Source organism: Podarcis vaucheri, assembly GCF_965113315.1.
Source record: "Podarcis vaucheri genome assembly, chromosome: 3".
In the NCBI taxonomy this organism is placed as follows: Eukaryota; Metazoa; Chordata; class Lepidosauria; order Squamata; family Lacertidae; genus Podarcis; species Podarcis vaucheri.
The window spans coordinates 120875756-121005746 of record NC_138761.1 but is presented as its reverse complement, the minus strand read 5'-3'; the positions used below and the strand labels follow the sequence as shown (position 1 = coordinate 121005746).

Here is a 129991-nt window from a genome sequence, read left to right as displayed (position 1 = left end):
GGTCGGGTTTTGATGCTGCGTGTCATCAATGTTACCTCTCTGCTTAGGTCCCAGCAAGGTAGTGAGGTCCAGTGTCTGAAGTTGGTGGCAGTGGCGTAGCGTGGGTTGTCAGCACCCGGGGCAAGGCAAGTAATTTGCGCCCCCTAACCCATGGATTTGCGCCCCCTAACCCGTGGATTTGTGCCCCCTAATCCTAACCCCCAGATGTTGCGCCCTGTGCGGCCGGCCCCCCCCTGCACCCCCCACGCTACACCACTGGTTGGTGGTGATAGACTGGATGAGGACTAACAAACTGAAAGTTAATTCAGATTGGTTGGTGGGAAGCAATCTGGTTGATCTAGGATCAAGTGCTGAGCCTATTCTGGATTTGCACCTTGAAGGTGCTTGTGAGTTTGGCTATTACAGGATGAACCAAAGGTAGCAGCGGCCAGTAGTTTTGCCTACTACACCAGTTGAATGAACTTTTAGCCACAGAGATGCAGACCACAGGAACCTCAAAATTAGACTACTGCAATGCATTCCACATGGGGCTGCCTTGGAAGAGTGGTCAGGATGCACAACTCGTCCAAAATATGACAACAAGGTTCTTGATGGGCTTCTAGTTTGTATCACACCTAGTCTCACACATCTGAATCGCTTACCGGCTTGTGTCCAGGCCTTATTTAAAGTGCTGTTTTGACTTTCAGAGCCTGAAATGGTCTGGAACCAAGCTATTGGGGGAAAGGGTGTCTTCTTACATATTCCCCTACTTACACCATCTTGGGTTACTTACTTTGCTGACCTATGGACAGTGAGAGCCACATCACAGGCTTTCTCTGTGGGATTCCTTTTGTAGGAGGAGACCTCTGGCTGACCCTTGTGAGTTTATGAGGGCAGCCAAAGCTTTCATATTTAGGAAAGCTTTCATACTGCTGGACAAGAAGATATGATTTTGTTTTTATTTGGTTTTATCTTGTTTGATACTAGTGAATGATATGTTACTTGTCAGCTCTGATTGTTGTTTCCTTTGTGTATAATTTGTCAGCTGCTGCAAGAACCATGTACTGAGCATGCAGAATATACATGTTGTGCTCAGGGCCGGGGGTCCCAGTTATAGAAGATCTAAGCCATGAGTAGGCAAACTAAGGCCCGGGGGCCGGATTCGGCCCAACCGCCTTCTAAATTTGGCCCACGGACAGTCCTGGAATCAGCATGTTTTTACATGAGTAATAATAATAATAATTTTTATTTATACCCCGCCCTCCCCAGCCAAGGCTGGGCTCAGGGCAGCTAACAAGCAATAATAAAAACAAGTTGAATGAATACAACTTAAAAACAAGATTAAAATACAGCATTAAAATATTGAAACAGTAAAATATTAAAATGTTAAAATGCAGCCTCATCACAGAAGGAGAAAGGAAAAAGAAAGGGGGGGGGAAATCAAATTGGCTCCAAGCCAAAGGCCAGGTGGAACAACTCTGTCTTGCAGGCCCTGTGGAAAGAAATCAGATCCTGCAGGGCCCTGGTCTCATGAGGCAGAGCGTTCCACCAGGCCGGAGCCAGTGTTGAGAAGGCCCTGGCTCTGGTTGAAGCCAATCTAACTTCCTTAGGGCCCGGGACCTCTAGGGTGTTGCTATTTATGGACCTTAAGGTCCTCCGTGGGGCATACTGGGAGAGGTGGTCCCGTAGGTACGAGGGTCCTAGGCCGTGAAGGGCTTTAAAGGTCAAAACCAGCACCTTAAATCTGACCCTGTACTCCACCGGGAGCCAGTGCAGCTGGAAAAGCACTGGGTGAATATGCTCCCATGGCAGAGACCCCATGAGGAGCCTCGCTGCAGCATTCTGCACCCACTGGAGTTTCTGGGAGTTTCTGAGTAGAATGTGTCCTTTTATTTAAAATGCATCTCTGGGTTATTTGGGGAGACTGCCCGGTGTTTTTACATGAGTAGAATATGTGCTTTTATCTAAAATGCATCTCTGGGTTATTTGTGGGGCATAGGAATACATTCATTTCCCCCCGCCGCCGCCCCCCAATATAGTCCTGCACTCCACAAGGTCTGAGGGACAGTGGACCGCCCCCCTGATCTAAGCCTTCACCAAAGTACTCATCCGTGTAGGGAGGGTTGCAGATGCAGCCCAGTCCAAGCAAACCAAGGTCAAGCGCACATAATTAGTTGAAGGGAAATTCTGCTTCTCCACATAACTGTGGCATTATGGGAATGTTCTTGCTTCTTTTCTCTGGCATTCTGGGAAGTCTCGCTTATAAGCTTTTCTCTGCTTCTGCACACACTGTACAACCTGTTCCAAAGACCAAGACATTCCCTCATTTCCCTAGACTGCTCAGTTCATCTTAAGTTCATGAAAAACACTATGACCTGTACTTAATGCACAGCTGACCACATCTACGGAATTCAATTGTTATATTCTTTCATGTTATGATCAATCATTAGTAATTGTTTTAGTCATGCTATATCAATCTTTAGTTATAATTTAATTAGGAGGTTTCATGCCTGTCTAGTTCTGTGCTCCTTTCCCCAGCCTTTAATCTATTGGTGATTAATGTCTATATGTAATCCTCGCCTTGCACTTGTGTGAACCAATCAGCAACAAGTTGCTTTGTGTTTGTATCAACCAATCAGCCACAAGCACACCTGTGGCAATGTTTGTAATATTCAATAAAAGAGAGTTCTCGGGGCTTGCTCCAAGAGACGCCTCTCACATGACACCTGCTACTCGTCTGTCGTGGTTTCATTCCAACAATTGGTCTAGGTCCAAACATGATCCAGAGACAAGGCCAGGCGACAGTCTAAGGTTAACATCACAGGGAGGTTAGGCCAGACACAACACCACAAGGCAGGAACTAGCTGCCAAAGACTTTTCTTTGTTTCCACAAACTGGAAGACTCAAGAGGGGAAGCCTTATATACTTTGGGCTCCTAAATGACACCCTAACCACAACCGCTGGCAGTGAAGGAGTATTAGGGACTCCCTTACTCATGAATAGTTGCAGTTGCTCAAAAGTAGCCTGGCTCTGGGTTTGCAGACAGATACTATGCCTAGAGGGACGTGGGTGGTGCTGTGGGTTAAACCACAGAGCCTAGGACTTGCCGATCAGAAGGTTGGCAGTTCAAATCCCCGCGACGGGGTGAGCTCCCATTGCTCGGTCCCTGCTCCTGCCAACCTAGCAGTTCGGAAGCACATCAAAGTGCAAGTAGATAAATAGGTACCACTCTGGTGGGAAGGTAAACGGCGTTTCTGTGCGCTGCTCTGGTTTGCCAGAAGCGGCTTAGTCATGCTGGCCACATGACCCGGAAACTGTACGCCGGCTCCCTCGGCCAGTAAAGCGAGGTGAGCGCTGCAACCCCAGAGTCGGTCACGACTGGACCTAATGGTCAGGGGTCCTTTTACCTTTACCATGCCTAGACCTGAAGCTTTTGGTGCAGGCACTCTGGAGGAAGGGGGGCACACTCCTCCTCTGCCAGTTCCAGGGGTTGTTTATCAGGTAGCAGCCTGGAAGGGGCTCCTCAGGCTTGGATTTAGCAAGTCCTCAACCTCTGCGATGTCTGGTTCATCCTCTGAGGACTCCACGTCTGATACCTGGTCAGAATAGTACTGCAATCTGAATCCTGTTTGGTTGCAAGTAAGCCCCACTAAATTCAATGGGTCTTGCTTTTGAGTAGACAGTTAGAGTTGTTCTATTAGTTTTTAATTAATGTCTGAAAGAAAAAATAGAAAGGTTAATATGAAATGGTCTGGATGATCATTAGTCTCATCTAGTCCTCTACTGATTCCTTACCCCAGGACTAGACAACCTGTGGCCCACTAGATGTTGTTTGACTCCAGTTCCCATCAGACCTAGCCTGCAAGGGTAACGGTCAGGGAAGAAAGGAGAGAGTAGTCTAGAGGTATCCCCCTCACCGCCACTCCTCAGAGATATTCAACCTGATTATGAAACTCACCCACTGAATCACACTACATTTGCCAAAATCACAAATAGAATGCACTGTTTTGTCTCAAGCATTTCAAATCATCTAGTCCAGATGATGGATCCATGGGGTCATGAAGAGTCGGACACGAATAAACGACTAAACAACAACAACAAAGCTGCCACTGGAAGGAATTTTTAAATTTTGTTTCAGCATTGTTTTGAGAGATGGGACATGGAACTAAAAAGCAATCTAATGTGAATTGTACATGAAAAGTGTGCATGAGAAAGGGGAGCATCAGCTATTTTCAAGAGTGGAGTTTACATTTGTACTGAATTATTTCCCCCCAAATTTACCTAAATTCAGTTTTGGGGTGTTTGGAAAATCCATTGTACTGTATTGTACATAAACACTACAGTTATGATGAACTGAGATATACCACTTTATATCACATGATGAGGGTGAGAGGGTGGTCAGGATATCATCTTGTATTTGGGGCTCATTCTAAATGCTTGAGAGTATTACATTTTTAAGGTCAGGGTTCATATTGTAGCACCTGCTTACTGCTACAGCTATTATTATTTGAACTTATATTTTAAATGCAAAGTTAGTAGATAGATGATAGATAGATAGATATAGATAGATAGATAGATAGATAGATAGATAGATAGATGATAGAGATAGATAGATGATAGATAGATAGATAGATGATAGATATAGATAGATAGATAGATAGATAGATAGATAGATAGAGATAGATGATAGATAGATAGATAGATAGATAGATAGATAGATAGATAGATAGATGATAGATAGATAGATAGATAGATAGATAGAGATAGATAGATGATAGATAGATGATGATGATGATAGATAGATAGATAGATAGATAGATAGATAGATAGATAGATAGATGATAGATAGATAGATAGAGATAGATAGATGATAGATAGATAGATAGCCACTTGCACTGGGAAAACAGGGCAAATTGCTCTTTTACCACTCATTGATCATCCTGACTGTACAGGCAAATGGGCAATTAAGGCTGTACTAAAAAAGTAGGTCATTTGTGCAGAGTCATCCTGAGGACACACCCTTAGAACACTGGCATAATCATAGGTGAGAAAGGCATCTGGCTGTGTCATACCAACATGATAAATTGGCCAACAAGGAAAGTTACCGTAATACTTTGCAAAACAGATTTGGAGAATCGAAAGCACATGGGGCAGGGGGTGAAAATGCCTGGCAAACAACAAGTACAATACTGGTGCTGGCATATGAGAAGAAGACTAGAATTAAAAAAAACCAGCAATGATGGGCTCATTCCCATTATAAAGATGTTTAACTTAGCTCTAAGTATGTCTTAGCAATGTAAATTATTGACATGGGGTTGAAAGTTGCTCCTGTCTAGACACCCAGGGTTCTTTCAGCACCATAGATGTGGACAGTTACCAACTAAGAAACTGATTTACACACTGCTAAGAGACAGCTACTCGATGTAAACTCCCTTCCCCTAGCTATTTAATTCCTACAGATCCCAAACCTTATGAGTTCCAGCTAATCTAACATTTGAGGAGTAACAAATGATAACACAGGAAGGTAGATGCATAGAAACAAGTAGTCAAACTATTAGCAGAACTAATAGCAGAAGGCAGAATGCCAGAACATTGACTAGCACATTGGCTAGAATGAGCAATCAATTAGAACTCTTGCATGAGTGGCGCATATCATGCCTGGGTAAATTGTGTGGAGCTGAAAGTATTGATTTGAATTTGCTTTTCTCTTAAACAATAGGCTGGATCTATAATGAGTTTAAATCCATTGCCAGCCTTTTATATTTATTCCATTTGAACAAACAGCTTTATGTAGACAAAGGGAGAGTGGCATTTTTCTTTTCTTGTCCTGGGAGTTTTGCAGCATAATTTTTTTTTTGTTGTTGTTGACCTACTCTTCACTCAAAAATCCCTGGGTAGTGTTGGCATCCATATGTTTTGGGAGACAGTGGAGGAGTGCACTTTGGGGGGTGAAGTCAAACTGTTGGAAGGTTATAGAGCCTGCTGTGGCTGTGGAGACCGATATGGGAGAGAGATGTTTTGTTGCAGCTGCAGAAGATGAGAACAGTTTAAGATAACTTACAATTACAAAAATGGGGTGGGTCCTGAAAATATATGTCTCAAGTGTCAAAGACCAGTGTTCAGAAGTGCTTTCAAGGAAATCTGTGTCGTGAAGGTGACAGATGCACGGCAGTGGAGAGGGAATTCCACAAATGAGGTGGTCCTTCAGAAAATGCCCTCTCCTGGGCCGGTAACTTCTCAAGCTTCTGAGAGTGGTAGAGCTACTAAGAGCGCTATCTATCTATCTCCATCTCCATCTCCATCTCCATCTCCATCTACAGTATCTAATCTATCATCGATATCATCTATCTATCATCTATCTATCCTCTATCTATCATCTATCTATTATTTACCTCCCTCCCTCCCTATCTAAATAACTTTTTATTGGGTTTGATAAATAAGAGTGATGGGAATAATAAATGATGCAAATAAATAGACCTGGAACAAAGCTCTTTCTTTTTCATCTCATTAATTAAATGTGGGCCAACTTCTATCAATGCTGTGGCTTTGTCATAATGCTTCATTGAAGTAAATTCGGCACTCAATCCTTGGGAGCCCCACTGCTTTCAGGGCCTTTTTGCTCTCAGTTGTCGTAAGCATGGGTGGGCACACACACATTTGCATGTGGTTCCTCAGGTTAAGAACTTAATTTGTTCCGGAGGTCTGTTCTTAACCTGAAAAACTGTTCTTAACCTGAAGCACCACTTTAGCTAATGGGGCCTCCCACTGCCGCTGTGCCACCAGAGCACGATTTCTGTTTTCATCCTGAAGCAAAGTTCTTAACCTGAGGTAATATTTCTGGGTTAACGGAGTCTGTAACCTGAAGCGTATGTAACCCGAGATACCACTGTGCACAAGTCCTCCACAAGTAAGTGACGAGTGTTTCCTCATGTCCAAATTAAACATTTGATAATTATTGTGCTTATTAAAGGTCTACTGCTATGGTCATGTGATAAATATAGATCTTGTTAACTGTCTATTGAGACTAATCCATTTATGGCTGCTGTGATCCCCCCCACCCCCACTTTCTCGTAAGAATTGCAGGCTTGAGGGTAAATACACTTTTCTTCTCCCCTCAGCATCTTGTCCAATGAAGAGTTCTGGAGAATCCAAAAATTTGATCACCATTTTGTGATACTTTATTTGGTTCTAATAAAGGTATTGTGATACTGTGGCATATATACAGTATTTTAATACTTTGTTGGAAGCCGCCCAGAGTGGCTAGGGAAACCCAGCCAGATGGGCGGGGTATAAATAATAAATTATAATTATAATTATATATATATGGTGGTACCTCGGGTTACATACGCTTCAGGTTACATGCGCTTCAGGTTACACACTCCGCTAACCCAGAAATAGTGCTTCAGGTTAAGAACTTTGCTTCAAGATAAGAAGAGAAATCTTGCTCTGGCGGCGCAGCAGCAGCAGGAGGCCCCATTAGCTAAAGTGGTGCTTCAGGTTAAGAACAGTTTCAGGTTAAGAACGGACCTCCAGAAAGAATTACTTAACCCGAGGTACCACTGTATTTAATAAAACTCCTGCCCCCAAGATCTCCTTTTCACATTTTAATAATAGGCATAGGAATACATTTTAGGGGGCAAGGGCTACAGACCTACTCTTAGACATTTTAAAGAGAAACAAAATAAACAATTACAGTGGTACCTCGGGTTGAGTACTTAATTCGTTCCGGAGGTCCGTACTTAACCTGAAACTGTTCTTAACCTGAAGTACCACTTTAGCTGATGGGGCCTCCTGCTGCTGCTGTGCGATTTCTGTTCTCATCCTGAAGCAAAGTTCTTAACCTGAAGCACTATTTCTGGGTTAGCGGAGTCTGTAACCTGAAGCGTATGTAACCTGAAGCGTATGTAACCCGAGGTACCACTGTAGTGCATCTTATGAGCACTTGTTGAGGCACTATCACAACTGGGTCCCGCTTGAGAAATAACCAGCCTAGGTCTAAAATAGAATGACTGCCCTGCGACTCTCCCCTGCTTGCTTTGGGAAATAAAAAGCCTGAGAAAAACCCAGGCTTTAATGAAACAAAAAAGGACAGAAAGGAAAATGTTAGAAAAAATCTAATTAAATCTAGAAAAACTTGTGCCTTGGAAATTTTATCGCATAGTTTTCAATATTTGGGTTTAGCAGCAGTGGGCGCATGAGACCTCTGTGCTTCTGGGTGGATTCTTCTCCACCTTTTTACTGTAGTTTCTTGTCTAATGCCCTGCAGATGTTAATGGACAACACCATCTTCCTTGACCACTGTAGTGATCAGGTGGGATTGCTATGAGGAATTATAACAAATATAGAGTAAGCCATCTGTGTCAGCAATGAAAGCATTGCGTTGACTGGGTTTAAACTATTTTGATATGATTTTTGATCAATCCACACCTCTGCATCCCTGTTCCATTTCTCTTTCTTCACAAGTCACATACACACTTAGACAGGCAGGCTCCTGGGTCATCAAAGACAGTGGGCAGTTTCTTTGATGTAGCTTTTCTGATATGTTAATCTTAGGATGTTAATCTTAGGGCCAGGAAACAGATCTCACCTGAAGGTGATAATGATTGCTGTCTTCCTGGACATCCTTATCATGTGCTTTGCTTGTTTATGACCTCAGGGGTTGTCAAATGCACTCCTTTGTAGTTCTGTTTTGTTTACCCCAGAAATATGTGTGCTTAATTACTTTTGGTAGTGTAACTTTGTCCCCACTGGAGTTTGTTGAAATGCTCAGAAGAAATCTGATTGGTTCTTACGAACACTCTGCAAAAAGTTCTTTTGTGAATAAAACGACCTGGGCCGGAGGGTGGAGATACACACCCTTCCAAGAGTCTTGCTGGTCAAGCCTCTGTGTGTATTCTTATTAATCAGAGTTCAATCCTTCCTTTACTTTGAGAACGCCTCAGACCACTGGCCACGTTGGCTGGGTCTGATGGACGTCCAATAGCAAGGAAAAGCTTAAAGGCTTGGGGATCCCACTACAGACTCTGATAGCGACAGGCTTCGAGAAAGCTAGGACTACAATTCGCCAGCGTATCTGGGACGTAGAATTACAATGCCACATGAGCGAAATGATCAAACACCCAGCAATAAGGGACCATGGGAGAGGTTTCTCTCCAGCTAACTATCTGTCAGGTCTTCAGGTACCCAAATACAGACGGTCTTTTACTCTCGCCAGATTCAACGTTCTCCCTTCTGCCTTACTTCAGGGCAGATTTGAAGGTAAACCATATATAGCACGGGTCTGCCCTTGTGGCTCGTTGGAAGTTGAAACTGCTCTACATGTACTATTACGTTGTCATCTTTATGAGGATATACGTTTGACTTTTATTACACCTGTTTTGCAAAAGTCCAGGAAAGAATCGGAACTCCATAGTTTAAAATTACTGCTAGAGGATAAGAATCCCAAGACTACATTAAATGTAGCCAAATTCTGTGTGTCTGCAATCAATCGCAGGAAGCAAGTGGTATCCCATAATGACCAAACCCCCAAATGTTAACCACAGGGAGCACGCTAATAATTAATTTAAATTTTTATATTTAAATCCTTGTTATACTCATATTGTCCTTTGTATTTCTGATATTTTTTATGATCTGTGATATTGTGTGTGTTGACGCTGGTCTGTGACCATTATAATAAATTCATTCATTCATTCATTCATCTGCAAGGCCACCAGTTCTGCATACCTGGTCTAAGGCCTGCTCCTCTCCCCAGCCAGCAGCACCAGTAGTGGGGACACCCACCTCCACGAGGAGGGAGAGTGGTAGAGTCCTCCCCTCCTTCTTTCCCATTGTGTACTCAATAGCCCATCAATGCCTCAAGGCTCATCTCTGCTGCTGGTGCTATGATTAAGTAGCTTAACCTGAGAAATTGGCGGGGTTTAAGAATGCTTTAAACTGAAATAATCATGCTGTACCTAAATTGCTTCACCCAGCTTGTGGCCAAGATGAATGGAAGACTAGGGGACAAAGTCTATTCACCTTAGTGTGAGTCACTGCTTCATTTGTTGCCCTGAGTGAGTTTGCACTCTCCTGCAAAGCATCTATTTTGAACATATTTGCAAATCAGGCTCTCTGTAAGTAGGACATTTTGAAGAGTGGGGTCAGTAGTTGACCTTGATGGCCTAGGCCAGCGGTTCTCAACCTGTGGGTCCCCAGATGTTGTTGGACTACAACTTCCATCATCCCTGAGCTCTGGCCTTGCTAGCTAGGGGTGATGGGAGTTGTAGTTCAACAACATCTGGGGACCCACAGGTTGAGAAAGGCTGGCCTAGGCTCTAGTAAATGTCAGCTGTCAGGCAATGCTAGCTGCTAATGCAATGCCTGATCCTCCCACCTGCACCTTGCTTTGAACCATCAGAATGAGCAAGTCAATTTTTACAATGTAACAGGAAGGACCTTAGCTCAGTGGTAGAGCACATGTTTTGCATGCCAAAAGTCTCAGTTTAAGCCACAGCATCCACAGGTCGGACAGGGAAAGACCCCTGCCTGAAACCCTGGACAGCTGCTGCCAGTCTGTGTCAACAGTATGAAGCTAGCTGGATCAATGTGTTCTGTGTACAAGATAACTTTCTATGCTCCTATGATTGCCACCAGAATCTGGCTCTGTTGCAGCGTATTGCATTGGTTTATGTCCCTACTGCATTCTGACTTCTCCATATTCCTATGTGTGTGTGACGGGGAATGTGGGACTCGTAGAAATGTTAGTTTCTTAACTAGCTCACTGTCTTTTGAAGCAGCAAAACTGCATCTGCCGTGGAGCCACAACCAAAGAGCTGGGCTTATGTGTCACCTCCCTCACTATGCGACCTCATGCGCAGCAAGGCAAGCGATACATTAAACGCAACCCTTTAGCTTGGCTCTGGGGCATATTACGTTTTTCTGTTTTCTGCCTTTCTCAGCTTGTGGCCATCCAGATGTGGCTGCCAGAGTATCTGGAACAGTGAGGGGAAACTGGGAAATGTTTCTTTTGTGTGCATTTGTTTAGACTCATTTGGTTTAGGAAGGCTTAAGCACTTTAATGTGGAGGCTTTAAATTAGTGGAATGAAGCTGAAAGTCTACTCTTCTCTAAAAATAACATCCTGTGAAATTTATGCTGCAGGCTGTGAGCTCAGTTGTGGCATTGTGGGGTTTTTTAAATTAGCTCATTTCATACCTTTTGGGATTTTTCTCCTGCCTAGAAAAACAACTGGGTTTTTTAATAGGCTTAACAGAATCAACTGCTATGTAGATTTGTCACCTTCTTATTATAATTCTGGCAAACAGCTTTTGACTTGCTTAACAGTCCATCGACAGGTGGAGTCAAATCAGCACCAGATTTAGGGTGGTGCAGGGAGTTCCACCAGCACACAGGGTGCCAAGCTGAGGGGGCACAAAGCAATAATAATAATAATAATAATAATAATAATAATAATAAAGACAGGAGTGCCTGACGTGCTCTGGTCCATGGGGTCACGAAGAGTCGGACACAACTAAACGACTAAACACAATAATAATAATAATAAATTTTGTTCTTCAGTTGTTTAGTCATGTCCAACTCTTCGTGACCCCATGGACCAGAGCACTCCAGGCCCTCCTGTCTTCCACTGCCTCCCACAGTTTGGTCAAACTGATACTGGCATCTTCGAAAACACTGTCCAACCATTTCGTCCTCTGTCGTCCCCTTCTCCTTGTGCCCTCCATCTTTCCCAACATCAGGGTCTTTTCCAGGGAGTCTTCTCTTCTCATGAGGTGGCCAAAGTATTGGAGCCTCAGCTTCAGGATCTGTCTTTCCACTGAGCACTCAGGGCTGATTTCCTTCTTGCAGTCTATGGGACTCTCAAGAGTCTCCTCCAGCACCAGAATTCAAAAGCATCAATTCTTTGGCGATCAGCCTTCTTTATGGTCCAGCTCTCACTTCCATACATCACAACTGGGAAAACCATAGCTTTAACTATACGGACTTTTGTTGGCAAGGTGATGTCTCTGCTTTTTAAGATGCTGTCTAGGTTTGTCATCGCTTTTCTCCCAAGATGCAGGCGTCTTTTAATTTCGTGACTCCTACCACCATCTGCAGTAATCATGGAGCCCAAGAAGGTAAAATCTCTCACTGCCTCCATTTCTTCACCTTCTATTTGCCAGGAGGTGATGGGACCAGTGGCCATGGTCTTCGTTTTTTTGATGTTGAGCTTCAGACCATATTTTGCGCTCTCCTCTTTCACCCTTATTAAAAGGTTCTCTAATTCCTCCTCACTTTCAGCCATCAATGTTGTGTCATCTGCATATCTTAGGTTGTTGATATTTCATCTGGCAATCTTAATTCCGGCTTGGGATTCATCCAGTCCAGCCTTTCACATGATGAATTCTGCATATAAGTTAAATAAGCAGTAAGACAATATACAGCCTTGTTGTACTCCAGTCCCAATTTTGAACCAATCAGTTGTTCCATATCCAGTTCTAACTGTAGCTTCTTGTCCCACATAGAGATTTCTCAGGAGACAGATGAGGTGATTAGGCACTCCCATTTCTTTAAGAACTTGCCATGGTTTGCTGTGGTCAACACAGTCAAAGGCTTTTGCATAGTCAATGAAGCAGAAGTAGATGTCTTTCTGGAACTCTCTGGCTTTCATAATAATAATAATAATAATAATAATATTAATAATAATACCACCAATATTTATATGGTACATTCTGAGGAGATCTCTAAAAAACAAGTGTACCAAAATGAATTATTGTGAAAATAAGAAATATTGAAGGGTGGGGCACCAAATTTTGTCCTCACCCAGGGCACTGTATTACCAAGATCTGCCCATGGTCAAATGCACCCCAACAGCACTGAGAGAAAAATCTTTAGACATTTTTTTTCCTGGTCAACTGGCTACCCTAAGGCTGAATGCATATCAAACCTCTAGCAAGATTAGGATGCACATATATGAGGGCTTTTCCTAGTGGGAAAAAGAACAATTCAAATTTGCTATAAGATGTGAAATTTATCCAGGGCTTTAAGAAACAGTAAATGCTGCAAGATAATCTGTATGTGTTCAAAGATGGGTTTAAATACTCTAGGGCTGCCATATGTCCAGATTTTCCCAGACATTACTGGGATTTCAAAGGTGGAAATGACGTCTGCGGGGGGGGGGGGATTTCTGAAAGGCGGGACTTTGTCCTGGATCTTAGGCAAGTCAATCAAAAACGTTTTTTGGCATTTTTCTAAAAAAAAGGGGGAGGAGAGGGAAAAAGTCAACCACCTCAGCAATTTTCGGGGTGTCCTGGTTTTTACTTTTTGAAATATGGCAACGCTAAAATACTTGTATGTCTGAACCTGAGAATGTAGGAGGAGAGTCTTTTACAACCTTGCTTTCCATCTACCAGTTTAGCTGAAACTTTAGCAGTCAAGTGTCACATTTGACTACAATGAAAGAAAAGAGGGCTGTCACACAAACGCATTCCAAAATAGGTACATTCATAGAAACGAACATTTTATAAATATCTCTGGTTGCTTCTAATACCAGAAGAGGGCGCTTCTATAACTGAGAAAAACAGCCGAGTAGACTATGGTGAAGTAGGAATGCAATTTTTAAATCTTACCAGGAAGAGTGATTTTTAAAAACCCAAAAAAACCTGCAGTAACTATACTGTTCTTACGCAGTTATTGAGGGGCACCCTGACATATGCGAGGATATTGAGTTGTTCTAGGACTGAATGTCTTGTGCTTTGTCCCTGGGGAAATATGCCCTATGGCTAACACATTCATTTCAATTGTGAATATGACTGGAATTCTACCACTGGATTGTGTCTGTGGCAACAAATCCTTCTCCCACTGCACGCTATTCTGACCCTTATGTTATATATGCTTCTTTTTAAAAGCAGTGAATTCTAGCAGAGCTCTCCTTCTGTAGTAATGCTTCATCTTTGGGGTTTGTTTAGTCTTTTATATAGAACAGCGCTGAAGAAACTTGTGGTCCCACCAGGATTTGTTGAGCTACAGCTCCTACCATACCTTTCTGTTGGCCATGTTGGAGTCCAGCAACATCTGGAGGCTCCCCACATCTGGGTGTTCAAAATGCCTCAGATGCCTTATTCTATTGTGATCCTGACCGCAGCCCTCCAAGAGCAGATGTTCCACTCTGCTGTTATTGTATTATGTATGTGTTGTCATACCTGCGTGATTCTTTATTAGAGAATTTGTATATCACCCTTGATAAATTCCAGGGTGGTTTATAATACAGTGGTACCTCGGGTTACAGACGCTTCAGGTTACAGATGATTCAGGATACAGACTCCGCTAACCCACAAATAGTACCTCGAGTTAAGAAGTTTGCTTCAGGATGAGAAGAAAAATCGTGCTCCGGCGGCAGCGGGAGGCCCCATTAGCTAAAGTGGTACCTCAGGTTAAGAACAGTTTTAGGTTAAGAATGGACCTCCAGAACGAATAAAGTTGTTAACCTGAGGTTACCACTGTACACAATTTAAACACAATGTGAAAACTAAAGCAAACATATCACGGTCAGTGTCGTTACCCCCACATTTCAGACAAGGCGCTCCTCTAAGTGGTGTACATGGAATGCAAGACAATGAAAAGAGGTTAAAATGATAAAATCAGAATTGAGTTAACATGCCTGCTGGCACTGGAATTTCAATAGGGGTGGGGACAGCCTGACCTCATATTGGAGGGAGTCCTGCAAATTTGGGCCCACAATAGTGAATGCAGGATTCCTGGTGGACTTGAGCCATGTGTCCACGCCATAGGAGACTGCTAACAGTGATGCCCTCAGAGACCTTGGTGATCAGGCAGGGACACCAGGCAGACCTTGACATAACCTGGACACAAAACACACACACACCCCACTCACACATGAAAACAAAGATCACCACAGCCAATCACAAACAAACAACCACACCCTAGGCCAACCCCAACCTCTCTCGCCACCAAAGAAACACAGATGAACAGCAGAGAACCTGCATGAGCAACGCTGACACCAAACCCTACATACATTAAGCAAAATAGAAACATCGCCACCCGACCCCACCCCCACCCATCTTTCCCCCCCTCCACCCCTTTTTCCCCTCTAATGTCTCAACAAATGAAACTGATTTGTAAAAATGTCACATGGAAAAAATACGAGAGACATTACACATACTTCTGTAAAACAATAAAATCTTTAATAATAATTAAAAAAATAACCTGGACCCAAGTTGTTAAGGACTTTCAACCTTGAACTCCACCTACCAGCATATGGGCAGGGGGGAAGCATGGCTTATAACCATTGCTATCCAAAGATGATGGATGGAACAGGCAACAGAGCTTGCTGACTAAACCTCAGTTGGTGACCAGAGTTACCCGGGGAGAATCCTACCTCAATATTCTTTATCCTAAACAAAGCTGAAAAGATGTGCTGTGATACCGTTGCCGCTGGGTCATTGTCATTAAGAGAACTTCATTGGGGTTTTTTGGGTCAAATATTCCAGGCAGCCACTCCACAAGAGCGCCTCTTAAAATGTGTACTCACTTAATTTAACAAGAGAAGCTCTGTTCTCTGAGACTTCTGGAAAAAGAAAATACATTGGTGGTTATTTCCCCCACCCAGTTTGTGCTAAGAGCTCAGTGTAAACAATGTTATTATTAGTTTATACTGTATTTTTAAAAGTTCTTAACTTACCATGTACACATGATTCTGCATTTCCTTCTTCCGGAAGAGGAAATGAGCCTGCTTTCATGTGATTAACAAGCAGAGGGATTTGCGAAAGTGACAGCTGTATAAATGCAGCTGGGGAAACTTTTGCATTGTCAGATGTGTTTGAATTCTGCTGGAGCAGAAGGAGCAGCGCAGAGATGGAACCCGAGCGAGAACCCAGGCGTATCAGGGAAGGATACCTCGTCAAGAAGGTACGTGCGGACCATTTTGGACAAAAGCTGTGGGAGGGCAATGCTTGATCTGAGCAAACGAATGCTGAGCTCACTATTCTTGAGCGTGTGAACCTGAGAGTTATAACTCTCAGGCAGAAGGACAGGGCACTTACGTAGAACGTAAAAGCCTTCGTTAATCTCAGTAATATTTATGCTTGAAATACAGAGTGCCTTTTGTTTTCTGTGAGCATGCAATGGCAAGCAGGGAAGGGGGACAGGACAGACATGCCTCTTCCATGATAGCTCAGTTGGTAGAGCATGAGACAACACTTCACCTCACGTGAAGTGAGGTTCAAAAGATTCCTTCATTTCAGGGGGTTGGACTAGATGGTCCCTTCCAACGCTACAATTCTATGATTCTACGTATGAAATTATGCCTGTTGTGGAGAAATTGGATAGAGAGACATCATAATCCAAGAAGATGGGTTAGCCAAAAAAGCTGGCATCAGCTGGTGAAGGGCAGGCTTTAAGTACAAATAATAAATATTTATTTGATGATGCTGGATGAGACTACAGAAGACTGAACTTAAAGTTAAAGCAAGCGATCTTTCTCTCTAAACTAATGAGAATCCTCCGGGGTAATTGACACCCACATCCCACAACACAGGATTGATGGAATGTTTGATGAGTAGGAAAACCCTACAAGGAAATGCCCAGACCACAAGACCAACTAAGATGGCAAGGGAGGAACCAAAAGAGGCGTCTTGTGTGCTGATAAGGAACTTGCCAAAGCAGAAGCTTTTCTGTTGGGGAATTCTAAGTGCCACAAGCAAGAACAAAAGAGTTGGCGCTTCATCTTTGCCTAAAGTTTATTTTGGACATTTCTACCCTACTTTTCTGGGGCAATTCATATGAATTAATGCCGAGGGCCTTCTGGCGGTTCCCTCGCTGTGAGAAGCCAAGTTACAGGGAACCAGGCAGAGGGCCTTCTCAGTAGTGGCACCCGCCCTGTGGAACGCCCTCCCACCAGATGTCAAAGACAAAAACAACTTTTAGAAGACATCTGAAGGCAGCCCTGTTTAGGGAAGCTTCTAATGTTTAATAGGTTAATGTATTTTAGTGTTTTGTTAGAAGCCGCCCAGAGTGGCTGGGGGGGACCCAGCCAGATGGGCGGGGTATAAATAATAAATTATTCTTCTTCTTATTATTATTATTAAAAACAAACTTAACAAGAAAACAGCAGTGTCATAACACAGTGTTATAAACACCATTATCAACAGCAGACAAAAGACATATCAAAGGCTCAAATAAAAAAATGCCCACTGGATTGAATTAGTCTTAAAAGCAGGAGAAGGCATGGGGCCTCTTTTCACAGGCTATTCCATAGTTTAGGTGCCACAACTGAAAAGACCTTCTCTCTTTAGCTGGTGAAGGGAAAACCAGAAGGGCCTCAGAATCAAGCAGATTCATATGGAAGGGGGTGATTCATGAAATGTGCTGGTCTGAGGCCTCAGGTCTAGGGTAGAATGTGGCCCTCCTAGCATCTCTGTCTGGCCGTTGGGACTCTCTCCAGGCCACTGCCCTCAGCAGCCATGCTCCACATGCTTTTGCCTGGCTGGAATGTGCTCTTTCCCTGCAATAATGCCACTTGCTTGCCTGAATGAAGTTATCTGTGTGTGTGTGTATACTTCTGACTTTTACATGGCTAGAATGTAGTCCGCTATATGATAATAATAATAATAATAATAATAATAATAATAATAATAATAATTATTATTATTATTATTATTATTATTATTATTATTAATTTGTACCCCGCCCATCTGGCTGAGTTTCCCCAGCCACTCTGGGCGGCTTCCACAGAGACAAAAAATACACTAAAATGTCACACATTAAAAGCTTCCCTGAACAGGGTTGCCTTAAGATGTCTTCTGAATGCCAGGTAGTTGTTTATCGCTTTGACATCTGGTGGGAGGGCGTTCCACAGGCCGGGCGCCACTACCGAGAAGGCCCTCTGCCTGGTTCCCTGTAGCTTTGCTTCTCGCAATGAGGGAACCGCCAGAAGGCCCTCGGCGCTGGACCTCAGCGTCCGGGCAGAACGATGGGGGTGGAGACGCTCCTTACAAAGGTAAGAAATGAATTTAGGGAATACACAAAGCAAAACACAGCCATTCTTCCAGATTCACACTTCTCTGAATTTTGCCACTTCCCTAGCCAAGAAATATATGAGGGTTAAATGTGGATAAAAATACATATAACAATAATATTAGCATACAGAAATGCATTATATTCAGGGAGAGTGTTTTGCAAAAAAAATATGTGTTAGTAATTCCACATACCCCCAAAAAATTGTTTACTGGGAGAAATTAGCACTAAAATGTGAGCAAGTCTTCACGGGAATTTAGAAAGATAAATATTTGCACATTCCTGCAGAAATGACCTGAACCTAAGTTGGAAAAAGGAGATGCAAATAAACCCAAATCAATAGATCTATCTGGGGCTGGGTTATAACAACAGATGTGGGGAGGCTTTCTCATCTGGGACATGCTGGCCATGGGCTTGACTTACCAGCAGAATATATGTGGTACAGCTCTCAGGCTTCAGCAGGTGGGGCATCTGGGAGCAGCCGTTGTGTTTAGGCATGTGGTGTAACAGACTCAAAGGAAAGGAGAAGTGGTATTTTGGGGAAGTTGCCCAGAGGCCACACTTCTAGTTTTCTATCTCTTCCCCTCCTAAAAAAAGAAAAGAAAAGAAGTATTATTCATTTGAGAATAATCAGTGGCGTAGCGTGGGTTGTCAGCACCCGGGGCAAGGCAAGTAATTTGCGCTCCCTAACCCATGGATTTGCGCCCCCTAACCCGTGGATTTGCGCCCCCTAACCCGTGGATTTGCGCCCCCTAACCCTAACCCCCAGATGTTGCGCCCGGCCCCCCCTGCACCCCCCCACGCTACGCCACTGAGAATAATATTCAGGGAATTTCTGTCTTGGCTCTGTTCTTTGATTGATTGAAAGAGTCGGCAACAATGGGTTAAAACAAAAGCACATGGGGGGGGGTTGTAGATGCAAAAGAGGCCAGGTCTCCTGCTTCTTTACTAATTGCATAGGAATTTCAGCAAGTGTAGCTCTGCATCTATATAATTATTTAAGTTACAGGAGCTCTGTCCTCTTTTCCATCTGACTAACCTACTACACCATAGGAAGTGAAACCAATCCCTCCCTCCCCTGCATGAACTCAGTTTGGGTTCCAGGGGTTGGGGTTTCCAAAGCCAAACTTCTTCCAGCTTGCCTTAGAAATATTACTGCAAGCTCCAGGCCTGTGTGCCAGCAAGAGAAAGCCCTAGTCATTTGATTATCAGTTCTAGAGAGCACAGTTTGTCTCTCCTGTACATCACAACCTGTGAAGCCCTACAAGCTTTTCAGAAATGAAATCTCCCATTAATTATTTCCAAGCCAGAGCCTACGAGTCTCTTTTGGAATGGTGCACAATGTGTATGAGGATAGAACTTTGGGAGCAATTCCGAAGTAGAGAGTAGCCACGATTTCAATGTAGAAAATCAGACTCTACATGAAATAGGACAACATTGCCATTATAAGCCGTAAGGTATCGCAGAAGGCAGCAAAGATTCTCTGGCCTTCGTGCACAAAGAACGGACATCCCATACATGTAAGAAGTCCTACAATCTTGGAAGACACAGGAGCTACCCACACTGGAAGAATGGCAGATGAAGGTCATGGACTACATGGAACTGGCAGAGATGACTGGCAGAATTCGTGACCAGGGAGAAGAGTTGGTGGAAGAAGATTGGAAGAAGTTTAAAGATTACCTGCAGAAGCACTGTAAAATTAAGGAATGTTGAAATGACGTTTGGTTGAAAATAAGTGGTACTGGTAAAGAGATGCTTAAGAAAATGTAATTAGGGATTGATAATTGGAAATGGATATTTATAACAAAAGGTTAATATATGGAGTAAGGATAAATGCTAGAGGGTAAGGATTTGCTGAATTTAAGATTTGAACTGGAATACAAAATGGGAGGTGTGAGGAGGTCAAGAAACTAGTGAAGAAAATATAAGATTTGAAAATATTAACTTATTTCTAGCTTTGATTTCTGGCTTTTCTCTTTGTTCTTACTTTTTATTCTTTATTTTTCTCTCTCTTTCTTTCTTCTATCAACTGTTTTTCTACTGTGTATTATTATTTATCTTGCTTTTGTAGTTTAAATGTTTAAACGTTTAAATGTTGGATTTTGTTTTTATTGTTTCTGAAATATTAATAAATATCATTTAAAAAAAAGAAAGAAGTCCTACAATCTTAGTATTGATCAATCTAGTTCAGTATGGTTGACGCTGATCAGCAGCTCTCCACGACTTCAGTCCTTTCCAGCCCTACCTGGACACCCCAGGGATCAAACAAGAAACCTCTTGTCTGCAAAGCATACTGTATGCTCTGAACTGCAACCCTTCCCCTTTCAAGGAATCCCTAACCAGGCCCAGCGCCAGCCTACAGCACCCTCAGGCAGCAGCAGCTGGTCAAACGCAGCATCATTTGAGTCACTGTGGGAGATCTGAAATGGCAGCTGCCTTGCCTTGGTCATGGTGCTGCCGCTGAAGCAAAAAGCTGCTTGTCAGCTAATATAAACTGCTTTGCCAAGATGTGCCTGCAAATCTCCAGATGTCCCTGACCCTAACCAGGACCGGCCTAGTGGTTTGCATTGCGAAGCCTTACAGTATGAATAGGTAACAACAGCAAGCTACGGAGAAAGCAATCAACGGTATACAATGGACCTCTGAAGCTATAACCCTATACAGTGGTACCTCAGGTTAAGTACTTAATTCGTTCCGGAGGTCCGTTCTTAACCTGAAACTGTTCTTAATCTGAGGTACCACTTTAGCTAATGGGGCTTCCTGCTGCCGCTGCACTGCTGCTGTGCTATTTCTGTTCTCATCCTGAAGCAAAGTTCTTAACCCGAGGTACTATTTCTGGGTTAGCAGAGTCTGTAACCTAAAGCGTATGTAACCTGAAGTGTATGTAACCCGAGGTACGACTGTACTGAGTTACTTGGGACTCAAGGAAGCTCAGTGTAAGTCCGTGGGCTGTAAATCTGAGTGTGTGACCAGGGGACAGAATCTCAAACCCAGGGTTGAATGCAACCTCTCTACTAGTCCTCAGAATTGCACTACATGTCACAAACAGCATACATATTGTAACGAAAGAGAATGCTTCTCGCTTTCACACGGGACAGCACCTTGTGGTTTCCTCAGCTTCTTCAGTTGAGAAGTGCTGGGGAAACTACATGATTTCCCTGTTAAGTTTTGCTTCTTAATCTCATGTGAGTACAATTATGTGACCATAACTGTGCTGTGGTGAGGGCAAGGCACTCTGTGCTGCTCTGAAGCACTTTCTTGAATGGTTATGTCTCATGTTTCAGGGCGTTGCCCTGGCACTGAAAAGGGATTATGGGCTCAACTTTTACCGTGAGCACAGCCCTTTGTGTTAACTTAACTCCTTCTATCCAAAGCGACTTTCCTTTTCTTTTTCTTTCTAATGTGTTTTTATTAAAAGTGCATACCGTCTCTCTGTTTCCAATCGCAGAGTCCTTCATGCAGGTCAGTTACATTCAGTGTGACATTACTGTCCAATGTCAATGAGCAGTCATCATTCAAAGGCAGTCATGCTGGCCCCTGAGCCTTATAGCGCCCTCTCTGCCCCTTCCACTTCTCTCTCCTTTCTGCCTCCCATCCCATCCCCTGGAGCAACCTTGACCTGAGCAAGCAATGACCTCCTTCTGTGATGTGTACAGAGCTTCTGAACTGAGGCAACATTAAGCCTTCAAACCACGATTGAATCAAATAATTCAGAAACCCCAATATGGGCAGCCATTAATTAAAGCTTTATGGGTCTTGTTTTAGAGACCTCTTCTTTTCAACTGCTTTATGTTGTAGTGCAGTCCTGCTGGCCACTACTTACAGGTACACAATAGATCATATATATGTTATTTTCCTAATCACAAATTACCAGCCTCTGTCGAATAATCAGGGACATCTTGTTTTTAAAACCCTGTCCTAAAGCCATACAGCTGAACATGCCTGCTTTCTTAATATATCGGTATGTTAGTTTTTGCTTCTTGGAGAAACCTCAAAACAGCCAGTATAGTGTGAGAATTAAGTAACCAAGCTAGTTGCTTCACACTTTATACAGAACTGCGAAATTGCAAGTCACCACTAAATGCTGTTCTAACCTAACCACTGTTCCATAATGCTCAGCACTCCTTTTCCCTTAACCCCCTGCCCCCCTATTATTTTTCAGACTACTGCAGAGACCACATGGCATTTGATACAAAAATTATATTGTCTAAGGTGTTTGAATATCGGGTCAGTCAAATTCCCCTCCCAGCTCTATGAATAGGCACAATTTACTTAGTTATTTAATTAGCATCTTTCTCTTCTTCCCAGAGGAGCCCAGTGCAGCAAACATCAAATTTTTTAAGAGTAAGGCATTCTTCCAGAATGGCAGCTGAAAAAAGTAAGAGAGGACTTCTGCAGGAACCCAAACCTCTATTGTGTCTGTGCCTGTTGTATACTCCTTTCATTTCATTAAAAGGTAGAATACACACATAAGGACAGATCAACCCCATATATACAAAGCACATTTGATGCACCTTTAAAGCATCAACGTTAAAGGTCAGCGTTTTGATTTGGATTCCGGCATCAATGTCAGCCCTTGTGAACCCAATGGTTCCCAAGCAGTTATCTTTTCACACGGGCTGACATTGATGCTGAAATCCAGCATCGCCTGAGCTCTGCGAGTGCAGCTTTCTCCTGATTGAAGTGCACAGTGTTTGAGGTCTGGGACATTCGCAGGGAAACCAAAATGCTTGTTTACAAAGGTATTGTACTACCAACCTTACTGCATGCTTGTGAAACATGGACCACTTATAAATGCCATCTCCAACTCCTTTAAAGTATCCATCAATGGTGTCTCCAAAAAATTTTACACATCACTTAGGAAGACAGACAAACTAATGCCAGTGTACTGGAAGATGCAAAGATCACCAGTGTCAAAGCAATGATTCCTCAACATCACTGGATTGGTCATGTTGTTCAGATGCCTGATTATCGTCTTCCAAAGCAACTGCTCTATTCCAGACTTAAAAATGGAAAGCGTAATGCTGGTGGTCAACAAAAGTGGGTTAAAGACTCTCTCAAGGGAAATCTTTAAAAAATGTAGTATAAACACCGACAATTGGAAAACACTGGCATGTGAGCCAATTGGAGAACAGCCTTTACCAAAGGTGTTGTGCTCAAACTCAGGATGAAAGGGAGGAAGACACATTGTGTAAGGATATGTGGATCCAGAGTTGGCCTCCACAGTCACTTATGGACTCACTGTTAAAACCATGTTCATGGAAGACCACCTTACTCGGATATCAGTGATCGCCAAAGAAGAAGCTTGGGAACCATTGGGTTCCACAATAGAAGAAAGGAAGGATCTAAATGTATGGGTGGGGAAATGAATAAATAACCCTAATACTGTATGTTACATTGTTTTTAGAATCTCCTTGTGTCTTTGGGGATTGATAGGTGCTTGACATGTTTTGGGTAAATAAGGATTTATTTAGATGCAACTTCATTAAAAATGCTTTCATTGGCATGGTCACAGGATGCATAGATAATTTTGTCTTAAACTTGTTTGCATACAGGGTAGCATGTTTAACACCTGGAAACCTATGTGGGTAGTCTTGTTAGAAGACGGAATTGAATACTTTAAGAAGAAGACAGACAACAGCCCTAAAGGAATGATTCCTCTGAAGGGAAGCACCTTCACAAGTCCCTGCCAGGATTTTGGTAAAAGAATGGTGAGTATGCATGTCTTCTGAAGTACACTGAAGAAAGCAGGCAGGAAGGTGGGGGGCTTAAGCTATGGATTAGGTTTTTTCCACTGTAGTTAAGATATTGTCAGATCTTGCTGGCTGCATAAGCTGATACTAGCCTTCCTAGTGTTTAGAGAGGATGCTATGCAAATTCAGCCCAGCAAAATGCTAAGACAGGGTGGGGAACCAGACGATGTTGGACTCAGACACCTATCAGCTTCAGCCAGCACGGCCAACGGTCAGGGATGATGGGAGCTGTAGTCCACCAACAGCTGGAAAGCTGTTGGCTTCCCCAGCCCTGTTCTAAGAAAACAATGCTGGTTGTTTTCTTTCTAAGGATAGACTCAGGGCTTATTCCATTTGCCCTGCCTCCTTCCGCTGGGGTAACCCAGTCAGAACAAGTAGCCTTTGGGTTTTTCATGGATTGCTGTTCCAGTTTTGTGGTGGGACAATGGCAAAATCACTTGGACCTGTGTCTAGAAAGATGGGGAAAGCAGAAAACCAAGCATGGGATGAGCGGAAGGGTGGACGAACCCTTGCTTGACAGATTTTTATTGTTATGGGAATTTACATGAAACAGAGTGGTTAAGGTCCAGCATGCATCTCGACTATACTTTGACAGTGCAGTTCTTCACACAGATAAAGAACTGGGGACTATTGATATTGTGGTGAGACAGCTTCTCTGTCTCTGAAAAACTCACATATCTGAGTAAGGGGCAGTAGGAATTGTTGGCTGAAACTAATGCTCTTCAGTTAGGAGGAACAGCAGTCTGAGCATGTAACTGTTGCTGAACTGTATGGGACCATTTCTTTCCAAATCAATATGTACAAGATCAGACTGTGCTAGTCTTCCAAGATTGGGGCAAATTGATTCAGTGTTTCCACCCCTGGAACACTGTAGTAGTCTGAGTGCTCGGTGCCTTTCTCAGATATCCGTCTGGCCAGAGAAGTCAGAAAGATGATTAGACCACTGCAGTTTCCCAGAAAGGGCAACGTGAGAGCAATAGTTTAAAATAGCTAGTCCTACTTTGGAAAGCATGCATGTGATCCCAAGTCTCAGTTCAAACTGTTGTATCCAACTTAGAACAAACCCATTAAAATGAATGAACCTAAGCAAGTCATTTCCATTAACTTCAATGGGTCTACTCTGAGCACTTCTCGGATACAACCCTATTTTCTTCAATAGGGTGTGGATTGTGCTAATTCCCTAGCCTAAGATAAAGTAGATACTCAGCTTTTGCTATGTTGTGTCTTTGTGTATAAACAATAAATCAGCACGAATGTTTCCTGGTTATTTCTGTACTCCATGATCAAACCAAGGTTGCAGGTTTGATGGGACAGCTGCATATTCCTGCAATGTAGGGGGTTAGAGATGATCCTAAAAGTCCTTTCCAACTCTACAATTCTATGATTCTGAGAGCAGATAATGGTGTAAAAATTCTATTCTGTTCCATACTACTTTACAGTTCCTTCCCAGCTTGCCCAGTTTAAGCAGTTTATACTGCTGTATTTAGGCTGCAATTCTATACATACTAAGGGACGCGGGTGGCGCTGTGGGTTAAACCACAGAGCCTAGGACTTGCCGATCAGAAGGTCGGCGGTTCGAATCCCTGCGACGGGGTGAGCTCCCGTTGCTCGGTCCCTGCTCCTGCCAACCTAGCAGTTCAAAAGCATATCAAAGTGCAAGGAGATAAATAGGTACCGCTCCAGCGGGAAGGTAAACGGTGTTTCCGTGCGCTGCTCTGGTTCTCCAGAAGTGGCTTAGTCAGGCTGGCCACATGACCCGGAAGCTGTACGCCGGCTCCCTCGGCCAGTAAAGCGAGATGAGTGCCGCAACCCCAGAGTCGGCCACGACTAGACCTAATGGTCAGGGGTCCCCTTTACCTCTATACATACTTATCTGGGCATATGCGCCATTGAACTTGGTGGGAATTACTTCTGAGTAGGCAAGTGCATGCTTGTTCTGTTAGTTGCTTGTTCATATAAGCTGTGCTGCCAAATATATGAAACCTGCACACACACTGTACCTTTAGAGCACATTTGAAGCATATGATTTCTCTCAAAGAATTCTGAGCATTGTAATTTGCCTTTCAACGAGTTATAAATCCAAGCAACACTTAGCAAACCACAGTGCCCAGAATTCTTTGAAGGGGAAAATGTGCTTTAAAGGTTTAGGGTACATGCAGCCCTTATGCAATGGACAAGTGTAAATCATTATGAAATGGTTCTCTTCTAGTTTGTCATGAAGCTAACTACCGCCAAGCAACAGGACCACTTCTTCCAAGCCTCTCATCTCGAGGACAGAGATGTCTGGGTGAAAGACATCAAGAAGGCCATTAAGTGCATCGCTGGAGGTCAACGGTTTTCTAGGAAATCCACCAGGAAGTCTATTAAGCTTCCAACCACCATCAACCTGGGGTTTGTTAAAATAGACTTCTTCAAATATTAATTTAAAAGGCAGGAACATATCCTCTTGTTTCCGTAGGGGCTAATTACACATAAATGTGATGCTATGATTTCAAAATAGGGATGCGGGTGGCGCTGTGGGTTAAACCACAGAGCCTAGGACTTGCCGATCAGAAGGTCGGCAGTTTGAATCCCCGCGACGGGCTGAGCTCCTGTTGCTCAGTCCCTGCTCCTGCCTACCTAGCAGTTCGAAAGCACATCAAAGTGCAAGTAGATAAATAGGTACTGCTCCGGCGGGAAGGTAAACGGCATTTCCGTGCAGTGCTCTGGTTCGCCATAAGCGGCTTAGTCATGCTGGCCACATGACCCGGAAGCTGTACGCCGGCTCCCTTGGCCAATTAAGCGAGATGAGTGCCGCAACCCCAGAGTCGGCCACGACTGGACCTAATGGTCAGGGGTCCCTTTACCTTTAATTACACATACGGTAAATGTGATGCTGTGATTTCAAAAAAGAAAAGAAAAGCAGCCTTGAGAGATGGAAATTTGGGCTGGATAAGTGATGGGGAGGTAGAGGAGTGCGTCATCCTTTCCCCAGCTCTCTCTCCCCCCCAATCGCATATCCCAGTTGTTTATCCCCCAATGGAGCCTGAAAAAAATACATATTAAAATTGTGAGTAGAGAAAGGATTAAACACACACACACACATCCTCTTCTCCAAATTCCCATCTCTCAAAGCTGTTTTTTATTTATTTAAAGGATATATGTGTGTGGAGCTATTTTAACGGCATTCACGCTTGGGTTGTAGTAATCTGGTTTTATTGAGTCATCATTTCTTTGCTTTCCTGTGACAGTAGCTGGTGGGCAGATATGTAGGCACCAGGCATTGTTATAAAGCGAAGCTTTGTTTCCCCTATTCCCAAAATGCACAAGAAACTCAGAACCTGGCTAGAACAAAGCACTGAGATTACAAAAGTTAAAAATATTAATTGACAGAAGAGGAAGTTGATTTTGTTGTTGTTGTTTCCAAGTCCACTTGCAATTTGACTTTCACTTAGATTCAGTTAGGATAGGAACATAAAGAGCCCTGCCGGCTCAGTCCAAAGGCCTATTTATAGCCCAGCATCCTGTTCTTACAGTGGCCAAGTAGATATGTGTTGAAAACCCACAAGCAGGACATGAGTAGACCAACACTCTTCCCCACTTGTGGTTCTCAGCAGCTGGCAGTTAGAGCCATCCTGCCTCTGAAAGGGGAAATAGGTGCTATGAGTTTGTCTAACATCCTTGTAAAGCCATCCAGGTTGGTGGCCATCACAACATTCTGTAGAAGCAGAAAGTCCAGTCTTTGAGGGAAGCAGATTTATTGAGCAAGAGCTCCAAATCAACTTTAATTGTGCAACCTGAATTTGCTGGGATGTGGTTGAATCCCATCTGAAAACAGCGACAGCCTGGAAGCGCCCTGTGTTTAGACTTATGTCTGTACGATTATCTCAACTGTGTTGTTGTTGTTTAGTCGTTTAGTTGTGTCTGATTCTTTGTGACCCCCTGGACCAGAGCATGCCAGGCACTCCTGTCTTCCACGGCCTCCCGCAGTTTGGTCAAACTCATGCTGGTAGCTTCAAGAACACTGTCCAACCATCTCATCCTCCGTCGTCCCCTTCTCCTTGTGCCCTCCATATTTCCCAACATCAGGGTCTTTTCCAGGGAGTCTTCTATTCTTATGAGGTGGCCAAAGTACTGGAGCCTCAGCTTCAGGATCTGTCCTTCCAGTGAGCACTCAGGGCTGATTTCCTTCAGAATGGATACATTTGATCTTCTTGCAGTCCATGGGACTCTCAGGAGTCTCCTCCAGCAACATAATTCAAAAGCTTCAATTCTTTGGTGATCAGCCTTCTTTATGGTCCAGCTCTCACTTCCATACATCACTACTGGGGAAACCATAGCTTTAACTATACGGACCTTTGTTGGCAAGGTGATATTTCTGCTTTTTAAGATGCTGTCTAGGTTTGTCATTGCTTTCCTCCCAAGAAGCATGAACAAAAGCTTTCATAGAAAGGCTACTTATTAGTTGTCTAAGTTATAAAAGCATGAGTTGAGCCTCCTTAGAGGATCTAGGCATTTCCTATGCCTGTCTAAGGCAGGGATAGGCAACCTAAGGTCCATGAGCCACAAACAGCCCACGGGGGTCATTTAACTGGCCCACAAGCCGGACTGGAGTTTGCAGAGTCCCTTTGATGCATTTGCAGGAGGAATTTAAACCCCAAAGAGCCAAGTCGAACATTGTTTCCTAATTCTGCCTCACTTCTCTGCACTGCACAGTGAACTGTATCTCTCAATGAAAGACCCCGACAAAGGAATTCGAGAAATGAAGCTGGAAAAGGACAAGAAAATTTTCAACCACTGCTTTACGGGTAAAGAGCTCTTATTTTTCCCTTTCAAAAAATGTTCCGTTGAGTAAAACAGGTGCTAGAAAATGGAGTCGCGACAGGAAACAGTTTGTTTGGAGGCAAATGTCAGTTGCCATTCCAAAATAGTTGAACCTGCCAGTTCCTGAGAAAAATGTCCTATAGATATTGGGCAGAATGTGGCGGCATTGAGAGGGGAAATTGTTTCCAGTAGACAGAATGTGAAAACTGCATGGTGAAGGCTTTCCGATGAATTGGGCTTGAGTTTTGAAAGCTAATACCACAGCAAATTTGTTAGTCTTTAATATGGACTGGACACAGCCCTAAAAACTTCATATAATTTACATATTTGCTGGCAAGTGGAATATTTGGCAGAGCCTGGCTCAAGCCAAGCCCAGATATAGTCACCGCTGGCTTCATATTTCCAAACTGTAATTGCAATTTGAATTTAATTGAGAACACGTCTCTTTGATATGCTTAACTACTTGCAGTCTGCAGTACTTCATTTTGTGCCTGTCTGCTCACACACCTTGGTTCATTTCCTTGCCCTTAGGTAGTTGTGTAGTTGATTGGCTCCTGTCAAACAACTCTATCCGGAATCGCCAAGAGGGTCAAATGTTGGCATCTGCCCTGTTGAACGAAGGTTATTTTCAGCCTGCTGGAGATATATCCAAGAGTGCACTTGAGGGCCTGTCAGAAACTTCCTTCCTTGACCACGAAGACGCCTATTATTATTTTGTAAGTAGCAATGCATGTCACTACTTTCTGGGATTGCTGGAGCTGGGGGAGCACAGGAACCCTAGAAAATATAGCTTTTCAGACTGGCTGCAATATGAGGGTCTCATCTAATGCAGTCTCTGTGAGTAGGTGTATACTGTATATATGTGCATGTGTGTTGAAATATGTGTCCATATATATTTCCTGGTGGGACATGGGTGGTGCTGCGGGTTAAACCACAGAGCCTAGGACTTGCCGATCAAAAGGTTGGCGGTTCGAATCCCCGCGATGGGGTGAGCTCCCGTTGCTTGGTCCCTGCGCCTGCCAATCTAGCAATTCGAAAGCACGTCAAAGTGCAAGTAGATAAATAGGTACCACTCCAGGGGAAAGGTAAACGGAGTTTCCGTACGCTGCTCTGGTTCGCCAGAAGTGGCTTAGTCATGCTGGCCACATGACCCGGAAGATGTACGCCGGCTCCCTCGGCCAATAAAGCGAGATGAGTGCCGCAACCCCAGAGTCGGCCACGACTGGACCTAACGATCAGAGGTCCCTTTACCTTTACCTTTACCTTTACCTTTACCTTTACCTTTACCTTTATATTTCCTGGTACTACACTTGGACTCCCCATTGACTTTTTTTCTCAGGGCGTATACTCCACATTGCTTAATACAAATTAACCACCTTTCACTACTGCAGTGAAAATAGGTGGTCTATTTGGTGCAAACATCTTCACATATCGATGCTACCTGATTGGCACCCAAAGTTTCATGATTCATCTAATTTTACCTTCAACCAAAATCCTTCCTTCTGTTTTTAAAGTGGATGTGTTAGTTATGCAGTAACAAGGATTGACTTTTGACTGTTACAGGATTGCAGCATTGGTTTGGTTTTCTGCCCCAGCTGCCACAATTTTTTTAATACAATGTCTTGGATACTTATATTTAAATCTCTGCTTCCCAGCCTTTAATTTATTGCAAAGCACTTGGGAGGAAGAATGACTTGGCATCCCTCTGCTTCAGCAGAAGCAACAAAGCAAGCCAGCGTTCCTCCGAAAGTTAGTGACTGTGAATCACTGAAGTGCAAGACCTGGCCTCAGTTAGCTGTCATTTCAGAGGAAGCTGCCTTGTGTTCTTCTGTAAATGTATTCTATTTACATCTTTGTGTGCATTTTCCTATCCTAAGAGGGTTAATTGTAAATATATGACTCCAACCATTTCCACAGGCCTTCTGGAAATACAAGGTTGAATTCAGTGAAGTTCTACTCAGGGTAGACCCATTGAGGTTAATGGGCTGAAGTTAGTCATGTCCATTTATTTGAAGGGTTCTACGCTGAGTATAACTAATAGTGGATATTATGAGTGGGAATCAACAGAGTTGCTGCATGCATAGAATGTGGTCTGCTCATGCAATGGGCCTCCCCAGGGTCAGGGACTGGCTGGATCAGGAGGAGTGGTGGAGGCTGCCAGCCCAAGAGGATGACAACTTAGAGTAAGGTTACCAGATTTTTCTCATATAATCCAGGGATACTTTTTTTTAAAAGAGAGAAAAGAAGTTTGGAGCACTAGTTGCCATGGAGTAGGCTCAGGTCTGGCTTGGGCTCGGCCGCGTGTCCTTGCCCTCCCAGTGCTCTCCTACCTCTCCTCCTAAGCGGTGGCGGTGGTGGCAGTGGCATGGCAAGGTCAGGGCTCCCCTCTTTTTTCTCCTTCCTCTTTCTCTCTCTTCCTTCTCCTTCTCCTCTCCTCCTTCTCCCTGCATCGGCTCCGGGGTTTTCCTGGCGCCGGAGTGCTGCTGGGCAGCCAGCCAGGTAGCCGGACGCTCTCGCTCCCAGCTCGATTTGGGTCATGGGGGTGTGTGTGTCTGTGGTTCCCCCTTGGCAGCGGCAGTCTCAGCAGCCCGGAGCCAGCCTGGTAGCGCAGTTGGCTCTGGCTGGCTTCAGGAGCTGCTCGCTGCCGTGGCGCCCGCCATTTTCCCTTGCCTGAAGTCCTCATGTGATGTGTCTTGTGCCCTTGAACCAATCACGCAACATTCATTCCCTACTAATAAATCTACAACACTTAAAATATAAATCCGGGGACATTAAATGAAATCCGGGGACGGATTTTGTCTGGGGACAGATTTGTAAATACAGGGACTGTCCCCGGGAAACAGGGACGTCTGGTAACCATAACTTAGAGCCCAGAGCCTGGGGGGTGGGGTGGACTGAGGAGCAGTCAGCAGAAGGGATGAGCTGGGAACTGATAGAAGCAGGTGACCTGAGCGGTCAAGGGTGCAGAGACAGTCCCAGTCCTACAGACTCTCTTCCCCCTCTGACTCCTCGCTCCAGGAGGGTCCTATGCCAGACAGGCCCAGAGGAGGCGCTCACCCCCTCGACACAGCCTTCCTCTGCTTGGGAGGAACCCAGAGTGAGAGGATAGAGGGGAGGAACATACCTAGGGTTTAGTTTCAGCAATGCCTTCATTGAGTTAAGATGAAACAGGGACATTGATGTATTGTTGGTAAGTTGTTGTTTTGCTAATAATAAGCTAATTTCATTCCGTGCCTTCTGTATATGTGTCTACCCTGTGGATGACCTGGTTCCTTGACAGCTCCTTGACACCCATCCTCTCCTCCCCCCACCCTCTAATCTGCTCCGGAAAGTAAGGGGAGCCCTCAGAACAGGTTGGGTGTGTGTGCGTGAATGGGGGCAAGGAAGAGGGGAAAGTCCCATTGCATGAGTAGACCTCATTCCCCATGTGCACACTCTACTTAGGACTACAATGAATTCTATAAAACCAGACCTTCAATTTGGTACATCCATCCTAGTGAGTTTGAGGTTCTACTTTTATCACTAAATGGAGCTTGCGGGGGTGGAAGTGGGAATGAACCTTCTCTTTTCCCTCTTACTTCCCCCTGTTCCACTGCTTGAAGACTTTTGGTATTGGAGTTTGTGGTGTGGATTTAAGCAATGAAGCGTGGGAAGGTAAGGAGTAGCTACATTGTACTCCATCCCCTGTGTGCTTCACTTCATGACGAAAGTGCTTTATAACCAGTGCACAACTGTTTGTTGTTGTTTAGTCTTTTAGTCGTGTCCGACTCTTCGTGACCCCCTGGACCAGAGCACTCCTGTCTTCCACTGCCTCCCGCAGTTTGGTCAAACTCATGTTCGTAGCTTCATGAACACTGTCCAACCATCTCGTCCTCTGTCGTCCCCTTCTCCTTGTGCCCTCCATCTTTCCCAATATCAGGGTTTTTTCCAGGGAGTCTTCTCTTCTCATGAGTGGCCAAAGTATTGGAGCCTCAGCTTCAGGATCTGTCCTTCCAGTGAGCACTCAGGGCTGATTTCCTTCAGAATGGATAGGTTTGATCTTCTTGCAGTCCATGGGACTCTCAAGAGTCTCCTCCAGCACCATAATTCAAAAGCATCAATTCTTCGGTGATCAGCCTTCTTTATGGTCCAGCTCTCACTTCCACAACTAGTTTGGCCTTAAGACTGGCCTTCTCAGTCTTCTGTATGCATAATTATCTAGAGTGCCAACTTCATTTGCTGATGGTGTCTAAGGGAATCCTAGTTGCATAGCTGTTGGCAAGGTCCCATATAATCAGTCCTGAGATTCTACAACTCTGGTTGGCAACTTTTTTAAGAAAGGAAAACAAACACATGCCATATTTTGTTGCTGAACAATTTTGGTTGTGCCATCTGACTCACTCCTCCATGACAAGGGCTTCCCTATATTAGGCACTCTAAATTTCTTTTTCATAGAATGCAGATGAAGACAAGAGTTATTTAACCCTCCCTTGACCCCACCCCACCCTGCTCCAGCGTGACCAGTGAGAGGAAGAAAGAGTAGTCTCCATATTCTGCATTTCAGTTGCTCAATCCATTTCGCTCGGATATTGACTTGTGTGCACAAGAAAGCAAGGCGAGAACTTTCTCTGAGCCTCTACTGATCACATCGGAGAGGAAGTAACTTAAAATGCTGTTTGCCACAAAGGAAAAAGGAATTTGGTGCATACTTCCTATATACATGCTTTGTGCATCGTGCATGTATTCACTACGATGCATAAATCTTAGTCTCTAGTCCAGGTAAAAGAATGACAAATAAAGTGGGACCCCAGTGTTGGGATAGGGGAGAGATTGAGCTCACAGCCTATTTGTTTGGAAGCTTTGTAAAGTTCAGCAGATGCTGACATTATTTGCTGTCTTATTTAGAAATATTTTTAACCTTCATTGCAAAGCAATGAATCTGGAGTAACACATCAAACTTGAAATATACTCGGAGTCGAGTGTGGATTTCATGCTCTTTATTCAGCTCATAGTAGCGAGGAATGAAAGTTTCCCCACAATATCTGCTTTATATACATTATTTGCACAATGGGCCACATGTGATTGGCTGATTCTGGGATTCTCCTGTAGGCCAATCAGGTTGCGGATTCACTTCCACCTGGAGCTGGACTGGGTGGCTCCTGTGGACCAATCATACTGCTGCATTGTTCTAGGACCAATCAGACTGCTGCATTCTGAATCCTATTGTTCTAGGACCAATCAGACTGCTGCATTTTGGATCCTATTGTTCTAGAACCAATCAAACTGCTGCAGTTTGGATCCTATTCACTCAGTACATATCAAAACTCTTTCAGGTGACGTTAGCAACATGGTCTTGTTCTTTCCTTAAAACAGGCAGACAGTGGATTCTTCAGTGAAGGGAATTCCAGTGATGATGATGGGATCTTCAAGGAAGAATTCAGAGGCACAGTGGTCAAACAGGGATGTTTACTGAAACAGGTTGGTATAGACCTTGTTTGCTGTGATGGCTCAGAAAAGCAGTCAATATAGTACAGAAATATAAGCCTTCTCAGGAAAACTGCCTATGCTGAAACCACTCTTGACTCTCATAGCTGTGCTGTGCTGTGTTGCTCAGTGGCGATCAGCTGGTGAAACAGGGCATCCTTCAAATCCTCCAAGGGGGATGTCACAATTGATCTGGTTTTGCCCAATTCCAACAGAATTGCAACACTGCCGTCACGCACGGGGCATATGAAGACTTTATAACCATGTGACTCACTGAGCTTGTCACTTGCTTCATGCAATCCTGAGAAGAAATTGCAGCACTGAGAGGAAATGATCACAGACTGAATCCACAGTAGAACGTTGGCCGTCAATTTTGAGGCACTTTCAGGAATATAAGTGGCACAGTATCCAAAATGTGAAGGGGAAATGAATTCTAAATGTTGTATTTTCTTTCTAGTACTCTAGAGACATTCTTCAGTCTGAATTATTTCAAGAGAGTTTTATAAGGAAGCAAAAGTACCACTTTTTAAAAAGGGTGTTTATTTGGAGTTACCCAAGCGAACACTTTTAAGAGGTTTTTGGGATGTAAGCATTGGTGCAAGAAAAGCTTGCATTATAGCTAGTTTGAGGCTGAACAATATATTGCCTAAGGTCTACAACTGACCTGTAAAAGCTGTTGCCACAGATCTTCATTCCTTCTTGGGAATAATACTCATTATAGTCTGTGCTCTAGACCAGGGGGTCCCAATCTGTGGTCTATAGACCACCAGTGGCCTGTGAGCTTTATTCAGGTGGTCCACAGCATGTTCACATTAAACTGACATATTGATTTTTTTTATTGCTTCTTTAATTTCTTATATTGTACTTTATTGGATTGCAAATTGAATTCTGTGGAAGGCAAATGAAATATAAGAAATAAAGGAAGCAATGAAAACAGTAAGAAATCACATAGCATCTAGCACATTGCATTGCAATTGCTAAAAGAGGCAGAAAGAATCATTAAGTGGTGATTAACAATTTTCAAATGGTTCATGGGAAAAATAGTTTAGAGCAGTCGTTGCCAAACTATAATGGCTATTTCCCACCCAAGAAAGAACCAGCAGCCTTCTGAAAATGTAGATACTGTATGTGGCAATTGGTTTTAGAGGTCAATTTTAATTGCATTGCGAATTCTATAGAAGGGTGACATATACATCCCTAAAATAAAATAAAATAAAATAAAATAACTTTTAGGGTCTTGATTGTGCTGAGGAAGCAAAAACAGCAAAATTCCAGCAAAACCCATGGATACTCTGCTTCTGACATTCCTGGGATGCAGCCAGGGGATTTTTTGAGCAGGAACGTACCTTTCTAAAATTAAATGATTATTTTTTTGGCCGGGGGAGAGGGGAGCTGGAACAGATATATACCCAATGCCTGAGCCAAAAATCCACCTATATCTGTAATCAATAAAGTTCTGGCCATTTCTAATCCAGACCACTGTCTGCTTGAGTTTATTAATAATATCTTACATTTAGCCCCTGCCCGGGGGGCGGGGGGGGGAGGTGTTGCAATGTGACTGGATCTGCAATAAACAAAAAAACAAAAACAAAATTACTTCTTGGTGAATTTCCCCAATTCCTCCTCCCAGAAAAAAGCACTGGGTGCAGCTATCACAACATTCTCGCTTGGCTACCACAGCGTTCTCCAGTTCTGTTTTGGGGATTTGTTATTGCAATGCAGAAAATGAAAGTCATACATTCATTACATTTATTTAGGGGCACCGGAGGAAAAACTGGAAAGTACGAAAGTTTGTCCTGAGAGAAGACCCTGCCTACATGCATTACTATGACCCTGCAGGGGTAAGCCCATTTCCTGTGGTTTTGCTGGGCGTTTGATATGAAACCCGCCTTCAGAATCGTTGGTTTGAATGGCAGGGTTGTTTATGTGAATTGTGTTCAGTTGCTGGGACCTCTCCTCTTGATGGAAAAAAGCATCTTTTTTAAAAAAAAATATTTATTTATTTTATTGAACAAGAAAAACCTTAAAATACATTCCATACCGACATACATTCCATACATTCCATAAATTATAAAGATTATAAAGAATTGAAATAGAAAGGGGGGGAGAACAAAAAGAAAAAAGGAATTAAAAGAAATAAAAGTAGAAGTAGAAAAAGAATATACATGCATCTGAAGTACACATCAGCAAAAGAAAAGAAACTTCCGACTAAACCCATTGCACTATTTTACATTTAAGCTATTATTTACACAGTTTCCTAAAGTTGTTTCTCTTCATCTTAAATCTGACGTTTTCCAACAATTACTTTATATGACATGGCTCATTCAATATCTGCCAGGAAGTTTTCATGGTCACAGTACCTTTGAGATATTCCTTAATTACTATTCATTCCTTATGGTAACTTCTTGTGTTGAGTTTCCTCTCACTGTTCCTGTTCTCCTTGCTAATTGTAAATACTGTATCAATTTGGCTTGCCACTCAATATTTGAAGGGATAATTTCACTTTTCCAATTTCTTGCTGTTAGAATCCTTGCTGCTGTATCTTCAGGGCTTTATATTCTAATATATTTTATCAACTTATTTATAGGCCATCTTTCAGGGCATAACCCCATGCAAGGAAGCTTATGTGTAATAAAAACGCAATACAATGCAAAGTGAAACAAAATCTGAATGGCAGCAGTACAATCCTTATTTAAAACATGGGCTAGTTAAAATAGGGTTGCCATATTACAAAAGTTAAAATCCAGGCAAAGTTGTTGAGGTGGGTTTTTTTGGGGGGGGGATTAGGTCAAAATTGTTGAGTTCTTTTTAGGAACATCTCCACACAAAAAGGAAGAAGTCTGGGGGCTTTTTTGGAATTTTTTAGGGATTATTTTTTGAAAAATGACACCCCTCCCCACCATACGTCTCGGTTTCCCAGACATTTTGCAAATTCGGCAAAAATCCACCTGGACGCCATTCTGCTGGCTGATTCCTGGACATGTCCGCGAAAATCCTGACATATGGCAGCCCGAAGTTAAAATAAGTGAATAAAATAACTGAATAGATTTATGCAGCCAAAAAAGCTGTATAAAACAGCTCTCTAGTTTAGTCACATTTAATAAATACCTCAATAAAGGGGAGGTATCCCAATTTTTTGGTTTGTGCAGTGAGTACAAAATGCACCTATTTCAGAAAGGCTTTGTCAAATGAGCTTCAGTCAGCAAAGTGGCTCCCATCCCCCAACTTTTGCGGCTTGTTCTGTTGTTCTAGCACAGTTTTTCTTCCATCTGTTCTGATCCTTCTGCCAACACACTGAGTTCTAACGTTATGTGTTTGAGGGGGGGGGGAACCTTTTCATTATTTCCACATGGTTCATAATGTCAATAACTCCCGTGAAACCTACTTTCCTTCACCTTTCTTCTACACTGAAGAACCCCGATTTTCTGGTTTTACTCCTCGATTGCCTATAGCCCATAGCTGTCAACGTTTCCCTTCTTTTAAGGGAAATTCCCTTATTCCAAATAGGATTCCTCGCAAGTAAAGGGGAAAGTTGACAGCTATGCTATAGCCTGTGCCAACACACACACACACAGCCATAGCCATGTCCATCTCATTCCAAAATGAGTTTTTAACCAAGATAAGAGACTCAAGTTCTTCATGATTTCCTCCTAGATTACACCATAGCCTGCATAAACACACACACTGATGGCCGTAATAATTTTTATTGTGTTGGTTTCAGCTGGAAGCGAAAAATGGTTTCCAGAATGAGTTTTTAGCCAAGCTAACAATGGTTTGATTTTGAATCATTTCAGGGGGAAGAGCCACTTGGAGCCATTCACTTGAGGGGTTGTGTGGTGACAGCAGTTGAAGACGCACCAGATGGTAAGCAGCAGCACATAGAGACTGTCCCTCGTGTTGTGCATGTTCATGCTTCATTCTAAGAAGTCTTTGTAAGACTTCTGGTGGTGCCCCTAGGCGGGTGCCTCAGACATTTCTTTCTTTCTTTCTTTCTTTCTTTCTTTCTTTCTTTCTTTCTTTCTTTCTTTCTTTCTTTCTTTCTTTCTTTCTTTCCTTTTCCTTCCTTCCTTCCTTCCTTCCTTCCTTCCTTCCTTCCTTCCTTCTTTCCTTCTTTCAAGTAAGTCTCCAGTCCTCTCAGAAAGAAAGTTGTGAAGCAAAATGTGCCGATATCCTCTAAGAGATTTCTGAGAAACAAGAGTGGTATGGCTGCCTTGTAGATTTCTCCTGGTACTGAGGAATGCTACCTCTTGGTTTTAGAGAGGAACAGCAGTGTATAGCTGACTTTCCATCGTATTTGTTAAGTTGTGGGTGAACATATCAAACGAAATAAAAAAATTCCTTCCAGTAGCACCTTAAAGACCAACTAAGTTAGTTCTTGGAATGAGCTTTCGTGTGCATGCACACTTCTTCAGATACACAGGTGCATGCACACGAAAGCTCATACCAAGAACTAACTTAGTTGGTCTTTAAGGTGCTACTGGAAGGAATTTTTTTATTTTGACTATGGCAGACCAACACGGCTACCTATCTGTAACATATCAGACGACACAGCGATTCTTCAGACAGCTCTTGTTTATTCACAGGCCAGAACAGGGCTGAGGGGTTCAGCCAACCTGCTTATATAGAGCTCAACTACAAAACAACAGTAGCAACTTTCTGTAACTATCCAATCACTGAATGTCACTTTCAATTCCTTATTTGCATATGCAGACCTGAGTGAAAACTAGCTGGCCCAGGGTGAGAACTTCAGTACATAACACCATGCATAAGATTGTCAAGGGCAGGGCCGTCTTAACCATAGGTGCCAGGGGTGCGGGGCACCAGGCCAAGAGTCCGGGGCCCGAGTGTGGGAAGAGCCCGCCCATTGGTCGGAGCCCCGCGGCGGGCTCTTCTGCTGTGGGCAGCTCTGCGCCACGAGTTCGGGGGCAAGCAAGCCAACGAGGTGCTGAGGTGGGCGGGCAGCTCCTGCCCAACGCATGCTGCTTACACCACGAGGCGCCCGGCTTCACTCAGTCACCAACGCCTCGGGCTGCTTTGTTGCGCTGGGCTCCTTATGTTTCCTGTTTTCTTTTCCTGAGCAGAGAAAAGCATGGTCTCAGCACCTAAAAAAAGGCTGACAACTCTGGGCAACCTGGGGGGGGGGCGTGCCAGGCGGTTATCTTTGCATGCACTCCGGCACCACATATGCTTAAGTTGGCTCTGGTCAAGGGGTGGTTGCCACTCTAGTTTTGTGTTATGCCACATCCCCTCCATGGCAGCCATTTTGTGATGGGCAGTCCCAGCATGCTTTCAAAATTCAAAATGTCCCTGGTGGTCTAAAAAGGTTGGTGACCCCTGCTTCTTAACATATTCGAGGCCTGGAAGCAAATGGCTCAAACACTCCGTTTTGCTGATTCCCAAACTGGGGCAGCCACATGAAAAAAATCAGCATCTCCCTCTTAATATGTCAATTAGATAGAATTATCTTTGAATGTGAGCTGAATTCATCCCTATTTCCTTGTCATGAAGGCATTTTGATCTGTTCATTTATGCTTAAATCTGCAGGTAAAACCAACATTGGCTAGAATTTTCTTGTGATTTATTCTGTCTTTTCAGTATCAGTATTCAATATCCATACACTGCCTAAACAGAGCATGAGAGAGGCTTAGAAAAGGGTGGGAACAACGATACCATTTCTGACCATTAGTGCTGGCTCAGGCTCACGTTAGAGTCCCACCATGCTGGGTCACTGTCACTGGCTTAGCTAACCACGATGCTGGCAGATATGACTCCCAATTTCAAATGAAATACAGGTTTATATATGTATGTAGAGTTGATTTTCTACGTGGAAATTGGAAGATTTTCAATTGTGTTTGCGAGAGTCGTGTGAAAATGGAAGAGACCGTTGAGCCAGAAGAACTGAAACAGCTCCCAGACTCCTTTGCTCACAGTCTTCTTTTTCTCACAATTAGGTAAGAAAAATGATGTCGGGGGAAACCTGTTTGAAATCATTACTGCAAATGAGGTCCACTACATCTTGCAAGCAGCTACCTCCACAGAACGTACAGAATGGATCAAGGCCGTTCAAGTGGTTTCCAGGACTGGAAAGTGAAGAACTATAAGCTTTAGCAAAATACTAGTGGCCTCTTTTTCCATGGGTTTCTCCACACAACCGGCTATCTGTAGCCCTGTTCTCGTTCACGGATACCAGGGTGGCCATAACTCTGAAACTTTTATTTGACAATAACCTGTCTTAGAATTAGCACAGTATTTCATATGCCTGTGTCCTGTTCGCTTTCTATACCTTCCCATTATCCAAAACAGGATCATTTGGCCTCCTCACAACGGTCTGTAAAGTTTTCTCATGTACCACCAAGTAAATAAGATGCTACTTTAAGGCAGATGCATGACTAAGTGTTACGTAACCCTTATGATTTCTGCATATGGTAGTGGTTTGGGGGGAATTGTTTGTAAAATGAGTTTTGTATTTTAATGAACCCTCATCCTCTTCACATATATGTGTATCTGCAAGAAGCCCCAACTGAAGTAAATGGAGTTCTATTTGCCCTAAGAGTATTAGAACTACAGCTAATGTCATGGAAATATATATATATATTTGAAAAATTATCTGCTTTTCTGTCTGTTTCTTGCTTTCTTGCTTTGATGAGGCAATGAAAAGAATGGTGAGGATTATTATTTTTAAAATACATACATGTATAAATAAAAAAATTCCTTCCAGTAGCACCTTAAAGACCAACTAAGTTAGTTCTTGGTATGAGCTTTCGTGTGCATGCACACTTCTTCAGATACACTGAAACAGAAGTTGCCAGACCCTTCTATATAGTGAGAAGGTGGGGAGGGGTATTACTCAGAAGGGTGGTGGGAATGGGAGATTGGCAGGTAGCTGAGATGAGCCTGTTGGCGACTCTTAACGACTGCAATAGGTCTTACAGGAAAAGGCAAGGGGTGAGAAGGTGAAAAATGGCTTAGTCATGTATAATGAGATAAGAATCCAATGTCTCTGTTCAGATCAGGTCTCTCCATGGTTTTGAGTTTGGTAATGAGTTGCAATTCAGCAGCTTCTCTTTCCAGTCTATTTCTGAAATTCCTTTGTAGTAAAACAGCTACTTTGAGATCTTGTATAGAATGTCCTGGGAGATTGAAGTGTTCTCCTACTGGTTTCTCTGTTTTATAAAAATACACACGCTCTGTCTCACACGCACCCACATCCACAGAGCCAGCACTACTGTGGTCACTGAATAAGCCACAGGCTTCAGGCTGCTATTCTAGATAAGAGTAGGGCTTGTAACTTTAACCCAAAGCTGTAACCCAAAGTTATGACGGGGAACTAGGGCTGGCCCAAGACACCTTGCAGCCTGAGGTGAACCAGAAAATGGCACCCACCCAGAACTGTCATTTGTCAAGGGTGCTGGGTTAGGGCATGGATAGGAATATCAGGCTCACAGAGGCAGGATCTGCTACCCCTTCCAGCTTTCCAGAACCTTCTACTCTGGTGTTTCCTGCTTTTTTCTTTTTCTTTTCTTTTCTTTTTTTGGAGTCTTTTTTACTTTATTTATACTTATGCATCATACAATAAAATAGAAAAAATACAAATCATACAAATAAACAGAATAAAGCCAGAAATACATAGATACAGTCATACCTCAGGTTAAAGTCGCTTCAGGTTGAGCCTTTTCAGGTTGCGCTCCATGGCGACCTGGAAGTAATGGAACGCATTACTTCCGGGTTTCGCCACTCGCACATGTGCAGACGCTCAAAATGACGTCATGAGCATGCGCAGAAGCGGTGAATCACGACCCATGCACGCGCAGATGCACAGACACAGGTTGCATTCTGCTCTGGATACAAACGGGGCTCCGGAACAGATCCCATTGCATTCCAGAGGTACCACTGTACAAACATAATGACATAAACTGCAATAAAAAATATAAGCACTATACTCTCCAAAGAAAAAGGAAAAAGAGAAAGTTTTTATCAGTGGTTGCAAGAACAAACGAGCCCTATATTCCAAACAAAGTGCTTGATTAACCTGGAAGTAGACGGTATGAACTCTGTATTAATTTGTAATGTTTTGTTGGGTCTCTGGACTGTAATAAAGATTGATGATGATGAAATATAAAGAAGAAAATAAAAAATGATTTTTAAAAATGTGACTTCCAACTAACTAGCTTTAACAATTCACCATCCCTCCTCCCCAAGCACTGTGACTGGATTCTAGTCCTGGATTGGAAGCTGGAGCTGTCACTGAGCAAAGCTCAACTCATGTCTAGCCACCACAGCATTCCCCCAATATGGTGGTGCTTTGCAACATTTTGAAGACAGGCTGTCTGGCTTTCTTAAAGCACACTGTACAAGCAATTGTCTCAGGAATCTCTTGCCCTTCTTTCCTTCCCTCGCCATACTTTTCCAAAGTGATCAACAAGGTGGCATGGGCAGGGCAGCATTGTTACCTGGTTTCCCAATGCTACACATCACTGCTGGTTACTGAGAGGGAGAGTGGGAGGGCTGAGGCCAAGGGGAGCTCCACGTGGTGCAGACACAGTAGTGGGGCCAATCTTGCTACTTCACTATGCTTGCCTCCATCCCATATGTTTAATTAAGATTAAAAAAAACCCAATTAAACAAGTGGTTTGGAGTAGGAGAAGGCAACAAAGCATTTAAAACCCTTAGGACTGGCCGCCAAGTTAATTCATTTGGCTACAACACTGTTCTACAACACTGTTGCTAACTTCAAATTATGTACATTATGCATATATTTACATATTTCCAATTTTATCATTGGAAACATTTTATTTTATCTTTGTTTTTGCACAAGCAAACAATTTCTAAATTTTCGGTTTTCACAGAATAATTTCAAAGCACCTTATAATAAAATAAAATCAGAGGTAGTGACTGGCTCAGGGATACCCAATGAACTTCATGGATGAGCCAGAACATGAACCTGGGTCTCCCAGTACAAGCCCAACTCATAGAAGCTTCTACATACTTATAATGAGCTCCACTTAAAAAATGAAACAGATACCACACACATCTTGTGCAAAAAGGATAGAAGGATGAACTTATGTAAGCTGTGTGAAAGTGGAATGAGTTCAATACTCATTAGTTTGAATTTCACAACTCCAGTCTATCTCATGAAGTAGCTTAATCACCAGATAGAAAGAAATGGTTAATGCTGAGATAAGCAGATCTTCTTTTTTGGTCTTGCCCATAAAATGGACAGGATTTGCTCTGAATAACAACCAGCCTGTGAAAAGACTGAATCATTGATAAGGAGTTAGGAGAATCAAATAAATTGTGCAGTAAATGATGATGGAAGTTCCATTGAATCCATTTTTCTCCTCACATCTTCAACACTAACCCTTAAAGGAGAAGGGGAAGCCTCATTGCTCCTTGTCTCTTGTTCCTGACATAGCTTTTGCTACCAATCTGCTCAGCCGAGAAGCTACAAGCCCAAGCGTACAAGCCTGGAATGGTGTCAAGCGGGTGCTGCGTTACCTGCAAGATGCCAAAGACTTCTGTCTCAAGCAGTCAGCCAAGGGCGACATCAAGTTGACGTGCTGAGCAGACAGCGATTGGGCGAATCTGGAAGACAGGACTGCAGCAGATCCCCCCCCCCCGCCACCCGTAGGCATTCGCTCCATAACACGCACAGACATTTCCCCTTACTTTCTAGGAGGAAAAAAGTGAGTGTTATGGTGCAAAAAATACGGTAGGCCAAGGCTGGCTGCAGGGGCTGTTGACAGAAGCAGATTTAGGGCAGCACAACGGGTTCTGCCGCCACTGGTATGGATGCACTGCATCCCCTCTTTGACTTGTGCCATCTAGTATAGACCCCCACAGTGCCACCTGATTGATAGGAACGATGTCGCCAAGGTATTGTTATAAGTGTTTTGGGGGGGACACCTCTGAACCCAATAATGAATGTCAGAATCTAGCGAGGAAAGGAAAATGCAAGGTACAGAAATGTGCTAGAAAAGGAATTCCTGCCTGGGCTGCTTGAATGCAAACTCTTATGAAACAATGCCAGGCACCTACACAGAAAGTTCACAGGTCTGTGCAAAACAGGGGTAGCCAAGGCGATGGGGAGGACTGTGAGCTGACAGGAGAAAGTGCCCTTTTACGGGAGGTTTGGGTTTTTGGCAAGAGGTGTGCTGGGAAGAAGGAGGAGGACAAAGGCCAGGCCTCCACAAACAGCTGGGCAGGCCAGAAGTCCACGCAGGAGCTGGAAGTCAGAGCTATATTGGCTACTGACCACTGAGCCTCTTGGACTTGCCGATTGGAAGGTCGAAGGTTTGAATCCCTGCGACGGGACGAGCTCCCATTGCTCTGTCCCAGCTCCTGCCAATCTAGCAGTTCGAAAGCACACCAGTGCAAGTAAATACGTACTGCTGCAGCGGAAAGGTAAACGGGGTTTCCGTGCGCTCTGGTTTTCGTCATGGTGTCCCATTGCGCCATAAGCAGTTTAGTCATGCTGACCACATGACCCGGAAAGCTGCCTGCGGACAAATGCCAGCTCTCTCGTCCTGAAAGCGAGATGAGCGCCACAACCCCATAGTTGCCTTTGACTGGATTTAACCGCCCAGGGGTCCTTGGCCTTTTTACCGTTTCCTTTTACTGACTGGAGGTGCTGCAACACAGATACTGGGAGCCATGTCTGACTGCTGCTTTGAACCGCAGCTTGCTGAAGCTACGACAGGAGTAACAGGAGACACTTGGGGTTCTGCACCCCCTCCATTGCAGATTTCCAGGCGTAAATATGTGCTAATAGAACATATTTCTTAAACATCTGAAGAAGTGTGTATGCTTCTGAAGAAGTGTGTATCTGAAGACGTGTGCATGCACACGAAAGCTCATACCAAGAACTAACTTAGTTGGTCTTTAAGGTGCTACTGGAAGGAATTTTTTTTATATTTCTTAAAGACACTAGCCTCTGCTGTGCCTTGCTCTTGCCAACGGAGACAACCCTGAGAAAGGCCTGGAATCTTGCACTGCTCAAAGATGTAACAGAATGAATGTATGCTAAAGGGCAGGATTGAGAGTGTCAAAATGACACCACAACACAGATGACCCACAGAATGTAGTACCTGATCCAGAAGTACCTTTCTGAGTATATCAGCCATTTTGGTTGTGGTAGGTAAGCTTGAAAATGTGTGGTAGGTAAGCTTGAAAATGTGTGCACACATTGCTGCTAAAAAGAGCATGATAATGCACAGACAGAATGATAGAAATCAAGATCCTCTGGTTTCTTTCCCCAGAGTGAGTGGGGAAATTCTCTGTTAAAAGTGGGATTGATATAGTGTAGTAAAGCTGTGTGACATACCTGCTTGAATGAATGCATAAATTCATTATGCCAAAGAACAATGAAATGTGTTACAAACAGAATTGTTGTTGTTGTTGTTTAGTCATTTAGTTGTGTCCGACTCTTCGTGACCCCCTGGACCAGAGCACTCCTGGCACTCCTGTCTTCCAGTGCCTCCTGCAGTTTGGTCAGACTCATGCTGGTAGCTTCGAGAACACTGTCCAACCATCTCATCCTCTGTCATCCCCTTCTCCTTGTACCCTCCATCTTTCCCAACATCAGGGTCTTTCCCAGGGAGTCTTCTCTTCTCATGAGGTGGCCAAAGTATTGGAGCCTCAGCTTCAGGATCTGTCCTTCCAGTGAGCACTCAGGACTGATTTCCTTAAGAATGGAGAGGTTTGATCTTCTTGCAGTCCATGGGACTCTCAAGAGTCTCCTCCAGCACTAGAATTCAAAAGCATAAAAAGAAACCAGGCGAATTTATAAAGGGAGCAAAAGGACGTTCTGACTTTATTATCTGCTTCCTAATTTGTACTGATGACTAGCTCACTGAATTCAGTTACCTTATCGGTAATGTAGCCATAATCATCAAATGAACAGAAAATATCAAAATATCTGGGAAGAGTACTAAATTTCTGGAGGAATCAGCCTCACTCTGGCCTCCCTGCAGTGTAAAAAGGAGATGACCAACAGATTCATCATTCCAGTTCCACCAAGACAAAATCTTTAACTTAAGCAGAATCTTATTACTGTAAATTGAGCAGTTAGAGGAACAGAGGGCAAAACATTAAAACAAGTGAGCACTAAAGCTTTCCAGTACTGGTAAACAGTTAACGTCCGCAAATATGAAATTCTGATAATTTCATAACATGTGGAACTGGAGGTCATCGCAGCACAGTGCCTCTGAACCCCACAACCTTACATGTAGTATAATTTCAAGTCCCTGAACAAATTTCTCATTTTGGACTCAAGGAATGATTACAACAGCAGCAGCAAGAACGTTTTTTTTAAAATGGGGGAAAGTTGTCAGGTTCACGTACACCATGCCTCAACCCTTAATCATGTACATGTTTCATCATTATTTCTGAGTTCTAAAAATTAATGTTTTAAGGGGAAACTACTCATTGCTAGCCTTTCCTGTAAGTCATCAATGCTGACAGGACTACAAATGTGTCAGTGGTTCCACAATGAAAAGGGAAGAGAGAGGAGGAAGATAAAGCTTGCTCATTTTGCTAATGTCTTCATGATAATTGCTGTGTGGTTCCTACCAGCCAGGCTCTTACCTCTAAAAATATGCTGTAGTGTTGCAAACCAAGGAAACCGGAACTCATCCTATTTTTTGTACTACAATATGATGTGTCGGTCTCAGAGTTATAAAAAGGTCACTGAGTCTGTGCAAACTCTACACCACTGTCTGTGTTTCTGTGCTATCTTGATTATTTCATTGCTTCATGGCTGCTGTCCTCAGCTTAAACAAAATATAATTATTACTATTTATTTATTTATTTATTTATTTATTTATACCCCGCCCATCTGGGCAGCTCCCAACAGAATATTAAAAACACGATAAAACATCAAACGTTAAAAACTTCCCTAAACAGGATTGCCTTCAGATGTCTTCTAAAAGTCAGATAGTTGTTTATTTTCCTTGACATCTGATGGGAGGGCGTTCCACAGGGTGGGTGCCACTACCGAGAAGGCCCTCTGCCTGGTTCCCTGCAACCTCACTTTGTATTCCTCGTTCTCCCATTATCTGTCATCATAAATCCCATTATCTGGTTTGGCTTCCATTAAAAATTATTTTCATTCTTTATTAAATGTTTACCCTGCCCTTCTTCCCAAATGAGCACAGGGTGGTAAAGAACAAATTAGCAAAATATTATTGAATGTACTTAAGAACATTAAGAACATCTCAAAGTAGTCATCACAGCTAATAATTTCAAGGTTGCCAGGAACAGTGTCTTTCCACCATCGGATATCTGAACATTAATGAAGGAGACAGACATGATTCACCAGGGAGAGTGGAACCTTCACCAAGTATGCCCTGTCACAGGTTCACGCCAACTGGGCAGCACCACCAACAATCTGCTGATTGTAGTTATCTGAGATGTTAATGCCATCTGGGCAGCACTGACCCAAGAGCAGCATTAGCAAGAAGCCTCCCTACCACCACCACCACAGGGTCAAAGATGGTTAATATTAGAGGAGTCACTCTAGAAAATGACACTTGGAGGGTCCGCTTTTGCAATATTTGGTTTACTTACAGATGCACAAGTGGAGCAGAGGTGGAAGGAAGCAGCACAGCAGCCCTTAGATACGCTGCCCCACATCAGATCCCCAGAGAGATACCTGCATTATACAGGGCCTACGCAGCTCACAGCTAGTGCTTATCTCTCTCTTCCTCCACAGTTTTTCACAGAAACAACCTCAAATCATTCGTGATTGTAGCATGAGATTGAGACAAGAATACCTTATAAGTATGGCAGATGTTGTGCTTGAAGGCCTCTTGCTCTACAGAAAGCTTGCTCTCTACAAAGTGCTGCAATCATTTGATTACAGTGGTGCCCTGCAAGACGAATGCCTCGCAAGACGGAAAACTCGCTAGACGAAAGAGTTTTCCATTTTGGAGGTGCTTCGCAAAACGAATCTCCTATGGGCTTGCTTCGCAAGACGAAAATGTACTGCGAGTTCCTGCGGGGTTTTTTTCCTCCCCCCCTTTTTCTAAGCCGCTAAGCCGCTAAAAGCCGCTAATAGTGCTAATCCGCTAATCCGTCAATGGGCTTGCTTCGCAAGACGAAAAAACCGCTAGACGAAGAGAATCACAGAACGGATTCTTTTCGTCTTGCGAGGCACCACTGTACTTGGGATAGTAATCAAATTGGCCTGGCTGGAATATGTCCTTGAACTCTAGTATAACACTTCTTACTTGCCTTGATGGAAGATGCAGTTGTTTGTGTGTCAAAACTAGCCTACTGTACAAAGGTAAAATTCACATTTGTTCCTCTGCCTACTTTTGCACCAGGCAACATTCACTACTGGCATGTTCCCTGGAAGGTAGCTCAGATGAGGATGCAACCCCCAGGCTGAAAAAGGTTCCCCGTCCCTGGGGTATAGGATTGCATTCCAAACCACCGTAAGCCCTTGTCTCTAGATTATTTTACCTCCTAGTTATCTGGTGATCTCCTAGAGTAATCAAATGAAATTTGAACATATGGCATAATAAAAATCTGTAATTCTGTCAGGAGAAGTTATTTGTTGTTTACTGCTGTAACAATTGTTTTCTCAAAATTTATCCTCTGTACCATGAAAATGGGACGCAGGTGGCACTGTGGGTTAAACCACAGAGCCTAGGACTTGCCGATCAGAAGGTCGGCGGTTCGAATCCCTGCGACGGGGTGAGCTCCCGTTGCTCAGTCCCTGCTCCTGCCAACCTAGCAGTTTGAAAGCATGTCAAGTGCAAGTAGATAAATAGGTACTGCTCCGGCAGGAAGGTAAACGGCGTTTCTGTGCGCTGCTCAGGTTCGCCACAAGCGGCTTAGTCATGCTGGCCACATGACCCAGAAGCTGTACGCCGGCTCCCTCAGCCAATAAAGCGAGATGAGCACCGCAACCCCAGAGTCGGTCACAACTGGACCTAATGGTCAGGGGTCCCTTCACCTTTACCTTTACCATGAAAATAAATGAAAACATTTAGAAACAATGCACGTCTACTCAGAAATGTTCCATTGGGTTACATGGGTATTACTCCCAGGTTACTGGGTACAGTTATTATTAATCTTCCGCATATTTTTGGAAAGTGTCTGTTCCCTATGCATTTGGAGCACTTCTGCCAATCGCTGAAGACAATACTGAGCTTGATAGACCAGTGGCCTGCTTTGGTATAAGGCAGCTTTCTACATTCTCTTTTCTCCCTTTTGTCTACAACCAGAGCTCACTCGTGATCTCCAAGTGTTTACACACCGAGGGCAAAGAGATAAAGGACACCCCCCCCAACACACACATTTAAACACAGAACTACAAATTCCCAGCAACCTTAACAAACTACCATTCCCAGGAGTCTTTGGGAGAAGTCGTGTGCTTTAAATGGATGTGCTTTAAATGTACGGTTTGGGTCTACTGCTATGTGGGGGTACATATACTGGTGGTATAGTTACAGCATATCCTCTGTTCTGTCATGGTAACATGGGGTTGTATTCAACTAAATAGTGGAAGCCACCACAAAAAAATATTTCCACTAGTGCAATGGGGATTCCCTCTTCTCTTCCTCCACATGCACTCTGCTCTGTCTCCAAATCTGCTCTGAAAGGTTGGGGGAAACCCCAGAACAGATTTAGGAAGCGCACAGGGGAGGAGAGGGAGAGACGGTTCTGTTGTGCAAGGAAAATCCCTGTGCCGAAGGAACCTTAGCTGTAGCACTAGGATGACAACCCATGGGCACAAGGGTTGCTGATATGAGGCCCCTTTTAAAAATCCTTCTCCCCCTCTCACTGCCCCACATTAAAGTCAACGAGATGAACATTCTTTGGAATATAACTTCTGAATACCAGCTGCTGGAAACCATGAGAGGTGCTCTTGGGCTCATGTTCTTCTCCCTGGTTTCCCACGAGCATCTGCTTAGCCCAAAATAAGTATCTGATTGGTGAAAACGGGATGGTGGACTAGATTGGCCTTATCCAGGAGGGTCTTTTTTGGATCTTATGTTCTTAGATGCTGCAAAGATGCACCATAGGTGTGATGTGATCATGATCTGTCATAGTTTAAGATATAGCATAAGTGTGCACCTCCTCTGTGCCATCCATCACACCCACCTCTCCACACCATTTTAGCCATGCTAGCAGTTCCACTGGCCTATCTTGGATATTCTGCTGGTGTATCTTTTGTGCTAGAAGTGTAGCTCAAGTTCATGCAGTGTGGCAGGGCTTCCATCAAATCCCACAAACCATTAACTACCAGCTCTCAGTCAAAATAAAAAAATTCCTTCCAGTAGCACCTTAAAGACCAACTAAGTTAGTTCTTGGTATGAGCACCTTGGTCTTTAAGGTGCTACTGGAAGGAATTTTTTTATTTTGACTATGGCAGACCAACACGGCTACCTATCTGTAACTGGTACAAGCTCTCAGGTATAGGATTGCTCTGTTTCTCAACCTTTTCCTCTGGCCCAGCATACCGGATAATAATGTGAACCAGAAAACTGCATGGAAACAGACAATGAATTACAAATGTTCTTTCTCTTATTCCAGATGTATATCAAAATCCTTCTGATGACTTTATTCATGCAGCAGGCATGTTCCTTTTCTTTTCATTACTATGTCATCCTAAGCTTCCTTTCCAGCTAATTCCTGCAACAGGTTAAGGCAGAATATAATAACATTCCAGCTTTCAAACATGTTTTGACATAATTTGCAAAGTACATTTTGAGAGAGTAGTCCAAGAAGAGAAATACACACACACTGCGTTTCAAACTTTAAAATAAACAATTAAATAACAGCAGCTCGGAAAGTGCAAAACAAAACAACAGCAATGTGTAAAGCTGCCACAATTGTATATAGAACACTCTTTTCTGCAGGTGAGTTCATTTCTGGTTCCTTCTGTGTAAGATCCTTATTTGGGCATCTTATCTTTCCAGTTCGGCTTCCAGGATTTCTCCCCAGGTGTCCACATCCATGGGATACATGCTCTTTTCTGGCAAGGCAACACGGGAATGAATGTTGCTATATTTCCCACTCAGCCATTCATACTTCACCTTGCTTTTCCAGTAGTTTCTCAGGAGCGTGACCTGAGGGTGGGAATATGAGAAAGGCGTGAGCAATGAATTAAATTGGCCCTCCTCTTAATCATTTCACAAATAGAACTAAGGACTGCTTATTCCTGTTGCTAAATGTGACACATTGGAACTTTTTCATGCAGGTTGTACCATGTTAAAATACCGCTAATGAACAAGAGAAGGTAAAAGAAATAAATGAGACTACATTCTAGCCATTATAGGTTTAACATTTGCTCTGCTGATCTATTCAAGCATTATATATGAACTGAGAATGACTTACACCAGAAAAATGTATTTGCAAGTTAAAATGAACTCTCAAGATACAGGTTTACTACTGCCCACTAGTGGACTGTGGAAATGTTTACCCTAAGGCTAGGCAATGTGGTATCATCTAGATTTTGCAAGCCTTTGAACTCCTATCATATCTGACCATTAGCCATGTTGTGGGAGCTGGTGAAAGTTGTAGACCAAAATATATTGATGTGTGTGCCATGTTGGATATCCTTGTTTTATAGCAGTGCAATGTAAGATTAAGAGCCTAACAAGCAAAGCAATTCAGTAATTACTGTGGCACCAGACATGTGCTGCAACGGTGCTAGCCAAAGGGCTATTGTATCCAATGTTTGGTTAGGAGATGGTTATTTTCAGAAATAATCAAAGATGATTATTTTCAGAAGCCTTGAGAATGCATTGTTCTCTTTTACATAGTGTTTTTATTGATTAAAAGGAAAGGAAGCTAAGCTATGTTTCTCTGTACTATTATGATGCTATGTCAAACCGCCTTGTTAAATGGGAATGGTACTGGAGGTGAACAGCCCTACCAAACGGCAATTGAGCCTAACAACTTGGGTGCTATTGTGCTTGGACTGAAAATCTGAATGCAAGCTCTTCATTCACCACCATAGTTTCAACAGTCAAATGTTTACCTTCCATGAATAACCGTTTCCTCTGTCGTTGTCAATCTCTCGCTGACAGACAGCCCTTACAGTCAAGCAATGATGTTTCCATAAATCATCACAGTTCTCAATGGTCTGATTCCAGCTTTTGCATGTCATTGCAGCACTGCATAAACTCTGAATGTCAAGTTCACTAAAAACTTTTAAGCTGACTTCTAGTGGGAACAGCTGCACAAAATCTCTTTGGCATGTTTTTATCTTCTGCTCAGAGGGCTGAATGGACAATTTCTTACAGGTAGTAGCGGCAACAGTCTGCTTGTTTCTTCTGGAAGTTGTCTGATTAGAGCCTTTCTTCATATTTCAGATATTGTTAAAATACCAACCACCCTTTCTGGAAAAAGTAGAATTATCAATGAATGTTGTGTGGAACTTGTAACATCAATTCTGCTTAGAAACACTTAACTGATTATTGTTGGGCCCCATCTGCACTACACATCTGAAGCTGTATCATAGTACATTAAACACTCATGATTACCCCCAAAGAATCTCAGGAACCGTAGCCTGTTATGTGTGCTGAGAGTTCTTAGGATATTCCTATTCCCTACACAGAACTACATTTCCAAGAGTTCCGTGGGAAGTGTAGCTCTGTATGGGGAATAGGGGTTTCCTAAAAGCTCTCAGCACACTAACAAATTACAGTTCTCAGGATATTGGCATGGGGAAAGCTTTAAAATGGTATGAGACTGAATGTGGGGCCTGGAATGTGGGGCCTTAATAAATGCAAAAATGCACAGCAGTCCTTGCTTGGGCTGCAAAACAGCATTGCTCTTTAGCCTGCTGAAAAAGGAGACTGAGAGGAGATTTGAGAACTGTCTTCAAATATCTTAAGGGCTGTAACATGGAAGATGGCGCAAGCTCATTTCTCCTGCTCCAGGGGGAAGGACCTAAACCAATGGCTTCCAGTTACAGGAAGAGAGATTTTGACTAAACACCAGGAAGAACTTTCTGACAGTAAGAGCTGTTCGACCGTGGAAAGGTGGTGGACTCTCCTTCCCTGGAGGTTTTTAAGCAGAGGTTGGATGGCTATCTGTCATGGATGCTTTAGTTGAGAATCCTGCTTTGCAGGGGATTGGACAAGATGACGCTCAGGATCCCTTCCGACTTTAAAATTGTATGATTCTATGTTTTGGGACTTCCTCTCTTGACACTATTTCCCCCCAGGTTTTCATAATATGTATCAATCCTTTTGGGATCATCCACGCTTCTGCTTGTTCAGCCGCTTTTAAACCTGCTCTTTACTGTGGAACTGGAGCAAACACTGGTCAGGTTTTTCACAGACTGATGTTTGTGCCGATCTGGCAGAAAAGAGTGGGTTTCCCCAAGGAAAGCAGCGGGGCAAACGGAAAACTGCTTGGACCCATGACTAGAAAGCCCCGGGCAAGAGGAAAGCATCTTGGACCTGTGCTTTCTAGCCACTGGACAAGCTGAGTGTGGACAAGCCTGCTAAAAGTGGAAATGAAACAAAAGGCAAACACAGAAGTAGCAACTGTTTGGATTTGAGGAAGGGGAAATAACTACTGTAAAGACATATGAGTGTCAGTTGCATCTAACATAAAGAGCCATTAGATTTTTCTGGTTTGGTCGCCCCTCCAAGTTTAAAATGTATTTATTTGTTTATCTCCCTCCCCCCCAATCAACGGAGTTAAAAACGTATTTATTTGATTTTAATTTAAAAAGCGGCCACGTGCAATTGGTGGCTATGCAACTGCTCTGTATTTCTGTGAGTATTTCGGCAGCTAGGCCTTATTCTTATTATTAAGTAATTAAATTTGTATGGACTGTGAGCACCAGAAGGTGCTAGTTACTTTGGGTCAGTTTATCGAGAATGCAAGTGTTTTGAGGAAAATGTTTTGTATGTGTTTTCCCTGGTAGCCCTGCTAAGTTCTGAGAGGACTGAGGCGAATTGACTCGGCCAAGCTCAGGCAATGTTTGTTTACACGGCCAGCTGTGGCCAATGGGAGCCTCGGGATACTCTCCCACCACGCCCCCAATCGCTAAACCGGCTTCCACTTGCGCCCCCTCCCCTCCCCTTTCTACTCGGGGATTGGATGTCTCGAGCGCTCGCGGCACCGCCGTCACCACTCAGCCACGCGGGGCCGCCTCGCGACTCGCCGAAGCGCCTGCCACTCACCTGCGTTCGTCCGCGCGCAGCAGCGGCCGTTAACGGCCCAAACGGTTTCTCCATTCGAACGCCATTCGTTCCCCCAACCGCTCAGTTGACGTAATCGCAGAGGCTCTGAGGAGAAGCTGCCGTCGCCGAAGTGCGTTGTGGGAGATGTAGTTTGATAAAGAACAGGGGACTTTCTTCTTCTTCATCTTCTTCTACTGCTACTACTACTACTATTATTTAATTTAATTTATTATTTTGTTTATTTTGTTTATTTTCATTATTTTTTTCGCAGGCCGGAACTTTTTACCTCAGTTTCAGTGGAGAGGCGGAGCGGAAGTGGCGAGGCGGTCCGTCCGTGTTTTGCGTCCCCCTCCCTGTGATAAGCCCTGCGGCGGGGAGGCCCTGCTGGACCTTCATGCCAGGGTTTGAGTTGGCGCCGGCGGACGGGGGTTGCCCCGTGGTGCTGCCGCCTGGGGAGACAGTGATAGGAAGAGGTGCCCTGCTGGGAGTAAGTGCCCCCCTGGCGGCGCTCCAGAGGGGTCTGGGGTAGGCGGGTGGGTCGCGGTGGAGTTGGTGCAAGAGGAAGAAGACGGAGATCTTAGATCATAGGACTGTAATGTTGGCCTGTAGACCTGAAGGAGCGTCTCCAGCCCCATTGTTCTGCCCAGACACTGAGGTCCAGCGCTGAGGGCCTTCTGGCGGTTCCCTCCCTGCGAGAAGGGAGGTTACAGGGAACCAGGCAGAGGGCCTTCTCGGTAGTGGCGCCCGCCCTGTGGAACGCCCTCCCCTCCCTTCAGACGTGAAGGAAATAAGCAGCTATCTTATCTTTAAAAGACATCTGAAGGCAGCCCTGTTTAGGGAATTTTAAAATATTTAATGCTGTATTGTTTTTAACACTCGATTGGGAGCTGCCCAGAGTGGCTGGGGAAACTCAGCCAGATGGGCGGGGTATAAATAATAAATTATTATTATTATTATTTATTATGTTGGAGGGGACCACATGGGTCATCTAGCCCAGTCATCGGCCATGCTGCAATCCTGCCCCAGGGTGGGCTCGAACCACCGACCTTCTGGTTAACAGCAAGACGCACTGACCAATTGCGCCGCACAAATATTTGCAGCTTAAACTCGTGATGCCCACCCCCACCCCCCAAATGAGACTGTTGGTCCAGCTGGCCTGCTATGTTCCAAATCTGGCTGGGGGGGAAGGCTTTCCAACTTTTTGGCTGCAAATCTTTCGCAGCATCTCTGAGAGGAAAAAAAGGCAGCTACTCCAGGTGGTTGTGGCTTGGTGGCAGGCAGAACATCTTCGGTTCAACCTCCTGAGTGGCATCTCCAGACTGGGCTTTGGAGAGGGAGAGACTCCCTATCTGAAATTCCAGGGAGCTATTGATGCCAGTTTGTGCAGACAATAACTGAGCTAGAAGGACCAATGGTCTGTGTAAGGCAGCTTCCTATTTATTTATTTATTTAGGATGGGCCATAGCACAGTGGCAGAGTGTTTGCCTTGCAAGCAGAACGTCCCAGGTTAAGAACTTTGCTTCAGGATGAGAACAGAAATCGTGCTCCAGGGGCAGCAGGAGGCCACATTAGCTAAAGTGGTGCTTCAGTTAAGAACAGTTTCAGGTTAGGAATGGACCTCCGGAACGAATTAAGTACTTAACCCAAGGTACCACTGTATTCTAAACACCATTGTCTGGAATTGCCAATTTTCCCTAGAATGAGTTATCTAAATAGAGGAAGGTTTTAGGAGGTTTTTTAAAAAAAACACAACCAAAAACCAAACACCTCTCCCTCCTCTGTCTGCATTCAGTTGAAACTCACAGGTATAAATGGAAGGTAGCTTCTTATTTTGATAAAACTCAGATTTCTAGTTTGCTTTTCTTGGCTTTGATGAAAGTTTTAGCATTTAACTTGTCAACAAAGTGAACAATATTTTTATAATAAAAAGTGAAGCTAACAAATTTTGCTATCACAGTAAAAACTATATAGTAGCTTTATTATTTTTAGATATCTTTATTGGTGGGTTTTATGCCCCCACTGTTGACATCTGTCGGTTTTGTGTCTTTACAGATTACAGATAAAAGAGTATCCAGGAAACATGCTATTCTGAAAGTAGTTGGTGACCAGCTTAGCATCAAACCGGTAACTGTTCCTTATTTCTCAGTACAATAAAAATAATAAAAATCAGTCTTGGAGGTTCTGATTTTACATGTTCTAGCTTTCATCTTTAATGCTCCAAACAGAGATTGGGATAAAAATGGTAGTCTATTCCAAAATAAGGTAATTAGACCTGAGTCTGTAATTAGGCCATATCATCTGTAGTAAGAGTCTCTTCTTAATTGGCAGGTCCATGTAAACCCCTGTTTTTATCAGTCGACTGAAAATGACCAACTATTGCCAATGGATACTGATAGATGGCATCAGCTGAGTCCAGGTGACAGATTTTCCCTGCTAGTAGACAAATATATCTTCAGGGTTCTCTTCATTTCTTCAGAGGAGGAAAGTCTGCTAAGGTAATGCTATCTGATGTGAAAATCTGGAACAAGTGTTGTTTGCAATGTATAACAGTTTCATCTTTCCATACTGTAGAAGTGGGGAACCTGTGGTCTTCAGATATTGTTGGACTTCAACTTCCATCATCCCTGACTATGGGCCTTGCTATTGGAGTCTAGCAACATCTGGAGGGTCACAGGTTTCCCAGCCTGACTGTATAATATGCTAAATAAGTCAAAATTTGTTTGAGTCAAGGTAATAGCCATTAGCAAAATATATTATTTATCTTGTTGGTTGTTTAGCACTACTAAGCTGTGCCGTCTATTCCATGGAGAAATTAAGATGATGTAAAAGGCTCTTAATGTGCACAATGTTGTTTGAAGATTATGGTACAGTCATACTTGTATATATTATCTTAAATGTCTAATCCTATGATGTTAGAAGATAGAAAAAAGAATATTTTCCTGAAAAGAGAAAACATAATAAGAGTTGCTATGCCAGGAAATTAAGTGCAAAAGTGCAACATCGCAGTGACAGTAGAATTTTTTCCTGTAGTATCCAAGAGAGAGAAAATTGCTTTTTTATCAAGTGTTAATGATAAATGGAAAGAAGTAGCATTGTTGACTCTGCTTTCAGAACAGTGTAGTGCAGTGGTTTTCAACCTGTGTGCCATGGCATCCTGGGGTGCCTTGAATGATGGTCAGGGGTGCCATGGGCAACACTGGCCTCTGTCCCTCTTTCCTTTCCTCCCTCCCCTGATGTCTTCTTGCATCTCTGCTTCCTAAGGCTTGCACAGCTGTTTGTTGCAGCAGCCCTGGCTACAAGCTCCCCAGGTGAATGGTGCCTCTGGGGCTGGTCAGGGGCTGCTGATTGCCAGGAGCTGAGGTTGCCTTGGAGTAAGCAAGCCAGCCAGTCCGCCAGCCCTTGCTGTTGGGAATGGATAGATAAATCCCAGGCCCCTATGGGGCAGTACAAGGAGGCATCTCTTTTGGGGTGCAGGGGGGGACTCAGAGACCAGGGGCGGCAGCAGTAGCTGCCTGAAGAACTCTCAAGGAGAGGCTGAGAAAACGCTCTACAAGGGAGGGTGTCAGAGAAAGGGTGAGAGTCTGCCAGCTCTGCAGGCAAGGTGTGACATAACTGATTAGTGGTACACCATGATTATTTTACAAAGAGCCTTTGTGTCATGCAATAGGAAAAATGGGAACCTCTGTGTAAAAGACATACCATATCGACCTACCTCATCACTTCAGCAAACCAAGATGCCTCGCAGACAGTCTTCATCACAGCAAACAACATCCTCCAACAAGAGCCAACTTTTGGAAGTAAATTCACGATTAGAAGAAGCAGCTGAAATCCCAGAGAAGGTACCTTATAAACGTTAGAGTACATAACAGACATGAATAGATTGTGTTTTTGTTATGGACAAGTTGATGGAACTTTATGGGATGACTGCTGTGGATACATATTGAGCATGATGGCATGGAATAGACCGTTTCAAAGGTTCTGTTTCTGAATAATGTTGCTTGTTCCTTTCTCAAATTAAATCTTAACAGCTCTGTCTTATGTGTTAGACTTGTTTTCCAAGTTGCATGAGGCAGACTGACTGAAACAAACTGTGCCACTCCACAAAGGAGACTTAATGTTGCATCTGGTCAGCATGAAACTATTTTCCTTGTGAAGGAAATGTAATACAAAATGTACCCAAAATGATCTAGGATACATTTTCTCAGTTCCTTTGTGCCTTCTTTAGCTATTATGCTACGCTAAACAATGATGTGTGTTTGGTGAATCACCAATTTTCATTTTAACAAGGTTTCTGTCTTGCAGTGTGGGCTCTTGCCCAAACATTTTTTTTAGTGGCAGTATGTGTGGCAGAATTCATGCATCAAATAACAGGTCTTTCCACTTTCAAGATATTGTGGGTGGTATTCTCTTTGTCTCTTCCTGCTTTCCTAATGATGGTAATTGAATCCAATATATATTATGTGTACCCAAGTCCTACTTGGAATTAATGGACCTAACATAATCTGTCAGGTAATGTCAGTGTCCTGAGTAGGACTCTTGTGTAGGACTAGCACTGAATTCCACTCATTTATTTCACAAATTAATGTCATTTTTTCAGTTTTCTGCTAGCATTTCTGAAAATGAAGAAGTAAGACTTCCTCAAAGGAAAAGAGTGCTTCCAGCATGGATGCTGCAAGCAGACATAATAGTCCAAAGTTCATCAGCCTCAGGTTCAGGAAGAGGTAAGTGTTTTTTTAATTGTATTGTATTATTGCATTGTAAAATATTACAACATGTGCAGTTCTTCAGAGTTTGAATACCACCATTTCTGATAACTAATGTCATTTGCAATTTTTCATAGGAAATAGTAGAGAAATAAAACAAAGTCCAGGAAAAAAGCGAAAAAGGACTGAAAATGAAGATGCTGCCCTTGCTACACAGGTGTTGTAAACAGATCTGCTCTTTGTTGCAGATATTTAAAACTACTGTTTGTATTGTGTTTCTATACCCTATGCAAACCCTTTTTGTGTATCAGGACTAGCAGTCTAGAGGAGAGGCTCCCCTCTCCCATAATATGTGCACCGTGTCTTATCTGGTGTTGTTTTAGAGTACTAAATTTGTTCCATACTTGGAAGCTCAGCCATGAAAGCTTAACAAAAGAATGACATGAATTCTGTTACACTGAAGACTGTCTTTCTCCGTGTCCCTTTGCAGTTAACTCATAGTTTTCCATTCTGTTGCTAGAGTCAGACAAATTAGATCAGCCAATTCCAAATGGTTATCATTGGGTGTGCAAGTCAAGTGCAAGTGCAAGTGCACTGTTATGGGTATAGAGTAGCCTCCTGGAAAGCCAATTGCAAGGAAAGAGAGAATTCCTTCCAGCTCAAATGACTTCATGATACACGGACAAATGTAGGTGGCAGATATATTTTGTGGCTTTGATTCTTGAAGTTGGAGTAGAACCAAACAGCTTGATTTTAATTACACTTCCTTGGAAGTACGTATATCACATAGATTTTAATTGGTTTTATATCCAAATAAATTTGCTTAGAATTTCAACCTGAGACATTGGTGAGCGCAACCGAAGTTATAGCTTGAGTTAGTGGATAGAACTATCACAAAATTTTGTGTGTGGTGTGGGATTTGGGAACTGCAGAACTAAAATTGGCTGGCAAAGCCACATTAGCTTTCATACTTCTGTGTATTAGCCAAGAGAGATCCTATTAGAAGAATTGGATGTTTTCAGTTCATACTAATGAAAGCTAGTCACAAGAGAGATGCTCATGTCCAATCCTTCAACATCTACTTTGAAGATATACATATGTTGGTAACTTCAAATCCCATTTTCTTGGCACAGTAGTGGAAATTATTCTTGAAACTCTTCCTGCAATACTAATTAGACATTTTTCAGTCAGGTGTGTTAAAGCATACAATGGAGGCTGTCTTTGAAGACACAGGTGGAAAGCTAAATTGCTCAGGATAGCTTTGGAACTGTGTTTGCCCTTCTAATCTGTCAAGCACAGAGGCACGCATGGTCTCTTTCAGTAATGTTTCAAGCCAACTTGATCTTTCCCAATTCAGATTCTTAATGCTGTAAATGTTGCTTTCTCTAAATATGGAGGCAGTGCCCCCTGCTCTCCACATCTCCATTCAAACCCTTCATCAAACCCCTTCTTTCAGGCCTGTGGCTTCATTTCAGGTTAGCGTGCATAGGATTGTAGCCATAATTGTGACCAAGGTTAAATACATATAACTATAGGCTCCCATTTATACCCTTGACTCTTCCTCCTGCCTTCTATTGTTTTCCTAATAGTTTATATTATAAGCTCAATGGGGACAGGGACTTGTTAAGCTTTTGCTCTATAAAATGCCATGTACATTGATGGATTAATCCAACTTCACTAGGCACTATTCTTCTGCAGTGTTGTGGACTGAAATCTGTTTCATGAATAATTTCACACTTATTTCCACAGGATATAAAACATCTATCTGCTGAACCTATTGTGAGAAAAATGGAAAAGAATGAAAGCAAAATGTTACCCCAAAGAGCTGTAAACCCTACAGGGCAGTGTAATCGTCAACTTCATAATGAAGAGTTACAGCTCAACACAGATGGACTCACTTGCCAGCCTGCTGAAATGGATACAACTAATAAAAATGGAAACAGTTTGGAGAATGTTAAATGTAATCCTGAGCAATTTCATCAGGACATGTCACAAACTCCAGTTCACCAGGGTGAGATTCAAGAGCTTCTTCTCAATCCGTCTCCCGAGACAGGCAATTCTAATGTAACTGGAATTCAAGATGTACCACAAAACACTAACAAAACCAGACACCAGAGGACAGCCTGCCTCTATGGGAGAAGCTGCTACAGGTAAAATCAAATTGTCAATCTTCTAAGTGGACTGATTCAGGTAACCTCCTGCTATATAGTAATGTGGGACGCGGGTGGCACTTTGGGTTAAACCACAGAGCCTAGGACTTGCCGATCAGAAGGTCGGCAGTTCGAATCCCCGCGACAGGGTGAGCGCCCGTGGATTGGAAGCAAGAAGGAATGGCATGCTGAAGAATTACTGAAATAGCTTTTCAGGGTAAGAAAGAACAGGATATTTCAGGGTAAGAAAGAACAGGATATTAGTGTTCTGTCCTGTAGATCACCATAACCAGGGGGCTGCATTTAGAAGATACATGCTTGATTTAGTTTGTTGCATGGCATGGTGTTTTTCTAGCTCTGTTTATATGAATTACATATTTTCAGTATAGCTTATGGTGTCTTTTTAATTTCACAGGAAAAATCCTATACATTTTCAGCAGTTCAGTCACCCTGGAGATAGTGATTATCATGATACGGAATCTGTAACTCAAGCTGACAATGATAACAGACCTGAATGCCCTTATGGAACTGCTTGCTACAGGTTAGAAATTTTGCCTACTACAAATTATTACTTTTAATATTTTAAGAGAGGGCATGTACTTATATCTCTGGAATTTTATTTTAAATTGTGATAATTAAATATTTCAAACCTATCCTGACATTTGATGTGTCAAATGTGCCTTATAATGATAAGCTTAAAAACACCTGGTGAATATATTACCTTTGCAGATAAAATTTTAATTACAGCTTTGTCTAAACTGTTGTTAAGGGCTGTGAAACCATGGCAAACCATAGATAACAGTTCTGGATGGTTTTGCAATGTTGGAGACTGTTTCTTGACCAAGTTTGAGCAACAAACCAAGGTTAAGTGTGTCGTGTCTGCACTGGACAGTTTTGGCTTGCTTCAAACAGGGTATCCGCTCTGTTTCACTTGAGATCAGATGGGTGAATACAATGGAGGTCTTTTTGATAGTGGCACTGAAACTGTGAAATGTCCTCTCCAGTGAAATACTCCAGATTTCCTTTCTGGTTTTGGGTAACTGTTGGAGGACTCTTCAGAGCAGAATGTCCCATTGTCAGCTCCAACTTATAACATGGGAGCCACTTTAAAAATGTTATCATGTGTGTCCATTACTCCCCTACTCCCAGCTCAGTCAAATTCAGAGAATGAAAGGGCTGTAACAGCTGTATAGAAAAATTTAGCAGGCACAGCTGGTTTTGTATGGGTGAGAAGCTTGTTGAATTTCTCTCCCCTGCACAACTACTAAAAATACAGGAGTAGCAAATTGAAGTCCAGTTCCTTATAGGTAAAGGACCCCTGGACGGGTTTAGTCCAGTCAAAGTCGAGGGAGCCGGTGTTTTTGCACTGACAGTTTTCTGGGTCATGTGGCCAGCATGTCTAAACCGCTTTTGGCATAATGGAACACTGTGATGAGTGCCAGAGCACATGGAAATGCCATTTACCTTCCCGCCACAGTGGTACCTATTTATCTACTTGCACTGGTGTGATTTTGATGTGCTGGGTTGGCAGGAGCTGGGACAGAGCAACAGGAGATCACCCCATCGCACAGATTTGAACCACTGGCCTACTGATTGGCAAGCCCAAGAGGCTCCGTGGTTTAGACCACAGTGCCACCCACATCCCTTTTACAAAGTGCCTTATACAAAGTGATAGAAGCAGGGCTTTTTTCAACCTGAACTTGCTGGAACTCAGTTCTGGCACCTGACAGGTGGGTGCCATTGCCATTATAAGAGAACAAGGAAGGAGTTCATTGTGAGTTCTGGCACCTCATTTTCTAGAAAAATAGCATTGGAAAGAAGTACAGTAATCACTTTCCACAACTGGGACACCATTTCCTGAGTTGACTAGACCCAACAGAAGATGAGTGTAGGTTCTCAGAAAAGTTCGACTTGGCAGCACCAGAAAGATGTACCCAGAAAATGAGACTTGGTACACCACTTTCGAAGAACCACATGTAACTCTAAAAAGGCAACTCTAGGGCGAGGGGAGATTAGGGTGGGGGAAGATTGTGGGTTGTATCTGGTGGTTGCATGACCTGCAACCTATCTTTCTCTTCCCCTCCTATCCTTCCACTACCACTTGCACAAGGTTCCTCTGCCCCATTTCAGGAGATTTCCCCCACCCCTCCACACTCAAGCACACCACAGCCCTGTACAACAAATCCCACACAGTTCAGGAGCCCTTCCTAAGCCTCTGGAGAAGATTTTCAGGGCTGCAGAGGAGAAGGAGGCTTGGGAAGAAAAAAAATAGTAGTCTGAATTACCATCTGCAGCCAGTAGATATAATTTTGTTTTGAAGAAGAGGAGGAGTTTGGATTTGATATCCCGCTTTATCAAATCGGCTAACAATCTCCTTTTCCCTTCCTCCCCCACAACAAACACTCTGTAAGGTGAGTGAGGCTGAGAGACTTCAGAGAAGTGTGACTGGCCCAAGGTCACCCAGCAGCTGCATGTGCAAGTGCAAATTACACAATACATTGATTTTAAAAAAACACATACAGTAAAACCACATAGTTGATTGGTTTACATTCAAGGCCTCTTAAAAGTAATTTAATTTTCCTGTTTTTTAAATACTCAATACTTTGTACTGTATACCCTCTTAATCTTTCCATTTTTGATAGATATGTACATCATTCTTCAATACATTTAGATTGTCCAACAATAAAAACTTAAACTAAGGGCTCAGACTGAAATCTTATCCATCTGGAAGTGAGAAAACAAACCTCTAGTTTGATTAAGCAACATTGTACTTGTCCTCCTTTTTTAACAAAGATGAAAAGCATTTATTTTGCCTGCCTTTTTTCTTTCTCTTCCTGAAAGGATCAGTTAAACACTTTGAAGTTACAGTACACAAAATAACTGATTTCCCCTCCCTCTTAAACACAACCCCCTGGAGCATTATGGTTGTAGCTTTCAGTGGTTAGAAAATATTATTAAAGTTATGAAGACTCTACAATGGGAAGTTCAGGTTTCATCTCTTTTCCCCCCACCCTGCCTTTTCTTTGCAGGAAAAATCCACAGCACAAGCTGGAATACAAACACACTGTACCACCAGGTAAAGTGCTTTGGTTTCATTATATAGGAAATGTAGAGTCTATATCTGTTAATACAACTGAGTGAGGAGGACCAAACAGTGGGCCTAGCTGGTGCTTAGCACGCTCATAAAAAGGGATGCTTTTCGTTGTTAAGATTTTCAAGCTAAAAATTAAACTAGCCAACAAAATCAAATGCTCAAATGGTACAAATATAATGCAGCTGTATTGCAGCTGAGATACAAGAACCTGTCCATACCTATATGCAGTAACGTAACTATTTCTCAGAGTTTAAATGGGTTTGCAGCGCAGTCCTTTGCATGTTCACTCAGAAGTAAGTCCTACTGTGTTTGGTGGGATGTACCCCCTTATGTGTATGTAGGATTGAAGTCTTACAGTGTGATCCTATACACATTTACTTTGAAATAAGTCCATCTGAGGAGGTTACTTGCTCCTCAGTAAGTGTGCTCAGATAGCAGTCTTGGACCTTCTCCTTCCCCCAGGCTTTTAGGCAAACTGCTTTTGAAAGTGCTTTCAAAGACAGCTAACAATATGGCAAACGTGGTGCATGCCTATTGTTCAAAGAAAAAAAAGGGGGCGGAATCCCATAGGGCTATTGCAAGCACCTTGCATAAATAATAATTCAATTCTGTGAATGGAGCAGTGTCCATGCTCACAGTACAGGCATCATACATGGGGCGTTGGTTCAAAGGCTTATATGTGTACCCAAAAATCTCATATAGCCAAAATTACATTTGGAGCTTCCTCGTGGCCAGCCAGACCATCTTTTATATGGCAGCTAGTGGGGGCGGAGTGGAGATCAGAGGTGGGATGAAGCTGGAAGCCCCAAGCAGACCTGGTGCTTTTCACACTGGATCTGCTTAGGGTTTCCAGCTTCCTCCCATCCTTCCTCTCTTCAGCCCACGTTTAACCACGTATGGTTGAAATTGTTGTTGTTTAGTTGTTTAGTCCTGTCCAACTCTTCGTGACCCCCTGGACCAGAGCACGCCAGGCACTCCTGTCTTCATGGTTGAAATAGTGTGTTAAATGTGCAGAAGATGCAAATTCCCTGCTCAGGACTTTCTTGCCTCTTCTTTCCCTTTGCCACCCCCTGTACCTCTCAAAAGTCTTGGGGGAAAGCCATGACTGTTTAAATTGGTATGATACTGCTTTAAATGTGTGTTGCAGGTGGGGCCTTGGATGAAAATCACACACACACATACACACACTGCCATTAGCTAAGGAAGAAAGCCACTATAGGTGTCAAAGGACGGGTTTGGGGTCTGTTTGATTTTTTTTTACTAGGGTGCGCTCCCGCTGCTCGGTCCCAGCGCCTGCCAACCTAGCAGTTCGAAAGCACCCCCGGGTGCAAGTAGATAAATAGGTACCGCTTACCAGCGGGAAGGTAAACGGCGTTCCGTGTGCTGCGCTGGCTCGCCAGATGCAGCTTTGTCACGCTGGCCACGTGACCCGGAAGTGTCTCCGGACAGCGCTGGCCCCCGGCCTATAGATGTGAGATGGGCGCACAAACCCCAGAGTCTGTCAAGACTGGCCCATTCGGGCAGGGGTACCTTTACCTTTACCTTTAATAGCAGCTGGGGGTGTGTTCATTGGGATTGCAGCTGAGGAGAGAAGGATTAAGCATCTCCCCATGCGCTGTGGTCCCATTGAAAATTACCCACTTCCGAGAACTTCCTGTGTAGTTCGGTTCTCAGATACTATTAAAATATGGAACGGTTCATTTCTATTGTTGCCTTGGTAATGGTATTTTTTTTTTGTTTCTTTAGAACCTGAGAGGAGGCAGACAAGACCGAAGGCTATTAAAAAAGGTTAGGATACTGTGTATTTCCAAAAGGTACAAGATAAATAGCTCTGAGTAATTTCTCATGTACTTTCTGTAAGCAGACAACTTGCAGAGGGTTGGTTTCTCTTTGAAATAAGATTTACTTTGAACAATATTAATAAGAAAATATACAGGAGCAAATTATGGATTTGCTTTTACAGCCCACCTTTCTTCAATCATGGAACTTGAGGGTGTTTACTGGTGGTCTCCGTGGAGTCAGCCACTGCTGAAACCCAGAACTGCCCTAGCTAGGACCTCTCCTGCATTTAAAGAAGAGTGGAGCTCTTCTTATCATTCATTTGTATATTGCTGGGTCTCCACAGTGCTAATCCTAATATTCAAATATTCTATATGATTAATACAACAAGCTTGGCTTAAAAAAGCTTTGTAAAGGAACAGTGGGTCCCTACTGAATTCACATACAAAGACATGGGGTGGGATTCAGCTATTGAGTCCCATCAGAAGCCCTGCATAAGGAGTTCCACTTTCACAAAGGAGCTTCCCCACCTCCTGTGAGGCTCCTCACGGGGTCTCTGCCATGGGAGCATATTCACCCAGTGCTTTTCCAGCTGCATTGACTCCCGGTGGAGTACAGGGTCAGATTTAAGGTGCTGGTTTTGACTTTTAAAGCCCTTCACGGCCTAGGACCCTCGTACCTACGGGATCGCCTCTCCTGGTATGCCCCACGGAGGACCTTAAGGTCCATATTAGCAACACCCTAGAGGTCCCGGGCCCTAAGGATGTTAGATTAGCCTCAACCAGAGCCAGGGCCTCCTCAACACTGGCTCCGGCCTGGTGGAACGCTCTGTCTCATGAGACCAGGGCCCTGCAGGATCTGATCTCTTTCCACAAGGCCTGTAAGACAGAGTTGTTCCGCCTGGCCTTTGGCTCAGAATCAGTTTGATTCCCTCCCCCTTTTTCCTTTTTCCTTTCTCCTCCTATGATGAGATTGCTCCCTAATTGTTTTAATACTGTATCTTAATCTTTTAAATTGTATTTTAATCAACTTGTTTTTATTATTGGTTGTTAGCTGCCCTGAGCCCGGTCTTGGCTGGGGAGGGCGGGGTATAAATAGAAATTTATTATTAAAAAAAATTATTATCTTGCAGCCACATAGAGTTCCATCAACCTTTATTACACGCTGCAATACACAATGAACCAGAGTTCATATTTCCCTATGAATCATCTCACTGGGAAGGGGAGGTGTCACCTCTTACATACCCAACTGATTGCTGTGCTCTGCAGGAGAGGGCCTCCAGTAGTTACAGTCTCATCAGGAAGTTGGTTCGTGTGATGTAGCAGCACCTACCCATTTGAACTCCTCCCATTATATATCACTTTCTTTTCTGTGCCTCTTGAAGACCACCCTCTTCCCACAAGTCTTTTAAGTAGATTTTTTTAATCATAGTCCTTATCTGTATTTACCTGGAAATTTAATTTGTATATGGTTTTTATTTATTATTTTGAATAACTTTGGAATATTTCATGTGAAGCACTTCATAAATTAAGCAATTTTTTTTAAAAAGGTAAGTGTACTCACCAAAGAAGAAAGAGGAGCAATGGCTAGAAAACCTTTGGTTCATTAGTTCTTAAAGTATTCACCCTTATTAGGAGACCAGTTGCTTAGTGAGTACAGTGGTACCTCGGGTTAAGAACTTAATTTGTTCTGGAGGTCCGTTTTTAACCTGAAACTGTTCTTAACCTGAAGCACCACTTTAGCTAATGGGGCCTTCTGCTGCGCGATTTCTGTTCTCATCCTGAAGCAAAGTTCTTAACCCGAGGTACTATTTCTGGGTTAGCGGAGTCTGTAACCTGAAGCGTATGTAACCCGAGGCGTATGTAACCCGAGGTACCACTGTACATCTTTACTCAGAAATGTGAAGGCCCAAGAGGGGAAAACCACCTGCACGCAAAAAGATTTCCACCATTTTTTCTAAAGCCTCCTTCCCCAGCCTGGAAACTTTTGAACTATGACATTTAAAAGGATATACCGTATTTTTCACCCTATAGGACGCACCGTCCCATAAGGCGCACCTAGTTTTTTGGGGGGGAAATAAAGAGAAAAAAATTATTTTTCCCCCAGGTGTGGGGCTGGGGCAGGGGAGGCCCGAGCTTCCCCCGACCCCAGCCCCCAAACAGGCAGCTCTCTGCAAGCCGTGGGAGCCCAGCGCTGGCTCCCGCTGCTTGCGGAGAGGTCCGCGAAGCCTGGACGCGCTGATCTCAGCGCGCGCAGGCTTTGGCATGCAGGCAACTCTCCGCAAGCAGCGGGAGCGCTCCCGCTGCTTGCGGAGAGGTCCGCGAAGCCTGGAGAGTGAGAGGGGTCAGTGCGCACCAACCCCTCTCACTCTCCAGGCTTCAGCGAAAGCCTGCATTCGCCCCATAGGACGCACACACATTTCCCCTTCATTTTTGGAGCAAGTTTCAACCCAGGCAAACCTTCCATTTTTAGAAATCCATGATAAATATGAGAACCACAAAGAAGCAGAAATCAGTAGCTGAGAAAATAAAGCTACTTAAATTTAAAGTAGTATTCATAGAGTCTTGATCTCTCCTGTTGCATTTTCTCAGTTCTTTTTATTGGAAATGATTGCTTTATGTCTGCTTAATACTGGAGCACTGGGGAAGATAGTATTCACAGGATATAATACTTTTCCTTCTTTTGTACTATAATATTGATTATTTCTCCTGTTTTTATTGGTTTGCCTGCTCATAAACTCTGCTAAAATGAGATACCAGATTCCTTACAATTTAGCAGCTTGTAGAAGCTTGCGGCTCCATTTGTCACAATAACAGTTTAAAAAGTCAGTTCAGTTTGTACTTCTAGTCTGAATAAGCCATACTGTACTTTTAATATGCCAAACATGATCTTTTAATGGCAAACCAAGTAATACATAATACAGTTTATGTTCCTAAAGTAACAAGGAGAATTTGATCTCTAAAGGACACTTGACAGCTGTATCAGGTTATCTGTGAGAAATGTGCTGATTCCTGGACATTTGTTTGTTAACATTGACAATTCAAGTATATGAAATTGTAGTGCAAGACATGTGAAAATACGTTAGCTGTGTGTACCTTGCATTGAAAAGGACCACCAGTTTAGCATGGGAAGTAATTGTTGGGAAATAGATCTTGTAAGGCCCCTTTCCTGAATATCTTCCTTACAACTTTTCAGCTACGCTTCTTTCATTTTCAGTCTATAATGGGTAATGGTGAGTTAGCAGAAGGTCCCCTGTCAGTCCCCTGCCCTTTCCTAAAATTCACTCTAGTGAAGGAGGTTAGTGTTAGAAAAGGCAGAGGCATCTGGATGCTCCAGCCCATGTGTTCATGTAGCTAGGAGTTTTTTTGTCAGGACATAGAAGGTTCTGCTATCACTGGGAAACTCCCAGTTCCAAGAGCCAGTGTGGTGTAGTGGTTAAGAGCGGTAGTCTCGTAATCTGGGGAACCGGGTTCGCGTCTCCGCTCCTCCACATGCAGCTGCTGGGTGACCTTGGGCCAGTCACACTTCTTTGAAGTTTCTCAGCCCCACTCACCCCACAGAGTGTTTGTTGTGGGGGAGGAAGAGAAAGGAGAATGTTAGCCGCTTTGAGACTCCTTAAAGAGAGTGAAAGGTGGGATATCCAATCCAAACTCTTCTTCTTCTCTCTGACTTTAATGGATGTCCACACCATGCAAGCATCCAGGATTTAAAGATGCTGCTGTAATCCCTACCACCATGCCATCAGGATAAATTTTAGCAAAGGGCAGTAGAGAGCGTTGGTCAGCAGCAGAATTGCTGGACCTGCGACAGGCCCAGCACAAGTTGGACCCAGACTTGAGTGGAATTGTAGGCTTGGCTCATACGATATACAGTGGTACCTCGCAAGACGAATGCCTTGCAAGACGAAAAACGCGCAAGACGAAAGAGTTTTCCGTTTTTTGAGTCGTTCCGCAAGACGAATTTCCCCATGGGCTTGCTTCGCAAGACGAAACGTCTTGCAAGTTCTTGCGAGTTTGTTTCCTTTTTCTTAAAGCCGCTAAGCCGTTAATAGCCGCTAATAGCCGTACTTCGCAAGATGAAAAAACCGCAAGACGCAGAGACTCACGGAACGGATTAATTTCGTCTTGCGAGGCACCACTGTATGATATCTTTATTGTCATTGTCCCATGCAGACCTTGATTGTCCCATCAATGACCTTGATTTACAAATTTTGGACAAATTTTCATATTGTTGCTCATATTGACTAACGTGTAGCATCTTACACTCGTATAGCAAATTTAACTGTAAAGTAACTTGTACTGGGAATATCAAATGTTAAGTGATATGATTTAGTTGATACATTTCAGATATTAAATAATATTGTGGTCTTACACCACTATCATTCTAGTTTTTAATCTTCTTTTAAGGGTGTTGTCTTTTTTACTCTACAGGAAGAAGTGTTTTGGATGATGATAGTGATAATGATGGTGAGCCCAATGAATACAATTTGAATGACAGCTTTATAGATGATGAAGAGGAAGAAGAGTGTGACCCTACTGATGAAGACTCTGACTGGGAGCCAGATTTTGAAGACAAGGATGATGAAGATGTTGCCACACTTCTGAAAGAAGCACAGAAGATTGTTAAAAGCAATAAGTAGTTCTACATGTATTGCAAATGTAGTGCACAATTCAGTTGAAATACATGAAACGTCCTGAATTCAATTTGGTTTAAATGGTTCACTTTAACCCTTAAATCAAGTTGGCATAAATGTTCTCTTGATTCTGTCCCTTGCATTTAAGAAGACAAGAGGCAATTTGGAAGACAGTCATAATAATTTATTGATACCAATTTATATCTCAATATATTGAGACCAAATAGATTGTTTAATGAAGAAAAATATATTGGTCCGGTTGAGAGAGGTTACTCCAACCCGATTAGTGTGAAGGGGATGAAAGCATTTAAATCTGGCTCAATAGTGCCAGTTGAGTGATAATTTCCCTTCTAAGAATAGTGGTTTAGATGAGCCTTTACCTCGAAATCATCTCTTAAATTTTGCACTCATGTATACTTTTTATGTAAACCTTAAATGCTGTTTTCTCACAGCTGGTAATGTCTGAGAGAAGGTCATGTATTTTGAGTTGTAACACTTAACACTACTGATTTTAATGCCTGATGTACTGTGCCACATACGGTGTTGAGGCTTAAACTAGGAAGTTTTTATTTACATTACTAAAATTCATCTTCATGTTAAATGAAGGGAACATTATGTTGCATACACGTAATCATCATATACACTAGATCATGACAGCTTTAGATGGACAGTTAAACAAAGTTGGAATTTGGTTCATTAGCTGCCAAACGTAACCAGGCTGTAAACAATCACTGTCTTTCATATTCCAGCTAATACTACAAACGGCATTTGTTTTCTCTCTGTATTTCAGAATAATGTTTATAAATTTATGATGAAAGCAATTATGTCCCAAATCTCTTTCCAGTATTTTTGTTCTTCTAAAAGTGGTTGTACAATACTACGACACTCTGTTTCTTTACTCTGAAACATAAATCCCAGGCGACTTGGCTTTGCACTGGAACCTGAGGCACAGGTTTGTCTGTAAAAACACTGATTTACATTTAAGTATGCTGTGTAGATATTGAACATGAAAGTCTTTTTGAAAAGTAATAGCAATTCCCCCAGGTAAACAGGCGAGTGGCAGCAACTTTTCACCCCTCACTGCAGCAGTACATGTTTTAGATTCCAGAGGAGTGTTTTGCACAGCTGTTAAGGGCAAGAGAGTCAGTCTTTTCATTTTAATGACTTTTTCCAAGTTGAGGAAAGAGTGGTGCAGAGCAATCCCAATATTAACATTTTGTTCACACAATAACTTCATCCAAACTAGGGATAATGTGCCTCTTTTGTAATCAGTAGGTCCTCCTCAAAGAAACTTGGGTAACCAATTGCACAGAGCACTTGATAGTATCCTGCAGATAGTGCTCCTTCATATAACTTTGTGAACAAGATGGAGAAAGAAAAATGGCTCTGTTATTATTTTTCTTTGTTAGTTGTCCTGAGAATGCTCCAGGGTTTGAGGGTGTTATATAACTGTATTAAATAAACAAGATTCACCTGAGGTTTACCCTTCTGATTTAACATTTTAACTAGTGAGTGGATTGACCTAACGGTAGGATGTGAGTGCTGCCATGGAGATGGACCCATACAGAGCAGGGGTAGTCAGTGAGGTGCCCTTTAAGTGTTGCTGGATTCCCAGCATACTTGATCATTGGCCATGTTGGTTACTCCTGATAGAAAGTTCAAGCAGCGACCATTTTGCACGTGGCCAATTGACGCACGGCCGCTGATGCACATGCCCTTTTGGACCAGGAAGAGGGCAGAACACAAGGTGGGTCAGGCTGTATGGATATACGTTAATGAAGGAAATGATTAAACAAGGTTTGATTTTACAGATATATTATTCCACCTCTCCCCGCCAATCTCAGTAGTGAAAGATTTCAGGTGTTTCAGCACAAACTTGAGGGTGGTGCCCTTGGAATAAAGGTCCCCAGAGAGGGTGGTGTCTTTGTGACATATGTTTTCATTTATGCTGAGATGATACTGTGAGCTTTTCCATCTTAATGATCTAACAGATCTTGTTTTCTAGAGGGTTCCCAAAGCCGTAATTTTGGTTTCAGCACAGAGTGCAAGCCACTCCTCTGTGTGTTCCCAGTCCCTGCTGCGCATGAGACGCTCCCAGGTCTGCTGTTCTCTCATGTTCACCTATGACATTCCTGCTAGTTGTAGGAGACTTTCCCTCTTTTTGCTTCTGGAGCATGTCTAAAGAAGAAAATGCGCTTTCTGGTTACAGCTGACCAGTTTGCCTTCACCTTATTGTACACTATTACATTGTGTAAAAAAATAAAACTGTCGACCAGGACAAAACCAGATTAGAACTGCAGTTAACTTGGAAGTGAAGTCAGCAGAATTACAGTGACAGGATGATGCCCTGTCCCGACTATAGAAGAAAGTGGAAACTTGAAAACAGTGCAATGATAAATAATGATGGAAAATCATCTCTAGTTATGTGGGTGGGTGGGTATGTATGTATGTATGTATGTATGTATGTATGTATGTATGTATGTACTTAGTTATTTGATTTCTAACTTACCACCATTCATCAAAAGATCTTGGGGTGATTCACAAGAGAAAAATACAAGATATTCCATGTATGACATTGCTGGTCATGACTGCAAGATTGTGGGCTAGATCTTATTTTGGTGGTTTTCCTCTTTGGCCCACATTGCATTGAAGGGACCAAAAAGCAAGAGGGAGAACCTGTATCAAGATATTGTTGGGCTGCAACTTCCATCAGCCACAGCCGGTATTGCCAATAGGGATGATGGGCACTGTAGTCTTAACAACTTCTGGGGGGCCACAGGTCCCCTATCCCTGCCATAAAGGGAACACTGGGGAGTCAGGGTGGTATTTTGGTTAGAATGTTGGTCTAGGAATAGGGAGGTAAAGGTAAAGGGACCCCTGACTGTTAGGTCCAGTGGACGACGGGTTGCGGCACTCATCTCGCTTTATTGGCCAAGGGAGCCAGCGTTCAGTTTCTGGGTCATGATTAAGCCACTTCTGGCGAACCAGAGCAGCACACGGAAACGCCGTTTACCTTCCTGCCGGAGCGGTACCTATTTATCTACTTGCACTTTGACATGCCGTTGAACTGCTAGGTTGGCAGGAGCAGGGACTAAGCAATGGGAGCAAGCCATGAAGCTCACTGGGTTATGAGAATAAAATAAGGGTGGGCGGTTGAGAATCATGTGATTCTCCAGAGCGTTAGAAACAGGACTTCACTAAATGCTCATTTAGATTGCTTTCCAAGGAGCCCTGTCCCCACCCCCTCCAGGGCAGCATGTGGCAGAAGGGCAAAAGCAACAGTGGTACGTCAGTTTTTTAGCATCTCAGAAGCTGAACGTTTTGGTATTCAAGTGCCGAAAACCCAGAAGTAATTGCTTCCATTTCGAACGCACCCTGGAAGTCAAAACAGCTTCTGGGGCGTGTTTCTCAATTTTCTCCATTTAAATTGCCAGCCGCCCATTGCACCTTGGTTGTTGAACGTTTCAGAAGTTGAACAGTCTTCCGGAACGGATTACGTTCAACAATCAAGATGCCTAGATGCCTACAAAATAAAGAATAAGGATTTTTGGCTTTGGACTTTTGCCTTGTGGACCCCAGAGGATTTGTGACCATTTGATTCTTTAAGATCCTTTAAAGAGGAATAAAATTTGCCTTCATTAATAAATACTTTTCCTACTAATAAATATTAACTCCTCATCACTGTCGTAACCAGTGTTCTGAAGTCTGGCCCTTCAACTGATTAATCAGCAGGGTCTCTCCTTGAAATTGACTGAGATAAGCATACTCTGGCAAACTGATTGTTTCAAAGAAAAAGAGTGAAGAAGGGAATTGCTTATTACAGCTCCATTACACTGTTTAATTTTAGAAAATTTAAGAAACAGAGCAGTGGCTTTGATGGCTGTTCCCCTCAAAGGACCTTTAAATCTATTAATAGGATTTAGTTCATTCTTTCCCCTCCTAAACTGCAAGGCAGTACCATAACAACTGGAAGCAATAGAATAAGGCTGCTATTATTTGCCATTTGACAAAACTGCAAAAGCTACCACAGCTGGGGATGCTGATTCTCTGCACCATATGCTAGATGCTAATGCTGTTGGTGGAATTTGCTTCTCTACTGATTTGCCACTTCTGAAATCTTTATAAACCCATTCAGTGATTCCAAGTTGAAGGATGCGAGTTGGAAATTTGGTTAAGTCAGAGAGCCAGATGGGCAAAGGATTGGGAAAATCCAAAGGAAATCATCAGAGATGTGACCCATTTTGAATAGCATTGATCTGACTTTTGGAGATCATTTTCAACTTTTCTTTTAAATGTGCATATGGTTAACATAGGGATTAGGAAATTACTGCCTTTGTTATCTTATGAGAAACTTAAAACGCCTGTATAATAAGACGAATGTGGAAAATTGATTTTTGGGATGTTTGACTACTCCATGTTAAATTCCATTGTATTTCAAGGTAGTAGAATATCCTGAAACAAATCTGTGTGTGTCATGATAGAAGAAGAGTGCTTAAGTCTGTTTCTCTGGACTGGTTTTTGCATGTTTGAAAAACCTTATTTTACACTCTTTTTTTACCTCAATATATTGGTGGGGGGCGGGGAACGTCACGGAAGCATCTTGATGGCAGAAGAATAGCTCTCAGGATATTTTATATTCCAGGTGGTAAATCTAGCGATTCAGAGAAATCTCTAAATATGGATATGTATTTTGTACCGTTACAATTCTACACTTGCTAAATCAAATAAAAATTATTTGGGGGAAAATAAATGAATGAATGTAGGACTGTGTCCTAAAGCCCTTTTGGGTTCTTGGGACAAATTTAATGTTTCCTATTTGGATCCGGGCTCCTGTCCACACCTAGTGGATGGGTATGTATAGGCCAATAAAGCGAGATGAGCGCCGCAACCCCAGAGTCGGTCACGACAGGACCTAATGGTCAGGGGTCCTTTTACCTTTATGTACAGTGGTACCTCAGGTTACAGACGCTTCAGGTTACAGACTCCGCTAACCCAGAAATAGTGCTTCAGGTTAAGAACTTTGCTTCAGGATGAGAACAGAAATTGTGCTCCAGCAGCGCAGCAGCAGCAGGAGGCTGCATTAGCTAAAGTGGTGCTTCAGGTTAAGAACAGTTTCAGGTTAAGTACGGACCTCCAGAATGAATTAAGTACTTAACCTGAGGCACCACTGTATAGGCATGCATTTGCTTCATGAATAGCTTCATTTGTGCTCCAGTAGAAGGAGAGTATACAACAAAAAAGGCCAACAACCATCAGGAAAAGCAGGTTATAAATGTTAACATAAAAAAGTATTTATTTAAGAGGTTCACAACATTGTAAGAATACAGGTAGTCCGGCTGCTCTTTGCCACTTAAAAAAACAAATCTTAGATGGGTATTCCAGTTTTAGGGTTGTTTAGCTGGGTATTGCATGGTTGGCCATCAAATACTTTTTTAAAAAAACACACACACACCACAATATAAACAAAGTTGACAAAATTGTATGACCACGAGGAAGGAGGTGTTGTCTTGCCCATATCTCACAACATAACTGGAAAGGTCCAATACGTCATCGTGACGCCTGTACTATTGAATTCTACATGGTAAGGACAGTTAGAAACAGATGTGTGATTTGTGGGGTGGGGGCAGGGAATGTCACAGTTTCCAGCCTATAAAATACTTCATTTAGGAAGTTCAGTGCCCCTTCTGTTGAAGTGCAGTCTCAAGGGAAGAACTGTGAGCCATATGCATCAAAAAGATAGCTATTACGTTACATGTTTCATGCAAAAATAAACCCCAATTATTCATAAAGGCCCTTGATTGTTTAGTCTGCCCTCATATGTAAGGAACTCCACGTTGGGCATTTCATTTTACTTCCAGATCACAGCAGCACTTTGGGGCACACTTTGGGTTTAAACTTCAAAGTATTGAATGCTCCCTCCACAGCCTTAGGTAGATATATTGGGTATCTTTCTAGTTTCTTTCTGGAGCAAATTGTTCTTCCATGGCTGTTTCTCTCCGATTGGCTTTTCGTCTTTCCTCCTTGGACAGTGTCTTGGGAACATCTCCGAGGGGCACGTAGAATCCAGTTGGAATGCAAGCTGTGCTCCCGTGAGCTCGCAATGACTGAAAGAGGGAACCAAAGTTGGAATGAATAGACCTTCACAGCAGTATAAAGTTTTAACAAAAAAAGATACAGTGGTACCTTGGGTTAAGTACTTAATTCGTTCTGGAGGTCTGTTCTTAACCTGAAACTGTTCTTAACCTGAAGCACCACTTTAGCTAATGGGGCCTCCCACTGCTGCCACGGTGCCGCTGTGCGATTTCTGTTCTCATCCTGAAGCAAAGTTATTAACCCGAGGTAATATTTCTGGGTTAGCAGAAGCTGTAACCTGAAGCGTATGTAACCCAAAGTACCACTGTATTTCTGAAAGCATTTTAGAAGGGTTCTCACATCACCCAATAACATTCACCAGCAAAATTAAGCCAAGATTTCTTTTAACAATAGTATGTTGAACAACCCTGGAAGTCTTGCTGACCAAAGAAAGAAGCACCTTGTTTTCCTCGGCCTGCTTCTGGCAGCACCAACCTGTTACTCTTGTAGTAACATGGTCTCACTGCCTTCTCAACGTGCTCACCTAATGGCCAGCTGCATAATTTTTCACCCGCTTCTGGCATACTCCAAACCAAACAAGCTTTCTTCCTTTTCCTCCAGCATAAAGGTAAAGGTAAAGGGACCTCTGACCGTTAGGTCCAGTCACGAACGACTTTGGGGTTGCGGTGCTCATCTTGTTTTACTGGCCAAGGGAGCCGGCGTACAGCTTTCGGGTCATGTGGCCAGCATGACTAAGCCGCTTCTGGCGAACCAGAGCAGTACACGGAAATGGCGCTTACCTTCCCGCTGGAGTGGTACCTATTTATCTACTTGCACTTTGACATGCTTTCGAACTGCTAGGTTGGCAGGAGCTGGGACTGAGCAACGGGAGCTCACCCTGTCGCAGGGATTCGAACCGCTGACCTTCTGATTGGCAAGTCTTAGGCTCTGTGTTTTAGACCACAGCGCCACCCGCGTCCAGCATGGAGACACACAATTCTTCACCCCAGTGGAATAGTGTAGTTTCTCCCTCTCTCTCCGCAGGACTCCTGTCTGCATCCCCATTGGATTTTATTTGAAGTTATTTGCTGACTGAAATGATGAATGTGCAGAGCCGAAGGCACAATTATCCCTCAGTGGCTCTGAGGGAAATTCACCTAAAATACTTCCTGCTTGTTGGTATGCATCATAGGAGAAGTTTTACCAAATCATTCCCCAAAGGCCACAGGTTAAGTAATGTCAGAAGGCAGGGTAACACCAGGGCCTTTCTCCAGTGGGTAAAAAGGTAAAGGTAAAGGGACCCCTGACCGATAGGTCCAGTCGTGACCGACACTGGGGTTGTCGGTCATCTTGCTTTACAGGCCGAGGGAGCCTGCGTACAGCTTCCGGGTCATGTGGCCAGCATGACTAAGCCACTTCTGGCGAACCAGAGCAGCTCATGGAAACGCCGTTTACCTTCCCGCTGGAGTGGTACCCATTTATCTACTTGCAGGTTGACGTGCTTTTGAACTGCTCGGTTGGCAGGAGCTAGTTGCTTGTAAAACAGAACACCAGTTACATTTCTGCCAGTCAAGCAGCTTTTAAAGCTTTTATATTATGAGGTTTAACTTTAAATTTGTTCATGAACAGCATGGCTTTATTATGATAGATTTTATTTTATTTCCATGTGTCATTTGTCTATGGTCACTCAACAGCTCCCTGCATTGTATGCCTACTTACCATCAAAATCAACATCTGCGTGTGGCGGATGATCCCTCACCACAATTTTCCGATGCCTTTCTGCATCTAGCTCGGCAATAATTGAGTCAAAATAAGCTATTGCCTCGGTTACGTCTGAATTGAGCTGTGAGGCTTTTCTCTCTGCTGAGATCTGTTGAACAGAATAATATGACAGGAGTTCGGTTTGAACAAATAGACTTTGCTGTCGCAAAGAACAACCCAATATCCAAGGATACAGAACGTGGGACCAAAATAGTGGAAGCGGACTTGCAAATGTTGTTCAACAAAACAATCTCTGATCACTGGCGAAATTTGGCCTGCATTTTAAAGTTGTTTTTTATGCTTAATTCGGGGAGTTGGATTCCATCAAAATAATGTTGTGCTCTGGCTCAGAACGCCAATGTGATGGAAATTGTGAGTTCAAGGTTCACTTATATTCTCAAATATTCTACCACCATGTGGGTTTGTTTTAATGAACCATTTCTCAACGCACCGATGCAACTTCATATCTACAGTTGCCACCTATTTTTCTGCCAAAGTCCTGGCACTCTTGACAACTGCATTACTGCAGGAAAAATTCATTAAGTGGTTTTCCACCGCCACTTTTCCGTTTTGGGAAGAGCATTTCCTGCTGAATCACAATCAACAGCTTTTAGTTAAACCTTTTCAAAAAGCCAACAATTTTGGCCTTAAAAGCTCAACACAGCATTTTGTAACTTAACTTTAAAATTTAAAGTAAGTCCTTATTGTGACATATCATATTAAAGCCCATGAAGTAGTGAAGAGATTGGTGTTTTTAGTTTTGACATGTCTCAATTCTGGGCTGAGCTTTTAAGCTTTTTGTGTAGTATGACAAGGCCAAAATTGTCATTTATTTATTTTTTTGAAATTTCTAACCCTCATAATTCAAAAATGGGATGAGATAAAAAGCTAACATTTTAGATTTAAACTTAGTTTTGCTCATTCAACAAATAAACAAAATATTAAGAAAGTTGGATGACATGAAGTAAGAAAGTTGGATCACTTGATATTGAATGACCCTCTAGAGTGGTTCTGCTTGATTGTGTAGATCAACTTGAAGGGGGATTAGATGAAGAAATGAATATAGGAGCACAGCTGCAGAAATAATTACTTAAAAACGGAATCCTGGAGCTACTCTCATTCCTTCTGTACATACAGTACCTGTGTGAGCTTGGAGAACCACTTAGGTTCTCTGTGAAGTGAAAATAATTATTCTGATGAGGACAGGAACATTATCCCAGCCTCACCATGAAGGACCGGAATGAAGCCACTGCTGCCCAACCTCACTTTGTTTTCTGTAAAATGTGAATAAAAATAATTACCTAATAGGCTGTTTCAAGGATAACTAATCATGCACAGTTTACAATGCAATCCTGTACCTGTTTGGTCAAAGTAAGACCCATTCAGTTCTATGGGTCTTACTCCCACATATGTTCGGACTAGATTACAGCTGCGAATGCAGATTTGAGACACACACACACACACACACACAGTGGCGTAGCGTGGGGGGTGCAGGGGGGCGGCTGCACCGGGCGCAACATCTGGGGGTTAGGGTTAGGGGGCGCAAATCCACGGGTTAGGAGGCGCAAATTACTTGCCTTGCCCCGGGTGCTGACAACCCACGCTACGCCACTGCACACACACACAATGTTTTCTAACTATTACTGCTAAAGTGTACCAGATTTATGCATGCTACCCACAGGGAGCATGGTATAAATTACTTGTAGCCACATCTATGCACCGTTGCCAGCAGGGTCCCAATATTTCTGGGAAAGCACAATTTCCCCTATCCTGCTGGCTCCAGGCTGCAGCATTCATGCTGAACATCCATTTCTGTGGCTGCATTTCCCTTTCCCTTATCCTATCAAGCTGTGACATGCAAAGCATTACTGAAGGTGACAGTAATGAAGAACTGAAGTGTGGTATCTGAAGAAGTGTGCATGCACACGAAAGCTCATACCAAGAACTAACTTAGTTGGTCTTTAAGGTGCTACTGGAAGGAATTTTTTATTTTGACTATGGCAGACCAACACGGCTACCTATCTGTAACTGAAGGTGACAAGTAAGTGTAAGCAAGTGTGTGAGATGTATATATTAGTGAGAGCCTCTTGGATAGGCTCATGCACCCGGAAATAGTGGTTCTGTACTGTATTGTCCTTTTAAAATAGTGCAAGAGCACATTTTAAGGGTTTCAGTGGTTACATCATGTTTTTTCCACATGTAGGCAGCAACCCGATAAACACTTATCAGTGAGTTCCATTGGCGATGCAACACTGGAAAAGGTACTATGATACATATATGGTGGAATTGTTTAAACATCAAACAATTTTGGGAAACAATATATAACAAAATGAAAAAAATGTTTAGATATTCATTTAGGAAAACACCAGAAGTTTTTCTAGTGGGAATAGTATCAGGAAGTCTAAAGGAAGAAGACAAGACATTATATTCGTATGCAACAGTAGCCGCAAGGCTATTGATTGCGAAAAATTGGAAAAGTGGTATGATACCGACAAAAACTGAGTGGCTTGCCAAATTATTGGAGTATTACAATATATCCAAAACAATGGGAGAAATTGGAAGGATCTCAAAAGAGAAGATAGACAGGGACTGGAAGGTGTTTAAAGGATACTTGCAAAACCATATTGAAAAATCAGAACTCCTATTAGAATAAACAAGTTCCGTTTTAAATACTGAAATACTAAATAAGATGGATAACAATGTGTAATAGAAGCATGAAATTAGGTTAAAGGTGTGTGAAAGAAAGTAATAGAAGTGGAAAGAAATTGCAATTGAGTAGATTGGAAGTCTAACACACAGGTGGGGTGAGGGGTGGTGGATGGTGATGGGAAAAGGAATTATCTGTGGGATTGAGTGTGGGTATGTTTGAATATTTTTAAGGATTGTATGAAATGTATGTTTGTATGCTTATATATTCGCAATATGTGTGTATTAATGTTGAATTATTTTAACAATAAAAACTTTTCAAAAAAAAGAAAAGAGTTCCATTGGCCATAGTGGGACTTACTTCTGAGTAAACAAATATAGTAATCACCCTGTTAGGATGCTGTTTAGTGTGCCTATAGCACTTTAAATCACTATAGGCACTGCTGCAAAGGAGTAATCTACTCAATACCGCACCTAATAACATACCTGCTTGTGAAATGAAAGCCTTTTTTAAAAACAATCTGAGAGCAGCTGCCATGCTAATAAAGAAATGAAAGCACGGAACACATTGATTTGCAAAAAAACTAATGGTGTGTTTTTTTCAAAAGAAGAACAGCAAGAGAGAAATTTGTCCAAAGGAGAGGCCATTAAATACAATCTACAGTTGTTGATGCCTCCTTAGCTACTGGCTGTAAAAAAAGCATGGCTTCACTTTCTTGAAATTAGACTCCCTGCAGTCATGGCCTCACCTGCTGAGGAAGTTTCTCATTTCGGCTGCTGAGAATTTTGCTTTTGTTTGTTTTTTTAAACCAAGCAGTCGCCATCTCTCTAGATTGATGGAAAGGGTTAGGGTTAGGTGAATGAAGTGTGAGTTGGATTTGATACTTCTGTGTAATGGTTGCGTGTGAAAAACTGAACGGGGGATGGACTCAATGAAGGTATTACAGAGAGAAACACATCACATTTGTGGGTCTCGCTTCTCTTGTGCACATTATTATTAAACTTCCACAACCTTTCCCAATCTTCCACCATTATATTGTGACCAAAATCTCTTACCCAATCTATCATCACAGATTTCACTTGTTCATCTTTTGTATGCCATTCCAACAGTAAATTATACATCTTAGACAAATTTTTAACATTGGTATCTAACAACTCCGTTTCCAATTTGGTTTTTTCCGTTGCAAAACCATTTTTTTTTCAAGCTTAAATAATTCATTGATCTGATAATCTTGAAGCCATCCACATTGTCTTTGATTTGATCAAATGGTCTTAATTTAAATCCTTCATTATCCTCAAGCAAAAGGTCAGAGTATCTCAACCATTTATTCTCCATATTTAACTTTTTGGGGGCCTTAGCTTCCATTGGTGAAAGCCATCTGGGTGTTTTCCTTTCTAGGAGATCTTTATATCTTATCCAAACATTATATAGTGATTTTCTAATTACATGATTTTTGAAACCTTTATGGGCCTTTATCTTATCATACATATAAGCAATGTTTTCTTAACCATGTGATGCAAGAGCTCCTACCTTGGAAGACTGTATTGGTGGAGGCGTGGCTGGTGACTTTTGCCTCGTCTTGGAAGATTTTGTAGACACTGAGGAAATATCAGATGCCCTGTCACTGGACTTCAGATCTTTGATGCTCTCAATGTATTTTTTCCTCAAAGCTAGCAAATCTTGCAAGTACTGCAAACAGTCTTGAGTCTTTGAGTACATCCATGCCCGTTCTTCTTCCTTCAGATGGAGGCAAGCAACTGAATCCAGGCTGGTGGTACTTTTGCTTTTTTTCAAAGGCTCACTGAATTTGTTATCCTCCTCTCCAAGCACATACATAGAGGTGCTACGGATCAACCGGACTGCAGAGCCATCACAAGTAGGGATTCCATCGGACAGGCTTCTCCTACAGGAGTTGGGGTGAAATATTGCGTGAATCTTCCTGAGCATCGTGCAGGTAGGTCCTTCTTCACCTCATCCATCGATCATAAAGAGCTCAACTCAATACATGGTTCTTGCCTACAGTAGAAACTAACACTTTGCCATGTGCCCTTTTGTAGTTAAGAATCCAGTTTCTTGCAGATACAGCTGCCGACTTACATCTATCTATCTGTTTATATCAGACAATTGCAGATTATGAAATCATTCCAATTTCTTCAGTCACATCTTTCCTTAACATGTTTTAGTTCTCCTTAAGGGTCGCACAGTTTACTGTGCTGACCAGGGTACTGAACTACCTTTAGAAATGAAGAATAAAGGAAAACACATTTTGTTAAGAGGTAATGAGAGACAGATGAGGATTTCGTAAGGCTAAACTAAAAGATGCCAGGAAACCAGGGTCTCCCTGCATTTCCACCGCTGAGCTCTATACTGGATAAGCACATTGCAAAACCAGGCAGCAGTTCAACTGAACTGAAGGGGTTTTGTTTTCTGTGCTATGGCAACAGAGAGATGCTTGCAGCTATCTGATAACACTATTGTTGAGAATAAAGTGGACTAGGATATCCAGATCCATTACACCGCCTACAGCAGCCTGAGCATGGGAGGCTGGCCATCAAATAAAACTGTGTTCCAAAACACACCTGCCTAATAAACAAAGCTGGCTGAAGATGTTTACTTATTAGCAAAGCCAGCTTAACAGATTGTCTCTGTTAGTTGGGCTCAGTGCTTTGTATATTACAGACAACCTCGGTGCGCATTTTGCTCTCATCTTGTGAAAGGAGACTCCTCACCTGTCATTTTGCACTGACTCCTGCTGCAGCCCAGGCCCCGGACAGACAGAGAGTTGGGCTGCACATGGATTTAGGATGCTGGTGAGGAGCACGCAGGGTTTTAATGGCCCGAGACCCTACCCAAATGTGGAACAAGGCTGTCTGAGAGTTGGAGTCTACATGGACATAGGATGCTACTGAGGAACATACATTTCATGGTTTGAATGATTTAAAATGTTATCTAAATGTGGTTGGGAAAGACCATATGTGTAATAAGGATCAAAAGAAGATCAACCAACCCAAAGTGAATGACTGCTTACACTTTAAATTTCTTCCAAAGATTTCTTCCCTCTTATCTTACACTCTCTCTCTCTCTCTCTCTCTCTCTCTCTCTCTCTCTCTCTCTCACACACACACACACACACACACTGAGCTTGCCAGATACTACATTTTCCCCCACTTGGTTAAAGAAACATGATCCCCAAACTTTCTCTCTCTCATCTGAGAAAGCTAGTATGCAAAGAACAATTCATACCGATTGACGATGCTATGATATAGCTACAAAGCAACGGACAGCTCTTGGAAAGCACAAGCCTTCTGGGATTTCCTCTTCTGGAATCATAGACATTTTTATTCTGATGTCACCAAGACTTCACTGCAACATCTATCAAAACCTCATGTGCCAGAATGTATAGTACTTTAGTCCCAAACCACTGGGTCAAGGAAACAAAACCATTATTATCCTCCCCGTAAAGAAGAAACCGCACTGGACTCTTTTATTACTTTCAGTGGTCCGTTCCAGTCCTGACTGGTTTGGTCCATTTCAGCATGAGGTATGCAGTGGGAGAAAGTGGAAGTTAGAATGAAATTCAGAATGCACCAGGGACGGGATTAGAGACTGTCAATGAATAACCACTATTGCGATGGCCTGGGACTCGGACTCGGAGCCAGAGGAGTCTCAGTCTGCACCGGATCCTTTGCCTCAGGTGGTGTCTGAACCAAGTCTGGGGCCTGATTCTGAAGAGCCCCAGTCTGCACAGGTTCCCCTGCAACAAGCACCAGCTGGGCCAAGTCAGGGACCTGAGCCTGCCCTGGCTCCAGATGCGGGGATTACCTCGTTGCCTCCAGCTGGGCCATCACTTACAGCTGCTCCACTACCAGTTGGGTCAGGAGAGGCTGAGGCGGCCCCTGGGTCTAGTAGCCCACCGACATCTCCTGAGCTGCAGAGACTGAGGTCTGAGAGAAGGAGAGACCTGAGTACTCACAGGAGTAGTGCTCGCCTTCGGGCGAGACAAGGAGGTGAGTCACCGGGGGATCAGGACCGGCCGTTACCCCGACAGAGATAAAAGGCTGCTGGATCCCGCCCTAGGTTGTGGGAGCAACATTGCTGTTTGCCAGAACCTGCCTGTGTTCCTGTGCCTGACCTTGCCTGCTTTCCTGCCTCGTGTCCTGCCTTGACCCTGTCGGACTGACTCCTTGCGGAACCCTTGGATTTGGGACCAGACCTGGACTGCGTTGCTCTGGTTACTTCCGGCCCAGGACAACTATTCACAAACTGCTCTAGGGCAGGGATGGTTAACTTGGAGCACCACAGTTCCCCATATCCCTTACCACTGACCCATGCAGTATATGAAAATGCATTGATGGAGGTAAACCATAGTAAAACTAGCTATCATGTTCTCAGTTGTATCCAAAGGGTCTGGAGATGCCTGGAATACTGAAGATTTAAAACTGTGACTTTATTGCAGAATTGCATGTAAATGTACACAGCAGTGCATATAGTTTCAAGAGGTAAGACAGCGTTCCTAATTTAAAAGCACAAGATGGGCATAGAGGTATCAAACCATAACTAAAATCTTTCCAAAGATGCGGGGAGGAACCGATCAAATGAACTAGCTAAATATTTCATAGCATATAAGATTACCTGCTTTGAAAAGTCATCTCTTCTACTTAGTTCTTGCATATGGCTACTTAAATCTAACATGGTTATGGCAAATACGTGTGCTTAATAGGCTCCCGTGAGTTGTCATCATCACAGTTTTGCTAACTGCAGAGAGGATTATCTATAGGAAACAAAACAGCGACAGCAACGGAGAGCATGATCTGTTTTAAGAAGTAAAGGTACAACAGTTTCAATACAGCAGTGGCAAAGCTGTATCGTTCCGGTCCGCGTTTAAATGACAAGATGAGCTCACGTTACTTTTAATCACCTTTGAACTAAATTGGCCACAGCAGCAATAAAAACATAAATAAAATGCATTTCTTTCAGGCATCAAGGCTTGAGATGAACACGAACAGAGATTTTGTGCCTCCTTCAACGTTGAACTTCTCACTCTCATTGCTAAAGGAATACACCTTGGTCACAATTTCTGTTGGACTGGATGCAGCAGCAATGGAATCTGTTGTTCCCTTGATCACTTTCACTTTTTCAAAGCGTCATTTTAGGAAAATTTATTCTTTTCCATACTCCTCGTTTGTTGAAAATAAGAACTAGATTGAAGGGATGTTATATCAGCACCAGTTAAAGAGTTCAAGCTGTGTCATAAATTTGTTTGACATGTATTATGTTGTAATTTTCATGAACTAACAAGAATTCTTTCAAAGTGTTAATTCTATTCTGCAACAGCAAGCTATTACTCTGCTTTGGAAAACATTTTTAAAATAAGACCCTGACTAGCTTCTCAGATACCTTTTAATTGAATAACTTTCTAAAGAAATGCCTGAAGCAACTGATATTATAGTTTGAAGTCATGTTTATTCTGTTATATTTTCCTCTAAAGACTCGTTTTTCCTACATAGAACCCCAAAAGGCTAGCATGTATGTACAAAATATTTTTTTTTAATGTGATCCTCTTGAGATCCCAATATGACATTTTGCATGTAGCTCTTAAAAATATTAATCAATACATTTTTTGCATTTTGAAATCATATTAATTTTAATCACTTTAAAAAAATAAAAAATTTGTAACTTTAAAATTTAAAGTAATCATGTGACAGATCATATTAAAGCCCATGAAGTTCTGAAGAGATCAGTATTTTTAGTTTTGAGATATCTTGATTCCGGGCTGAGCTTTTAGGTTTTTTTGTGTAGGCTAAAATTATCCCCCAAAAATTGAAATTTCAAACCCTCATAACTCAAAAAATGGGATGAGATATATAAAAAATACAACCTTAGATTTCAACTTAGCTTCGATCATTCAACACGTGTACAAAGCACTGATAAAATTGGAAGACATGCGTTTTTAATGCTTGATGTTTTTATATGTGCTGGAAGCTGCCCAGAGTGCCTGGGGAAATACATAATATACATAATAAAGTGATGATTGTTGTTGATGATGATTTTAAATCTCTGCCGGGCTCAAACGCGGCATTCTCCTTTCTTTATGTACTACCGTATTTTTCGTCCTATAGGGCGCACCGGCCCATAGGACACCCCTCGTTTTTTTGGGGGAAAATGAATAAAAAAAATTATTCCCCCCCCCAGCCGCGGCTGCAGCCCCAAGCCTTGCGCACACCTGCCCGAAGCACAGAGCACTCTCCGTAAGGGGTCCCCGTGCTTCGGGCTGCAGGCTGCCGCCCCAAGCCTCGCACGCCCGGCAGGAGGTCCTGCGGGGTGCGCGAGGCTTGCGGATAGTTTCCTGAAGGCTTGCAAGGCTTGCGGATAGCTTCCTGAAGCCTGGAGAGCAGGAGGCATCGGTGCGCACCGACCCCTCTCACTCTCCAGGCTTCAGCGAAAGCCTGCATTCGCCCCATAGGACGCACACACATTTCCCCTTCATTTTTGGAGGGGAAAAAGTGTGTCCTATGGGGCGAAAAATACGGTACATTCCCGCCATAAACCCAATGCTTTTTTTCTGGGGGGAACGCATACCCCAAAGCATTTTGTGAATTTGTATTTATTTTTCCCGATTTGAACTATAACATGGTGGTTTCCTTGAGTCAAAATGAGAGTACCCCTATACATAAAAAGCACTGCATAAAAACAAACCTATCAGACTGACTGGTGTGTTGTTTTTTGAAAACTCAAAAGCCTTTAGCAACTTTGGAAAAGCATGCATTTTAAAAGAAGTAGAATGTAAATAAACAAAACTTGTTTTATTTGTGCTGGATACTTATTGATATACCGCTTTCCTAAAACTTGGACCGTTTGACATCATCATCATCATAGGATCAGTCTAGTGACATAATTTGCTTCATGTTGTTGTTTAGTCGTTTAGTCTTGTCCGACTCTTCTTGACCCCATGGACCAGAGCACGCCAGGCACTCCTGTCTTCCACTGCCTCCCGCAGTTTGGTCAAACTCATGTTTGTAGCTTCGAGAACACTGCCCATCCATCTCATCCTCTGTCGTCCCCTTCTCCTTGTGCCCTCCATCTTTCCCAACATCAGGGTCTTTTCCAGGGAGTCTTCTCTTCTCATGAGGTGGCCAAAGTATTGGAGCCTCAGCTTCAGGATCTGTCCTTCCAGTGAGCACTCAGGGCTGATTTCCTTCAGAATGGATAGGTTTGATCTTCTTGCAGTCCATGGGACTCTCAAGAGTCTCCTCCAGCACCATAATTCAAAAGCATCAATTCTTTGGCGATCAGCCTTCTTTATGGTCCAGCTCTCACTTCCATACATCACTACTGGGAAAACCATAGCTTTAACTATACGGACCTTTGTTGGCAAGGTGATGTTTCTGCTTTTTAAGATGCTGTCTAGGTTTGTCATTGCTTTTCTCCCAAGAAGTAGGCGTCTTTTAATTTTGTGGCTGCTGTCACCATCTCCAGTGATCATGGAGCCCAAGAAAGTAAAATCTCTCACTGCCTCCATTTCTTCCCCTTCTATTTGCCAGGAGGTGATGGGACCAGTGGCCATGATCTTCTTTTTTTGATGTTGAGCTTCAGACCATATTTTGCGCTCTCCTCTTTCACCCTTATTAAAAGGTTCTCTAATTCCTCCTCACTTTCAGCCATCAAGGTTGTGTCATCTGCATATCTGAGGTTGTTGATATTTCTTCCTGCAATCTTAATTCTGGCTAGGGATTCATCCAGCCCAGCCTTTCACATGATGAATTCTGCATATGTTAAATAAGCAGGGAGACAATATACAGCCTTGTTGTACTCCAGTCCCAATTTTGAACCAATCAGTTGTTCCATATCCAGTTCTAACTGTAGCTTCTTGTCCCACATAGAGATTTCTCAGGAGGCAGATGAGGTGATCAGGCACTCCCATTTCTTTAAGAACTTGCCATAGTTTGCTGTGGTCGACACAGTCAAAGGCTTTTGCATAGTCAATGAAGCAGAAGTAGATGTCTTTCTGTAACTCTCTAGCTTTCTCCATAATCCAGCGCATGTTTGCAATTTGGTCTCTGGTTCCTCTGCCTCTTCTAAATCCAGCTTGCACTTCTGGGAGTTCTCGGTCCACATACTGCTTGAGCCTTCCTTGTAGCTTTTTTAAGCATGACCTTGCTAGCGTGTGAAATGAGTGCAATTGTGCGGTAGTTGGAGCATTCTTTGGCACTGCCCTTCTTTGGGATTGGGATGTAGACTGATCTTCTCCAATCTTCTGGCCACTGCTGAGTTTTCCAAATTTGCTGGCGTATTGAGTGTAGCACCTTAACAGGGGAAATACATAATATACATAATAAAGCGATGATTGTTGTTGTTGTTGATGATGATTTTAAATCTCTACCTGGCTGAAACGCGGCATCCTCCTTTCTTTACGCATTCCCGTGCGCACTTGGCACCACCGACGGGTCCCGGGACGCATTCCATGGCGCGCCGCGCGGATCCTCCGCCGCAGAAGCGCCGCGGAGAGGAGCGCCGCGCGCCTGCAGCCTGGCCGGGCAAATCCCCGTCGGGAGGATGGACCTTCCGGCCAGGGGGCAGCGCGGGAGGCCCGCCCACCGACCCGTCCCTCGCCCTCCTCCGCCCTCGCCGCCACCCAGCCCGGCAAGAAGGAGCAGCAGCAGCCGGAGCAGCCGGAGCAGCCGCCGCGCCATGCGCCGGAAAGGGGGCGGCCGCTGGCAGGACGAGGCCGCCGACTCCGGAGCCGAGACGGCCGGGTGAGTGAGTCCCCTCTCCGGCACCGGGGGTTTCTGGTCCCCGGTCCCTTTCCCTCGACAAGGATGCCCATCCGCTTCAGACGGGGATGGGGGTCCCCCTGGACGGGCGTTGAAGATGCAGCATCGAAACCAAAGCGCAACAAGCCCTTAAATATAGGGAAACCCCACAGGTGATCAGCCCCACTCCGGATTCGCTCCTAGTGCGTTTTGGCGCCTCGTCTGGTCCCATCCCTCTCCAAACCTCAAATAATGGAGTGGGAAGGGACCGCCGGGGTCATGTAGTCCAAGCCTCTCCCAAACCCCAGATAATAGAATCATGTAGTTGTAAAAGGACCATTGAGGGTCAGTCTAGTCCACCCCCCCTTTGCCCAACTTGAGACTCGAACTCAGGACTCTGAGATGAAGAAGCTTAGGCTCTACCGACGGAGCCATCCGACTCGCACAAATCCGAACCTGCTGGTTTGATCCCAAAAGTAATGGGGCTTGTGAGCTATGACTGAGGGATTTGTGCATTCTTGCGTCTGGGGGTGGAATGTAGGAAATCTTAGGAAAAGAAAGTAAATTAATCGAACGTCGAACGTTTAATGTTGCCTGCCTTTCCAGCTAAGCTCTTCTTCAGGGAAACTTGGACAAATGTTTGATCCTAAATTTTTTTTTAGAAAGGTGAACGTGTTCAAATAGAGGCGAGGATTTTGCCTCAAACAGGACGCCTCTCTGCGTGCTTTGTTATAATCAGTGCACAACCATTTTCCTTGCAGAACAGTTTCAGAGGCAGTAGTGATGTTGAAAAAGAACCAAAAATTTGGGTAGCTTTTATATCTGGGTATATATAATGTTCTAAAAGGGTTGAGGAGAGAAAGATCTTATATCATTACCTGTTGTTAATAAAGTGCCCTTATGGGGCATAAAAAGATTTGGTGAGTAGGAACTTGGGCGCAGGATCCAGGCGGCAGCAGAAATCGTAGTCTGGCAATGAGAATGGGCATGTTTAAGGTACATGCACCCAGCAATCCAAAAATGCAATGGAATTCAAGTGTCTCCCAATTTTAGGGCCGTTTCATGTTTTATCTTGGGTGCATTTGTGCATTACGACTACATTACAATGTGTTCAGTGATCATTGTGTATGTGCACACATCCCTGTCTACATACTCCCACCAGTGTGTGTGCTTGGGCACATATATACATGTGTGTAAGGGATGTGTCTGCATATGGTCTGGGTCATGCAGCACGTTCTAATGTTTTGTGTATGGACAAGCAGGGGAATATTTCTGTGCTACAGGTGAAACTCGGAAAATTAGAATATCGTGGAAAAGTTCATTTATTTCAGTAATTCAACTTAAAGGTGAAACGAATATATGAGATAGACTCATGACATGCAAAGCGAGATATGTCAAGCCTTTATTTGTTATAATTGTGATGTTTATGGTGTACAGCTGATGAAAACCCCAAATTAACAATCTCAGAAAATTAGAATATTAAATGAAATCAGCAAAACAAAGACTGCAAATAGAGCAGTACTGGACCTCTGAGAAGTAGAAGCATGCATATGTACTCAGTACTTGGTTTGGGCCCCTTGTGCATCAATTCCTGCCTCAGTGCGGCGTGGCGTGGATGCTATCAGCCTGTGGCACTGCTGAGGTGTTATGGAAGACCAGGAAGCTTCAATAGCAGCCTTCAGCTCTTCTGCATTGCTCGGTCTCATGTCTCTCATCTTTCTCTTGGCAATGCCCCATAGATTCTCTATGGGGCCAGTGAGTTTGCTGGCCAATCAAGCACAGTAATCCCATGGGCATTGAACCGCCATGATCATCACAATTATAACAAATAAAGGCTTGACATATCTCGCTTTGCATGTCATGAGTCTATCTCATATATTAGTTTCACCTTTTAAGTTGAATTACTGAAATAAATGAAATTTTCCACGATATTCTAATTTTCCAATTTTCACCTGTACATGTAACCTGTTCCACAATTGTCATTTTCAACCAAGATGGTTCAGACTCATCTTATGAACCAAAGAAGCAGACTGTTCATGTAGCATGTAATAGTCAAAACATATTTTTGTAGCAAGATGTATGTCTTTCGGGGGGGCAGGAGGGGGGAGCAGTAAGGCTTCATTCATGCAGAAAATTTTGATTTACACGATTTGAGTATGAGCTTGTAATTGGAATTCCACTCATACATGCAGTCTAAAATAGTGCCCCCAACCAACTTATTTCAAGGAAGTTAAAGACCTTGCTTCCGCATGGACCATACCGTACTATCTGCTGTTTTCTGCTATTTTAAAACTGCATTTATAGCCTGCCTTTCTCCAAAGAACTCGTGGCATCATACATGGTTCTCTCCCTAACCTCCTGAGGACTTGCAACAACCCTGTGAGATTCAGCAGGCTGAGAGATGGTGACTGGTCCAAAGACACCTTCATAGCCGAGTGGGGATTTGAACCCAGGTCTCCCAGGGGCTAGCTTGACACTCTAACCATAATGACATAACCCAAGTCCCCATTGTTCGCCAGCCCTACTGAACTTAACATATTTTTTTTCATTTTTTTACTGCAGGTCAGAATACAGCTGTGTGTCGTCTTCCAGCAGTGAGTATAATTTTGTTCTTCTGTTAGTGTCCACTTAATGAAGCTGTAGCTACCTGTGGGAAGCTTTGGGGACAGGCCAGTTCACCCTCAGGTTCCACAGGGGCAGGAGATGCAGTCTCCAAGAAATACATCACCCGCTGCTGCTGCTGGTGCCAAAATGTCTTGGCCTGGCCCTCTTTGGGATGCACATTTTCAAGGTACCGTATTTTTCGTCCCATAGGACGCACCTAGTTTTTTTTGGGGGGAAATAAAGGAAATTTCCCCCCTTTATTTCCCCCCAAAAAGCAGGTCGGGGAAACCGAACCAGGTCGAGGAACAGCGGGATGGCGGCGCTGCGCCTCCCTGCTGTCCCCCGAGCTTGTGGGGCTGGCCCATGTCTGCCCTGCGCGAGGGGCGCTCTGCATCAGGGCGCCCCCCCTGCGGGGCGGCAGGCTGCTATCCGCAGCGTGGGGAGCCCTGCGGGGAACTCCTGCAAGGCTCCCCACGCAGCGGATGTCTGCCGGGCGCAGGGGGTGCTCTGCTTCAAGGCGCCCCTTGCGCTGGGCGGCAGGCTGCTATCCGCAGCGTGGGGAGCCCTGCAGGACCTCCCACAGGGCTGCCTAGGCTGTGGATGTGTTCCTGAAGCCTGGAGAGCGAGAGGGGTTGGTGCGCACCGACCCCTCTCGCTCTCCAAGCTTCAGCAAAAGCCTGCATTCGCCCCATAGGACGCACCCAGATTTCCCCTTCATTTTTGGAGGGGAAAAAGTGCGTCCTATAGGGCGAAAAATACGGTATCTTGGGTTACAGACGCTTCAGGTTACAGGTGCTTCAGGTTACAGACTCTGCTAACCCAGAAATAGTACCTCAGGTTAAGAACTTTGCTTCAGGATGAGAACAGAAATTGCGCGGCAGCAGCAGGAGGCCCCATTAGCTAAAGTGGTACTTCAGGTTAAGAACAGTTTCAGGTTAAGAACGGACCTCCAGAACGAATTAAGTTCTTAACCCGAGGTACCACTGTATGTGGGTGGGGAGCCTCTACTGAACTAGTATGGAGGAAGAAAGATTTTCTGAAAAGGGAGGAACATTCACTAATAGGAAGGGGCTCTAGGCTACAATCCTGCACATCCTTACCTGGGAGTATTGAAGTAACAGGGGCTTACTTCATGTACTTACTTCAAGTAAACATGTATAGGCTAGTAAGTAAAAAATTCCTTCCAGTAGCACCTTAAAGACCAACTAAGTTAGTTCTTGGTATGAGCTTTCGTGTGCATGCACACTTCTTCAGATACACTGAAACAGAAGTTGCCAGATCCTTCTATATAGTGAGAAGGTGGGGAGGGGTATTACTCAGAAGGGTGGTGGGAATGGGAGATTGGCAGGTAGCTGAGATGAGCCTGTTGACGACTCTTAACGACTGCAATAGGTCTTACAGGAAAAGGCAAGGGGTGAGAAGGTGAAAAATGGCTTAGTCATGTATAATGAGATAAGAATCCAATGTCTTTGTTCAAACCAGGTCTCTCCATGGTTTTGAGTTTGGTAATGAGTTGCAATTCAGCAGCTTCTCTTTCCAGTCTATTTCTGAAATTCCTTTGTAGTAAAACAGCTAGTAAGTGCGAGCCTTTGCATAGTCAAGAAGTTCAGTCCAGTTTGGGCAAGCCAGGACTTTCGTTGCTGGTGGTAGATGTAGGTGGACCTTTCACTGAGATGTGTGTGGCACTTAATGACGACAGTCAGACACAGACTGGGGACGGACCCAAACTGTGTGGTACATGTGTTGCAGCCATGGTGGCACAGAGGCATGTGTGACTCTTCTTCTCCACCCCAGCTCAATCTCGGAAGCTACTCAGTAGGTGGGTATTTTGTTTTGGAAAGAAAATTCCAGTGCCTCACTTGGGGGCAGCCAAAAGGGTGCTCCCCAAATGTCATTGGACCACAAATCCCATCATCCTGAAGACTGGCCATGCTGGCTGTGACTGATGGGAGTTAGAGTACAACAATATCTGACTGCCCCCTGGTAACCTATCCAGTGTGGAGTGTGTGTCCCTATTGTTGGAGACTCTGTTGTGGCTGGTGAAAAGGCCACCCATTATGGAGAGGACTTTTTAGTGGGAAATCTATGGCACTCCAGCTCCCATCAGCCCTAGTCAGCATGGCCAATGGTCAGGGATGATGGGAAGTGTAGTCCAACACTCTTCCAGCCGACAGCAGAATGAATTGGGTGAATTCATCCAAGGCTGAACCCGAGGTTCCATCAGGAAGGCTCTGGAACGGTGAAAAGTGATTAGTCTGACACAACCGACAGAGCAAACTTTGTTTCCTGTCTTTTGACTGTCCCAGAGATGCCTATTTTCAGGGCTAGCATGTTGAGAAGACTCCGTTGTCCTGGCAGATAATTGCTGCTTGAGATTACAGGTCCGTATTGCATGAGATCTCTTTGTGTGGTAGAGCAGTTAAATTGTTCTGCTTTGATTTTGCCCACTGACCTTGAGGGGTGCTGTGGATCAGTTATTAGGGATTGCGTTGTTTCTGCACTTGAGGTTGCCGAGAATAGTTTGACCATTACTGCCTACACGGTAGTGTCTTCTTCGGCGTCTTAATCATTGGACATCACCCAATTTTCAGAGGAGCTGACACACACACACACACAGCAGCGAGACAGAAGACTAGCTCACCCGCCTCTAGACATATTAGGCTGAAAATGAGGACGCATTATGGGAAAGTTTTGGTTCCTTTCCATACCAGAGCCCATTAGCACAGTGGAGGCTCTGCTCTTCTCCAGTCAACTGGAAGCAAAATTAAAATTGTGTTTCTGGAAAGGTTGCCCCAAAGAGAATGCGTGCCTCAGGCTAACCAAGGCTTCCCACCCTGTTATGTAATAATGGAGTGAAATATTTATCTCAATTCCAGAGAAAACAGCTAGTGTGGAAACGACACGGCAGCAAATAAATCAACACACCTACTTGTCATTGTTGCTGTAAAGTACTTTCCTTTATAACCTTCCCAGATAATGAGAGAGTGGACTGGCGAACTCAGGCTGTGTCCGAGGCTTTTTGCGATGACAGTTACCAGTTTGCACATTCTTTTGTTTCAGCTGTACTCGGGTGCTGCTAGTGTGACCATGGTTTCAGGATTTGTGTTATTTGTTGTTGTTTAGTCGTTTAGTCGTGTCCGACTCTTCGTGACCCCATGGACCAGAGCACGCCAGGCCCTCCTGTCTTCCACTGCCTCCCACAGTTTGGTCAAACTCATGCTGGTAGCTTCGAGAACACTGTCCAACCATCTTGTCCTCCGTCGTCCCCTTCTCCTTGTGCCCTCCATCTTCCCCAACATCAGGGTCTTTTCCAGGGAGTCTTCTCTTCTCATGAGGTGGCCAAAGTATTGGAGCCTCAGCTTCAGGATCTGTCCTTCCAGTGAGCACTCAGGGCTGATTTCCTTAAGAACGGATAGGTTTGTTCTTCTTGCAGTCCATGGGACTCTCAAGAGTCTCCTCCAGCACCAGAATTCAAAAGCATCAATTCTTTGGCGATCAGCCTTCTTGATGGTCCAGCTCTCACTTCCATACATCACTACTGGGAAAACCATCGCTTTAACTATACGGGCCTTTGTTGGCAAGGAGATGTCTCTGCTTTTTTGTGTTATTAGAGGTTCTGAAATGTTCTTTTTCCTGATACTAATTTCAGTTGATAGTGCCAATAAAGGCAGAAGGTTGCTTGGAGGCATCTGCTCTGCTCTGCCTTCACAGTTGCTAGAAACTGCAGGAAGAGAAAATGCGGTTGTTCATCTAGTTGGCCACTTTGAGAACAAGATGCTCGACTACAGGGGCCATTCATTGGCTGGATCTAGTGGCGGAGGAACCCTCTCCGGCACCTGAGGTGGGGTACCACGCAAGTGGCATCCCGTACGGCGTGCACATGTGCGGCATCCCATACAGATTGCGCACGCACAGCAGCCCGTACGGTCGCCGTGCGAGAGGCAGCCTGTACGGACACTCGTATGGACGGCACACGAGAGCAGCAGCCCTTATGGATGCCGCATGAGCGCGCCCTTGGCTGCTCTACAGCTGGGGGGAGGCAGGGGCCATCTTTTCACCCCCCCCCCCGAGTGGCACCCAGGGCGTCCCACCCCCCACTTCATACGCCCCTGGCTAGATCCACAGGTTCTCTTTATGTTCATTTGGGTAAGCGCTTGTGAGCTAGAGCAATATTTATTGTAGCTAATGAAAACCAGGCAGAAGAAGTTGGATCGTCTGTTGCCTATACCTTATAAGAAGTGTAGGCAGCAATAATACCTCAAGTGTGTGATTGTTTGGACCCAGTGCTAGGAATTAGCCAGGCGTGTTTTGCGAGTGGTGTGGGTCCAATTGCAACCACATGGAGATCTCTGGATGCCACGACTGGGGAAGGGCTTAGAGGAGGGCTGGATCCAGACACACCAAAGAAGCGTTTCGGTTAAACGCGTCGTAAACTTTGTATGAGAAATCGAGTTGGCAAAAAACAGAACTCCGCAGCGCCATCTGGGGTCACAGTGCTTTAATGCATATACAATGTGTATAAAGCACTTTTTCTTTGCCAATGTAGGTGAGTCCAAGGATCTGAAATAATTTCCTTGAAGACTGAATTTGTTTTATTCTGGATTGCAATGTGTTGTAAAATGCTTTGAGTCCCCCCCCCTTAAAATATAAAGTGGTATAGAAATGAAATTAGTAGTAGTAGTAGTAGTAGTAGTAATAATAATAATAATAATAATAATAATAATAATAATTAAATCCCATTACAAAAAAATAACCAAAGCAGCACCAAGGCATTCCATTATGGCGACTGCAACTAGGTTTAAGGTGCCATTTGGCAATTAGATTCTATATCTGCATTTCTAACACAGTTTGGATCTACTTACTGAATAGAGAGAGTGCTGTTGTGCTCAGATTCTCCACTGTGAGAAGAGTCCGAGTTGGGCTGGGAGTTGCAGCTCTGTGCAGGCCTTACTTTCAGCACCCTTAACAAACTACAGTTCCCAGGATTCTTTGGGGGAAGCCATGATGGTTAACTGTGGCACAAGTGTGCTCTAAGTGTATGGTGTAGAGGTGACCTTAGTCTTCATCTGAATTTATTTGCACATTTCTACTTTGAGGGATGCTTTCAAGTGTCTTGTGAGTTTCTAAGCTTCTCATTCCCTGCCGCCACATTGTAAATGGTTGTGACATCTGTCAAAGTGGTTACACCTCCGGGAGTGAAGCACAAAAGGATCATCTCACTCGCGGCTTCTCTACTGACCTACATGCACCGAGTTGGGCTGCTAGATATACTGTAGTTTAAGTTGGTTTCCAGTTTAACTTCAAAGTCCATGCCAAATTTAGAGGTTTTGCTGTTTTCTTCTTCTTCAGTCTGTTAGCTGGAGGGTTAAAAGTGTCGGTTCACATTGAAAGAGATTTGCAAAATCACTGCGAGCTATTTTAATTATACTGACTGAAGTGATACATTTTTGCTTCGCATAAAAGGCAGAACCGCTGGTCATCTGTGTGTGGCACGCAGATGTATGATCTGAAGTGACATTGCCCATGCTTGCGTAAAAGAGGACAACTTGTTGGCTATGCTTTGCCTGTTCGGCAGTCTGGCATCGTACCATCTTCTTGAGACTTTTGGCAGGATATCACAAATGGTTCCTCCTCTGCAATGCCTAGATGGATGGAATAGCCTTCTTTCCTCCTTTCCCAACTTATTTCTTGCTCCATCTATCCAGCTGATGAAATTCTGTGCTCTATCTCCTCCTTAGTCTTCCTGAGCATTGAAAAGAAGTTCACCTCAGATTCTGAAGCCTGCTGGGCAGCAGCTCCTGATGTAGGCTTCAGAATTAATGAGATGGAACTGAGCAGCAAGAACACACATCAGTTTAAAATGAAGAGAAGTTCTCCCCTTGCCTGCAGCCAGTCCTTTATTATGTGACTGAATTTGGGGTTTGAGGCTATTTCAGTTAGCGGCACAGGGAAATCTGTCTGGGATGTTGTTTACTCCATCAGGAATATTGCTTACTTGGGCACCAGACACACTTCAACCCTGAGAGCGTAGTGGTCCAGATATGTCTTGGAACAGGATTGGCAGTTATGGGTTATCTGACGTATGCAGATTTAAGATGGAGACGTGGACTGAATTCTCTGTTTGGGACCCAAAGCTGTGGCAAGTATGATCCAATACAGATTCCAAGGGGTTGTATTCAAAGACTGGGAGCGGCTGCCGAGACCATATAACACCGGTCTTGAAAGACCTACACTGGCTCCCAGTACGTTTCCGAGCACAATTCAGAGTGTTGGTGCTGACCTTTAAAGCCCTAAACGGCCTCGGTCCAGTATACTTGAAGGAGCGTCTCCACCCCCATCGTTCTGCCCGGACACTGAGGTCCAGCGCCGAGGGCCTTCTGGCGGTTCCCTCGCTGCGAGAAGCCAAGTTACAGGGAACCAGGCAGAGGGCCTTTTCGGTAGCGGCACCCGCCCTTTGGAACGCCCTCCCACCCGATGTCAAAGAGAAAAATAACTACCAAACTTTTAGAAAACATCTGAAGGCAGCCCTGTTTAGATAAGCTTTTAATGTTTAATAGGTTATTGTATTTTGGTGTTTTGTTGGAAGCCGACCAGAGTGGCTGGGGAAACCCAGCCAGATGGGCGGGGTATAAATAAATTATTATTATTATTATTATTATTATTATTATTATTATTATTATTATTGCTATGCAGGAGTGAAATGACTTCTTGCACAATGGGATTCCCCTTCCACACACCCTAACTTTGGAGCAGATTTGGGGACAGTGTGGGGCGTGTGCAGGGGGAAGAAATGGTGGGGGGAATCCTATTGCACAAGTGGAAGTTCTTCCATTTGCTCATTTAGTTACTTGAAAACCACACCTTTTTAGAAAACTGAATGTAAACCGTTGCAAACCAAACCAGAATGACTGGGATTTCCCCCTCCTCCATTCAGGTGAACTTTCTGTGGAGGATGTGCAAGATCCTTTCCTTCTTAGCATGCACCTAATTGCAGACCCAGGAGACTCTGGTGTCCTCCAGCAAGCCATCGATAGCCTATTGGCATGGATCCACCCAGATCTCCAACTCTTCCGCGTTTCGGAAAGGAGGAAAGCAAGGAAGCCCGACAAGGCCACAGTCTCTCAGCCAGCTCTTGCAGTAATCCTCTTTCTGAAGGAAGAATATGATGAGGAGCCAATCCTGCAACTTCACGAGTCCTTTCAAAGGCCACCCTGGCATTACCACCACACGGAACAGGTGCACGGCAACTTCCTCCCTTACATGCCAGGCAGCCAGGACTTTTTCACCTTGGCCCAAGGCACTCCTCTGTGGGCCATACGGCCAGTGCACTATGGGAAGGAAATAATACGCTTCACCATCTACTGCAGGAATGAAAAATTTGCCAGCATTATGAAGCTCTACGAACTCATTCTGAGAAGACGGGTTTGTCAGAAAAAGGCAGGCTTTTGTGTGTTCCCCGTCTATTCCAATGTGGATATTGATATTCAGTTGTCTTTAAAGAGGCTTCCCAAAGGCCATGTGCCAAGTCCCACAGAGTCAGCGCTGCTGGAATTCCGAGTCAAAGATATTGAGCAGTTGATGTCTCTCTTGCCTAATCCTTGCAGCCGGATCAGCGAAGGCAGGTGGCAAACGGAAGATCCTGATGGGAACAAGATCCTCCTGCAGGTATTTCTTAGCACCCCTAAATCTCCATGCGGCATTTGGGAATGCAGATTTTAAGTTGCCATGCATGGGGTGGGGGTGGGAATCAGAATGTGTTTGAAGGATACGCAGCATAATTGTGTGTAAAGTTTCCTTGGAAATAAGTACTATTAAGTTCCATCAGAAAAGTCCCTACTTTTGTTTCCAAACTGAAATGTGCTGCCTGCGTATTGTCCGTATAATAAATACCGTATTTTTTGCTCTATAAGACTCACTTTTTCCCTCCTAAAAAGTAAGGGGAAATGTGTGTGCATCTTATGGAGCGAATACAGGCTGCGCAGCTATCACAGAAGCCAGAACAGCAAGAGGGATTGCTTCTTTCACTGCGCAGCGATCCCTCTTGCTGTTCTGGCTTCTGAGATTCAGAATATTTTTTTTTTCTTGTTCTCCTCCAAAAACTAGGTGCATCTTGTGGTCTGGTGCGTCTTATAGAGCGAAAAATACAGTGATTACTATGGTCTAGTGAGCTCCTTGTAATACCAGTATGAATTGTTTCATACTAATCACCATCCATTGCCAAAGACCTCTGGTCTTTTGGTGTGGACTGGGGTGATGATGGCAACACACCAGAGGGTGAATAAAGTCCCATAGCACAATTCACATATATTTCTCTAGTTTGAAAGATCCATCACTTCCAATTCTAAACTTTCCCTTTGAACCTTATGGACTGCAGAAAGTAGAAGCCTTGTATAAACAGAAAGAACCTTGTCAACTCTTTTCCATGTTAGTTTGTTCCTGGGCTGACTCTGTATAATTTCCCACAATTTGTCAGATTTTTTGACTGTGCATGATGGAGGAATTCAAAAAAAGCAAGAAGCCAAAGGCCTAGTTCACATGTAAACCATGGCTAAGTGTGAATGTGGGTAGTGAGTACAAAAATCGCAGCCACTTTGCTCATCCCCTGGTCCTGGTACTGCTGGCTTACTCCCCGGAGCTAAGCCATGGTGTGGCTTAGAGTTACATGTGAACCTTGACAAACCACAAACCCAAGTTCAGATGTAGCGCTAAACCAAACCATAGCTCATCTTTGTATCGTGGAACAGCAGGACTGAGGAAGGAGGGAAATGGCTGCAATTTTTGCCATGAATACTCACATGCTCATATGTCCACGCTTAGCCATGGTTTCCTTGAGATTAGAGGTAAAAGGGGCTAAAGGTTGTTTTAGACAAAGATCTTTCAGCTGTGTTACAGGAACAATAACATTGTGACTACATTTGATTTGATTAGTCAACAGGCAACACTCTTAGGATGATACAGTGGTGCCCCGCAAGACGAATGCCTCGCAAGACGGAAAACTCGCTAGACGAAAGAGTTTTCTGTTTTGGAGGTGCTTCGCAAAACGAATTTCCTATGGGCTTGCTTTGCAAGACAACAATGTCTTGCGAGTTCCTGCTGGTTTTTTTCCCTCCCCCCCTTTTTCTAAGCCGCTAAGCCGCTTATCAGCAGATAAGCCGCTAAAAGCTGCTAATAGCGCTAATCCGCTAATCCGTCAATGGGCTTGCTTCGCAAGATGAAAAAACCGCTAGACGAAGAGAATCACAGAACGGATTCTTTTCATCTTGCGAGGCACCACTATATTGGCAAAGTACTTTCAAAGGATGAGGAATATAGAATAGGTGTGTTCTTGGCTGCAGGTTGTGGTTAGACAGGAGATTGTGTAGTCATGAATCCAGGTTTAGTTAACACGCTAAGCCAAACCGTGGTTTAGCTCAGCATGGGAGCAAAAGCAAAGTGCTGCAAGCTGTCCTTGAGATAGCACAGTTGGTAAAGCATGGAACTCTGAATTTCTGGATTGTGGGTTCTAGATTATCCTTGGGATCCCTTCCAACTCTCTAATCCTATGATTCTATTTTTGCATGGTCCTGGTAAGCCATAGTTTGGCTTACCATGATGGGCGAACCAAGCTGTTGTGGAAATGATTCCTAAAAACAGAAAGTTGAAAATTATTTACTATCAGTTTCTCGGGCACTGTTTACATACAAGTTGTAATAAGGTGCTTAACTTTGGAAACAATTAGTTCAGCAGCAGATTCTTTTTTTACCATTTAATCAGGCAACCTGTGGAACTTTATGGAAGTACCTGAGTCTGGTATAAAACGTAGCAGGATAGCATCATTTTATTCTAAGACCTCTGTGCATTTAGTAGGAATAATGGGAAACTTTGGGAAATCGGTGCAAGATTTTTGAAGAATGTGGATATATTTGCTTTTAGAGAATGGTATAGTTGCTAGGCTTTGCGTCATCTAGACAACAGTGCAATCAGAATAAACTGGTGCGACGTCTGGCAACTGTGCAGCTCTGTTTAAGCAGAAACAGTTCTTTATTGCCTTGCTGATATAAGTGTATCAGTTTGTACATAGCGCTTTTGTTACTTAGAACTGCAGACTCCAGTTGAGTCCATGTTCCTTGTGCTCTTTGCTTCTGACTCATTCTGCAGAAAACAAGCAGTTCTCTGTCAGCACTAATGGCCCTGCAGAAACCAAAAATATAAAGGAGAAAGAAAAGGCAACAACGCCGTAGTGGTTCTTTTCCTTAAACCAGCTGGAGGATTTTGTCCCTGGAGAGGGTAGTTCTCCAAAGAGGGGAATAAGATTTCTCCACTATGCTTGTTATTTATAAGCTAGTTATTTCCATGCCACCATTTAAGAAAGAAGAAAAGGCTTAGGGCTTTGTATATTAGCAGTGTTAATCTGTTGTAGGATACAAGTTCTGATTCTGCAGTGCGATCCAATGCACGCCTACTCAGAAGCAATTAACATTTAATTCAACAAGACTTACTCCAAGGTAAACAGTAGCCTTCATCAACTTGGTACATTTCTGATGCTTTCCACTACATTTCCCCTAAGCTCCTGGCACCCCAGCCAATTACTGTTGCTGATTAATGCAACCAGTGGCCATTTAACATGTAGTAGATAATTCAGCTCTGGAAATAAAGGTTTGTTGTTAATGTGACCTCCTCCCTTTTCATCCCTCTTCTTCACAGCAGGCCCGGTATAGGAAGTGTGGTAAGCTGAACAAGTTTTGCTCGCCATCTCCTGCAAGGCACCTTCCCGTTACACCGCTTCCAAGTTTTCTTCCCCAAAGCAGCAGGTGGACTCTCAACAAAGCCAGCGATCCTTCAAAACCAGTTTATTCCATTGCGTTTCACCATGCCAGTCTGTGCCTTGGCGTTTCCCAGCAGGACTTGAGAAATCACAACCAAGCACTTTCCGCCAGAGCCTCTGCCGACTCATTTCAGCGAAGCAAGTCTCTTGCTTGCTTGCCCACAGTGCGCTCTTCGCTGGTCCCCAAATCTTTTCATTTTAGCGAGCCAAATTCCTTAAGCACTTTCTCTTCTGGGCACAGGACAAGAAGCAGAGTTAACCTTGATGACTTGGAAGGAGTTCAGGAGACTGATGTGGACACAGGGATGAAACTCGCCTTCGCTGATCTATCTGTGGTCTCGGCTTATTCAGTTTCAGATGGGTTCAGCAGTGACGCGGAAGCAAAGACTAAGCATCCTGTAAAAGGGCAAAGTGTCAAGAGATTTAAGGAGCCCGGCTCTCGAGGAAGATCCCCATCAGCCAAGTGTAACATCTTTGAATTATCTTCCAGCTCGCTTCCTTTTCCTTTTGATTGGTTTTCCAGCTCTTCAGAGTCACATTCAGCTTCCCCATCAGCTGGTTCCTTTGAGATAAAATGTTTGCCAAGAGGAACTGTTTTCCCTTTTGCTGACAGCAGAACAACTGGTGGTGGGAAAAGCAACGAAGAAGAATTCTACATCTGAACCTGTGTGTGTGTGTGTGTGTGTGTGTGTGTGTGAGAGAGAGAGAGAGAGAGAGAGAGAGAGATAAAGAGAAAGCTATTTTCTTTAAGTGCTTGGTTATTGAGCCAGTTTCCACCCTGCGCCCAAGACCTGTTTGCTGCCCTGGGGTCTTGTGGTAAGTGTGTATGTTTAATTTCATTTCACTTTTAATTGGTACACCGCCTTTCTATATTACTATACACAAGGCGGTTTGCAAGCTGAAGAAACAACAAAATAGGCAGCAAAGATCACACACCTGATAACAATCTGATCCAATAATAAAAACATAACTTTAAAATAAGCAGCTTACATCAAATAAAGCAATATTCAATAATCCATTAGAATATAATAGTAAACAGTAAAATTAAATGTCTGCAAATAATAATTAAACAGTTTACACTTAACAATCACAATAAAGAATGATTAAACTATAATATGCGGGTGGCACATTGGGATGCGGGTTGCGTTGTGGGTTAAACCACAGAGCCTAGGGCTTGCCGATCAGAATGTTCGGCGGTTCGAATCCCCACAACAGGGTGAGCTCCCATTGCTCGGTCCCTGCTCCTGCCAACCTAGCAGTTCGAAAGCATGTCAAGTGCAAGTAGATAAATAGGTACCGCTCCGGCGGGAAGGTAAACGGTGTTTCCGTGCGCTGCTCTGGTTCGCCGGAAGCGGCTTAGTCATGCTGGCCACATGACCCGGAAACTGTACGCCGGCTCCCTCGGCCAATAAAGCGAGATGAGCGTCGCAACCCCAGAATCGTCCACGACTGGACGTAACGGTCAGGGGTCCCTTTACCTTTAAACTATAATCAGTAAAAATAACGGCAAGTCACAATGCACAAAATACCACAAAACATACAAAACCATGTAAAAGGATCAAATTGAGAAACAGGGACACACAACTTATGCAATATATATATAGATATATAGATATATATCCCTGAACTCCTCTCTTTCCAGCTGCTTCTGCTGTTCTTGAAGTCATGGTCTGGGAAAGTTTCCTAGGGCTGGAGGATGGAGCATGGCAGGTGGAAAAAGCCTTTGACTGATGATGGCAGCATAAGGTCTCTCTTCCGCTAGCTCTTGTCTCCCTCAGGCAGCTGTAATTTACACGTAGTGCTAAAGCTGAAGGTTTTCTGAAGATAATATGACAATTTTACATATATTCTCATTTGGGGAGTGAGTGCAGTGCGCTATGTTTTTGTTCCATCGTGTACTGTTGGAAGTTTTGTAGATTTCTCCCATCCCCACACAACCCAAGCACTCCCTCCTGTTTGGTTGCAGTGCCTGTCTGCCAGTTAGAACCCAGTTTAGATTTTCCAGCTGGAGTGAAAAATATTAGCTATGCTATCTGATAGAGAAACTTGACATTGTAGGGACTAGGTGCCTTAAATGAGACAGTATTCTGGATACCTTAGGCCACTGCTTATAACTATGTGACACTCTTTTGAGCCCTGAGATTCCGTCTCTCAGTATCTTAGCTGATAATCTTACAGCGTCTCTAGCAGTTCCAGCTAAATCCCATAGCAGGACACCACTAACGGTGAGGCTTGGTGTGATCAGGAGTGCTGTGAAGCTAAGAAAAGCACAGCTAAACAGATTAAAGTAGATAACTCTGAACTGTCAGTTAAAGATCTTACTGGATTGAATAGGGAATGCAAAAGCTTACAGAGTTATAAAAAGTCCTATCGGGAAAGGCGTTTATGGTTATTCCTGTTGAGGAACGTCATTTGGGAATAAAATTCTTCAGTAACGGTTGTCACTGCATGTGCAGTCGCTTTCCTGGCAAATATCTCAAATGAGACTTGGAAACAACACTTCCTTGCTATTTTAATAAATTAAATGCTGGTTTTAGTCTTGAATCCAACCTTAGACACTGTTATTTCTTATCTTGATCCCTTGGCCCAAGATCACATTTTGAGAAGGTAGAAAGGGATCATTACACAGTTTGCTAACCATAGCAGTCTGGAGGACGGGGATGTCGCTAGCAAGAAGTTAAAAAGCAATTTAGATTGGTAGGTGTGTGCTGTTGCCAAATCATCATTTTCATAATTCATTCCTTAGGGTGGAAATTGAGTGGGACCTATTTATAAGACAGGTGATAACCTAACAGAGCCTTCTCCCCAGCCTGGGTGGGGCTGACGGGAGTTGCAGTCCCAAACATCTGGATGGCACCAGGTTAAAGAAGACTGATCTGACTAGGGAGGAATTAGCCTGAATCTTTGCAAAATGATATGCCAAACACAAAATTATTTTTCTGCATTCAGTTTGGATTTGGATTTGATATCCTGCTTTATCACTACCCAAAGGAGTCTCAAAGCGGCTAACATTCTCCTTTCCCTTCCTCCCCCACAACAAACACTCTGTGAGGTGAGTGAGGCTGAGAGACTTCAGAGAAGTGTGACTGGCCCAAGGTCACCCAGCAGCTGCATGTGGAGGAGCGGAGACGCGAACTCGGTTCACCAGATTACGAGACTACCGCTCTTAACCACTACACCACACTGGACACCTTTATAGGACAAAGATGGGAAAGAAAAGGACTCAAAGATGACAGCCCAAGTTTTAAACCAGGGTGGAGCAAGAATATAGCTATGCATGGTTGTGTCACTTTACTCAGAAACCTTGGGACAATGGCTACAACTGTCACACATTTGTAGGTGTCAAATACTGGAGACACAGATGAGATAACACCTATAGAAGAGCAGACAGAGTAGGAACAACTCTCCAGAAAAGTATTTATATTGTTAAGATTTTGGACTGTGAAAATGAGGTTTGAAGCATGTAGCACATCATTTCTGCAGATAATAACTGCCAATTTTCAGGCAGTCAATTTCTTAAAAAATAGACAGACAGACAGACAGACGCACGCAGAGAGAAGTTTGTAAACAGAAATAAAGCTATGGTTGGTTAAATCTGGAATATATACAAGTTCTGAAATACTGTCCAAAAATTTAACTGTTCTACAGAGCAAAAAATTAAGGAGTGGTCCATTCACGTTGTGCTGATTTGAGAGCTTTAGTGAGAAACCTTTATATACAGTCACCCTGAAAAAGGCTTGTGCCTTGCTATTTTTTTAATGAAATGTGTATCTTAACTCATATTTTCTCCTTTTATTTTGCTTTAAGAGCAACCCTGCTTAGCCCTGGCAAGCAAATCAAAGAAAATATTCTACTATGTCTGGCCCACAGTTTCACTCACACACACAGTTATCTTAACAAAACAGTATTTTTAAAGCCCACCAAAAGGGAATACTTGGTTTTACAGACCCCAGTAGAATGTTTCATGCTCCTTTCTTACTTATTTCTTATTCAGCTTTCAACTATGGAAAATAGTTTTGTATATGTACACTTACATACAAATGCATTATGGTTAGTAGTTTGCATACTGTCTTTGTGGCTTTAAATTTTTTGATGCATGTGACGAGTGAATACTATGGGAGAAGTTCTCTAGAACCAGCCTGTGGAAATGCCAAAAAAAAATTAAAAAAATTGTGCACCTTTAGAAAAGTTCTTGTTCTCTCTTTTAAGAAAGAGATGAAATTGATCTGTGGGCTGCTGGTTCCATCTTGTGGTTTGGTCTAATGTGTAGCTTTAGATTAGGCTAAAAGCACCCACTGTTTACATACACACACACCTCAAATAGATGCTGTTGTTGCTGTTGTTTAAAAAAACTAGGTTCAATCAATCTATTAATATTTTTTATGACGGCCTATTTCTGTCTTCAAGGTTAGTTCAGAAATCTGCATTGCCTCAATTTCACCACTTCTTGCGAAGTTAAAATGTTCTCCACTCATGGGTTTTGAGTGTTAATCTATGCCCATTTAGTTTGCATTGGTGGTCAGCTGCCTCTGGCATGCGTGAAATGGAATTTCAGAAGAAAAGTGCATCTTCATTGCACAGCTAGCATGAATATTTCTGTCACTACATATTGTATCCTAGGAACTGGGCACAGCAGTCCTAACCCCTGATCTGCAATACTGGTGCAGGTTGACTTGTGGCAGAGCTCTTCCTCTACCTGGCTTTAGGGTTGGGAGACATCACCACAGATGCTATTATTGGTGTAGCAAAAGTAGAGCCCAAGCACTCAGCCCACTTCTACGCTGTCTCACATGATGCAGCGGTGACTCTGCCAACCCCAGCCCAAGTTTGGATTGCTCTACTAAACATTTTGTTGTTCAGTCATTTAGTTGTGTCCAACTCTTCGTGACCCCATGGACCAGAGCACACCAGGCACTCCTGTCTTCCCCTGCCTCCCGCAGTTTGGTCAAACTCATGCTGGTAGCTTCGAGAACACTGTCCAACCATCTTGTCCTCTGTCATCCCCTTCTCCTTGTGCCCTCCATCTTTCCCAACATCAGGGTCTTTTCCAGGGAGTCTTCTCTTCTCAGGAGGTGGCCAAAATATTGGGGCCTCAGCTTCAGGATCTGTCCTTCCAGTGAGCACTCAGGGCTGATTTCCTTAAGAATGGAGAGGTTTGATCTTCTTGCAGTCCATGGGACTCTCAAGAGTCTCCTCCAGCACCAGAATTCAAAAGCATCAATTCTTCGGCGATCAGCCTTTTTTATGGTCCAGTTCTCACTTCCATACATCACTACACTATAGCTTTAACTATGCGGACCTTTGTTGGCAAGGTGATGTCTCTGCTTTTTAAGATGCTGTCTAGGTTTGTCATCGCTTTTCTCCCAGGAAGCAGGTGTGGAGCAGGAACCTGCAGACAACTCCAGTATCCCTGCCAAGAAAACTCCATGGACAAAAAAACAAGGCTAAACATATACAGTGGTGCCTCGCAAGACAAAATTAATTCGTTCCGCAAGTTTTTTCTTCTTGCGAGTTTTTCGTCTTGCGAAGCACGGTTTCCCATAGGAATGCATTGAAAATCAATCAATGCGTTCCTATGGAAACTGCCTTCAGACCAGGCCCGGGGACAGCCTGTCCCCCGACCTCTTCTGAAGGCTGGGGGGGGGAACAAGGGCTTTTCTTCCTACCGCCAGCCTTCAGAAGGCTGTTCTGAAGGCTGGCGGTGGGAAGAAAAGCCCTTCTCCCCACCTCCCGCCCCGCAAGCTCCGGGGACAGGAGTGCTTTGCTGCCGACCGCCAGCATTTTAAAAGCCCCCGCTGTCCCGGGGCGATTTTAAAATGCTGGCGGGCGGCAGCGAAGCCTCCGCTGTCCCGGGGCGATTTTAAAATGCTGGCGGGCGGCAGCGAAGGCTTCGCTGCCGGCCGCCTGCATCTTAAGATCGCCCGGGACAGCGGAGAGGTCTCCACTGCCCCGGGGGCTTTTAAAATGCTGGGGGTCGGCAGCGAAGGCTTTGCTGCCACCCGCCAGCATTTTAAGATCGCCCGGGACAGCGGAGAAGTCTCCGCTGTCCCGGGAAGGCAGGCGGGAGGGGAGCAAAGACTTTTGCACCCCGCCGGCCTTCAGAAGAGGTCCAGGACCTCTTCTGAAGGCCGGCGATGGGCGAAAGTCTTTGCTCCCGACCGCCAGCATTTTAAAAGAGGTCCCCGGAGATTTCCCTATGGGCTTTCTTCTTGCGAAGCAAGCCCATAGGGAAATTCGTCTTGTGGAACGACTCAAAAACGGAAAACTCTTTCGTCTTGCGAGTTTTTCGTTTTGCGAGGCGTTCGTCTTGCGAGGCACCACTGTAAAAAAATTCAAATCTTGCAGGGAACTGATTTCAAATCATCCTAGGATCTCCTGAAACTAGCTTTATAAAATCTGAGTTTTAAGTGCAGGAGGAGGACAACATTTCATGTTTTGGTTTTCTGTGGAAATTGTTTCAATGAAACTGCCAACTGAAGAAGCAGAAATATTCTTTGTAAAAAAGCAATGCAATGCAAATTCATTCTATAGTTATTGGTTACTTTAAGGAATGCTTTAAGAAGGAGTGAAATAGCGGCACAATTACCACATCATTTATTATCAGAACATAATAACTCATACCTGAAGGAGCACCTCCACCCCCATCGTTCAGCCCGGACACTGAGATCCAGCGCTGAGGGCCTTCTCAGTAGTGGCGCCCGCCCTGTGAAACGCCCTCCCATCAGATGTCAAAGAGATGAACAACTACCTGAATTTAAAAGATATTTGAAAGCAGCCCTGTATAGGGAAGTTTTTAATGTTTGATGTTTTATCGTGTTTTTAATACTCTGTTGGGAGCTGTCCAGAGTGGCTGGGGAAACCCAGTCAGATGGGTGGGATATAAATAATACATTATTATTATTATTATTATTATTATTATTATTATTATTATTATTAATTTATTAATGCACCCCCAAGTCCTCATCTTGTAAGCTAAAGAAGATCTCTCTGTATCTATTCTGTTTAGGTTTGGCTCTAACTTTTAACTTGTTCATGGTTGGAGCACTGCACTTAAAGTGGGGCTGTTTTTATTTATTTTTGTCAGATTGGCTAGGATGCTGCCTTTGAGATAGTGAACATCAAGTGTGCTGGACCAACTCCCTATAGAGAAAGGCAGAGAAAGGTTGACTCTCCCTAGGTGAGCAGTAGGGGGGATGTCTGCAAGTGAGATATGGAAAGGAAATCAATAATTCTTGTTTTTTTTCTGATGCCACTGAGTCATTTTTATTTAGTGGGTCTATTTTTATGTAAGCACCTATAGGCTACTTCTTTGTTATTTATTTGTTATTTAAACACTGGAGTGTTTTATTAAACTGAAAATTAAGTGGATGGAGTGATGTAAGGAAATCACTGAGTAATTGTGCTTGTGAGGACTGTGTGTTTAGATTAGTTTTGTGTAGTGTGGATGTGTAGGTTAATTATTTCACTTGTCATATTACCTGATTTTTAAAATGTTTATTTAAAAAAATGATATATTGTTATTATGTTGCATTTTGAGATACTTTGATATATTTCAATGTTTTGTGTGGTATGGTTTGTTTTGTGGCTTCTGTTGTTTTATGTACATTGCCTAGAGATATTTATTTAATTATGTTACTTAAACTGTGGAATTGTGATTATGATTATTCATAGTTTAATTTAATTATTGCTAGATTTCGAATCTGAAATGTGTATTTATTATATTAATTCCTTTTTGTTGAGATTTTGTAACCCACGTAGCAATTTCTGCTGAAATCCTAAGAAGTATGTAAATTAACTAAATCAATAAAACTCTTGAATATACTTTAGATATTAAACTTCTACTATCCAGTTAAGACTTCAAGACAATTATTGTTCTTGCTAATTTTGTTTTCTAATACTTCTGCATTTTCATATAACAACTCGACGTTTTCCTGTTGAATGAAATCTTATTCCAGCAGACCTCATTTATATTTCCCTGATTTTTCCCAGATGCCTTTTGTTTTTGTCACAATTCCTTCTATTTGCTTCTGAATTTTTCTATATTTATTCTCATACACTATAGCCCTATTTCCTATTACTCAGTACAGTGGTACCTCGGGTTACATACGCTTCAGGTTACATACGCTTCAGGTTACAGACTCCGCTAACCCAGAAATAGTGCTTCAGGTTAAGAACTTTGCTTCAGGATGAGAACAGAAATCGCACGGCGGCAGTAGGAGGCCCCATTAGCTAAAGTGGTACATCAGGTTAAGAACAGTTTCAGGTTAAGAACCAACCTCCGGAATGAATTAAGTTCTTAACCAGAGGTACCACTGTACTGTTAATGTATTATCCAAATGTGCACATGGAAATAGTAGCCTACATATGTGTTAACTCTCTAATGTGGACACAGCCCTAGGCAGCTCATCTTGTTGTCTCAAGGAGTTTAAACTTAGTTAGTTTATCAGGTGTTTCATAAACTCTTTCCACACAGCCAGGCAAGTCCACCAAGTTAGCAAATGTCTCAGTTAAGTGTAATTTATTGCAGTCAATTGAGTTTAGTTAGAATCAATTACTTCCTCGGGTATCTCAAAAGATTATTCATGAGGAATGTTGAGCATTTTTCGTCAACTTTCAAGTCATTAATAAAACATTTCAACAGGAGAAAAACTTTTGCAGTATTTGTCAGTCCTTGTCAATATTCACCCTGAATAGTTTTCTTTTGTTCATCATTTTATCCAGCAATTTAATGAAAGGAGGAATCTGTCAAGAGGAAAAGATAAAGAGGTGGAGTGAATTTCACTATTCAGTCTTTAGTAGTAGTTACCACATCAGCCAGCAGGTGGGACCACACAAAAATAAGGCTTTGTGGAACAACAATAATAAATAACAATTTGCTGTCGTTTCAAAACACCCCAAACCAGCTGCCTAATGGTAGTGCCAGCCCTGCAAAAAATTTGTATATCATACTAAGGTAAAGGTAAAGGGACCCCTGACCATTAGGTCCAGTCGTGGCCGACTCTGGGGTTGCAGCGCTCATCTCGCTTTATTGGCTGAGGGAGCCGGCGTACAGCTTCTGGGTCATGTGGCCAGCAGGACTAAGCCACTTCTGGCGAACCAGAGCAGCGCACGGAAATGCCATTTACCTTCCCGCCGGAGCGGTACCTATTTATCTACTTGCACTTTGACGTGCTTTTGAACTGCTAGGTTGGCAGGAGCAGGAACCGAGCAACGGGAGCTCACCCCGTCGCGGGGATTCGAACCACCGACCTTCTGATCGGCAAGTCCTAGGCTCTGTGGTTTAACCCACAGCGCCACCCGCGTCCATATCATACTAAAGACTGCGTCAAATCACCAATAACTCTGGGGAGGAAGGAGCCCTCATAAAATAGTAATAGTTAGTAATTGAACCAGAATACAGAAACTGCTGAGGAATCCTACTTACATTTTCTACTGAGAAGCACAATCCATTTTTATGCCTTTTATTCCATGATTCTTATGTATTATGCAGGCATTTACTTTGGATTTATACTAGATTTGCCCATCTGCCTACTATGAGTAGCACCATGTTTTTGTTTTAAATATCCTTGGTATCTGCACCATAGTTCATGTATGGGGTCCATTTCATGACACTTCTGGTAGCATGTGCATAGATTCAAGACAGTTTCAAGCAGCCATCTCTTTCCTTCTTCTTCTTACTAACTAATTTCTTCTTACTAACAAATTACATGGAAACATACATGATGCAAGGAAACAGAACTAGGAAAATGTTGTTCTCCCTTAAATTATATTACATTAATACAAGTGGTCTAAGGAAAGCAGCAGGGAGACGGGTGGTGCTGTGGGTTAAACCACAGAGCCTAGGACTTGCTGATCAGAAGGTCAGTGGTTCGAATCCCCATGACGGGGTGAGCTCCCGTTGCTCGGTCCCAGCTCCTGCCAACTTAGCAGTTCGAAAGCACAACAAAGTGCAAGTAGACAAATAGGTCTACTTTTACCTTCCAGCGGGAAGGTAAATGGCGTTTCCATGCGCTACTCTGGTTTGCCAGAAGTGGCTTTTCAAAATAATAATACTGTGGTTTCTCTTCAAATCATGTAAATCCTTCACCTTAAAAAAAAAAAAAGATTCTATCAGCAGAATGTCAGGCTTCTGTTGTTCCCAATAATTAAGGGGACAGTGGTCTTAAAGAGATTAATGGTAGCAAATGTCGACTACTTGTTTTTTCCTAATTCTTATGTCTACACAAAGGTCATCCATCTCCCATAGCTTTTCACATTATGCAAGGAGACCTTTAAGGTACTTAGTACTTTCTGACCTCTAGTGCCCTATTTACACACAGAGACAGGCAGTCAGCTTGAATTAATCCGACTCTAATTAAACCACACACTTCTGATATTTGCTCATTGCAGAGTAGTGTGCTACCAGGTACATAGAGGTAAAGTGAGCTGGATTATCTGGCCAATGCACATGCTTCCTGGAAGCAGGTCTAACTTCTGCTTTTGTGAGTGAGTTTTAAAACTGGAAGCTTGGAAATTGTTGTATAAGCCCATAGCCTCAAATCACTATGGAAGCATCTCTGCCTATAGCCCCCTTGTATGTGAAGTCCGGGGTGCCCAGGTTAGAAATTCTCTTTCCAAACCATCCACATTTCTTAGGAATATAATTCCTTCCTTATGTCTCTTGCACTCACACACAATATCTTGTTTTTCTTCTTTTCCCCACTAGTGCTTGCCACTTTCTTGTTAAGTTACAGGCTGCTTTCCTTAGACCACCTGTATTAATATACCATATTTTTCGTCCTATAAGACGCACTTTTTCCCCTCCAAAAATGAAGGCGAAATGTGTGTGCATCTTATGGGGCGAATGCAGGCTTTCGCTGAAGCCTGGAGAGTGAGGGGGGTCGGTACGCATCGACCCCTCTAGCTCTCCAGGCTTCAGGAAGCTATCCGCTAGCTGTGGGAGACCCAGCTCTCCCAGGGCTAGCGGAGACCTTGCCTTCACCCAGAAGCTTGGGGCGCGCTGTGCTCCGCACGCCCCAAACTTCAGGATTAGTGCAGTGGTCCGCTAGCCCTGGGAGAGCTGCGCAGCTCTCCCACGGCTGGCGGACTGCTTGCTGGCACCCAGAAGCTTGGGGCGTGCTGAGCTCCGCACGCCCCAAACTTCGGGACTAGTGCAGTGGTCTGCTAGCCCTGGGAGAGCCGCGCGGCTCTCCCACGGCTGGCGGACTGCTTGCCGGCACCCAGAAGCTTGGGGCGTGCTGAGCTCTGCACGCCCCAAGCTTCAGGATTAGCGCAACGCTCCGCTAGCCCTGGGAGAGCCACGCGGCTCTCCCACGGCTAGCGGAGACCTTGCCGGCACCCAGAAGCTTGGGGCGCGCAGAGCTCTGCACGCCCCAAGCTTCGGGATTAGCGCAGCGCACCTGGGGGAAAAAATAATTCCCCCCCCTTTATTTCCCCACCAAAAAACTAGGTACGTCCTATGGGCCGGTGCGTCTTATGGGGCGAAAAATACGGTAATATAATTTAAGAGAGAACAACATTACAAGAATGAGAAAAAACATGAAGTTAAACAGCTCTTTGGGGGCGGTAGTTCCAAGATTGTGACAGCTTAACAAGCAGGCTTCGGAGCTCCGCACATAACAGGACTGTAATTATCGTTGATTGATACCCAGGGAAGTAATTTTTCCTTTTTCTTACTTCTCTACTTTTAAACTTACCAACCTACTGAGATTCTATCAGCACCTTCTTGTCTATGCTATGAGAAATATCTTGGGCAAGTTCTGTGAAGAATCCTGGGCAGGCCGCCAGCTGCCTTCTATACTTTGTTCCTGGAACTGCTGGCAGTCACCACACAGAGAAGCTCTTAAATTGAACAAACCGAGCACTTTCTATTTTTTCTCTCTTCTTTGGTTAAGGAAACTTCTCCTTGTTTGCTCTCCACCGTAATACTATGCCTGCTAGTAAATGCTACAGGGACCCAGAGGATGTAGCTCTCTCACCGGTTTCCAAACAATATAAAATAGAGGACTTTTTTAACAAATCTGCTTTTATAGTTCCAACAAAAAAACAGTTTTCTCCCCTTGAAGATGATTGTCAGTGTGGGGAGAATATTCAAGGTGAGAGCATAGAACTGGATCCAGCAATGTGCCACTAAGAGAGGAACACACTTCTTGCCTCCGATCTAGAACTTGCAGATGTCACACGAAACTGAATGTTGGTAGGTTCAAGACAGATGAAAGAAAATAACTTATTTTCATAGTGCATGGTTGAACTATGGAACTCCCACAGGAGGCAGTGGTGGCCACCAAGCTAAGGTAAAGGGTAAAGGGACCCCTGACCATTAGGTCCAGTCGTGGCCGACTCTGGGGTTGCAGCGCTCATCTCGCTTTATTGGCCGAGGGAGCCGGCATACAGCTTCCGGGTCATGTGGCCAGCATGACTAAGCCGCTTCTGGCGAACCAGAGCAGCACACGTGTCAGGGGTTCAGGAGCAGAGGCAAGGGCAAGGGAGGAAACAGAGAGTGAGGAGGAGGAGGCAGAAGAAAAGATGAGTGATGACGACGACCCGAGATCTCCGAGTCTTTCCAGTGAATCAGAAGATTCACAGAAAGGAGCACCAGTGGCCAGGGCAAGGGGGGAGCCTAGGGGGACACCCCAGGAAGATAGAGCCAGAGGGGACTCAGAGGGGAGCAGTTGGAGATCGGGACCAGCGTCACCGCCAGAGAGCAGGGAAGAGGAAGGGGGCCAGGGATCAAGCGCTGGCAGCTCACAACAGGAGGGAGGGCACGAGTCAGGAGTGGCCACACCTCCATCAGGGAGTGAAGAAACGGTCAGACGGAAAGTGGAAGGTTGGGCGCGCGCGCCAAGTTCAAATGCACAGGGAAGTGACGCAGTAGGCAGCCCGGAGAGGGAGCCAGGTCCTAAAGCCCGGCGCAAGGAGACAGAAGGGTCCGGGGGGTCGGCGTCGGAGGAGTCCCGGAGGGAGGAGACCCCGGGGGGCAGAGGGACCCTGAGGAGAACAGTCAGGCAGAAAAGGTGGGGCAGGGCTAGGATATTAAGTTGGTGTACAGGAGGCGGGGACCCAGACAGAGCTTCGCCGATCTAACCATAAGACGTAGAGTTGCACGCAGCAGCTTGAGAATGGGAACTGTAACTCAATAAAGACTTTTACTTAATGATCGCTGGCTAGCGTGATCCTCTGTGAGTTAGGATCGGGGAGCAACTCTGACAACACGGAAACGCCGTTTACCTTCCCGCCAGAGCGGTACCTATTTATCTACTTGTACTTTGACATGCTTTTGAACTGCTAGGCTGGCAGGAGCTGGGACCGAGCAATAGGAGCTCACCCTGTTGCGGGGATTCGAACCGCCGACCTTCTGATCGGCAAGTCCTAGGCTCTGTGGTTTAACCCACAGCGCCACCCGCGTCCCGAGCTACCAAGCTAGATGGCCACCAAGCTAGATGGCTCTAAAAGAGAATTTGACAAATTCATGGAGGAGAAGGCTGTCGATGACTTCTAAGCATGATGGTTGTGCTCTTCCGCCATAGTTGATGGCAGCAATGCCTCTGAATACCAGCTGCTGGAAACCACAGGAAGGAAGAGTTCTCTTGTGCTCAAATCCTGTTTGAGGGCGGGAGACGAAAGATGAAGAGGTAAAAGCAGTTATGATTAAATGGGCACAATATGTAGGTCACAACATTATGATGGAAGACTGGGAAAAATTATGGAAAGCTGATTTAAAATTTACAGGTTGTTCCCTACTGAAGGAGAATTACATGAAGATGATGTACAGATGGTGCACAACACCAGTGCAGTTTCGGAAAATGTACAAAACTAGTTCAAATATATGTTGGAAGTGTAAGGAAAAGGAGGGGACAATTTATCATATGTGGTGGGGTTGTAAGGTAATTTTAAAAATTTGGGAAATGATATACAATGAATTGAAGAAAATGTTCCATTTAACATTTGTTTAAAAACCCGAGGCATTTTTGTTGGGGATTGTAGGGAAAGACCTGCCAAAAAAGCTGAAAAACATCTTCATGTATGCGACAATGGGCATGAGAGTTCTGGTAGCACAAGGATGGAAGACTGAAGAAACCCCAACTAAAGAATCATGGCAAGAAAAATTGATGGACTATGCAGAACTGGCAAAACTGACATATAAGCTACGGGACAAGGATAACTGCGACTTTAAGGATGAATGGGAACCCTTTACAAAGTATCTAAAGATGCAACAAAGCGAACTGGACTCCTTGGCAGGTTTTGAATAAACATTCACAAACTTTTTATTGATAATAATCAGCTAAATAGTTTGAGGATCTATACAACTTTGTAACATGCAGAAAACAGCAGTCTCAGAGAAACCAAAGACTGGAACTTAGGGAAGTTGGGGGTGTGTGTGGGAGAATGGGGGGAGGGAGGAAAAATGGGGGGGACAAGGATGATATGTTTTTGAATAATATGTTTTGTTTTAATTTTGAATTAATTTTTTTAAAAAAAAATCCTGTTTGAGGGTTTTGCACAGGCATCTAGTTGGCCCCATGAGAAGCGGATGCTAGACTAGATGGCTCTTTTTATGTTCTTAGGGTGCTTCCACATGGCAAATGATTGTGGGCTCTGTACTACTCTTAAAAGAAAAAAATTATAAAGATTTTCTTGCTTTACAAAAGTACATGCATTGTCTCTTTTTTCCAGGTTGTAAAGTCTTGAGCATCCACACAACACCCTCCTCAAAATGCCATCCCATATTCCAACCCTCACCCCATTTAATCTGGATTTACCAGTTTTACATGGGGGGGGGTGGAACTAGGAGGATTTTCTTCAAAAACAGTAAGTGTTGATTAAATGGAAAAAAATAACATGGAATGACACTTTATGGAGGACAACACTGTGTTGACCTTGTGCAAAAGATGCATGTGTGAGCAGAACAGACTCCATAATAAATTGCCATGTGGAAGGGCTCTTACATACGTCAGGCTCCGCTCCCAGGATCCAGCAGCAGACAAAACGTGTATGGTATCATAGGAACATCTTTCTCAGACAGCAGACATCATCCATTGGGACACTAGAAAGTTTACAGTGATTGTCCCCATCCTAGCGAGACTTGGTGCAATAAACACCCCTCCCCCATCCCTACGCTTGCCAGACAGGAAGATTTAAATTAACTAATAGTGGCTTTTCCATTTTCCTGGCCCTTTTGACACTTGCCAGCATAGATGAAATTAGACATGCAAGAGGAAAACAAGTCCCATTGTGTGGTATTGTCAGGGGTTCAGAAGCAGAGACGCAGAGAAGGGTGGAAACAGAGAGCGAGGGGGAGGAAGCCGAAGGGAGAATGAGTGATGATGACGACCCGAGATCTCCAAGCCTAAGCAGTGAGTCAGAGGACTCCCAAAAGGGAGCCCCAGTGAGCAGAGCAAGGGGGGGATCCGGGGGGACACCCCAGGAGGAAGGGAACAGAGGAGATTCAGAGAGCAGCAGCTGGAAGTCGGGACCCACGCTCATAACTGAGGGCGGCAGCAGCTGGAAGTCGGGACCCACGCTCAAGACTGAGAGCAGCAGGGAGGAAGGTAGCCAGGCATCGGGTTCCGGAGGCTGTCAGCAGGAGGGAGGGCACGAGTCAGGGGTGGTCACGCCCTCCTCAGAGAGCGAGGCAACGGTTAAGAGGAAAGTAGAGAGTTGGGCGCGCGCGCCAAGTTCAAATGCAGCGGAAGCTGGAGCAGTAAGCAGCCCGGAGAGTGAGCCAGGTCCTAAAGCCCGCCGCAAGGAGGCAGAAGGATCAGGGGGGTCAGCGTCAGAGGAGAGTAGAAGGGAGGAGGCCCAGGGGGGCAGAAGGACCCAGAGACGTAGGGAGAGGCGAAGGAGGTGGAGCAAGGCTAGGGTATTAAGCTGGTGTGCAAGAGGCGGGGACTCAGACGGGTCTTCGCCGACCTAGAGCAGAAGGTGTAGAGCTGCACGCTGCAGTTCGGAAATGAAACCTGTAACTCAATAAAGACTCTTTTAAAGTGGACGCTGTGTGGCGTGGTCCTATGTGAGCTGGGACCTGGTAGCAGCTCTGACAGTAAGACCCGTCTCTTCAAAGCTTCAGAAACCTGAAACCTCGCAGCGGGAGCAGAAGCCGCTAGGGGAGGAAGAGGGGTGTCTGTAAGCGAGCTCACAAAGGTTAGCAAGATGACGGAAGAACAGAGGATCTCCGCGCTGCAAGAGGCAGTGACCCAGTTGTCCTCAGAGGTATTGGCTTCCAAGAAACGGGAGGAGGAGACTACAGCCGCCTACAGAGACCTACACGCCAGGTTTGAAATGCTTGTTAAGCAAGGGCAACCGGGACCCAGACCGGAGGGCGTGGGATTGGCACGGAGAGCAGGAGGGCTTGTGGCTCACTTCGATGGGACTTTGCAACAGTACCCTAATTTTAGAGCAGACGTAATGTGCGCACTGCAACTGCTGGCAAAAGACTTTAGAGATGAGGAAGAGAAGGTGGGGTTCATATTGTCCCATTTGCATGGGGATGCCAAAGCCTGGCTGCGCAATTTGTGGAGGGATAAAGATCCGGCGCTTCAGAATGCAGATGCCTTTATCAAAGCGATGGATGCGTGTTTTTTGTCTACTATTGATGTGGATCTTGCCAGACGGGAGATTCATGGACTAAAACAAGGGAGGGCGAGCGTCCGGCAGTATCACGCCCGATTTTTTGCGCTGGTCAGTGCTTTAGAATGGGATCGGGATTCGCCCCCTGTCAGAGACCTCTTCTGGGAGGGTCTAAGTTCTGCGGTTAAGGATGAAATTGCAAGGGGGGAGAGGCCCCGAAGCACGCAGGAGGTGGTCCAAAGGGCGCTGACTGTGGGGGTGAGGCTGGAAGAACGTCCATGGTGCAGAGATGAAGGACGTGGAGGGCGCGAAGCAGCGAGAAGTTTCTCTTTCGTTCCGAGGGAAGCAGCGCGTGCGCAATCCACACCTCCGCCAGGAGGGGGAGGGGAACCGATGGAGGTTGGAGGTGCAAGGGCTCAGTCAGCAGCCAGAGCCCTAGCACCGGCAGCAGTGAAAGCGAAGCCTCCTAGAGGGAACAGGAAGTGTTACATCTGCGAGGATCCAGGCCATTTGGCGAAGGAGTGTCCCCGGAGGCTCCACAAGCACACTGCAGCCTCAGCAATGGTGACTGCAGCAACGCAGCAAGGAGAACCACAGCAGGGAAACGACGATGTCTGGCTGGAGACGGAGGCACTGGGGCCCAGCCAGACGCATCTGTGAAGCAGTCCCCAGCAATCTTGCAACCCACGGATCCCCTCCCACCCAAACCAGTAGTGCAGCTCACAGCATCTCTCCAGCTACCCGACGGCGTCACTATCGAAGTGCCGCTTTCTGTGGATTCTGGAAGCAACGCAGACTTTATAGCGCAGAGCTTTGTGGAGCAGCACGCTATACAGCTATTGCCTGCCACTCTGCCCCTGCAAGTCGTCACAGTGGATGGCAGAGAGTTGCTAGGGGGGCAGGTGGTGAAGCAGACGCCACCGATGGTGATGCGCCTTGGCAACCACAGGGAAGTCATCAGTTTTAATGTCACCCAACTGTCGGACACGCCCATTGTGTTGGGCATGAGTTGGCTGGACAGGCACAGTCCGACACTGGCTTGGTACCAGAGACAACTGATCTTCGGCTCCTCTTATTGCGCAGAACACTGCATCCTGCCCCGACGGGAGGGAGAGGAGGAATCACAACTGCAGTTGGGAACGTTGCAAGCGGTCCCCCACAAATACGCGAGCTTTTTGGAGGTCTTCTGCGAGAAGGAGGCGGACAAGCTACCCCCTCACCGGCCATATGACTGCAAGATTGACCTCCTACCGGGGGCGACGCTGCCGAAGGGGCGGCTATACTCCATGTCTGAAGATGAAATGCAGGAACTCAAACAGTTCATCGAGCATAATCTGGAGCGTGGCTTCATCAGAGAGTCCAAGGCAGTGGGGGGCAGTCCCGTTTTCTTCGTGAAAAAGAAAGACACGCCCCAAAAAAGACTAGTTGTGGACTACCGCCTTTTGAACCAGATGACCAAACCGTCTGATTACCCCATGCCCAGGATTGACGACCTCCTCGCGACGGTGCGCAAGGGACGCGTGTTCACCAAGTTGGACCTGCGAGGGGCGTACAATCTCATCCGCATGCGGGAGGGCGATGAGTGGAAGACGGCCATGTTCACACCGCTGGGCACCTACGAATACAGAGTTATGCCCTTTGGATTACAAAATGGCTCTCACTGTTTTCAAGCTTTTATGCATCACGTGTTGGAGGGACTCCTCTACAAGACATGCGTCTGCTTCCTGGATGACATCCTGATTTTCTCTGACTCGCAGCAAGCTCACGACCGAGACGTGAGGGAGGTGCTCAGCAGGTTGCAACAACATAGACTGTACGCCAAGCTGGAGAAGTGCCAGTTCGACACGACGGAGGTGGATTTCCTGGGATACAAGTTGTCGGACAAGGGGATAGCCATGGACAGCACCAAGGTTCGTGCGGTATTGGATTGGAAAAGCCCGCGCAACCGGAAGGAGGTCCAGCGGTTTGTCGGCTTCGCCAACTTCTATCGCAAGTTTATCAAGGGGTTCGCGATGCAGACGGCAGCAATTACGGACACGCTCAGCTCCAAAAAAAAGAAATTCATCTGGACGGAGCAGGCGGAACAGTCCTTTCAAGCGCTCAAGCATCTCTTCGCATCGGAGAAGCAACTGCTGCATATCGACCCCAGTAAACCGTTGAGGGTAGAGACAGACGCGTCAGACAGAGCCGTGGGAGCTGTCCTGCTGCAGCGAGACCCGCAGGGGGTGTGGCGGCCGGGAGCGTTCTACTCCAGAAAGCTCAGCAAGTCGGAGCAGAACTACACCATCTGGGACAGGGAGTTGCTGGCCATTCATGCAGCTTTCAAGGCGTGGAGGCACTTCCTAATCGGCGCCAAGCACACGGTGCAGGTCTGCACGGACCACAAGAATCTGGAGCACTGGCGCACGGCTCAGTTCCTGAACCAGAGGCAGATACGTTGGGCGGAGTTCTTTGCTGACTTCAATTTCCGAATAGAGTACGTCCCAGGCGACACCAACATCATGGCGGATGCACTGTCCCGAAAACCGCAATACCTAGAAGAGGTGACGCCAGCGGCGGCCATGCACATCTTCGCACCGACGGCGTGGGCGTGTGCCTCAGCTACAGTAGACCTGGATGCGGTGCGACGTGCATTGCGGGACGACTCATTCGCGCAAGACAAGATGGCGGAACTGCTCAGAGGCACGGCTACCACGGACGAGTTCCAGGTGCGGGACGGCTTGCTCCTACGCAAAGGGGCGGTCTATGTACCAGGAGACGACCTTCGCGCCAAGGTACTGCAACAGTTGCACGACGCACCCACGGCCGGTCACTTTGGCACAGAGAAAACGATGGAATTAGTCGCGAGAGACTTCTGGTGGCCCAGGCTGAGAGGAGAGGTCGCGGACTACGTCGCGAGGTGCGACACCTGCCAGAGGGCCAAGCCGGTACACAGACCACCGGCGGGACTGTTAGAACCGCTGCAAACACCGTTTGAACCGTGGGAGAGGGTGGCCCTGGACTTTGTGACGGATTTACCCAGCTCGAGAGGCAAGACAGCTGTGCTAGTGGTGGTGGACTTGTTCACCAAGATGGCACATTTCATTCCGTGTGCGAAGGTGGCCACGGCGGAACAAACCGCCAAACTGTTCATAGATCACGTGTTCAAAGTGCATGGCCTGCCACGGTCTATCCTGTCCGACCGCGGACGCCAGTTCATCTCGTCTTTCTGGCAGAAGCTGATGGGTTTTCTAAATGTCAAGGTCAATCTGGCATCAGCAAGACACCCGCAGACCAACGGGCAAGCAGAGAGGGTCAATGCCATCATGCAGCAGTACCTGAGATGCTATGCCAATCAACAGCCTGCGACGTGGGTGGATTACCTGCCGCTAGCCGAGTTCGCTTACAACAACACGAAGCACGTGTCCACAGGAGTGACGCCGTTCTTTGCCAACAATGGGAGGAATCCCAGAACCTTCCCGGGACTGGAGAGAGTGGGGGAAGGAGAACCACAGACGGCGGACGCGTTCGCGTCAGAGCTGCAGGCGGTCCACGATCAACTCAGACGGCAGCTGGAGCTAGCTAAGCACGCCTACAAGGTGCAAGCTGACAAGCACAGGCGGGTTGGCGAAGTGATCCAAGTGGGAGACTGGGTCTGGTTGGCAGCCCACGCAGTGCCGACCAGGTCGCTTGCCAAGAAGAAGTTGGGGCACAAGCAGATCGGTCCGTACCAAGTCGAAGCGCAGATCAACCCGGTAGCCTTCCGACTGGCGCTGCCGGAGGGTTCCAGAATGCATCCGGTGTTCCACAGGTCGGTGCTCACTCCCTACAAGGCACCTCACAGGTTCCAGGAGCCAGGGACGGCGCCAAGTCCGCTCCGGGAACGGACGGAGACGCGGGAGGTGAAGCACCAGGACCACATCAACGAGGTCACGGAGATTTTGGACTCCAGATGGGGGGAAGAGGGAGTCGAATACCTCTTAGCCAGAGAGGGCACCCGGGCCAGCGCCAATAGCTGGGTACCAGACTACGCTTTGGAGGAACCCCTGCTCAAGGACGAGTTTCATGCCCTCTTCCCACACAAACCCATGCCAGCGAGCTTCTTCGACGACTGGTTGTTCACACCCACACTTTCTTCCAGCACGTTCCATGGATTCGACTCAGAAGGGGAACCCGCACGGAGCACCCGTTCCCCAGAAGGTTCACCGGCAGGTTCGGCATCAGGCAACTCGTATTGGTGGGACGATCGACCAGAGGAGCGATGGCGCAGGAAGTGGCTGGAGATGCCAGGTCGAGCGACCGACGCAGAGACTGACATGGACGTGTTCGGGGAGGACCTCGGGTTCGAGCACGGCGGTACAGAGATGAAAGAGCAACAAGTCAACGTCGACGACCGCGAGGGGGAAGACTCGGAGGTCTTCAGTTGGCGGCCACCCACGGGGAGCGACCTGTATCCAGCATTCCCTCCCATGATGATGGAGCGCCCAGCACCCACACCTGACAGCGGGGAGGGGGGAAGGGGGGGCTTCGAGGGGGGGATGGATGTCAGGGGTTCAGAAGCAGAGACGCAGAGAAGGGTGGAAACAGAGAGCGAGGGGGAGGAAGCCGAAGGGAGAATGAGTGATGATGACGACCCGAGATCTCCAAGCCTAAGCAGTGAGTCAGAGGACTCCCAAAAGGGAGCCCCAGTGAGCAGAGCAAGGGGGGGATCCGGGGGGACACCCCAGGAGGAAGGGAACAGAGGAGATTCAGAGAGCAGCAGCTGGAAGTCGGGACCCACGCTCATAACTGAGGGCGGCAGCAGCTGGAAGTCGGGACCCACGCTCAAGACTGAGAGCAGCAGGGAGGAAGGTAGCCAGGCATCGGGTTCCGGAGGCTGTCAGCAGGAGGGAGGGCACGAGTCAGGGGTGGTCACGCCCTCCTCAGAGAGCGAGGCAACGGTTAAGAGGAAAGTAGAGAGTTGGGCGCGCGCGCCAAGTTCAAATGCAGCGGAAGCTGGAGCAGTAAGCAGCCCGGAGAGTGAGCCAGGTCCTAAAGCCCGCCGCAAGGAGGCAGAAGGATCAGGGGGGTCAGCGTCAGAGGAGAGTAGAAGGGAGGAGGCCCAGGGGGGCAGAAGGACCCAGAGACGTAGGGAGAGGCGAAGGAGGTGGAGCAAGGCTAGGGTATTAAGCTGGTGTGCAAGAGGCGGGGACTCAGACGGGTCTTCGCCGACCTAGAGCAGAAGGTGTAGAGCTGCACGCTGCAGTTCGGAAATGAAACCTGTAACTCAATAAAGACTCTTTTAAAGTGGACGCTGTGTGGCGTGGTCCTATGTGAGCTGGGACCTGGTAGCAGCTCTGACAGGTATGAAGGGAAAAGGTGGGAGATCGCATGAGAACGCCTCCGGATTTCCTTTTTACTTCCTTTATTTGCGTCCTTCCCCACCACCAACTTAATTTATAAAATAAAAGATGCTCAAAACTTGCTCAGTGGAGGAAGCCAAGCCCTGGTCCCTTTCTTAAGAAATGGTTTTCATTCATTCCTTCATTCTGTTCCCAGGCACCCTGGCTCTCAGCCAAGGCCCAAACAAACTCACAGCTCACCCCAAATTCTCTCACAATGAAAAGAGTTCCCTGAACCTGCTGACCTCACCCTAGTCTGGCACTTTAGGACTTGTGGACAGGCGACAGTGTCTGCTGAAGGTTCCTCTGGCTGCCCATGTCCGTGTCCCATTCAACAAATAAATTGTCTGTACACACCCAGTTCCAGGCTGCAGCAGGATTGGTGCATTTGGGGAGGTGCGCCGATGGCATATAGGACTCCCTGCACATGACTGTTCCTTCTCTGGCCCCTTCACACCTCTCCTTTCCTAGCTACTCAGAAAGACATAACCAAGAGTTGAAGCCACTGACAAACTGTCTAGATTAATTTCCATGGTCAACTCCTGATATGAAAGACTCCGGCATTTGCAGCAGGAAGAAACCGATGAGCTTGATTTTTGCCTTTTAGGCTAAACTAAAAGATATAGGTCAGTATCATGGGCGTGGGGAGAAGCATTGTAGTTTCTGGTTTAGTGGTTTAATAACTTTCTACATGGTGGTAAGAACCTTTTTCAGCCTGAAAATCACAGGCTTTAGTGCAGGCCCCAGAGGTACAGTAGACTGATGCACATCTCTCCACCCAGGCAAGCAAGAGACATTATTACAGTTCAAGAACACATCCTTATCAGGTAAAAGAAATGGAGGCATGTGTGGAGCAGAACTAGTGAGGGGTGTGGCTTGAGGAAGGTCCTAAGGGCCAGGTGGAAAACCCTGGAGGGCCACATCTGCCCCTGGTTCTGATGTTCCTCACCCCTGTTCTTCATTTGCCATTTTGTGCTTCCCAGATCCCCTTTCACAGGCCAATATTTGCTGCATTTCCCCCTGAGTTTATATATTGGTTGGATAGAATACCCTCCAACATTTCTCCAGTGAAAATAGGGACATCCCAGGGAAAAGCAGGACATTCCAGGATCAAATCAGAAACTGGGATGGCTTCTGTAAATAAGGGACTGTCCCTGGAAAATAGGGATACTTGGAGGGTCTGACATAAAGTGCCAAACTTATTTTATGTGTTCATCTCTGTATGAGATACAGTTGAACTATGAAATGCTTTGAAATGAGGTGGTGATTTCTGCTCTGGATTAAAAATACCATCAAGTTAAAATTCTGGAGTGGGGGATTGGAATTTTATACTAGAATTGTAGGGTTGTGGCAGCCTCTGATACTGATAGACACTTCATCTTAACATTTCTTCAACAGCAGTTTTGACAGCTATCTTTCTTACAGCTTTCCTTATATAATTTACTAGGCCTTTACATAATTACAAATGTTTGTCCTGTCAGCGTTCCTTGGAGTTTCACAGCTTATTTCCCAGTTAAGGTCCTAATCTTCTTTCTGTGACATCACTCTGGTCACTGCAGCTAACTCTGTGATGTCACCAATGCAGGATTATCGCACTGAGAGGGTCATTAAGCTGCAGGAGGAGATCAACTCCGAAACATAAAGAGCTTGCTTTGACGTAAATGTCTCTCGTAATGAAAGATGATGGAATGGAGGAGGCTTACTCACCCCTTTGCTTCCCACAAAGTATGAAAGCGGAAGATTGGCCACCAATTAAACTTTCCCATGATGTATCTGCGCTTTTTTGTTGGTCTTCAGCACCTCCGGTTCTTTGCATCCAGGCTGCTTTCTTGTTCTCTGCTCTCCTGAACTTCAGCTCCCATCAGGCCGAGTGAGACCATGGCCAATGATCAGGGATGATTATTGGTAAAACCTATTGGTGTTTCACAACTTTCTGACTAGTTGCAAGACCTTAGCCAGACCTAGCAGAGTACACGCAGAATCCACGGAAGCAATTGGTGACTTGGCTGCAGACAGGATAGACGAAGCAGGAAGCAGGAACTTGTAGTTAGGTGTTTATTATATACAGTGGACTATTTACAGGAACAGAACACGGATCTTTAGCTAGCTCTCTCTGATGTGACTCACAACTCCTGCACTGACACAGAACAACTGAACTACTGAACTAACACATTCCAGTTAGTAGGTCATTAATTATCACTCCCTTGAGAGAGCTTGACCAATCAGGGAGTGGACTCCATGTCTCTGTTATCACCAGGCAGACTTACTCCTTCAGATTGCCTTCTGGCTGTCTGCCAAACCTTAATTGACTCTGTGTAAGTAGCTGCACACACACAGTTTCCCAACAATGATGGGAGTTGTAGTCCATCAACATATGGAGGGCAACAGACTCTCCATCCCTGCTATATTGTCAGGAGCTACTTCTTAGGCAGCCAAGGTTCTAAGATCTGTGGGCACTATTTGTAGTATTTTGCCTTTCATTCACCCTCACCTGTAGAAATGGGTGGTGACAGTGGCGTAGCGTGGGTTCTCAGCACCCGGGGCAAAGCAAGTAATTTGCACCCCCAATCCATGGATTTTAGCACTCAAGTCTCTTCCGCGCCCCCCCCAGATGTTGCGCCAGGTGCGGCAGGCCCCCCCTGCATCCCCCACGCTACGCCACTGCTCCCACCACAAGTCTTCAGGACAGCCATCCAAAGGCTGGCGCGGGGAGAAGGTCTCTCCTGCCCACCGCCAGGCTTTGGAGCAGCCTTCCGAAGGCTGGCGGCAGGAGGAGGTCTCTCTGCCCCACCGCCAGGCTTCGGAGCAGCCTTCCGAAGGCTGGCGGCGGGAGGAGGTCTCTCCTCCCCACCGCCAGCCTTCAGAGGAGGTCCGAGGACAGTGGGGTTCCTGCTTCCTCGAGGAGGGCCGGCCAAACGCGCCCCCCAAATGTTGCGCCCGGTGCAGCCGGCACCCCTGGCACCCCCCGCGCTACGCCACTGGGTGGTGATGGCAACCTGGGGTGACAGATCTCTTGCGCCCATCAGTCATCAGCTGGACTGTGCAGTTTCTGCTACCAGTTACGGCTTCATTTATGTGCAGGTGAACAAAAGAAGAAAGCATGGATTACATTGGCGTAGGCCCATTTCGCCAAAAGGGAGGTCTCCCTCTCTTAAGAAATGTAATCCTTCCTGCAGCTATTATTAATTCCTAAACAGGACAGGGCTGAAAGCCCCTTTTCCCCCTTTGTGTCTTTAGGCATAATATGGAAGATCTGGGAATGTTCTAGGTCATGGGTAGGCAAACTAAGGCCCTGGGGCCGGATCCAGCCCAATCACCTTCTATATCCGGCCCTTAGACAGTCCAGGAATTGGCGTGTTTTTACATGCGTAGAATGTGTCATTTTATTTAAAATGCATCTCTGAGTTATACACCTGCGTGGTGTATTTACATGAGCAGAATGTGTGCTTTTATTTAAAATGCATCTCTGGGTTATTTGTGGGGAACAGGAATTTGTTCACTTCCCCCCACAAAATATAGTCCGGCCCCCCACAAGGTCTGAGGGACAGTGAACCAGCCCCCTGCTGAAAAAGTTTGCTGACCCCTGTTCAAGGTCAATAAACGGGTTAGTTGAGGAATGCCATTACTTTATATACAGGGGAAAGTTTGCCTAGATTTTTTTTTCTTTTAAGAGTAATTATTCTTCTTTTAAAAAAGACATTCCTGACAGAAATTGTTCTGAATGTTTCCAGGGGGATTCTCTTCATACGCTTGTTTATTTATGTATACCCTTTGTTGACTGCCCAGTCCTCTCTGGGTGGTTCCCACAGAGTTGAAATAATACACATTTTTCAATCCCTCCAATTGTTCCTATTTTCCAGGGATGTCCCTGATTGAGAGAAGCCATCCTGGTTTCAGATTTGATCCCGGAAAGTTCCACCTTTCCCCAGGGTGTCCCTATTTTTATTGGAGAAATGTTGGAGGGCATGGAGTTAACTAACCCCCAAGCCGTCTGAAGGCAATCCTGTATAGAGAAGGGTTTTTTATGTTTAAGGTTTTATTATATTTTTATATATGTTGGAAGCTGCCCAGAGTGGCTGGGGGCAACGCAGTAAGATGTGTGGTGTATGAATAGTAAAATTATCATTATGGAATAGGATGTCCCTATTTTCATCAGAGAAATGTTTGAGGGTATGGTTTTTTAAACAATTAACATATTAAAACTACCATTTTAAACCTTTAAAATGTCAAAACAAAAACAAAAAAAAACCCCAGCCCATCCAATTTCCTGCCTAAAACTGTGATCTCAGAAAGCCACCAAGGAGGGGCCAGGGGGAGATGATAGTCTCAAGGCAGAGATACTGAAATGACCTGCACCAAATCCCAGAGTTGGAATGAAGCATAAAAATGAAGGATGTGCTGCGGTAACTTTTGTTGCTGAGGATTGTGTAGGCTGAATCCTGATGTTCTAAGTAGCACTTCTGTTGTAAAAAATACTACCTTCTCTATGCCTGTGTTCACAGTTCCATTTTCTGTGTGCACTCACTGTTTCCAGTGCTGGGTTTTTAATACTTGTGTGTATCCTGTTCTAAAATCCTACTATTTTGATATGGTTTCTGAAAAGGATTGGAGTCCTTAAGCCTCTAGTCAAGGTGTGAACGCCAGTTGCATAAAGCAAAGACATCCCTGGCCTGTCAATGTCCCCTGGTGCATGCACAAACAGAAACACTAAGGAAACCATGCTGATGTCAACAGCTAGTGGGAAAGAGTTGTGAAACACACTGCGGTGGGAGGGGAATTGAGCGCTAAGACATTAAGGTTTAAACACCCTAATACTTGGGGGGCAACCAATGGGGTGCACTCCAGATGTTAGTGGAGGAAAACTCCCATCTTCCCTGTTGGCCTTGATGGTGGGGACTGCTACAAGTTGTGT

General features: G+C 44.4%; 5 protein-coding genes and 3 long non-coding RNA genes across 13 annotated transcripts; 4 read left to right on the top strand and 4 right to left on the bottom strand.

The window, feature by feature from the left end:
* Window positions 1–15190: 15190 nt before the first annotated feature.
* Window positions 15191–41704, bottom strand: LOC309528888. The gene is made up of 3 exons (XR_014217960.1): window positions 41649–41704; window positions 18411–18574; window positions 15191–15540 (listed from the first exon to the last, which is right to left on the bottom strand). It is a non-coding gene; the product is annotated as an uncharacterized lncRNA (long non-coding RNA).
* PLEK (pleckstrin) lies at window positions 15716–40610 on the top strand. Its single transcript, XM_082216493.1, has 9 exons — window positions 15716–15881; window positions 23543–23698; window positions 25950–26131; window positions 28436–28527; window positions 29075–29259; window positions 33896–34000; window positions 35764–35847; window positions 37801–37870; window positions 39958–40610. The coding sequence occupies exons 1-9, from the start codon at window positions 15828–15830 to the stop codon at window positions 40095–40097; spliced, it is 1068 nt and encodes a 355-aa protein (XP_082072619.1). The 5' UTR covers window positions 15716–15827; the 3' UTR covers window positions 40098–40610.
* A 182-nt stretch (window positions 41705–41886) lies between the features above and the next one.
* On the top strand, window positions 41887–42886 carry LOC309528894. The gene is made up of 2 exons (XR_014217966.1): window positions 41887–41986; window positions 42131–42886. It is a non-coding gene; the product is annotated as an uncharacterized lncRNA (long non-coding RNA).
* Window positions 42887–50548: 7662 nt separating this feature from the next.
* Window positions 50549–54264, bottom strand: FBXO48 (F-box protein 48). Of its 3 annotated transcripts, none has more exons than XM_082216552.1 (3): window positions 54157–54264; window positions 51996–52356; window positions 50549–51081 (listed from the first exon to the last, which is right to left on the bottom strand). In XM_082216552.1, exons 2-3 carry the CDS (start codon window positions 52320–52322, stop codon window positions 50920–50922), a joined length of 489 nt encoding a protein of 162 aa, XP_082072678.1. In that variant the 5' UTR covers window positions 52323–52356; window positions 54157–54264; the 3' UTR covers window positions 50549–50919. The 3 variants fall into 3 exon arrangements, with proteins under 3 accessions (XP_082072678.1, XP_082072677.1, XP_082072679.1); XM_082216551.1 differs by lacking the exon at window positions 54157–54264 and adding an exon at window positions 53831–53999; XM_082216553.1 differs by lacking the exon at window positions 54157–54264 and adding an exon at window positions 53553–53824 and having other exon boundaries at window positions 51996–52352.
* APLF (aprataxin and PNKP like factor) lies at window positions 54145–71336 on the top strand. 3 transcript variants are annotated; one of them, XM_082216401.1, is made up of 11 exons: window positions 54145–54286; window positions 56209–56280; window positions 56485–56651; window positions 57824–57995; window positions 58754–58877; window positions 58997–59076; window positions 60609–61009; window positions 61425–61550; window positions 64039–64085; window positions 65850–65891; window positions 70313–71336. In XM_082216401.1, exons 3-11 carry the CDS (start codon window positions 56539–56541, stop codon window positions 70519–70521), a joined length of 1314 nt encoding a protein of 437 aa, XP_082072527.1. In that variant the 5' UTR covers window positions 54145–54286; window positions 56209–56280; window positions 56485–56538; the 3' UTR covers window positions 70522–71336. The 3 variants fall into 3 exon arrangements, with proteins under 3 accessions (XP_082072527.1, XP_082072526.1, XP_082072525.1); XM_082216400.1 differs by lacking the exon at window positions 54145–54286 and adding an exon at window positions 54455–54643 and having other exon boundaries at window positions 65850–65917; window positions 70313–70450; XM_082216399.1 differs by lacking the exon at window positions 54145–54286 and adding an exon at window positions 54457–54643.
* Window positions 71337–75850: 4514 nt separating this feature from the next.
* Window positions 75851–84348, bottom strand: LOC309529022 (uncharacterized protein C13orf42). Its single transcript, XM_082216712.1, has 4 exons — window positions 84239–84348; window positions 82526–83225; window positions 78307–78457; window positions 75851–76619 (listed from the first exon to the last, which is right to left on the bottom strand). Exons 2-4 carry the CDS (start codon window positions 82940–82942, stop codon window positions 76375–76377), a joined length of 813 nt encoding a protein of 270 aa, XP_082072838.1. The 5' UTR covers window positions 82943–83225; window positions 84239–84348; the 3' UTR covers window positions 75851–76374.
* A 5302-nt stretch (window positions 84349–89650) lies between these two features.
* On the top strand, window positions 89651–106099 carry FAM124A (family with sequence similarity 124 member A). 2 transcript variants are annotated; one of them, XM_082216394.1, is made up of 4 exons: window positions 89651–89748; window positions 92308–92339; window positions 99284–100014; window positions 103033–106099. In XM_082216394.1, exons 1-4 carry the CDS (start codon window positions 89684–89686, stop codon window positions 103813–103815), a joined length of 1611 nt encoding a protein of 536 aa, XP_082072520.1. In that variant the 5' UTR covers window positions 89651–89683; the 3' UTR covers window positions 103816–106099. The 2 variants fall into 2 exon arrangements, with proteins under 2 accessions (XP_082072520.1, XP_082072521.1); XM_082216395.1 differs by lacking the exons at window positions 89651–89748; window positions 92308–92339 and adding an exon at window positions 96073–96190.
* Window positions 106100–107416: 1317 nt separating this feature from the next.
* Window positions 107417–108602, bottom strand: LOC309528881. Its single transcript, XR_014217954.1, has 2 exons — window positions 107720–108602; window positions 107417–107680 (listed from the first exon to the last, which is right to left on the bottom strand). It is a non-coding gene; the product is annotated as an uncharacterized lncRNA (long non-coding RNA).
* Window positions 108603–129991: the final 21389 nt, after the last annotated feature.

Bases quoted from the DNA above. Each gene is read 5' to 3' on its own strand.
- PLEK (XM_082216493.1), top strand. From the start codon at position 15,828: ATGGAACCCGAGCGAGAACCCAGGCGTATCAGGGAAGGATACCTCGTC. The intron at 23,699-25,949 runs GTGAGTATGCAT...GTTCTCTTCTAG, and splicing joins AGGATTTTGGTAAAAGAATG to TTTGTCATGAAGCTAACTAC. The intron at 29,260-33,895 runs GTAAGTAGCAAT...TCCTTAAAACAG, and splicing joins AAGACGCCTATTATTATTTT to GCAGACAGTGGATTCTTCAG.
- FBXO48 (XM_082216552.1), bottom strand. From the start codon at position 52,322: ATGAAGAAAGGCTCTAATCAGACAACTTCCAGAAGAAACAAGCAGACT. The intron at 51,082-51,995 runs GTAAACATTTGA...TCCCACCCTCAG, and splicing joins GAAACGGTTATTCATGGAAG to GTCACGCTCCTGAGAAACTA.
- APLF (XM_082216399.1), top strand. From the start codon at position 54,551: ATGCCAGGGTTTGAGTTGGCGCCGGCGGACGGGGGTTGCCCCGTGGTG. The intron at 57,996-58,753 runs GTACCTTATAAA...TCATTTTTTCAG, and splicing joins CAGCTGAAATCCCAGAGAAG to TTTTCTGCTAGCATTTCTGA. The intron at 59,077-60,608 runs GTGTTGTAAACA...TTATTTCCACAG, and splicing joins ATGCTGCCCTTGCTACACAG to GATATAAAACATCTATCTGC.
- LOC309529022 (XM_082216712.1), bottom strand. From the start codon at position 82,942: ATGCTCAGGAAGATTCACGCAATATTTCACCCCAACTCCTGTAGGAGA. The intron at 78,458-82,525 runs GTAGGAGCTCTT...TCTGTTCAACAG, and splicing joins CACCAATACAGTCTTCCAAG to ATCTCAGCAGAGAGAAAAGC. The intron at 76,620-78,306 runs GTAAGTAGGCAT...TCCCTCTTTCAG, and splicing joins CGCAGATGTTGATTTTGATG to TCATTGCGAGCTCACGGGAG.
- FAM124A (XM_082216394.1), top strand. From the start codon at position 89,684: ATGCGCCGGAAAGGGGGCGGCCGCTGGCAGGACGAGGCCGCCGACTCC. The intron at 92,340-99,283 runs GTGAGTATAATT...TCCTCCATTCAG, and splicing joins CTGTGTGTCGTCTTCCAGCA to GTGAACTTTCTGTGGAGGAT. The intron at 100,015-103,032 runs GTATTTCTTAGC...TCTTCTTCACAG, and splicing joins GGAACAAGATCCTCCTGCAG to CAGGCCCGGTATAGGAAGTG.